The sequence below is a fragment of the Fistularia commersonii genome, chromosome 19, assembly GCF_037954325.1.
Source record: "Fistularia commersonii isolate RoL2024-O1a breed Wild chromosome 19, RoL_Fcom_v1.0, whole genome shotgun sequence".
NCBI lineage: Eukaryota > Metazoa > Chordata > Actinopteri > Syngnathiformes > Fistulariidae > Fistularia > Fistularia commersonii.
In genome coordinates, this window is record NC_141302.1 from 6434537 (window position 1) to 6574328 (window position 139792).

General features: G+C 40.7%; 13 protein-coding genes and 1 long non-coding RNA gene across 21 annotated transcripts; 7 read left to right on the top strand and 7 right to left on the bottom strand.

Moving 5' to 3' along the window:
• Positions 1–707: 707 nt before the first annotated feature.
• LOC147223574 (solute carrier family 2, facilitated glucose transporter member 1-like) lies at positions 708–10485 on the top strand. The gene is made up of 11 exons (XM_086165355.1): positions 708–1016; positions 2502–2597; positions 4798–4958; positions 6494–6618; positions 6731–6846; positions 7418–7580; positions 7873–8060; positions 8185–8289; positions 8659–8760; positions 8866–9069; positions 9322–10485. The coding sequence occupies exons 1-11, from the start codon at positions 984–986 to the stop codon at positions 9550–9552; spliced, it is 1524 nt and encodes a 507-aa protein (XP_086021481.1). The 5' UTR covers positions 708–983; the 3' UTR covers positions 9553–10485.
• Positions 10486–12148: 1663 nt separating this feature from the next.
• On the bottom strand, positions 12149–15756 carry LOC147223575 (uncharacterized). 4 transcript variants are annotated; one of them, XM_086165925.1, is made up of 10 exons: positions 15574–15756; positions 14713–14776; positions 14570–14603; positions 14409–14498; positions 14082–14324; positions 13566–13645; positions 13283–13478; positions 13004–13135; positions 12860–12932; positions 12149–12644 (listed from the first exon to the last, which is right to left on the bottom strand). In XM_086165925.1, the coding sequence occupies exons 1-9, from the start codon at positions 15647–15649 to the stop codon at positions 12894–12896; spliced, it is 954 nt and encodes a 317-aa protein (XP_086022051.1). In that variant the 5' UTR covers positions 15650–15756; the 3' UTR covers positions 12149–12644; positions 12860–12893. The 4 variants fall into 4 exon arrangements, 2 of the variants coding, with proteins under 2 accessions (XP_086022051.1, XP_086022050.1); XM_086165924.1 differs by having other exon boundaries at positions 12860–12935; XR_015107584.1 differs by lacking the exon at positions 12149–12644 and having other exon boundaries at positions 12860–12935; positions 13273–13478.
• Positions 15757–18682: 2926 nt separating this feature from the next.
• On the top strand, positions 18683–26019 carry LOC147223576 (eukaryotic translation initiation factor 5A-1). 2 transcript variants are annotated; one of them, XM_086166495.1, is made up of 6 exons: positions 18683–19076; positions 21363–21535; positions 21866–21970; positions 23701–23832; positions 24353–24425; positions 25455–26019. In XM_086166495.1, the coding sequence occupies exons 2-5, from the start codon at positions 21368–21370 to the stop codon at positions 24413–24415; spliced, it is 468 nt and encodes a 155-aa protein (XP_086022621.1). In that variant the 5' UTR covers positions 18683–19076; positions 21363–21367; the 3' UTR covers positions 24416–24425; positions 25455–26019. The 2 variants fall into 2 exon arrangements, with proteins under 2 accessions (XP_086022621.1, XP_086022622.1); XM_086166496.1 differs by having other exon boundaries at positions 18702–19076; positions 21366–21535.
• Positions 26020–26295: 276 nt separating this feature from the next.
• gps2 (G protein pathway suppressor 2) lies at positions 26296–31818 on the bottom strand. The gene is made up of 11 exons (XM_086166493.1): positions 31678–31818; positions 31160–31277; positions 30240–30349; positions 30030–30142; positions 29846–29925; positions 29664–29743; positions 29364–29535; positions 29134–29217; positions 28487–28563; positions 27857–27952; positions 26296–27472 (listed from the first exon to the last, which is right to left on the bottom strand). Exons 2-11 carry the CDS (start codon positions 31251–31253, stop codon positions 27380–27382), a joined length of 999 nt encoding a protein of 332 aa, XP_086022619.1. The 5' UTR covers positions 31254–31277; positions 31678–31818; the 3' UTR covers positions 26296–27379.
• A 527-nt stretch (positions 31819–32345) lies between these two features.
• Positions 32346–36588, bottom strand: LOC147223578 (gamma-aminobutyric acid receptor-associated protein). The gene is made up of 4 exons (XM_086166498.1): positions 36327–36588; positions 35070–35148; positions 33360–33478; positions 32346–33249 (listed from the first exon to the last, which is right to left on the bottom strand). The coding sequence occupies exons 1-4, from the start codon at positions 36414–36416 to the stop codon at positions 33169–33171; spliced, it is 369 nt and encodes a 122-aa protein (XP_086022624.1). The 5' UTR covers positions 36417–36588; the 3' UTR covers positions 32346–33168.
• Positions 36589–36881: 293 nt separating this feature from the next.
• On the top strand, positions 36882–46695 carry LOC147223579 (uncharacterized). Its single transcript, XR_015107638.1, has 3 exons — positions 36882–36891; positions 37407–37457; positions 46402–46695. It is a non-coding gene; the product is annotated as an uncharacterized LOC147223579 (long non-coding RNA).
• On the bottom strand, positions 39167–49360 carry ctdnep1a (CTD nuclear envelope phosphatase 1a). Of its 2 annotated transcripts, XR_015107637.1 has the most exons (9): positions 48667–49360; positions 45894–45960; positions 44412–44530; positions 44240–44311; positions 43880–43996; positions 43268–43379; positions 42204–42288; positions 39802–40420; positions 39167–39698 (listed from the first exon to the last, which is right to left on the bottom strand). XR_015107637.1 is itself a non-coding variant. In XM_086166497.1 (8 exons), the coding sequence occupies exons 1-8, from the start codon at positions 48769–48771 to the stop codon at positions 40360–40362; spliced, it is 738 nt and encodes a 245-aa protein (XP_086022623.1). In that variant the 5' UTR covers positions 48772–49360; the 3' UTR covers positions 39167–40359. The 2 variants fall into 2 exon arrangements, 1 of the variants encoding a protein (XP_086022623.1); XM_086166497.1 differs by having other exon boundaries at positions 39167–40420.
• Positions 49361–49784: 424 nt separating this feature from the next.
• On the bottom strand, positions 49785–56547 carry elp5 (elongator acetyltransferase complex subunit 5). Of its 2 annotated transcripts, none has more exons than XM_086166128.1 (8): positions 56229–56547; positions 56006–56066; positions 55828–55908; positions 52340–52551; positions 51479–51615; positions 51296–51391; positions 51084–51184; positions 49785–50993 (listed from the first exon to the last, which is right to left on the bottom strand). In XM_086166128.1, exons 1-8 carry the CDS (start codon positions 56281–56283, stop codon positions 50885–50887), a joined length of 852 nt encoding a protein of 283 aa, XP_086022254.1. In that variant the 5' UTR covers positions 56284–56547; the 3' UTR covers positions 49785–50884. The 2 variants fall into 2 exon arrangements, with proteins under 2 accessions (XP_086022254.1, XP_086022253.1); XM_086166127.1 differs by having other exon boundaries at positions 51479–51654.
• A 178-nt stretch (positions 56548–56725) lies between these two features.
• Positions 56726–61196, top strand: phf23b (PHD finger protein 23b). Its single transcript, XM_086166126.1, has 5 exons — positions 56726–57249; positions 58504–58535; positions 58646–58738; positions 58838–59471; positions 59593–61196. The coding sequence occupies exons 1-5, from the start codon at positions 57222–57224 to the stop codon at positions 59784–59786; spliced, it is 981 nt and encodes a 326-aa protein (XP_086022252.1). The 5' UTR covers positions 56726–57221; the 3' UTR covers positions 59787–61196.
• Positions 61197–61207: 11 nt separating this feature from the next.
• LOC147223583 (uncharacterized) lies at positions 61208–62887 on the bottom strand. The gene is made up of 4 exons (XM_086166129.1): positions 62798–62887; positions 61981–62192; positions 61554–61617; positions 61208–61438 (listed from the first exon to the last, which is right to left on the bottom strand). Exons 1-4 carry the CDS (start codon positions 62849–62851, stop codon positions 61418–61420), a joined length of 351 nt encoding a protein of 116 aa, XP_086022255.1. The 5' UTR covers positions 62852–62887; the 3' UTR covers positions 61208–61417.
• Positions 62888–71136: 8249 nt separating this feature from the next.
• LOC147223584 (phospholipid scramblase 2-like) lies at positions 71137–79871 on the top strand. The gene is made up of 8 exons (XM_086165850.1): positions 71137–71284; positions 71700–71767; positions 74044–74324; positions 75261–75303; positions 75486–75706; positions 76665–76826; positions 77729–77890; positions 78515–79871. Exons 2-8 carry the CDS (start codon positions 71761–71763, stop codon positions 78572–78574), a joined length of 936 nt encoding a protein of 311 aa, XP_086021976.1. The 5' UTR covers positions 71137–71284; positions 71700–71760; the 3' UTR covers positions 78575–79871.
• Positions 79872–80869: 998 nt separating this feature from the next.
• On the bottom strand, positions 80870–90590 carry tnk1 (tyrosine kinase, non-receptor, 1). 2 transcript variants are annotated; one of them, XM_086165848.1, is made up of 14 exons: positions 90338–90590; positions 87876–88054; positions 87458–87528; positions 87174–87365; positions 86566–86718; positions 86210–86487; positions 85220–85346; positions 84989–85135; positions 84736–84830; positions 83819–84064; positions 83323–83387; positions 82254–82732; positions 82086–82181; positions 80870–81358 (listed from the first exon to the last, which is right to left on the bottom strand). In XM_086165848.1, the coding sequence occupies exons 2-14, from the start codon at positions 88036–88038 to the stop codon at positions 81182–81184; spliced, it is 2289 nt and encodes a 762-aa protein (XP_086021974.1). In that variant the 5' UTR covers positions 88039–88054; positions 90338–90590; the 3' UTR covers positions 80870–81181. The 2 variants fall into 2 exon arrangements, with proteins under 2 accessions (XP_086021974.1, XP_086021975.1); XM_086165849.1 differs by lacking the exon at positions 90338–90590 and adding an exon at positions 89502–89531.
• A 1710-nt stretch (positions 90591–92300) lies between these two features.
• On the top strand, positions 92301–106932 carry trmt44 (tRNA methyltransferase 44 homolog). Its single transcript, XM_086165934.1, has 11 exons — positions 92301–92894; positions 94475–94592; positions 94930–95149; positions 95245–95313; positions 95881–95988; positions 97042–97113; positions 97746–97852; positions 98275–98458; positions 98890–99238; positions 105387–105503; positions 106291–106932. The coding sequence occupies exons 1-11, from the start codon at positions 92555–92557 to the stop codon at positions 106515–106517; spliced, it is 1911 nt and encodes a 636-aa protein (XP_086022060.1). The 5' UTR covers positions 92301–92554; the 3' UTR covers positions 106518–106932.
• A 24291-nt stretch (positions 106933–131223) lies between these two features.
• gpr78b (G protein-coupled receptor 78b) lies at positions 131224–133627 on the top strand. Its single transcript, XM_086166183.1, has 3 exons — positions 131224–132005; positions 132096–132209; positions 133337–133627. The coding sequence occupies exons 1-3, from the start codon at positions 131335–131337 to the stop codon at positions 133572–133574; spliced, it is 1023 nt and encodes a 340-aa protein (XP_086022309.1). The 5' UTR covers positions 131224–131334; the 3' UTR covers positions 133575–133627.
• The last annotated feature ends 6165 nt before the right edge of the window (positions 133628–139792 follow it).

Sequence of the window (139792 nt, forward strand, 5' to 3'; positions counted from 1 at the left end):
AATATTATGGTCTGGTGGATTGACGGTTTGACCAAAATTCAAGTGTAACACCCGCACTATTAATACCCAAGATCAAATCTGAAGTGACGTTTGAAATGTATTCATTGAATCTGATTGAGAAGATGGGCATTAGATGGACTACATCAGCGTTACCTCTTTGACTGGTGTTGACTTGGTTAGAAAATAGACAACTGTAGGTGTTTCACTTTATCATATTTTCCACTAAAAATCACAGTTCTAGGCAAATTCGCAGATTTTATTTGCTGAAATTAAAAAAAAAAAAAAAAAAAAATAGAAAAGCATCTCTGAGAGTCAGATGTTTGGAGAGGTGCTACCATGGCATTATTCTGTGTGATTGTGATTTTTCTTGGACGGTCTGAGTTCAAAAACCTTTTCACGGCTGTAACCCAAATATCTGGTGGTAGACTGAAGGCACAAAAGTAACATTACTCCATGCCTCAATGTCTTTGCCCCCAAAATAACCCCCCCCAACAACCCCCAACACAAGGTTTGTTCCAACACAAATGATCTGTCCTCACGCTTTCAGCCAATAGTAGTTAAGGTCAGGAGAGCTCTTCCTGCTCATCGTAGAAACCTCAAACTCAGCCAAGCCCCCACCCACCCACCCCCAACCCCACCACCACCACCCCTCCCCACACTCCCATCCACTCCACCCCCACCCACGTGCACATGAGTGTGCTGGTGTCACTCTATCCCGGACGAACGGACTCACTGACTTCAAAAAAAGGGAGGACGCCCTGCAGCGCAGGACTCAGCGCCTCGACCCCTTTTGGATTGTATCTACATTTTCTTTTTTTTGTTTGTTTGTTTGGTTTTTGGATTTGTTCGTTTGTTTGTTTGTTTTTTCCCGATTAATCTCAGAGTGAACGTAGGGGCTGGTTGGCCTCCAGGGGGGAGTTTCCAGTGTCTCCATTTGGCACCGGACGCATCTGTCACTGACTGCGACTGGAGTTGCCAAAGTCATGCCGGCTGGGTTTCAGCAACTCGGCGGGGAGGTCAGTCTGTTTTCTATGGCAATTTGACAGTTTCCACAAATTTCTTTACTATTTCCAACAACTTTGGATGATTTCTTATTGGTCCTGAGTTGGAAGGGCCCACAGGAGAAAAACAAAGGAGAGGCTGTCAATAGATAACTGTTCATGGAATTATTAATTTATGTGAAATATCCCAAACCCTTCAATGTGAGATCTACAAAATAATACTTTGGACAATGAATATAATCCAGTTTGACTATAGTGAACAAATAATTAAGTCAGTTTGAGCAAACATCAGCCCTGATCCCAGTGACCTTGAGCTAAATGGCTGAGCAGAGTACTGCAGGTAGGTGAGGCCACCCAGTCTGACCGGTTCTTTCTCAGCGCCCTCAGCAACAATCCCCGCTTGTGTTGCAAATGATCTCAAGGCTATTTGGATTTTGAAAACATAGGGTTGTTTTCCAACCAGGAATGGCTTGCTGTCATCATCACAAGTCAGAGATTTTTTTTTCGAGGAAGTAAGTCGGCAGAAAGCATCAAAGTTGAAGGTGATAACATGTCCCCTGCCTTCTGATACAGAGCGGGTGCAGATTAATTTGTAGTTTCCAAGCTTTCTCAATGACTGTGATATACAGGTAACCTGAAGTTTTAATGGAGCAGAACTAAGTGCTTCTGATGTTCTATCTTTTCTGCAAGGACACACACACACTTCCCAGCACACACACCTCCTTGATGTGAATGCTAAACAGCTCTTATCTTGCTACTTAAACGCAGCAAGGTCAAAGGAATAGCCTTACCTACGCAAACTTTCCGTTTAACAGATGGTGGGGGTGAGAAAAGCAGAATAAAAAGAAAAAAATCAAAAGTGTAACTATCTCAGACTGGGGCTCCCTCATTTTTATCATGATGTCAAATGATAAGTCGTAAACAAAGGTTGAGGAGACATAAGTGTATGAACATTTCCAAATCCTAAAAAAATTAGAAAGCCATGTATAAAGATTACTTCTCTATGCAGCAGGTTTTGAAAGAGTTTCCGAGTTTAAAAAATGCGGTCCACTCTCCAAAGGCCAACAGAATATTCCTGAACATCTCAACCAAAAGTCAACTTTCTGCATTTTGATGCTAATTACTAACCTAGCATCTACAAGATGAACCTTCAGCCCCCAGAAAGGGGTGGGCGGGGGTCCCTAGTTCCCCAAGGCCCTCTTGTCTGTCACCGTGGAGACAGGTGCCACGGCCCCGATGGCCACCGAGGGTGGGGGAGGGGGCCTAAAGATCAGCCGTCAAAGCAAAGAGATGCCACTGAAGTCAATGTGAGGAGATTGTCTAGCTTAATGATCACGTTTATAAATAGATGATTTTAAAGGAGAGGCACTTGAAATATGTCTACACCTAATTAATCCCACTTTTGAATTCACCGCCATCTTTTCAAAAGCAAGCTTCAGCATTACTAGCTGATTTGAAAATAATAATATGATGTGTGTGTGTGTGTGTGTTTCACTGCAGATAGTGACTGGAACCCTTGCCCTCTCCGTCTTCACCGCTGTGCTGGGATCCCTGGAGTTTGGCTACAACATTGGCGTCATCAACGCACCCCAGAAAGTAAGACTCACAAATGGACTGATCAGGTTTAAAAGAAACAGAAGTGCTGACATGATCGAACGGGGCGTCAGGCTTTTTTTCATAACTTCCCAGATTCACAAGACGTGGCGTGATCCGATGAAGAAAAGAGGAAATTCTCAAATAATGACGTGTGTAGATTTAATTGTGCAATAAAATTACCAGGGATCAGAGAGAGAGAGAAAGGTCTCAAGACGACAAAATGAAAATGTGTTCATAAGAGTCGTTAAAGTTTGACGGGTAAATCCAAAGTTGTATGAAAAATGCAGATGTATTCAAGGATTCAAAGGATTGTTTATTGTCATTTGCCTGATCTTGCAAATGACAATACAATGAATTTCTTATTTTGCTGTCCACAGGGAAGCCAGATTGTTTGACTGGGTGTTCATATTAGAGAAATACATATATTAGTAAGGACAAAAAATAAATAATATGAATAATAAGGATACTATTGGATGTTGGATGTGCAAATCGAAAAAATAGTGCAGATTGAAATGTAAACAACTTTTTTTTTTGCATTATGAGCAAATGCATTGTCTGCAAATGCTTGCTCTTGAGCTCAGTCTGAATTGTCTCTATTTTCAAGTCTTGAGTCGGGCCGAGTGAACATTTTCTGTCACTCCAGATTTTCTCTTTTGTATCATGTGATTGTGATATGATTTTAGGAAATAACGTCCTTTAATCACAGATACTGAAGTATGAGATTTATAATGGTTTGAAATTGTGCCCATGTCAAACGGCCACTAGTGGGGTTATAACCTTCTGTCAGCTCACATGATAATGCAGATAAAATAAACATTTTCAATTTCAAAAAACAAAGAGGTAGCGAGCGGGTCTCTGCCCAATCAACATCAAGTTTGTGGCAACACGGTTAAACAATCATCCTGGAAGTAAAGTTATGCCGCAACCATCAGTCGGCCTCCTGTATGTTTGGATCCAGACGTCAGAAAGGAGGTTTCTGTGACATCCGGTTTAGAACCTGCCGTTGCAGCAGGCGGATCTGTAGATGATTCAAGGCAGACATTGCGATTTGCGTCCTGTACATAAATCCCCGGCTCGGCCATTTTTAGGTGGTGGACAGTATTTGGAAATCTGCAGATGAAAATGCTTCAAACATGACTCAACTGGCGTGTTGCTGATACACACACGTCAGAATAGAGGCAGAGCAGCCTGTCGGTTCTCACACAAACAGATTCCCATTAACCTGACTGCCTATTAGCTGTACATTATCAATTTGTTTTTAACTTATAATAACAACTCAAACTTATATGATAATATATATGATAAGTACAGATTCCTTTCAATTCAAGTCTATTTTGTTTGGATAGCCGACATTTACAAAGCCTTTGGTAAGGATTTTAGCTCTTTTTCTTTTTCTTTTTTTTTTTTTTTCAAATTGCAAGTAAAATAAAGTTTTATGTTATGGAATTCTATTGGAGCCTAAGTCTCAACAGGACAAACATGCTGAAAGGATATTGGATTCACAAAAGAAGAATTACCGTATTCATAGCTTTCAGAGTTTGCACATCACCCTTCAGCAATTGAATTTGAAATCTTAAATAACTGACATTGTTGGAACCAACATTTAAAACCAAAAAATTCATAGAAATGCAAACTTAGTATGGTATTAACATTAGACTAGAGATTTTGAACATTTTGAACACCACATGAACATTTCATTAAATATGCATTAATGTGCTTGTGTGTTTTCAGTATCAAATATTTCTAAGACTACAGATGTACAACTAATGTCTCAGAAATTTTTTTTTTTTTTTAAACTTTCCTTCTTGCTGAGAGACTTTTGCATCCTTAAAAGGTAAAAGATAAAGTCTGGAGTAATGGTTTGTCATTTTTTCTCTTTTCAAGACCTTTTACTGAATGATAAATAAAATCTTGCATGTTTAAAACCATTAAATGAAAATTCACGGATTTATGAGCTTTTAAAAATAATTTCACTCTTCTCAATGTTCTCATGCAAAAATTAGCTCATCCTAACTGCATCTTTCAGGTATAAACAATTTAAAGAATGATAAATAACTAAGTTTTACTTAAATGTACACAAGCACATACTCTTTATAAATACAGTATAAAAGATTGTCAACTTCTCTGAAGTCTCTCATCTCTGAAGTCTTTCGCTCTGTTGTTGTTTCGTCTTGTACTCTTTCCGTTCCTCCCTGCACAGATCATCGAGGCCGAATATAACTCGACATGGATCCATCGATATGGAAAGCCCATCCCTGCAGGGACCCTCACCTCCCTCTGGTCACTGTCTGTGGCCATCTTCTCCATCGGAGGCATGCTCTCCTCCTTCTGTGTTGGCTTTGTCTCGGAGTGGCTGGGCAGGTAGGGGAACACACAGCATGGCCGGGAAATACCGGGATTAGAGATCAGGATCACAAGGCGTCGCCTTCTATGTTTTGAGTCAAAGAACAGAACGACAGAAACAACATTTTTCCTTTGAATTCATGAATCGACTTTTTACTCGTTTGGGAACTGGTGTTCTAATGATATCGGCCAGGAAGAGCCTGGAAAAGTGGCCTGGATTGCTCACACAAATGACTTTGCACACCCGGCAGTGGTTCAGGAGTCTCCCTCCTGTGGTCACAGCCAGGAACCATGGAAACACACATTTGAGCCCTGACTAATGTGTGATTTATACTTCCAAATAACAAATACATGATTGTAACACCTGCTATTAAACTTTTTAACACAGTTAGAATTATGTCAATAAAAATGCAGATGAAGATTTTTCTGAGAATTTGTGCTAACATTGCTGGAAAAGTCAATTTTGTTACATTAAATGACCAAGAATTAAAAAAGAGGAAGCTGCACAAGGAGAACAAAATGATAACTATCAAGGTATATTAAGAAAACCAAGAAGGAAGAAACAATTATGTAGAAATTACACTTTTTTTAAATTAATTTTCAGAATTTGATGTATGCCTCTTGCCTCTTAGGGCAAACAGAAACTTCATATCCATCAGCTGAGGACAAATTAAGCGAGAGAACGATAGTTGAATCCGGTTGAAACTTTAAGTTTAGTTGCAATGTATTACATTGACACACACACCCCACCGCCACCACCACCACCGAAACCTGAGCCAGATGCAAATGCAAACTGGACTGGCGCCCACAGCTCCCTTTTACAGAGATGACAGCAGTGGGTCGGGGGAGGGAAAGGGGGCACATTTAGAGGCGGGGGTGGGTGGCCTTGGTGTTCATCTTAGGTGCGCTCAGGACAAGGTCTTTTTAAAAAAAAACACAGCCATCCCTTGGCTGGGAAAGGATCTGATGTCTCACACGTGAACAGTTTGGATGCAGGTTCATTATCCTGTCCATCAAAGCTGCATAATTAGTGGTTCTCTTCAGCGACATTGTAACGTCTGACACAAGGTTAAGCTTCAAAGAACAACTCGAAATATCAGTTGCTTTCTAAGAAATGCAGCTGTGAGTGCTCAATATATGCTCAACTGGAGTGTTTCTGTCCTGTTCAAATCCAGCAGTCACTGTCATGTTGTTTTAATTTACGATCTGTACAAACTAAATCAGCTTATGTTTGAGCTGCCTCATTCTCCTCTATGTTCACCCCTGTGGAGCAAAACTGGGTTTTTAACAACTCATCTTGTTAAATGGACAAAGAATGTTTCAGATGCTCAGGAAACTGAAACTGTTAAGTAGATGTAGATGTTTTGTAAGATGCTGCACACCTGGTGGCAGAAGGTGTCATTACATGTGTAATACACAACTGGGCAATCATGAACTATCAAGAGGTAGTTGAATGGTGCATTCCTATATTAAAGCAAAAAGCATCAGACAGACATTCTTCCACAGTATGTTTTTATATTCACATTTTTGTTTTTCGATTGGTTCCCCTCCAGGAGGAAAGCCATGCTGATAAACAACCTGTTGGCCTTCATCGGAGGGAGTCTGATGGGCTTTTCCAAGCTCTGCCGCTCCTTCGAAATGATGATCCTCGGACGCTTTACAATCGGTGCCTACTGTGGTAGGACATATACATTTCTAATTTGATAATTTAAGACTTAGATTCAGTTTATTTTTTTTCATTTCTCAATCAAGAATTATTTTCTTACGGTCACTTACCACTGACACTGCAGGACTGGCATCGGGCCTGACTCCCATGTACGTCGGTGAGATTTCTCCGACAAGTCTTCGCGGGGCGTTGGGCACTCTGCACCAGCTGGCTATAGTCATTGGCATTCTCATAGCTCAGGTATTACCATAAAAAAAGAAAAAAGAGATACTTGATAGAATCAAATAGACATGTCAACATTTGCAATGTAGACATAGTGATGCATAAAGTCATGGCTCAGGGATGTCAAACACGTGACTTATTCAAGAGCAAATCATCATATGGTAATCCAGGGTTTTAAGAATACGGTGTGAAATGGTTATTCAAAGTAGCCCAGTTTATACATAGCCCATGAAAATAAATCAACAGTTGTTTAATTTATCCATTTTCTTTTTTGGATTTTGGGCACAGTTCCCACTGTTACGCATGCATTTGCAAGAAATGACCTAAAACTGATTTAGAACGCAACCCAATTTTGAATTAATTTGTCAAAATTTGCAAACGCATGTTTATAAATCATCCAGGTATATTGACTGAGACATTGAAAGGGGGTCAGAAATTACATTTCACATGTGATACACCCTACATGTTATTATTAGCAAATTAGCAACATTTTTAGTCTGGATTTAAATCTCTTTGATGTTATTGTTAATTATTTTTCATTTTTCAGTTTGCTTGTTTTTTTCTGATTTTGTTTCCTGTCATCGGGCAGGTCCTCGGCCTGGAGTCACTGCTGGGCAGTGAGGACTTGTGGCCCGTCTTGTTGGGTTTCACCATCATCCCAACTGTTCTCCAGATGTCACTTCTGCCTTTCTGCCCCGAGAGCCCGCGATTTCTCTACATCATCCGCTGTCAGGAGCGTCACGCCAAGAGTGGTGGGTCGATAATCTTGGATAGATTTGGGTTTCGATCTTGAAATAAGCAATATTTCAAATCATTCATTCCAGAGCCATTCATTTTCTTACAAAATCTGGTTTAACCTCGTTCTGTTCAGCTGGTTTGAAAGACATCAGGGCGACACAGTAAGATTTTAGTTCTAGTTTCAGGTGACTAATTATGAATCCCTGCTTTTTCATGTCATTACAAGTTTGAAAATGTTTCTTTTCCTTTGTTCTGTTTGCTCTCAGTCGGTCAAGTGTGAATTGTGGTCTCACATCTGTTTTGCAGGCCTGAGAAGGCTTACTGGTAGGCAGGAAGTGGGGGACATGCTGGCAGAAATGAAGGAAGAGAAGAGGAGGATGGACATGGAGAGGAAGGTGTCCATCCTGGAGCTTTTCCGCTCAGCAGTTTACCGACAGCCTATTATAATTTCCATCCTCCTGCAGCTTTCGCAGCAGCTGTCTGGGATCAATGCTGTGAGTAGTGGACTCCTCTTATGAATAGTTTCCTGCTTTGGTGTGAAGGCAAACCTTTATTTAAAGTGGAAATCAGTGCGGTACAATATTGACATGACCTAATTCTGTTTACCCCCCTGGACAGATTTTTTACTACTCCACCAGTATCTTCATGAAGGCAGGAGTCCAGAGTCCAGTCTACGCCACCATCGGAGCAGGCGTAGTTAACTGTGCCTTCACCGTGGTGTCGGTCAGTAATCAAATCAGTTCAATTTAAATTATCTCCTTTCATGGGATCCTCCTTCGATCCCCCAGGAATCCAAATGTTCATGCGAAGTTTAGATCCTTAAAAAACCATGCCAGTGCTTTCATTTACCTACATGTTCGACTACTGCTGTTTAACATTGTTATCAGTGTGCAAATAAGATAACAGAGGAGACCCGTCACAATATTTTATCAAACCTGCAGTGAAACAGGCCGTGTAAGGGTTTGCAGGTCAAGCCTCTAACTGGAATCATAAACACGAAACTTGTGTTGTTTTTTTTTACATTGCCAAAACTGTTTCATAAACGAGTGTTCATATGCTAGTTCCATTTTCCCAGCGTGTCTCTGTTCACAGCTCTTCCTGGTTGAGCGGATGGGACGGCGGACGCTTCACATGCTGGGTTTGGGTGGGATGTGCATCTGCGCCATCATCATGACCATGGCTCTCGCCCTATTGGTCAGTCTTCTAAAAGATGGAAATGTTCTGAATCCGTTCTGATGTATCATGGCCTGTTCCTGAGCTCTGCAAAACTTTTGTTGCCTGTCCTCCTCCAACCGACAGGACAGCGTGCCTTGGATGAGCTACATCAGCATGCTAGCCATCTTCGGGTTTGTGGCCTTCTTTGAGGTGGGTCCAGGCCCCATCCCATGGTTTTTTGTTGCTGAGCTCTTCTCTCAGGGGCCCAGGCCAGCAGCCATGGCCGTGGCCGGCTGCTCCAACTGGACCGCCAACTTTATCATCGGCATGTGCTTCCAATATGTTGCTGTGAGTATTATTTTTTCCACAACATGACAACTTGGATGAAATCCTCTCCTCCTTTGTGTGGACTGGATGTAATTTCATTTTTATAATCAAAAATCAGAAAAAACAGTTTGTGTACTCTGCATGATATTATCATAAAACTCATCAAAATATCAAAGTGTGTCATTCTAGCATGCTAAGCAAAAAAAACAGCAGTTTGTCCATTATGGAAACTAAAGAGCAAATTGTCTGACTCTCCATCCCTTCCTTTCCTAGGACCTTTGTGGGCCATATGTCTTCCTGATCTTCGCAGCACTCCTACTCGTCTTCCTCATCTTTACATTTTTCCAGGTCCCTGAGACACAAGGCAAGAGTTTCGACCAGATTGCAGCAAACTTCCACCAGCGCTCTATGGGTGGAATGATGGACATGGATATGGACATGGACATGGACATGGATAAGCCCTGCACAGAGCTGGACAATTTGGGGGAGGAAAGCATGAACTGAGAGTCACAGCTGGTGAAAGAGAGGGACTGAGTACAGCTTGGGGCAAACTTGGTTTTATAGCTTGACTCAACACATTTATTATCTGACATGTATGTATATGACATGTATATTATGGTCTGTTATCATAGTCATAGAGATAGTTGTGCCAAAACAGTGTTAAATGGGTATGACAAGGTTGGGTGGATGGTCATTTTTTTCACTTGCTCTCAGATAGTGGTGCTGCAATACGTGGCTTATAATTATGAATTTATTTGTGACTAAGGGAAACCTATGTATGAAAACACTTTACTTGCATGTGGACTGAGGCATTAACTACCCATGTGGTAGAATATTCTTTTTTTCATGTTGATGTACCAGACCGCAGTACAGACACATGGAGTGACTATAGAATTCCTGCACTTTATCTACAAAAATATATCTACTTATTTTTAGTCTTCTGCTTTCATGGATTTAACACAGCCATGTACAAACAAATGTAACTCTTGAGGAGGCCTACATTCTGTTGATTATACTCTAATTTGCAAAACACAAGAATTATTGTTAATTTGAAATGCTGGAAGCAAGCAAGCACAGGCTCATCAACACTCAAAGCACAATACACATACCACTTGAAGAGTCTCTGCAGCTTGAAGAAGCAGCATCTGTAATAGTCCAAGTTCCTCTCCTAATGACTAAAGCTGGATTTATGCCTTAGCATTTAATCGGCACCTTAAAGTACAGGGTCTTAGCAGCTGCTCATCCTATGACAGGAGGTGTACCTGCTTTTCAAATGTAAGTGTAAGTAAACAAACAGATGACCTTAAACACGGTTGTTAATATATTGTAAAATGTATGATGACTGTTACTACAGGCACATCAGAGATCCTACACTTTGTAGTGCTAGCAGATTTGTGTGGTGTAAACAATAAACATTGTGAGGGGGCTAATGATTGGAATTGATTTGCTCCCTACTATTTTCAGTGTGTTGGTTACTGTGTGAGTGGTCATGACATACAACAAAAAAGGTGCTCCCTACTAACTTTGTTGATGATGTCATCTGTGGAGGTTCTCAGTCATCCAGGACATGGTTCACTCTTGTCAAAAAAATTCTTCTCGTTGCAACTGCGAGAAGAAAATCAAATCTGGTTGCCACAAGAAGATCTTGACAAGAATTTGACTGTGACTTTCCCTGGACTGACACAGGCAGGAACAACAGGCTACTGTTGCACTGATGCAGGTGGTACAGTAGTACTGTGGTCACTGCCCTTCGCAGGAAGGATACAGATTTTGCATGTTCTCTCAATACACATTTGGATTATCTCCAAAAGTGCACGGTTCCTATTGTCCAAAATCATGCAATAGTTTGACTGAAGGCTAAATTCTTCACAGGTGTAAATGAGTGTCACTACCTGTGGCCCCGTAATCAGAGGGTCCAAGGTGTGTTCCACATTGCTCCCAACATCAGCTGGAAGAGGCTGCCCCCTGTGAGCAGAGAATGAGGTAATTGACTGGAGTGATGTACTAACAGTCCACATCAGCTGTCAGTGATGTTCCTCATCCCATGCATTTCCATACCGCCCTCCCAGTTACAACATCTATCATATTATCTCGGTTTGAAAATGAAACACTTTCATTGACACATCAGCGCTGACTAGTTTTGATAATTTCTCAGTGATACAATGTATCAGTTTGGGATCAAGCTTAGCAACTGCTCTTTGGTTTTAGACTGAGAACTTCCCATAAGCTGGCACCATGTGAGACCATATTTTCAACTCCACAACGAAAAGGAAACTCACGAATTCAGTGTCTGAAGTGCAGCGCAATAGAGGACCATTGGAACATTAAACGACTGTTTTAGCTTATTCTAAGGAAACAAGCTTTGGCTTTCTGTTTGGCTGTTGACACCGCAAGTTTCAGGTAATAAAAATAAAATATAGTAAGTAAAAATAAAAAATAAAAAGTTTCAGGTAATAAGCTACTTGATGTAGGTTTTGGTGAAGAGTGAATTTCAAGTTTCTCTTCAAGGTTTCAAATTGCATTTTTATTTTGATCAGGGTAGAATCATCACCTTTTTAGAAGTATCAGACAACACTAAGACTGCCTTTTTCCTAGTTTGTTGAAATTTTAGTTTTGTAGCATGTTGCAGGCAAAGGTCATTAAAAGTCCTTCTCCAGCCATTCATTGTAATAAGACAGCCCACAGAAGGAATAATTACATGTCTGCATGTTTTCAGTCACTCAATGGATAAGGGTCTTACTAAACATTTCAAAAAGAAAAAAAAAATGAGGGCTATAAAGGGCTCTAGGAAAATGACCAAATCTACTTGACTAATTTGCACCACCATGAAGCTATGATGCAAGTTTCCCCATATTCTGTTGCATTTGCTAAATTATCTACATGGTCAATATTCACTGCCCTCTAAAAGGCCATTAAATCATGTCTTCTCTGATGTGATGGTAATGAGAGTAATTGCTGCTTTGTGCATATCTAAACATCAGCTTCCCAATGGAATATGGTTCTACCTCATAAAAAGGTAGGCAATGAGTTCAAACAAATATATTGAATCCTGAGATTTGCAAACATGGTTTATTCACACTTCAGTAATGACATTGCACATAATCCCCTCCAAAAGGAAAAAAAACAAAATCAGCGTCAATCCAAACTCAACTGAAGAAAATAGAGTAGATTAAGAATTTAATGAGGTGGCAACGGAAATAGACTGGACCCCCAATGCACAACCATCATACTTGCTTTTTTACCCCGACTAACTAAATTAAGAAGTTAAATAAAAATCAAGGCTAGTTCCTCTAGTAACTGCTTGATTTGTCCCATCTCATCAATTAAAGAAAATTAGTGTGGAACAGTTGGGCAACCAAGCGGATCATCCGCTCTTTCCCATTTCTTTTACAGATGTAATTCCATTTCTAAACATGTACCCACCACTCTCACTTCCAAATTACACTCCCCATGTCTGGGCCCAAAAGGACTACACAAGACAACCGGGGGGGTTAGATGGATAGCAACAGGACAGTGGGCTGTAGGATGGGGGGAATGCAAGGAGGGGGTAGCCATGCATTTGTTATCAACTAGGTCCAGTCTGCCAGCCCTTGAACCTAAGGAAAGATGTAAGTTAAAATGAATAGCATTCTAAGGGGAAAGAAACACACAGTATAGGCATTACACCTCAAATTTCATCAAGAAGCCTTGGCTTCAAATCTCGCTACTCCATCCCGTGGAGAATGCCGTGATTGCAGTAGCTGTCATTTCTCTGCCTCACTCTTGAACACTGTGTAACATATGTCTGCATTACTTTAATGTGAGGTCCCACCTCTAGCCAGGGGTGACATGAATGTCCTCCTCTGTCACTCAGTCTGTGCTGGAACTGTTGTGGCAGCTTCCTGCTGCTGGCGGTGAAATAAGGATTTGTGAGCTACAGAACCAGGTAGAAACTATCTCAGAATAAACGGCTTACCTCCGGCGATTTGGGCATCTTGGGAGAAGATTTCGGGGATGCCTTTGGTGATTTTATTGGTGATTTCATGTCAGCTGACTTTGACGTAGGAGGTGGAGTACCGGGTTCCGATGTCGACTTCTCTGTACCATCCTGGGCACATTTATACATTTCAGAATGGAGTCTTTTAATATTGTTTATTGACGGACTAATTATACAATAGTATCGAATTCATATATGACTATTGTCCTACCTAAATTATGTAATTTATCACAGTTAGTGTGACAAACCTTCACTCACTTTAGAGGCAGAGGACTCTGAATTTCTTTGTCTGCGGCGTCTAGGCTGGCGGAGTTTTTGGCCCTCAGATGCCTCTCCATTGGTCAGAGGTGCTTCAGAGGGCTCAGACACCTCTGATTGCTCTTGGGTGTCACTTGGAGCAGTGGGCTGCTGGGCCTCTTTTGACTGATCAGCAGCAAGACGCGGGCGGAACGGTCTGCAGAACATTGTCAGCTTTGCCTTTGTTGCAATAGCAAAAATATAACAAAAGAGCAGCCAAACGCTAGAAAATAAGGTCACACACCTTCTATATGGGCGCCAGAATCTACGCCTTGGTGGACGCTGTGTGTCATCGCTGTCTAAAGGCTCCTTTTGCTCTTCCCCCTGACACAATAAAAGCCAGCAAAATATAATGACCAATGCAAAACAAGGAACTGGTTTCCATTATTACTTAGAAAATATATAACCTCTGTTTTTGTAGATAGTATACTTCTGGGTGCCTCCAATTAAGGGTTTTTACATAGCTGTTTTCTGCTGTAGATGTAACCTGTAAGCCTTACTCTTGTTTTGTACAAGCTGAGCGTCTGCATAAATTAAGGTTCATAAACCATGAGAACAGATATTAAAATAAACTAGGACAAATAAGTCCAACTAGGAAGCCCGAATATGACCTAAGTACAAAGCTTCTAAAAAAAGGCTCATAAGCTTCCAGACTGATCATTTGATTGCATAGGTTAGTACTAATACAAATTTATCCAGGCATAAATTAGAGTACAAGTAACAGCCCTTTCCAAATACTTATCCTGGTGCTTCAGCCTACATCTTGTGCTTCCTGCTGTGGTCTGCGAGGCCTACGACGGGGCTGCTGTGGTCTCGTATTATCATTTTCCAATGATTCCTCTACTTCGACAGCAGGAGCTTGATCATTAGCCGGCTTGCTCTGGTCACCAGAACGAGGGCTGCGTGGGTAGAATCTGCGGCGGAAGCGACGTTTATTTGGCGCGTAACGGCTGCCTTTGACAGGAACACCGCCAGGACCAGTCACATTGGCCGCCTCAGAGCCCTGTGCAGCATCAAGAGAAGGAACTTAAGTAGGTGATTTGCTAATATTTGTTGGCAACACATGACCATATTACAGGGCTCTTACTTTGGCTGCTTCAATCACGTCAAATTCTACAACCTCCCCATCTCCTACACTGCGGAGGAATTTTCTGGGATTGTTCTTCTTGATAGCAGTCTGAGGAGGCAAATTAAGCACTAAAATATAAAACAAATCCATTACAGTGTATGGAATTTCATTTGCCTTACCTGATGGACAAAAACATCTTCTTTGGTATCATTCCTGTGAGAAATACAATGAATCAGTCTACCTCACTGAGCTATATAGCATTCACTTACTTCACGGTCACCTGATAGGTCACTCAAACATCACGAAAAGTTTTTTTTTTTACCTGTTTATGAAGCCGTATCCATTGCGTACATTGAACCATTTCACTGTGCCTTGTACCAGAGTGGCTGCAACATCAAGTAGCACATGTTGAACTATATACTACTTTTCTCCCACACACAAAAAAAAGCTACAATGACAACAGTACAGGCTTATCTCCAGTGTAAGTGGCAAATCTGCTCACAACAGGAAAGGGGAGCTGTGTGTGTGTGTGTGTATGTATCAATCATTAACAGAAAGACTTTGAAATCAGGTCTAACCTACAGGAGGTCACAAGGAGGGGCTGCTGCTGCTGCTGCTGCTAAACTTGTACAACGTCCAAAAATCTGGTTTTAAAAATCCCATGCAAACACCGGTCAAGGGTTTGAATGGTGTCCTGTCCTCCCGCCCCTCCCTCCTCTCCCCCGCCCCCTCCAGAAACCTAATTGATACATGAGTTGCACCTGTGGGGGCGCGTGCACTCGCTCCGCTGGGACACGCGCGGAAGCTAATAGAAAAATGGGTCATGTGTGAACACTAAATCGGTATTTCGAAGAAATATGGATTTTACTCGGTTTTCCTTCCTTCAAAGAGCAACGTTTCTTACCAGCCAACTGTGAAACACGGAAACCAAAACCCACCCAAAGGCTCAATTAAGAATTAAAGAAAAACAAGGACATGTTTAATGCTAAACTGGTCCTCTATGAAATAAACTAGCTTAACTTTGTGTTAAAGCATCAGACCCAATGGCACCCCCCCCCCCCCAAAAAAAACACATGTCGTCCTAAATAATATAACTACTAATAACGTAGTAAAATTAAACCAAATCTCACGCCGGGATTAAACAGCAAGTCTCAGAGCAGAGCCGCTAATCAGCGACACCCACCTATGACTTTCCTCTCAGGTTTGTCTTCCTCCGGTGCCGCCGATGGTGGAGCGCTCTGCGCCTCGGCGTCGGTCATACTCGCCTTTTTTTTCTCCCGCCCCCCTCTATTTATTTATTTTCTTTAATTCTCTTGTTGCGCTTTGACTTGGTCGTCCCCTCCCTCCTGCGCTCCCCAAAAACTTCGCCGCGATACGGCAAAGTTTTTATCCCGACGTCCCCTGAGGCCGCCGGCCGGAAGCCGCGCCGTCATTGGTTTGACGCGCCGCCGGGGCGGAGTTTGACGGCGAGGGGAAATTGACAGGTGACAGGCAGGTGGCAGGAGAGGACAGCAGTGATACACCGTCAATAAAGACTGACAACTGCCACTACACTCCCATAGTATGTGTCATATACGTCTCATTTAATTTTCAAAAAAATCTTGTTTTAGAAGACAATACTTGGCGAAATGGACAAATTTTGTACCTTTTTCGTAATGCAATATCACATTCGGTTATATATTATTATTCTGTCGTCTCCTATGTTATTCTATGCCTTTATCTAATTTCAATTCAAACATCCATGAACTATATTCAGTGTAAAGTATCCAAAATCCTGAAATTGGGTACATTTTGAGCTTTTAAAAATATGATTGAAACTTAAAATAATACCAGCCCCAGTGTGAAAAGTGAAAACCCAGCAATTGGAAATTGTGGCATGGAAACTATTCACGTATTTCCAAGAATTTTGAACAATGAGTAAGTGTCGTTTCAAATATTGAATGAAAATAAATGATATTTCCCAGAAAAATGTCAAACGCACTAGATAACTTATGTTAATGAATTTGTTTTTATGTCTTGAGAACATTTTTTCCTATTAGACGGGGGAAAAAATAAAAATGAAGTATGAAAGTAGTCAGACCATGACAGAAGTGCGACAAATCAAGTTATCTTGAGTTCAAATACGTTTTTAAGCCACTAGGTGGCAGAAAACTGTTTTTGACCAGGAACACGGTCAAACTCCTTAGACTACAACTTGGAATTAAACAGATTTTTATGGTATTATGACGAAAAATATTTCCAGGACACGTGAGGGCATGTTGCTATGAGAGATGACTGTGTCCTTAAAATATACTTTTTTTTCTTGATGCACCCTTTTTATGACTTATCTTTCACGCTGCCTTGATGAAAAGGTTAATTGATTGAATGTGTACTTTACTTGTCTTGCTGAAAGAGCTTGTGGGGTCAAATGGGCGTTATTTAAGCTAGTTCAATAATCAATAAAATGTCAGATGAAACTTTAAGAAGTGCTCTGTTCTGATGTTGAGCATTTATGAATATTAGTCAAGCGTCACCTATCACAGGATTTAGAAGGTAACTACTGTACCTTCATTTTGGGCTTAACCATGCCTTTAACTGCAAGTCTGAGAACATAGGTCATAGGACTCCAGTTTCATGGGACTAAATTTAACCAGGCATCTCTAAGAACTGCCAAGTTTAGTGAGATCATTCACTGTGCTCAGAGGACTGGTTCTCTAAATAGAAAAAAACCCATATAATTAGAAGTCTATCATTAAGAGAAAATTGCTGTCTGCATAGCTATGAAGTAAAAATGTGAGGGCAGGTTTTACACAGAACAAAATATACTTCAATATACTTCCCATTTAATGGAAAGTATAACTCAACTCGTCATACATTACACCTGAAATGCACGTTTTTTAAGTTGCAAATAAAGACACACGACGGTAGTCGCGTCAGAACTTTGATACATTTTTAGACTCAAATAATGAATAAAAAGTAAATTGTACATTTATTTTCTGCTATGTAAATAGCGCGGCCAATGTCAGCAAGTTCACCCGCCTAATTCATCGCTCCATGATGTACGAGAACGAAAAGATGCGTCTGCACATGCGCAGAGTGCAGCAGATGCTCACTGTTTGCCATTGGACGAGTGCATTGTGAAGTTGGCCAGTTTACCCGAAAAAAAGACGGATAAGTAGAAAACTCGTTTTCAGAATATACTTAATTTATCGTGTCAACAGGAAAAAACAAACAAACGTCGTAACGTTATATTTTGATGATATTCTTGTCTTAGATAATGTCATTAATAAGTTATACAAATTATTTTAAAAATAATAATGGGGAGTTGAAACGAATGCTCCAAGTCAGCATGATTGCAGAATAACAGCCATCACAACAGAAATAATAACTGATGATGATAATTACTAATTATCATTAGTTATCAATTATCAGCCCATATTGCTTATTGAAAATGTGACAACTTATACTGTAGAAAGGATGCCAATGTTCTCTTTGATGTCATGTTTCTCCAGAGATGAGCTTTCACTATCTTGTAAGAATATGATCAAGTGACAAGTTGACACCTTAGATACTGATTTAGAGGCTCAAAGTGGCAATTGAGTTGAAATATTGGAATGCATAAAACTCTTTTGTAAAAGCCCGTTTTTTTCACACTATAACCCTGAATGGAATTTTAACATGTTGATTTAGTGTATCATTTGATTGGGTAAATATCTGCACTGTAGTGTTTTTCTAGAGATGAGATGAGAACAACTAGATTAGTATTCATTAGATATATTACATTGTTTTTTGCAAACAAATCACCTTTATGAAAACATTGATCAATGTGTCATATATAAAAGAGCTGAGCGGTCTGTAGTGCCTTCATTCCCAACAGGAAACCAACAATGTCATGAGGCTGGTCAAAGGTTGTGATGTTGCTATAAGTCATCAGACTTAAGAGACATAATACAGCTGATGTAGTGGGTATTTTTTTCAAGCAATTCTTGTATCCAACCAAAGCCAGCCTTGTCCATACCACCACATAGAACATCCTCAGAATGTGTTTAACTCTAAATGTGGACATTTTTCCAGTCCCAAATGACAGTAATGACATACAATGCACTACAATCAACAATGCATAGTTGCTCCACTTATGGAAATTAGTGAGTTGAGAGCATTGAGCTCTATTCGCCTTGGCTTTAGCAAACCGTTACATCAAGCAGACTGGCATCACGGCATAATGAATATAAAACGAAGTGTCGTTTTTATTCTGACAGGACGAGGGGAAGTCGTGCGTTCATGTTTGGCCTCTAGCTTGATGCTCAGACGACGGTGACGAGTTGGATGAGAGGGAGCAGGGAGAAGGTGGAGTGCAGGCTGAGGCTACAGACGCGGCACATACAGCGGAGTTTGGGGCTGCGTCTCTCCTCGGCCGGGCAACTCGTCTTGATGGTCGTGCGCCTCGGGTTCGGGTCAGCCGCAGTCAGGTTCTCAATCTTGGGAGGGGGCGAGAGGAGAGCGGATAGGACTGCGATGAACGCGAAATAGGGAGAGAAAACGGGTATCTGAAATAAAAAGGGAGCGACATCGCAAACGAGCCGCCCAGGAGGAGACAGACTCCGGCCAGACGACCCGTTAGCTCGAAGGAGGCGAACGAGGGGAGGCCAAATTTAAAAGAAGAATAAAACAAAAAATTAAAGAAGAGAGGAGACCTTTATCACCAGGGTAAGTTTGCTATCAAAACATCGAATGGACGGGGCGTGTTTGCGCCTGAGCAGACGGGTCATCCAATGCACATGCCTGGTTTAAAACCCGATCCAGCGATAATATCCGCCGGCTTTGGCACAGAATCCTCCGGCAAATCTGAGCTCATGTTAGGGCCATTATTCTCCAAATACGTAGAGAAAGAGAGAGAGAAAACCTTGTTATATGATTATCAGAAGTTTTTCGTATCTTAGCTAAATTTGACATTTGCCGTGACTTCTTATCCCTCGCCTACGCTGTTAGCAAGAAACTTAGACGTAAATCAGCTGGACTGTCGTTAAACGGTCTCCGCCGGGGCCAGCACTATTAGCTTAGTCATTACTGTTAAGTTACACAACCGGGCTAAAATTCACACAACTTCCAAATGTTGTGAGCATAATACGCAGCCAATGACATTTTGTCGTTTTTTGCGCTCACGGTGAAATGTCTCTAAAAATCGGTCATTTTGGCATGTGGAATCGATCGTCGTTACCCGAAGGGCCTCGGCCTGCGAGCGGTCAGTGCGCATGGATGCGGCGACATGGACCATCCGTTAGACGTTACCGACGACGGGCCGTGTCACGTCTTTGACGTACTAGGCCGCAGACTCCCCCAACACTGCGGGCAAATGGTTCTTACGGGGAGAAAAAAAAGGAAATAAACAAACACACGAAAAGAAATAAAGCTTCACCTCGCTGAGGTGTTCTGTTGAGTTCACGTCACGCAGGCGTGAGTAAGTGACGGCCGCCCTCGCACCGTTATACAAGTCTTATCGGGTTGGTAGACCCGCCGTTTAACGTTTTACTCGGTAACCGGTCGACTTAAACCCGAAACCGAAGAGCGGAGCAACTCACAAATGGGACTTAAAAGTTGCTGTTTCTTAAGGGTCAATTAAAGGGGGTGTAGCTTCAACCGTCCCCGTTAACTTCCCGTCGGAAGGCTCGCTTGTACTCGTGGCAGGTCGCTGCTCCGCGCGGAACTTTAACCGTTAGCTTATCGCGGTGATGCTAACGGCATCAAGAAGCCGTTCAATTGCATGCTCCCCCTCCCCGTGGCCCCGGGCTTGTTTTGGCCGACAGTTGCCGCTTGTTTATCCGCGTTGCTCAGCGTGGCCCCCGTTCGCTCCTTCCCCGTGGGTGGAGACCACCCGGCGGCGCTTTGAATCGAGGCTGTGGTTTCCACTGACTGCTCCCATCCCCGTTCCCACAGCTGGCGCCCACGGGCCACGCTTACATTTCCGCCAGCTAACAAAATAAAGCAGAGCATCTTCCGAAAGCAGGTCAGATCAAAACAATCCCATTAGAAACCTGTTGGAAGAGGAGGGATAGAACGACATGAGGATAGAACACGTTCAGTCAATAGTCCTGCGTAGGTCATTACTAGTGTGGGTATGACAACACACCACACTCAGATGTCCTATTGACTGAATGTTTTGAGTTTTAAAAAATATGTTGTAAAAAATAACTTGCATTCGATTGGGTTGTACTTAGTGATGTGTGCCCTTGGTACGGCGTTTCAGCATTTACATCTATTCTCTTTTGCAGAATAAATATAATGTTTGGGTTACACGTTGCGTGTCCCCTTGCAGCAAGAATGTCCCTGGTTTGATTCCCACATGTGGCCTCTCTGTGCAGTTTGCATGTTCTTCCCGTGTCTGCGTGGGTTTCGTCCGGGTTCTACGGTTTCATCCCACAGCCCAAAACATGCATTAGGTTGTTGGCAAATGCGTGAGTGAGAGAGTGAATGATAGTTTGTCTCTCTGTGATGTACGAATAAGAGAGTTAATGTTTGTATGCGTCTATATGTGGCCTTGTGATCGACTTGCAACCAGTCCAGGGTGAACCCTGCCTCTCACTCAAGGACAGTCGGTAATAGGCTCCAGCACCCCTGCAACCCTGAGTGCTGGACAAGCATTACAGATAATAACTGAATAACACATTGTGGCACTTCTTCTAGCCATACTACAATGATTTGCCCTGACCAGCACAGCATTTTGACAATTTGTTGATAGTCAGTACACTAAAGAGACATGCAGTAAGATTTTGCTGTTTTCTGTAAACAGTTACATTCCAGGTATCATGTGTAGCTCACGTGACACTGGATTGAATAAATACACGCTCTGGGGTGATAATCACAGTCTCGCTGCATCCTGGTAAAGGTGATGTTTTTTTGTGATATTGTAATTGGTCATGCAAGGACAGATAAGGCTGTTTGAATGTGTGTGTGTAATGACTGTCTGTGTGTGTGTGTGTGTGTGCTCCTCCACAGCAGCAATGGCAGATGCAGAGCTGGACTTCCAAACAGGTGATGCTGGGGCTTCTGCCACCTACCCCATGCAGTGCTCTGCTTTGCGCAAAAATGGCTTTGTTGTGCTGAAAGGCCGACCATGCAAGATAGTCGAGATGTCCACCTCCAAGACTGGCAAGCACGGACATGCTAAGGTCTGTAAAAAGCTGCGCAGTGACGGAGAGCTGCACTATTAATTGAAAGACAAGTTTTTAAGAAAGCAGGAATATCAGAGGAGATGCCAGCGAGTTACTTATGACTGCTACATGAAAATATGGTCACATCATACTTTTGCCTAACTTACACAGCATCCCTCTCTAAGGTACTTTGTAGACAGGATACTAAATATTTAATCTTGCAAATCAATAGAATAAAGATTTTGTTTTAACTCCAGTCAAATGGATTATTTATTAATTCGTCTTCTGTTTTAGCCATGAACACTTAAAGAACTGACTGTTCTTCCTCTCTCTGTTGCGTGCGTGTAGGTGCACTTGGTTGGTATCGACATCTTTTCTGGTAAGAAGTATGAAGATATTTGTCCCTCCACCCATAACATGGATGTCCCTAACATCAAGAGAATGGATTACCAGGTGAAAACCTTTGGATTACTTATTCAGTGATGGGTTTTGTTGAGCTCTTACAAGTGTGTGTGTGATATACTCAGGATGCAGAGCTTCACAATAAGATGCTCGTTTCAACATAAAAACAATTTGTTTGTCACTGAACAAAACCACCTCAAAAAATGAGGGATGTTGTTATGTGATGTGATGTGGCGGTAGAAAGTTAGAGCCACATTTCTTTGTAAGGAAATTATCTTTTCTCAAGATCACTCCAAAATTCAGGAATTCTGTATTTCGCTCTCAAAAGCACTTCTGTTGAGTCTTGTTACTACTAATCATTCAACAGAACCAACATTGTTCTGTCTGTTTCGAAACGTGAACTGTTCCAGAATATCTCTTCATGGATGCTTTCAGCAGGTTGGAAGTCACATTAAGAAGATTGTTATTGAGAATTAGCTGACAAATCATTGTATGAATGAGATGGCAGCTTCCACTGCAGCTAAGTTTCAGTAAATTTTTCATTTTAATTGCCAAAAGCATACAGGATGTGTAACTGTTTAGTTCGCAGAGAGCATTCTGGTTTTAACACTTCTTTGATTTTTTTAAAATTGAAATTATCGAGTTAAGAAGACCATAATTTCAATGAAAAATAACATGCATGAACAGTCCCGAGTCGTGATTTGATTGTCTGTAGAGTCAACTTACCGTGCCGATTTTCTAAAGGTTTGCATTATGCGAACATAGAAACCTGCAGTATCAGCGTGTCAGGATGGCAAGGCGATGCAAATTTATTTATAGCACCCCATCCTTCACAAATTGACTCAGTGCTTTTGCAGAAACACAATTAATCGAGAAACATAAAATATTTACTATAAAGGTGCCCAAGAGCTACGAATGGAAACACTAACATCACAAGTCTAGCTGTAACTATTACTTATTATTCAGCCTAAAAAAACATGCTTGAGGGAAACAGTTGAACTCCAGCTTAGATTTGAATATTTATTCAAGGTTCTTTTTCATGTATTATTTGCCTATGGTAATAAGATAACAGATTTTATCACAGTAATTATTGCGACAGCTTCAAAACATAATCAGACATGTGTCCTTGGTGTTTGAGTGTGTTGCTGACGGATCACATACTTACTATCCTTCGGCTTCCCAAGTGCTTATTGATTGTTTGCATTTGTTCTATGGCAAACAATAAATCACTCCTTTTTTTGATTCAAGGTGCTTCATATTTTGATCAATTTTGTAATTATTGTATGGCCACTTGGAAACCTGTACCTTACCCCTGCCCCCCAGTGGTCCTAAAAGAGACAAATTAACCTTTGAATCATAAAACGTTCACCCCGGCAATTGTACTGGGATATATAAATGGTTCTGTGTGTAAGGGAGACACATTTTAAATGATGAATATACGCCTGATAGAAGACAGCTAATAGAATACCTTGTCCTGTTGTAATTCTTCGGCTCATATAGATTTACAGTAGCTCTGCTTGTCCTCGCTGACTCTCAGTCTGTCATGAAAACTGAAATGGGATTTGTTGCCTCCTCTGCTCATGCCGGTCTTGGAAAATGCCAATATTTATGTGGATTGACGTGCATGTTTTCTTAGTTAACAACAGTTTCATGCATTCATACTTCTCAACTGGCCTTGTGACTTTCCTTCTTTGTGAGTCAGTGTTCCGTTATAAACCCTACCTTCTTTTATTTCTCATATCACATCCATGACATTCCCACCTCTGTCGCTCTACTTTCAGCTCATTGGGATCCAGGATGGCTACCTGTCCCTACTCCAAGATAGTGGGGAGGTTAGAGAGGACCTGAAAATCCCAGATGGAGACCTGGGGAAAGAGATAGAGAGCAAGCATGATGCTGGAGAAGAGATCCTGGTCTGTACTGTCACATTGTCTCACTTTCTCTGAAAAACTGGAGGAGATAAGAAGTTTGTGATGCGATTAAATCTCAGTCATTCATGAGAAAATGATTATATCATCCTTGATTCATTGGGTTTTGGCCTTGTGATGCACAAAAAAAAAGTGTACAGCTCCAGTCATCAAGTTTGCTTAGTTGGCGGCATCTGAATTCATCTTAAGTGATTGATAGCCTTTTTAAGCAATTAGAATCTAAAAACAGAAGATTGAATTTTTAGGTAACACTAGATCAAAACATTGTCAAGTGTTGTGTGATACATGTAATAAGAATATTTTAGTGCAGCCCGCACACTAAATTTTATTAATTGCTTTGAAAATAAAAATTTTGAGGAACTTTTAACCAATTTTTTTCTAAACATGCCACAATAAAAGACCTTTTGCCACTGGTTAATAGGAAACTGCAGGTCCTGGACTTAAGGGGAAAAAAAACGTTAACACGAGGCACATGAATAAATCTGGTTTTATTTGACTCTTTCAGATCACTGTTCTAAATGCAATGGATGAAGAAGCAGCAATTGGCATTAAAGCCTTGGGTAAATAAGCCACTGCAGGTAAATACAGAGCTACAGCTGTATCATCACCCCCAACTACCGCCTGACCTAAGCCTGCCTGAGGAGGAGCGTGCACGCACAGGCGTGTGAGCGAGTGTGCATGTGTGTGTGTTGCAGCACAAACCACCATCATGTGCCGTGCCAATGCTGTGTGTGCGTGCGCGTGTAATGTCATGTACAGTTTGTCGTTCATCAGTGGAGCAAGGGGGAGGCAACTCCATTCAACAAGATCTTGAGGCTCTCACTGAAGTTTGATGTTTCAATTCTACCTTGGGTATTCAGTAGAATTTTAAGAGATGCCATTTTAAACATGTCAAGTATATTTACCACCATGCTTACACATTATACTGGAAATATATGTGCTTTTTCATATTATTGCATTGCACAATCATGTTATATGTGTATATTTGTTTGAACTGGACATATTAGAAATGAACTTGTATTTAGAAGCGGATGAAATGTAGCTAATTTAATGAGTATTTCGAAATTTGTACGAAGTGATGGATACTGAGCTGTGTGCTTATGTGGATTTGCCTACCCCTTAATGTACCCTAATGTACATTTTGATAACACTATAATGAGCATGTGTATCATTTCTATGTAGCATCATCAAGTATAAATGAGAGCTGGTGGCTCATATTGTATTTTGAGCACATGTATTTTTTTTTCCTCTTGTGGGTTGCACTTCAATTTATAGCCTGATATAATATTACAGTGTGCATGAGTTGTACTTATAAAAAAAAAAAAAACAACAACAAAAAAACAATTCTGCTCGTAGTATCAATGTAAACCATTTTATGCACTTTCTTACCTTCTCATTGTGGGCTGTAGAATGAAGTGTCCACAATATAATCATGTTCCAAGTGGTCTGTTGTGCACTGTTTCCTCTTAGGAGGCTGAGCAGTTAGGTCAAAACAGTAATTGTCATATTAAAATATCTTGCCCTCGTGTCTCTTTCTAATCTTTCCTTTCTGCCTTCTGATTTTTCTTCCCTCCTTTTCTTCTCACTCCTCCCCCCTTTTGTTTCAGGGGCAAACAAGATGCACTGGACCTGGGGGAAAAGGAGGGGATGTTGCCTCGTTAATGCTATCCACTCTCTTTTTCTTTCTTTTTGTCTTTTTCATACTGTCTCCCTCACTGTCTTCTGGCACTCCTTTGGGTTCAATTAGAGAAGATCTTTGTTCAGTAAATTGGAATCTGTAAACATTCTCTATGTACATGCACACTATACTCCCATGTTTGGGAACTGATGAACAGATATTAAAAAAATGGTCAAAGTGAAGAGGAAGGTCTCTAGTGATGGAGTAGGTCTAACTACCTACACCAGCAGAAAGGTGGTGAAATGTCACATCTGTTTGTCAATGTTCCCCATTTTGATCAAGGGCTTCAACTCTAAAATCTGCATTGGTCCGTTGAGGCTTGTTCACTGTATGTGCCACGCAGGACTGGTACTGGATATGAGACAAGGGATTGTCTTCTCTGTATGGCACATTTCTTTTTTGTGGTTCATCTGAACAAGAACCTCCCCTTGATATTTTATTTACTGGAGCATCCATCACATGAAACTTCCATTAAACAAACTACCAACATAGCATCCCAAGATTCAGTTTCTTTCTGTTTGAAGGGTTAAAATGTGTTCCTATGGGTGTTAAGAGACTCTTAAAACTCGTGTGTACAAGTTGTATGTCTCTAAGACGTCCAGCGTTACAGGCCTCTACACAGGCATTGTGGAGAAATGACTGGAGGGGAGTGTTACTTGGGCTTCTCTTAGCAGACAGGCTGTGGCAGACCGGTAGCTTTACTCTGTTCTTTGAGCAAGTCAAAACTGTGCAGATTGTCTCCTAAAAATAAAGACTCAAACTCTCAGGCGTGGTGTTTGCTTATCGTTTTATTAGGCAACATCAATGCTTTAAAATGTCAGATTTTTGCCGCTAACTGTATCGGAGAGATGTGTCATCTCAGGACCCCAGGGAGTCGAACGTGATTAGCTAGAAACTCAGACACATAGCTCTTTATATGAAGTCAGTTATTAGTTCTAAAACTCTTAACAGTTCGTGAGTGTGTCTGCGTGTGTGTGTGACCTGGCGCACTCATTACTCAGTCAAGTGAACATCTCTTACATTGTTTGCTGGTTTAAAAGAAGGGCTGAGCAATATGGAGTAAGGATGGCATGATTTATATCACAATGTCTGTCTGCTTAGGTACATAAATGTGAAATATACAACATATCCTGACGTACCCAAACCTGATATTTGTCGGTTACACTTTTTTTTTCTTTTAAATGCACATATAAAAGCCTATGAAAACAAGATATCTTACAGTGTCACTGATCCCTCCTTTGCATTTCAAAAAATTTTTGAAAGAGTATTTAATCTTCTACTTCTTTCCTGGTTATTAATGTGTAACATATTTCCTATTTACTCAATTTGAGGCCAATCATTTCAAATAATTTCTAAACAAACTCACTACTGGCGTATCTGATGTTGACGACCTATAAATGAATTTAATGAGTAGCAAACAGTGGAGAGTTTCTGTTTGATGATTTTCAAAAAATTCACAAGCCCAATTGCTGCTCATATTAGTTATCTATGATATATTGCCCAGCACAATTTTAATCCCTCTTGGCCAAGAAAAAATACACAACTGAGACTCCCAGTGTGATAGTGAATGCGGGTATTTAAAGACTTTATACAACATATGAACAGTTTACTGCACATCACCTTCAGAGTCATTTTACAGTTTATTTTACAAATTCTTGTGTAAAGTTATGTAAAATCCAAAGCTAGATGTTTAAAGGAGCACACAATTTCAAAGACTGCTGTACAGGAAATATTATCCTTAGGGTGAAACCGATCTTCATGCCTGGGACCTTTAATGTAGCATTTGATCCACTACTGTTATGTTTATTAGCACGATGAGTTCCCAGTGGCAGTGAAGGCAGCTGTTGCCTTGAGTTACTTGCCGTGATGGTAGAACCTTTGACTGCTCTGGGTGTGGGGGAGGAAGCCATGGCGGGGAGCCCCCTGAGGAGAACTCTGGAATGGGGCCTGGCAATAGAAATATCCATTGTGTGTCAAGAAATAAAGTGCTTGGTAATAAAAGTTATCCCATCTGGCAACAGAATTAAGAATAATTTTTGAAGCCAACAGGAAGTGTAGGTCATGCTTCAAACCACATGGTGGCAGTATAAAGCTGTTAAGTAAATGAAGACTTCAGGCCTGTAAGTGAAGCAGGGAAGCAGCTGTGTATCAGCTGTAAATGTCTAAACCATGATATCCATTATTACATAGTCTTGTTTTTAGACAATGCAGTTTGAAGTAAGGTCACCATCAGCCACTACAGTTCCATCTGATAATTTTCAAGTATTAAGAGCCAACATCCAGAAGAGTGTCATGTCAAATTGATATGCATGTGTGTGTATAGAGGTTCACCTTTGCTGTGGGAATTTGGACTGCCATCGATGGTGTTGGCAGCAAACCTGGAGCAGAAGGATGCATGGCAGGGGGGTGCATTGGCCTCAAAGCACCCTGGGAAATTTACAAAGTGAGACACAGCATGAAAATTGTGTAATGAGATATGTAGGTGATTAAGGGCAACTTTTCACATTTAATTACTGTATTTTCTGCACTATAAGGCGCACCTGAAAGCCTTTGATTTTCTTAAAAACCAACAATGAGGCTTATAATGCGGTGCGCCTTATATGTGGAACAATATTGAGCCACAAGAGATCTCGTAACTATGGAAAGCAGCTGCAACTCCATTTTCTCCTGTAGAAGAAGTAGCGCATGGTGCGTGCTGGGATATATGACTGCGCGAAGCAGGCACTTTCATTTCCATTGTGTGTGTGTGTGTGTGTGTGTGTGTGTGTGTGTGTGTGTGTGTGTGTGTGTGTGTGTGTGTGTGTGTGTGTGTGCGCGCGCGCACACGCGTTGCCGAAGTAGCAGCGGTAAAAACGGTAAAGGGGAATTCCAGTCCCACACCTGTCAGTTGTTAAATTGGGATCTCAGCTCTCAATGACAGAGACACAAGAATGGACTTTGACATACTACATTTGTTCTTACAGCATCAGTGAATCCTGATTGTTGGTTAGCATGTTCCAGCTGCTTCTGGAGCGGTATTCCAGCACCAGGGATATAGCCTGCATGCAAGAAAAAAAAATGCAGGTTTCATAAGAGACAGCTGCAACTCGTAGTCCTAACACATGCACAAATGCCTGTGAGGGTGTGTCAAATTATTTCATTTAAACAATTAATATTCTGGTCTGCGCAGTCCTGAGTTTCTGGAGTAAATCTGCAAACTCGTCTCTTGAGTGGGAGACATAAAATGTTTTCTGCAAAATATGATCGCAGGTATTGGACCTGAATCTAAGCAAATAAACCATCTGAAAGCAGCAAGACTCCGAGTTCCCTGAAGGGAAACAGGTGTAATTAATACAATAATGTTCATGGGGTCTCTTTTTCAAAGCATAAATGCTGACTGAATCTGTTTTACACACCCGCCTGTCTGAATGTCCTTCTGTCTGAAAAAATGCCCTTCATATAGAGGAAAGTATACTGGAACGAAAAAAATAAATAAAAGACCCACAATCTATGAATAAACAACATCTATCAACAGGCCCCGTAATAGGCTATTCTACGATTACACAGTAACTTGTACCTAACACTTACTAACACAGAAAACCAAACAGCAACATGAACACTGGACTGACCAGGCTGAGAGGTGAAATGACTGTGAACCGGGTAGCCAGGCTGCTGGTGAGGAAGATACTGCATCGCCTGAAAGGCAGACGCACCTGAGGGAGCAAGAACACACCTGGTTAGGAATTTCAGGGAAGCTATTATAACATTGATTAACACACAATTGAAAATCACAAACCAATCATTTTGTATTCTTCGGAAGACGTGTTATCCCTACTCTGTAAACTCAAAGCCTTTGTACCTCTGATCTGGGAGCTGCTTGCGAAACTGACTGGTACAGATGGTCCAGGAGCGTAGGAGGAGGGATGCTGGGCCTGGGCAACCCCGTATGGTTCATGTACTCCTTGGCCCCCACTGAACTGCCCATGCTCTGCCGAGCCTGAGCTGAATCCAGGTGTCTGATAGTGTCGTGTCTGCAACCAGAGGTGGACAGGGAGGAGGAAGAAATATTAAAGAAAAGAGAAAAAAAGGAGACATAACCAAAAATACTAAAGAAAAAATTACCCACAGAATTTTTAAATCTAAACATGTCCATACTCACAGGAATCACAGCAGCAGAGAACAGCTGTTTGCTCCGTTCTCCAAGCAGAGCACCGGGTCGACTGTGACTGACTGGACTGCCTAAGAGATGTCAAAGAGATATGCTGGGTGTTAATTCATTACGAAAAACAATAAAAAGCCTTTGTGGATGAAAAACAAGTTATCCTAATTAAGGGGACCTACCTTGAATGCTCAGGAGGTGCTGCCCTGCATGCATAGGAAGACTGGGCTGGTAGCTGGCTGATGTCAATGTTGTAATGTCACTAAGAGACAAAAAGAAAACGCGACTGAATTTCAGGAAAAGTGTTGATATATTCTCAAATAAGTCTGAAATGTATGCTGAGAAATGATATGATTCCATGCTTACCTCTGCTCTTTTCTCCGTCTCTTTTCCTCTTCATGGAGAACTTTCTTCAGTTGTAAAAACAGCTGGTGTTTCTCTTCCTGGAGTCCTTGAAGTTTTTCCCCCATTTTCATTACCTGATTATATTGGGATTAGAATGCACCACATTCAGTTACTGACTGTGAAATATATCGTAAAGGTCAAAGGTGTGTTTCTTTCTAATTATTTTCTCACCTGTTCTTTGGTTTCCTCCAAGGACATTCTCTCTTCTATTTCCTTAGTCCTCTTTCTCTCTTCCTCCTCCTTCATCTTCTGCTCCATCATTTTGTCCACTTCTTCCTCCTCTGAAAAATTATATTTTTGATAATAGTTACTTAGCAATGACACACATCAAATAAATCATTATCATACAGCTTGCTACGTTCCTTGCAATGGGCCATCAATCTGAAAAAAAAAAATAATACCACAGCCTGGCAATAAAATATTTATATAGCTTTTTTAATCTTTGTATTTTGATAAATAGAGCTTCAAGTTTATTTGTATTTGTCTTAATATAATGATTGAAAATATTACATTGTTTTTCAGGGTTGTGTTGTTTTGTGCTGGACAGTACAAAACAAAGGTGTCTGATGCACTACGCATCAAAATATCTGCTATTTTTGACATACATCACGGAGGAAAATCATTTGATATTAAATATATTTTCACAGCCCATGCAAATGTTTTAAGTAAAAGAAAGTAGCTTATTCAATTTGAACTTGATTCAGAATTTTGCTTTGTATGTATGTTATCAGTCCTCATAATATATTAACCTTCTTGATAAACAGAACATTTTCGATCACACGTCACGTGTTGTCATGGTGGCCTGATTGTTTTCTCATTTCCAGTTGATTTCTTTTTTACACTTTTAACAATGTTAAAGGCTGTCCCCATCTCCCAGTTCCAGTGAGTGGCTTGCATTGTTAATGCTGGACGGGTGATTTTGTTTTTGCCCCGCTGAAATCGTGGTGAGGCCGAAGAAAAACATGCTGCGCATCCGCTTCTGTGTGTAGATGTTCAGCTAGACCAGGGGATTGAAATCAACTGCCTACGTGGCTTTCACTACTTCCACTTTGTAACAGTCACAGCTCAAGAATAACGCAGTCGCCCCGCACCTTGTCTCTTGCGCTCCCTCTCCCGCATGATGTGTTTATGGAGGGCTCTCGCCATCGCGTTGGACAGCTTCGGTCTCTCCAACAGGGCGGGCATGGTGACAGGCAGTGGAGGGGCCAGCTGTTGGATATAAAAAAATCAGATCGGTTGGAAACTCGTGTCACGTTATTACGGCTTCCGCGAACTTCCAGGAACGCTGATAAACTTTAGCTGTAAGTTCACTCCATGGGGAAAAGGGCCCACATACAAGTAAGCTAGTTGCTACGTTAGCATCATTAACTTTACCTGTGATTAATAGATAACATGATGCGTCGTGACTCAAATAAATCTGAATGGGATTCAATTTTAATTCGTTTTTACTTCAGAGGGAGATATTAAAATGATAGGTTCCTTAATTTGATGTTTTCTTTCGGAAATGTTGGTAACGCTAGCTGGCTACTTCGCTAACTGCTACTACGCAGTTAGACAGCTGTTGTAACGCTACTAGTGTTGCAGAAAGGTGAAATGAAAGAAGTCTTACTTTTATTGTTTAGTTTGTCCTTTAATATGAAACGAACCGTCCAGCGGTCTAAATTTAAGGCCACGTAGATGTGTCTTGAGCAATTTAATAAAAATGAGCAAAGCCTCTTCCGCCAACATAAACAGAGGCGGTTTTCTGCCCGGGTGATAATGATGAACTTCCGGTGCTTGGTCGACTCTATAAAATTGCATCCTGGGAATCGTAGTATTTTTGTGTAGTCCTTTTTAAACGTTTCATTGCATTTTTATGTCTTAAAATGTCAAAGTGGTACGGTTAGACTTGAAATTCTTTGATATTGGATTGTCCTTAAAATAATGTAAATCCGATATTGCTAGTCATGTAACAATTCAATAAGCAATCATTTGGGTGTTGCAAGCAACAAGAATTGAAAAAGTATTAGTCAAATCTTGAATATCTGTATCAATTGACCCTGTGTATATATTCACGAATTCAGTCAAAATTAATCCAGCATAGCTAAAATAAGTCTCATGCTGTGTACCATACACCTTTGGATCCAATAAATAAAATGTACTTGATTTTTATGTGTCAGTTTGACTTCGTGTCTAGACTAGATTATTTCAGAACAGGCCTTTTATGAGTAAGACACAAGGAAATGTAGCATTTAAAATCCCCCCAATTCACCCCTCAATAAAGACAAGAAACACAGAGCTTTTCAACACATTTTATCATGTATGGTCATGAGTGGAGAGAAAGAGCCAGTAATGAAGCTGTAGAATTCAAATCATTTTTTTAAAAAAAGAAGACAAAACTTAAAAAAAGAAATTGCACTCAGCTTTACAATACCTTTAGTGATCAAGCCATCTAAAATTAACAATAACAACAATACCCAAAGTAGCAGTCAACATATGAGTCCTACCACTACAAGCAGAGGATGATTGCAAGTTTTACCATCTTCAGATGGAGAAAATGTTCAATTAACTTTCAAGGCCCAGTGAATTACCTTGCTGCATGACTTTTACCAAGAAAGGAACTAATACCAACCAGTCATCCTCCATATTTTCATATGCCATTAGAATTCTACTCTTAACACAATATTCCTTCAAGCCAACAAAACAGAACCACCAGTACTGTGGCTGTCTTGAATGCAAATCTGAGCGTACGTACGATGCTTTCTTTTTTTCCCCTTAACCCTTAAGTAATTTATAATTATGTCTTTTCTAACTTTTCAATTAATGTTTTTTTTTTTTCCCAGTAAAGCATTAGCAATTATGTCACAAGAAAAAATAACTGGCCATGAGACCACTTAACCAAATTAGTTACTAAGAAGAAAAGTGTAGGCAAAAACAGTTCAGAATAATAAAGACATAAATTGATGGGAGAAGAGTAAATGCATGGGTGATGAAAGTGCATTTGACATGTTTACGCTGATAACTCTAGGCTGCTGAGCTGGATTCAATATTTAAATGAATGAATGGCTGAGGTCTCAGAAAGGTGGGTAGTGGTTGGGTGGGGGTTGGGATGTTGGTGGGATCAGATTTCCCTTTGGCTGTTTCCGTACACACTCTCATCACTGTAGGCAATGTAGAGGAAAAAGTCCTCTTCGTGATGCTCCTGAGAATTAGAGAGGGAGAAAATAATATATACCATTAGAAGACTTACGAGTCTGCAACAAAAAGATAATACACTGATACCTGCAGCCGAAAAACAAATTTGTATCTTACCTGGTACAACAGTCCCATGGTAGCTGAGGTGGGTGGAATGACGTTGTTTACAAAGAAGAAGAGAGCATCCTCAGCCCGCAAGTGGATTCTTTTCCGGATGAGGAAGTAAAACTGGCCCACTGGAAAAAAAAAATCATCATAAAGATGATAATACTATGTGAATGGTATGGTTAGGTTTTAACTGATACCATAACAACATTTTGCATTACTTTACAAAATTACTTTCCAAAAAAGCGACAGTAAATTAAGTTTAATGTTGATGTATTTCAAAAGTCATGATTAGATGAGAATCTGCTGAACATGGAGAATTATGATAGACAATAACATTCAAATTTTTGTGAAAGCTCTAATTTCAGCAATTGCAAATATGATGACTTTGGATATTCTTTATTTTTTGATAATTTCTTTGTAACTTACAGGGTATTTACCAGTAATTGCTCATCAGTTTCTTGTGTTCTGAATTAAAAGTATCTGATAAATACTAATTATGAAAAGAAGCATGTGCGTGAACAAGACGAGCGCCTCTGTTGAAAGCAGTCTACCCTGAAGCACTGTTGAGAAACAAGGCACTTTAGATATTTGCCATCAGTAACATGGCTGATTTAGGGAGGTTTTTGAACACTCAGGGACATAATGTCGACCACAGAAAGATCAATTGGACTAACAACCTCAATATGGTCTTCCGATCAACCATGTACCTTAACACGTTCAAACTGACACTGCTAGTTTGACTGTATAGAGTATGACTAAATAGTCATCCTGTCCTTTGTTCCACTTTTCTTGTTCCCCACATCTCAAACTATTGAGTTTTATACTTTTTGAAATTGAATTTTTCTTCAGGGAAATTTTACCATAGTTAGCATCCACAAAGTCGCATTACTACAATAATCAGATTCTGAACTCCCTTGGTGTTTATTGCTTTCTACCTCAAATAAAGGCGTCAGTAGAAAAGTATAATTTTATCCCCTAAATGCTGTCTCCATGCTCTAATAGTTTAAACTTTCTTTACAAGCTGGACTCAGTGCAACAGTGTCGTTACAGTCCAACTCCGACATATAAATTCCCTCACATGTTAAAAGAATAGGCTCAACTACTTCAGTTTCACAGCAGTAATCACAGACCAGATGATGATGATGTATGATTTTTTTTCTGCTTTATTTATTTATTTTTTTAATCAAATCTGATTATCCATTAAAACAAACAAATAAATAAAGGTTGAGAATTAAATTATATCAATGTTGTAGCACATTGTGAGTTCCACTCCTGATTGTCAAAAGGGAACCGTGACATAAGAAAGTAGGATGACATGTAGGGAAACCAAGGTTTTAAGTCAAGGTGTGATGAGATTAAATACTGTGTGATGCCACAAGATATTTGTGTGCTAGAAAAAATTTGTGTACGGGACAAGGGTCGTTAATGTAAGATGGGTGGAGGGGCGCAAAAGGATGATTCAATATGATAATCATGATTTAAGTAGTATCAAATTATTCATGCACTTTTCTGTCAGTTATGAGGAAAAGAAATATATTCTGATGACAGAATGTTTTAAAGTTAGGCCAATAACTGTCAGCAACTCAATTAATCTGAAAAAAAAAATACTCTGTTTAAAATTAACTGTTTGTGATAAGTTCTAACTTGGATACAAGTGTTTGTTTCAATAACTGTTTGTTTCATTGTGTTTCGTTTATCAATGCTTTTCATTAAATTTACCTGTCAGATCGGAGGGAACAAGGTATTTCTTCTTGTCCAGGTCACCTATTCTGGCTTTGGGGGCTTTCTCCACAATAACCTGAACAACGAAAAAAAAAAAAGGTTGAAATATCTATCTATTTATACACACCCACCAAGAAAAATAAATATATTCAACCAAATCAAAGAGCTATTCTCAGAGCTTTCTCAGAAACAGGATCTGACACATTCAATGAATCATGGCAGATGCATTTAACACTAATGGGGCTTTCCATTACAACAAATATAAGGAGCCCCAGACCCACACCTTGTTTCTGATATAGAAAAAAAAAGTACCATAAATGGTACATACGTTCAACTTAATAAATGTTTAAACTATCCATCATCAGTTATATCTTAAGATCAAGCATACATATACTTTTAGATTGAACCTCATAGTTTTGGTTATCTCTTGTTCTAGTCAACATTTATATTGTTGCATAGCATTAAAAAACAAATACATGTTTTGTCTATTACATGAATAAGTAATAGACCAACCATTAATAGAGAAATTGTTTACTCAAGCAGCAGGTAATTATCAGACAGTCTCTCAAAGGAGCTGAACAATAATAAGTGGCGAGACTGGGCCACTGTTGTAGAGACGATCATGTTGAGAAAACAACTAGACACACAGAAAAATAAACGCTGAGCACATTATATTTCGGAAGGCTTCAAACCTGACGGTCCAGCTCGGTCAGTTTAAGGGCCAAAGGGCTTACATCGACCGTGAAGACCGTGAATACATCCATATCAAGCGAAGTAAACAAGCGTCTTCGTCTATTTATAGTTAAAGGTGCACCGCACTTCGCATTTCAGAATTCCGTTATTGCCTTCACCTACAACGAGCCATCTTCAGTCTGAACTGTAGACAGGTTGGGATTCAGCGTCATGTTTATATTCACAGAAATTACTACATTTAGCTCATACCTCTGTGATTTACCGCGTATCTCGCAATACAAAAACAAACATTATATGATGCTAAATTGCTAACATTAGCTGGCCTTTCAAGTGAGGCCGGAATTCATGGTGGTTAACCTCTACTAAGCGTTTGCTGTTTGCGAACGTGGCAAGCAACAAGAAGCATATGAACAAGTACATTTAGAACTGAAACACACAGCTGTGATCCTAAACCGTGTGTATCGACAGCCAACACGAGCAAAGGACCGTGAACGCCAGCAATGTAGTTAGCCGCGAATGGCAAACATTGACAGAACCTCCAAGCTAACGTTAGCTACTTACGGGTACTCTGTCCGGATACTTCTTTCTTATTTTCTCGCCTTCGGACCGCCTTTTCTCAAAGGGGTGCTCTTCTTTGTACTGAAACTTCATCGTTGAGAGAGATGACAGACAACACGTCGGTCACTCCGGAGTTCTTGCGATAATAGTTCTCTCACTGTCGAAATCGCTGACACACACGACGATAACAAACGTTGCTAACTAGCGCTAGCTCAACACAGCTGTTTTCCGAGTGCGACTGAGGCGGAGTGATACAATAACAATATGACGTATGCATCTAGCGTAGTCCGGCAGATGAGGTTCGTACTTTTCGGTACAGCGTTTACCTCTAGACTGTGATATAAAAACAAACTAGATATACATTCAAGCAAAAACGACTGAATTTCACCCAGTCTTTGCGATTGTGTATGGTAGACGATTATTTTTTTGCGGAACTACTTTATTTTGATCAACCTTTGCGCGTAGATGAGAGTGAGAAGGCAGTGAGTGGGCATCTGTCCTTGTCATATGACCGAGGCCCAGCAGGTAGCTGCGGAAGGGAGTTATCAGTCTGCGATTCTTCGGCTTCGTAGGTTGACGTGGCTTCAACTATAGCCTTCGCGAAACCCAGAACTACTAACTCCTAATAAATTTGTAATTTAACATTCTAAGTGACCTTGTACATCGCTATCCGAACACAGTGTTTCATCAAGACTCAATTGCCACAGGTTTCGCAATATAGGGTGTTCCTCCCATAGCAGACAAATACAGGCCAGTCCCATTTTCATCGTTCGGTTATGGATCTGAACGAATATATCCCTTAAACGACAGAATAAGTAATAGTAACAGTTAAAAAATATCATAACAGGATCTGCCCTCTTTTCAAATAACGACATAAAGGGAAACATTACCTTTAAGTGACACTTTAGACAGCGTTCTTTACCATACATTAAAACATTGAGCTTATTCACAAAAAAGGCATTATATATTCATGAAAAGCCATTTGGATGAATGGAAATGTCACTAGATTGAAATACAATTTAATATAATTTTCCTTGCTTTGTTTTAGAACTAATTGTGTCTTTTTACTCATTGTTTTGCTAGTTCCTTGGGAGCGGCAAATGAAAAGATGCAGGCCTCTAAAAGTATGACGATGTAAGTGAGACGTCTATTTAATTCTGAAGTGAATATTTCCAAATAGAAAGCAAGACTGGACAAGATGTCTGTGAAGGTTCTCTGTCATTCAGATCATGGTGAATTCTTATTTAAATCTTCTTGTCTTGCCAAGTGGACTTGAATTTCTTCACTTAGAGACGTTTCACCCCTCATCCAAGAGGCTTCTTCAGAAACGGATGGGGGTGAAATGTCTTCAAGTGAAGAACTTCGAGTCCAGTTGCCATGACAAGAAGATTTCAACAAGAATTAAGCACGGACAAGTTTGCGGTGTACATTCTTAAAAACACCACTGGGAAATCCAGAAATATATAATGCACAAGAGAAGTAAGGCTGCATGATTCACTGCTCATGTGCTATTGAACAAACTGCCCTGTATACCTCACTATCAGGAATGTTTATTGTGTGCAAGGTGACAGCCTCAAAATGTCATTACATATGCTGCATAGATTTGTCAAAGATCTGTGAGACTAGGACATTATAATGTAGGGCATTCGTAGTTTTAAATATACTTGGTCCAGTCCCATAGCAATCTTACAATTTTGTACCCTTTATCACAGTGACATTTTCAGAGACAGTTTGTGTACGTTCAAGTACACTTACTGACACTGTTCCCAGTGACAAACAGAATGCAACCTTTGTTCAAATATTTTCCATCCATGTCTTTTTCTGCTCTGATTACTTGAGGTGGCTGCCAAGATGAGGGTCTGTTCTGTGCCCAGAGGTGGCTCCAAATATCTGTGCATAAGATACATTTATTGGATACATAACAGATTTGATAAATGTCTAATTTAAAACTTGACAAAGCAAGAATAATATCCAAGTCAAGCTTTTTTTTTCTGATTACTAGCATCCTTTTTGTTTCACATCAGAATATGATCATGGTATCACACATGAAATTACGTGTTGCTGAAATGAGGGATATTCACTTTGTTTTATTCAAGGTTGAACCATTTAATACCACTAACTTGATACTCCTGTTTTAAAACCCTGCTTTTGTTAAATAAATGTCACAGCACCAAAGGATTCATTTCAGATTGCATTTTGTGCCCTGCAATTTCTACTGTGATGGGTTTGAAAGCAGCAAGGGAGCAAGCACATAAATGGACAGTGTGACTGAAAACTACTAGTTTGATATAACTATCTTCAGGAAGTAAATGTTGAGAAAGCTGTCTTACATAATCATGCACCCATGACATGCCTAAAATTAGTTTCAGTATGAGGCTTGTTTGCCAGTTCACCTAGATGTCCAAAAACAGGGGGTTGTAAAACAGAACTAATAAATCAACGGGTTTTCTTTTAAAGAAGGCAAAAATTTACCTACTTAAGTTGTTGATACAACAAACGATGTGTTCAGAAAAATTATGCTTTCAAGGTTTTTTCTTCAGCTGTATTAAAATTGATAACAGTTACTAAGGAAGAGAAAAACACTGGACTTTGGTTTCTCATTTTGAGAAGCCTTAATTGAAATAAAACTCATTGTTCTTGACCGAGTACCCTGATGCAGTTTTCCATTATGCCACATGGTGGCAGCTCACTTGATATAAATTAAAAGCAGGAAATAAATTCACCTGCTTAGCTCTGACTCCAGTGCAGTTAGATGACAAACTCCAACATCTTATGCCTCAAACAAAAATTAAAACAGTTGTGTTGTTTTGTAGTAAAAGAAAACGAGCTTGGCTGTAACTGGTCGATACTGACAAGTGTTTTTATTAGTAACACAGACCTGGAGACAGAGCCAATGAGAAGCCGCTGTGAGCCTTGACAAGACTGACATTGTTCAGAAGGCATTCAAAGATGGAGGGTTGTAAAGTTGACCCATAAGAGTCAGGAGGAGCAGAAGAAAATTTAAAGGGGGAAGACTGGAAATTTAAATCAAATACAAAACCAACTGCAACAAAAACAGAGGAGAAAAAAAAAAACAATTATAATTCCTATCAGATGAAATCAGGATGGCATCAGATGACAAAGAGGGAGAGTGAAATGTCATGGTATGCATAAGTTATATTATCAGATATTATGATACTAGAGAAACAATCAGATATGGGAAGGCAGCACAGCAGTCCAGATACTGTCACAAGCCTCTTTTTTTTCCTCATAACTTTTCAGTCAAGTCTTCTTTATTCCCATTATGAGACTTGGGGAAAGAATGGTTGCTGACTTTTTTTCCCCATAAAATCTTAGGCTGCTTGGCTGTATTTCCGAAAAGAGAAGAAAAAAAGCCTGTGGAGGATAAGTTGCGAGTCAAAATCCATCATTTACATAATTAAATTTACTCCATTTTACTGAGAGGACAAAAAGAGTACCTCAATAATAAATCAATCACCTGCGAGGTATATGTAGTTATCTAAAAAGTGTCGATTTTTCTCCTTTCCAGCACACAGTTGCTCCTGGAGGTTAAGACCGTAAACTGAAGAGTTACCATTTGAAGTGCAATGGTGGGTGATGCAGAAGAAGAAATAATAATGTAGAATTGTCTGTTGCTTTGCTGATCCTTCTCCCCTCCTCTCTCTCCCAATCATCAAAAAAGTTTAAAAAAGGACAAACCCAGCAAGCATACCCCGACTCACGTACACAGAAGCGCAACTCCATATGCACACAGTCAGTATCAGGAGCAATAAGGCAGATTGGCTCCCCTTTGTTTTGGAAAAAAAAAACGAAAAAAGAACTAAGAAGAAAAAAGCTGGTTCCCCTTCCCTCCCCAGTAGTTTGTGGGCTCTTGTGATCCCATAGTGTTCATCCCGTTGAGGCGATTACCCCAACCCTCCTCTCCTCTGGACGGGCCTGAGAAGCTCAGAGGGGGCTGGTGGGTCGTCTGAGTGGGAACTGAGGGCAGGATGGAAGCCGGCAGAGAGGAAGAGACTCCTCCTCTTGATACAGCCAATCACCAGAGCCGGTGCTGGTGGAGGTTTCGACTGAGGACGGAGCGAACATCAGCAGTGAACCTAAGAGTGAAGCGAAATAGAAAGGATTAGTTCAAGTGATATGGTGTGCCTCATTTTGTAAAAAAAAAAAAAAAAGGATGGATCACTATTTTTGAACAAATCTGTTTTTCAAGGCAAGAGAAATGAGGCTGATACACTTCAAGGAAGATGCTGCAGTAAGAACCATCTCTAGCTTAGCTTGGTAAGGTCAAACATCTAGTCCGATTTAGGAGAAATAGAAAATTGTGCATTGAAGTCGATTGAAACCTGCAAACCACTAGTATTTCATTCTGTAAGAAATGCATACAAACAGTTGGATTTTAAACAGATGTGTGTTGGAACCATTTATTCAAATGGGATGCCTAAAATAGTGGATGGATAGCTTTTTTTTAGGATATAAATCATGCAGTAATTCAGAATGTTCACAATTTCAGAAAAGAACAATGTGAAAGTTTTACACAATCTTATAAACCCTTTAGGTATGGGTACAAAATATGCAATGTTTTCCCCGCTGTTCCAGCTATGCCCTTGGGGATATACCATTTTGACTCCAGCTTTGATTATGTCGTGATACCCAAGGGGTATCAATAATTTCAGGCTTGACTGTATGAAATTATAGACACACACTCGATCTCTTCTTCTTGTTCTTCTTCTCCTCCTTTCGGCTTTTCCCTTCAGGGGTCACCACAACAAATCAACCTTCTCCATCAAACCCTATTCTCTGTATCCTCCTCTCTAACACATCCATAAATCTTCTCTTTGGTCTTCCTCGATACCCCCTGCCTGGCAGCTCCAATTCCAGCATCCATCTACAAATATATTCACTATCCCTCATCTGTACATGATCAAACCATCTCAGTCTGGCTTCTCTGACCTTCTCTCCAAAACATCTAACATGTACTGTTCCTCTGATAAGACTCATTCCTGATCCTATCCATCCTTGTCACTCCCAAAGAGAACTTTAGCATCTTCATCTCTGCGACCTCTAGCTCTGCCTCCTGTCTTATCGTCATCGTAACTGTTTCTAGGCCATACAGACACGATGGTCTCACCACAGTCTTGTACACCTTTCCTTTTATTCTGGCAGACACACACTTGATAAAAGAGCAAAATAATGCAGAGAATTAAAGCAATTTAGTTGTTGATTAAATATGAATTTAATACTATAAATCACAGCTATAGGCCTGATTATTCAGGAGGGCATTTTTACTTGTCACAATGTAGACGTTCTTCCTGCTAGGAGTGGCTGACAAAAAGTTTGTCGGCCAGACAAAACACACTTCTGGCTATCACTACTTTTCATCTTACAGCTTGACAGAAAGGAATCAATTCTAAACTGTACAAAAGAACATCTTTGCCCAATGAGAGCTAGGTGTTACTTTTTCTAATATGTTCTCAGCTCAGCTGACCTTGGTTTTACACTGTCTAGTACCAAAACTAATTTTTCCACTGCATCTGGAAAGTACTGCTGTTAACAGTGTTAACAAAAGGACCTTAAAGAAACTGGAATTAAATAGTGGGGGAGGGGGAGGGCAGATACTGAACCAAACCAGGTGGATAGCATGTTAAGAACATCAGCTTGCGGTAATGGTGTTGTAACCTAACAGATGAAACTTCGGGGTGAAATTGCCGGTAGTTTGTGCAAGGGTAATATCATTCAATGCACATTGTAATACACTTTTTAAAATTCGCTGCATGCAAACAATTTTTATATTCATTTTCATATAATATGAAAGAACATATACAACATTAACATTATGCTCAATTCCCAAATGCAATTAAATCCAGACAGTACATCTCTTACCTAAGTGCATCCAGCATAGGCAGCAAGTTAAGAAGTGCTGTGTCACTAGGGTCGCTGAACCAAGACTTGATGGGTATTGCATTGTCTGGAGGGCAGAGAGCATTCAGTCAGTGATGTTGAGGTAGCAGACATGGTTGTGATTTCATGCTGCTCTCTTAACAAGGACACCAAGTGAGAGGAGGAGCAGATTAAATTGACTGTTACAGGATTAACAATATACTCATTGTACTGAAAAAAAACTGCTTGTTTTTTTTCTATCTTGTTCTTGGTTTGTCACAAGGTTAGTCAGTGGTATGAAGACGTCTCATCGGGTTTTGTTTATTCAAGACTTCTTCCACTGCAACGTCTTTACTGAAAGAAGCAAGGGTGTTGCTCATGACAATTCAATCGTGATTTCGTTCCATTGAATCCTTCCAAAAGATACAAGTGCATAAATTGCACTTCCACACAGTTGTTTCATGTGCATTTTCACTTAACATATAACTCAATCGTGAAGGCCTAAAAAGTAATGACAAAAAACACTTTATTGATCATTATTCAAGTCTTTACTTAAGACAGATCAAAACATTAGATCTCAGTGAACTGGTTGTCAAATTCAAGTATTGCGCCACACATTTTGATCATTTTAACCTTCATTGAAAAGTTTTCAGCATTAGTTCAGTGTTAATTGAGCTTCAGAAGATATTTGTAGTTTCAGAAATATCAATACACACATATCTGTCTGTCTGTCTGTCTGCCTGTCTATATAAGATAATTAAAATGGTATATCAAAAATAGTATATACACCAAAAAGCAACACAAATCTTTGAAACTGGGCTTTGGCTATTAATGCCAAAAAACAAATGAACGAAAACAGATTTGGAAGTTATTAGTGATGCTTTCATTTTACTATAGATACATACTTTAATAGGACTGTTCCCCAGCTTCACCATTTTGGAAAACAAGTTATTTATGGCGTCCAAAAAACAAAAAGCATTTACGATGACTCTGTGACAACTGAAAGTGATCCAACCATATTTTCGTCAGAGGGGCTATAAATTATTATTACTTATAGAGTGTCTTACCTGGATGGCTTCGATAAGCACCAGGCGAGTTGTCCAGGATGACAATGCTGGACATGTCGTTGTGTACTACAGACAGGTCTTTAATATAACTACCTAGATCCAATGTACAATGCTGTTGGATGAAATAGATAAAAATGTTTCAATCAATGAGGCAATCAGAAAAGATGAAACAGACATTTAATAGAAAAAGGGCTTCTACAAATTAAAAAATATATAAGAGCTAAACTGCCTCAGAATTGGCAAGCCTTCATATTACAAGTAATTATACAGTAAATAAAATTTGTTACTTTGACATACTCTTAGGTTGATCTATAAAAGTGTATTCAAAAGCAAACAGGGCTAAAATACAGCAAAAAAACTCACAAGAGGGACAGAAAAATACTAAATTTCATCCATATTTATTGGTTATATACTGCACTCCACTGATTGGGTGTGGGGAAAAAGGGGAAGGCACTGACTCCATGGGATATGCTTAACATTTCAACTTTCATTTCAATTAAGAACCTCAAGGATATGAGAGTTAAACCAAAGAGGCAAAAATAAGCATTCAGCCACTCTATATTACAGAAATACAGGTAAGAGCTGACAAGCTAATCCAGTTCGGAGCTTTACCTGTCTGTAGTATCTGCGTTTTAGGATGTTCCTGTTGTTGTCCAACTTGTCTGCCACTGCTGACCCGTAGATCTCCATACTTGCAGTGAAAACCACCAGCTCATACCACTGGCTCACCTGTGTACATAAATGGGAGCACAGTGCAAATAATACCAATAATACAGAAATTCAAGGATTCACAATGAGACAACATTTTTTTCCAATTGAATGGTTGAATGTCATCATGCATTGCATAATAAAGGCAAACACAGTTGGTTGACAGGAACGATTTTACTAATGCTTCTTCTTTGCTGTACACTTAGAATTTTTATGGTCTACTAATTACAATCTCAGAATTGTTAAAGGGATCACAACACTTACCACTTCTAAAAAGAAATCAACATGTGGCCTTTTATGTACAAAGAATCTCACTGGGTGCTTATCAATAACGACCTGCATCAAAAAGAAACAAAAGAAGATCCTTCATTTAGTAAAAACAGTGATGAAACTTTAATGTACTTGTATTTTAGCATGTGGTGGTTAATGCCCCTACTTTGAGGATAAAGTCAGGTGGCGTCCCAGGCCTCACTGTAGGCCTGAGGACCCCATCATGGTGAGAATGAATTAGTGTTTCATCCAGATCAAGAACCAGAATCTTCCTCTTTACTGCATCTGGAGTTGGTGAGAAAATAAAAAAACAAAAACAAATGTTAAGTACAGCAAGTTTGAATACAGGGAAGATTACCACAAAAATAACATTGACATAAGAAACATGAGAATACATGTTTACTTGAACTGTAGTAACCTGATTGATATCACATACACTACTTCAGTGATTTCTTCCAGCATACATTCATTTCTTGGAGGAAGAGCAACAGGAAGATCAGCAATGTTTAATATATGCCTGTAATTACCATGAATCTCTGAGGAAGACAGTATCATCATACCGAGCAAAACTGCATGCGTTAAGGCATCCTTGTTTCAGTTATGCCAAAGGTCCATCTATGCCAGCGACCTGACTTGCCAGTCAAGTAGTTTGACCTTTTATTTCACTAGCACAGAGCCTTGCCTTGCTTACAGCATGGCTTGGTGCTCTGTGTGCAACTCAGCGACTTGCTCACTATTTCTTATCGCTAAAGGGTTTCAGCTAAAAGTTGCCCTGCCTTATATGTAGGGTTGCTCCCTAGGTGAGCAGGTGATGCCTCGTTTGATCCAAATTCATTCTCCCGCTGTTTTCACCTCTTCATCCGGCACTGTGGGCATAGTCACAGCCGAGCCGAGTAATTCATTCTCCTGACTCAGCTGCATGGTTGCATGTTTTGTTTTCTTGTGAGGTTTTACAACAGTTGGTATCCATGGATTTGCATTACTGCCACTCTCAGACTCCGCTTTCCCTAAAATTCAAGCCAGGTCACCTTTCAAATCCAGTTTTCCTTAAAAAAATAAACAAATTTGAACACCTCAGTTCTGTCTCCATACTTTGATTTATTTTCAAAAATTTCATCAATCTGTCATTGTGCACATGGGGGGAAATCTCAATCCCTTTTAAATACAAACATGCGTTTACTGTGTGAAATCATGGCTACCCTGCCCTCCCTTTGTGATGTCAGAACTTTCTCTATCACCAGGGAGACATTATATACATACCGCAAACTTAACCCACTCATATATTTATTACTTGATTCTCCTTTAAATCCACAGACAGCAGTAATGCAACTGTCAACTCCCAAAAAACATACCTCACTACCTCCCTAACAGAAGAAAGCAAAAAAGAATTAAAACGAAGAAGCTGGAGTTTTAGCTCACTGGTGTCTTCAACATAGAAGCTTATTCCTCTGTCTCCATGTTGCTTCTACAGCTCCCACTTTTACACATACAGGAAAATTCCTAATTCCTGTGCTGCACTTACTCTTAGGTGTCAAACCGACTTTTTTGGATTCAAAAATAGATGAGACACATAAAGAAACTGCATCTGGGTAGAAAATTGGAATTAAGACAAACAACATGAAAAAAGAAAACATGATCATATACTCACTGAGTCTGTTTCTGGAGATGGGTGACAAAGGCAAAGTGTCATATCGCACCGTCTGATACTGGATTATCTGTAAATGAAAGACAACTTGAGAAATTCTATAAACAGTTTTTATATGAATTGGACTGACACCTCAGATAATACAATTTTGAACTATTAGAATATTAGATGTGCCCATTCTCAATCCAAATGCAACGTCTGTCTTTGATAAATCAGTATTTGTTTGTTGGAATTACAACTCTTTGTGAAATAATTAGTTTAACTGAGTAATAAGAGAGGCATTGACCAGCTAAAATTTGATTCATATCATCGCTTCACAGTCTTTTTTCTTTTGAAAGCAATGTTTCCACTTCATATTCACATTTAGAGATTAGAGGGCAACATTCAGAAATTAACTAGTTTATGCCCAATGCATTGTGCCCCTTGCTCCCTCTCCTCTAGCGATAGCAACTACATAGAAGAGCCTTTCTAGTGTCACTCTTGCTCAGCGGCTGTGTGCTTTTCTTCACAGGGCTATTTTAGCCCCCCCAGCTGTCAGAGGGTGTCAGAGGACCACTGGGTACACACAGAAAGGGAGACTTCCAGGGTGACTTTGACTGAGCCTGGGCTGCTTGGTGCCTAAGCCTAACAGGGCCTTCTTCACTTTACTGCAGAACAGGCAGTGCAATGTTGCGAGAAGTCTACTGCTAGAGGTGACAACCATGGGGCACAATACGAGGACATCACCGAACTCTCATCCCACCTTGATCCATCTGGACCGAAGTCCAACAAACTCAGGACTAATTCTTGGCCTCCTGACGAGAGCTACACCTAACATTTCAAAGAAGTTTGCCTCTCTTACAATAACCGATAATCCGATATCTATCTTGAGAGGCAGTTAATTTTTGGATGTTGTTCATCAGTCAGCAGAATTACACAAGAGTGCTGCGAGTGCCTTAAAATTGGGCAAGATATATTAGTATGGTTAAAATAAAAACTAATATTTTTGTAAACATGGTTTTGTGATCGTATGCATTGGCATTTTGCAAGTGTCATTCAGGTTTGCAAATTGAAATTAGGACACCCCTTTCCATTTGCATAGTTATTCAGGTGAAAAAAATGCCAATACAGATTAAATTTAAAAAAATGCAAACAACAACTTCATCACATCACTTTGGCCACAATAATTAATTAATGTTGACACAAAATTGTCAAACACTAAGAGTTTAAAGAGTAGCAATCAAGACATATATGCTACATTCATATTGGACTCTAAGTAGTTTCACTAAAGTTGGATTATGGCTCCTAATTGTGTCAGCACCAACTCAACTGGTCCACAAGGCCACCTCAAACACTGTGATGCAATAGAGGATGTGTGAAAACATTGTGTGACATTGTGAGCAACCATCTCATCCTCTGTTTACAAACAGTACCATGCATAGGATTAAGAACTGATCCTAATATTCATAATCTGTGAGAGCTTTTCATAAAAAAAATGATTCAGGTGTGATATGCACAAGAGCGCATAGACACACATGCGCGCACACACATACAACAGTAGATGTAGTTCAACAAGGATTACTAAGATTTACTGTAAAGGGGTTTTTAGCGGTCAAGAAAGTAGAACAATGGAGTCCACTACTTAAAATGTTACATCATAACACCCCAGCCATAGTTTACCTGATTGTTGTGTCCACTGTCACCTACAATATATTACTTGCAATATAGGCACTATTACTGGAGGATTTTAACAGTGTTCCAGCGCATCACACACTTAACAACACAGCTAAACTGTGAGTGAGAGCACGACAGAATGAACAGTGTGCTCTCTGTGCTGACATAATCCCTCTCACTTCAGCCACAACATGACTGGACTACTCACTCTAAGGGCCTGTTGACAACACACAAGTGTTACTGCCACACAATAAACATCAAACCTCAAACGTTGCAATGATTACAACACACCAGGCACTCCCTCAGGCTTTGGAGGCTTGATACAGAGTTACAGTCGAAGTCCACTCATATTACATCACATATGCATGTCTATTAAGAGTTCAATTCCACCTGTGCAAGTTGCTGTCAGGTCAAGTCTGATACCTCAAATGCCGTGTTTATTGTAGAGGCATTAGGGAGCAATTGAAGGTGACCTGCAGGATTGTGCTTGAAACTCCTCATTGCTTGATTTGAGAGGGTTTTACTTATTGAATAACTGATAAATTTATATATTGGTGCTGAAACAGTCAACTGAGCAACAGAAAAAAAATCATCTGCTACAACCATGATAATTGATACACTTGGGAGTCAGTCACGCAATTCCAAATTGACTTTGGCTACAGTGCAAGATTCCAACTCCTCAAATGGGAATATTAACATATTTTATGGAATTATAGATTCATTCAATTACACGGGTTTGAAAATGAACTTGAGTCTATGGAAAATTATGACACAAATCTCAAGACACGGGGGAGTCATTCAAAAAATAGACTGAAACATTATGTAATGAAAAACTGAATCAGTTGTATGTGTGTATTATTTGGCATGCAAACCAATGATAAATTAAAGCCCATTCAGTATAACACACTGTAGGAGATATACACTGTAGGAGATATACACTATTCTTATTTAAACCAATGATATGATCTCTGGGAACCTAAGTAGAGGAGAGCAAGGTGAGCATCCTTATTGTTATACGAGATGTGGAAAAACAATGACGATCTTCATGTCTACGTCGTCACTTCACTCTCTCCCCCCAAAATATATAGAAACCAAGTGCCATTAACCCTCAAAGCTCTCTCACCGTTCGTAGGTGCTTCCTGAGGATGTACATGATGAAGCCCCATATTCTGGACGTTACGCCGAGAAAAGTGCGAATGCCAAGTAAACACTGCCGGGTCTTCAGCATGTTGACGAGCACGCAAAGACCCCAACACTAACCAGCTTCAATTCTAGGTCGATATCCGAATTTTGCGAAGACTTGAGAGCTGTTCGCCTCTGTCCGTTATAGCCCGAGCCGCCAAACTAGCAACTTTAAAATAACCAAGAGGCCAAGCAAACGTGTGAGTACCTTGCTCTGCACACTTGTGGCACAATGAACATTAAACGACGTGCATTCGCATCGTAGCTATGATAGACAAACGGGGACGTGGTCAAAAGAAAGGCTGCTGCACGACGGCTGCTGCTGTATGGACCTTAGCACGCAGCTCGTTGACAAGCTAGCTCAGAAGCTAGCTGTGTACCAAATAACATTAGCTAGCAGCCACCGAGCTACCGCTAGCTCGACGGGGTGACCACCTTAAGCCTGGCTCAAAAATACCCCTAAACCCTCTGGGGCGCTTCGTTGCCAATGAACAGTTCCGTGCGTTTACGCTGTGCGACAGGTCCGAAGCAAGTACGTTTAAAAAGTTTCAGGGACTCCAACCGGCCCGGATAAAATCAGTTTGTAGTCCAGTGGAAATCCGGAATGAAACTGCGAGCCGCCATCGCCGCTTTGCCGTCACTTCCGCGAGAGAGGGCTCCTGTGTATGCGCACAGCACGTCCACGTGGAAGGAAAATAAACAGACGTGGACGAGATGAAGCGCGTTTGTTGAGATTTTAACCTCCCCCATCTACTTTTCCGTTGCTTTCTCTGTAACTTTGATTTTTTTTTCAATTGAATGTTATACAAAAAAACACGAATTTCATATCGTACGTCTGTGCATGTTAATTCATTGTACGATTGTACTAGATTTAGCCGTGGTTGCTGACAAATGAAATAATTCAAGATGTAAATCGGCCGGTGTGATCTTCATCTATATCTATATACATATATATATATATATATATATATATATATATTAGTATGTGTGAATCTTTATGATTTCATCAGGACTTCGAAAGGTCAATCCAGAAAAAAACTGGCTCATCATTCATTTAAACTTACACTGTTATTTAATAGAAGCATTATCAACACTAGCTATAGAATACTTTTTTTTTTAAGTTTGATTTCTAACATTGCAAACAAACGAAATCCTTTGGAAATGTTTCAAATAGCTGTTCATTTCGCACGCATATCCTGGCGGATAATTTACCCTTTATAGGAACTTAAAAAGTATACAAAGGAAAAATAAATGTATATCTGCAAAGATAATGATGTTTAAGTGCTGTTATGGTGCTAAATTTGGCTGATGGTTTTGGCCACTAACCCAGAATCATATCTGGATGGTCAAGCCAGGTAATTCAGACAGCAAAAACACTGATGAAGAATAATTGTGAAATTCAAATATTACTTTCAATAATATGTGGAGCAGACTGCAGTCAACCACAGTTCATGCATTAGATGTTCACTTGCAGCACTAAGCTAAACCTTATATGGCCATATTTTACTTATTTGGTGTGATTAGTTGAGAGAAGCTGTGTTTCATATGTTCAAGGACTTCAAAATTGAAAAATGTCTAGTATTCTTGTCTTGAAAGGTTGTGAATATTTTGTGTGACGCATTCCCTAAGGACTGACTTAGTTTCTTCAATCATTAGCAGGGCATTTTTTGGTGCAAAGCATACAACCCTGGACCAGTGTGGTGAAATAATGGTTGCTTATTGCATGTTTCTATTTTAAAAAAGAAACAGAAAAACGTTTGAAGGGTGCCATACACATTTGTGATGAGCCATAGCACCACCTAGCATCTGTTTTGTGCTGTAACAGGTACTGGCCTCTGACCCACCATATAAAACATGACTATCTAGTAGTATAGACACACATAAATAAAAATCCTGCCTTCCCATTCAATTTGAAGTTTGACAAAAAAACGAACTAAATAAATAAGAGATTTGAATGTCTTTGCTGAGAACATATCAGGTGGTATAAGGCACTGATTTGGCCACAGGATACATCAAGTGACATTTACAGATATATGAGACCTTAAAATAGTTTTATGGTAATCAGTTTGCTTTTGTGAAATGAACTACATAACTTGGATGACAAAGAGGATATGCTAATCTATCCACACTGAAGTCTGTCTAAGTTTCATGCCAAGAAACTAAACATCAAGGTCATCATCAGGATCCTCTTGGTCGTAGTCATCATTGGCATCAGGCTCATATAGAATCCGTCCTGATCCAGGGCCGGAGCGAAGCAGGGCTGATTTCCTGTTGGAGTGTACACATACTAGTTTGTGAAAATATCAAACCCAGCAATTGAATTACAAAATGCACAAAAGCTGAGAAAATATTTCTCACTTCTCTTTACTAAAGACGAAGGGAAGAGCCAGTTTATCCCTCGCGTCACGCTCAGCATCAGATAAACGCAGGTTAAAGGTTAGGTTTGCTGCTGGGTCCACCTATTGGAAATCGGAAAAAAAACCTTTGTGACTTCTTGCTTCATGACTTTATTTTTCTTTGAATCTTGTTAGGATATGATGTGCTAGTTTAAGTATGCTTTTCAGTTGCACCTCTTGTTCATCCGGGTCAGGCAGTTTGGACCCTGCATGGCTGGTTTTACTCTGCGTTATAACAGAGAGGTCTTCTTTGATGCAGAAAATATCCTCCTTTTGACAAAAAAAGAGACAATCTAATGTATTATTTACGACACTTCAGAATCAATAAAAAGTCATCCCACTAGAAACTATTCTTACATCTTGTAGAACCTTCCCTGATTTTAAGCGCTTTGTTGTCTTTGCCAAAGCTTCATCCCCCTTCTTTCCAGGGGTTACAGTGATGACTGATGTGGTCAAGTGGCACAAACTTCCCACTGTGCCCCACTGGTGCAGATCTGTGTGAAGCAGACCTATTATAGTTCTCACAGCTCCCCCTAATGAAAACAGCAGAGAAATGTTATGTGGTGTACTTAATAATGATAATAATGTGGTCTATCAGTGCTGGTGCGAAATATGGGTACCAAATATTTACTTTGATACTTTATGGCAGATTTTTTTGTTTAATAATTGAAAAAGGCAACACAGAATTATGCTGTATCCATCCAAACATCAGTGTTTGCTCAAAGAAAACCTTGAGTTTGCTTTTTGATATTAATAATTAATTGTTTTGTAATTGACTAAAACAATGGAAATTCTATAATCACTTTTTAGATTAAGTGCCTTGATCTATTTCAGCACTGACATAGAATTCCTACATTCCTAGAGCAATTTGTCACAATCCAACACATAACAATGGGGCCTGCATTTTTTTTTTAAGAAAATTGTTTAAAATTAAGATATAAATACTGGCAAGAAAACTACCTTAAAAAATTTAAAAATGGGAAATCATTTAACTTCAGGCTCCTCCATACTCAGGATATCCTGAGTGTATGTGTTACATTTGATTTTAGGGGCAAATATTCTGATATACATTCAAAAGACTCTTCAGCATAGTGACATTTTTTTCGTCAAATCTTTTTTTCTCATTCTGAATAGAGTGTGTCCAGTACCAGATTATGCAAAACTAATCACCAGCTCAAGTATTTTGAAACAGATATACAATAGAGGATAAATGATCACCTTTTTTAAGTTGCTGCAGAGTCTCACAGACAGAGGGAGTGGTTAAATGTCTTAGTATCCATGACAGTGAGTCGATAACTAAAGTAGCGGGTTTGGATTGTGATATTTGCTTGATGAGAGGAGCAAGTTTATCCAAACAGAACTGTTGAACTGTGAAAGTTGGATGATCTGTCCATCCAAGGGGGTCGATGTAAGCATTGTGAAAGTGAAGCCTGAAATTATAAACAAATTGATTGATTAGTTTCAGAAAAACTTGAGAGTTTAATCTAAAAGCTGGTATGGAAGGGGTTTTTTGTTTTCATTTTTTGTTTGGTCCGGCTAAATGCTAAATTTTGAGGTAATGCCACTGCTGGCAGTTAGTTTATTTTTTTCACTACCACTTTAAAAATGTCCCTTTAAGTTTATAAAACCATAGTAATTTTAGTAAATTAATTAAAGTACAATGATTTAAGCGAGCAATCTTCTTCTTCTTCTTCTTTCGGCTTTTCCCATTAGGGGTCGCCACAGCGAGTCAACTTTCTCCATCTAACCCTATTCTCTGTATCTTCCTCTCTCACACCAACTACCTTCATATCCTCTCTCACTACATCCATAAATCTTCTCTTTGGTCTTCCTCGAGACCTCTTGCCTGGCAGCTCCAATTCCAGCATCCGTCTACCAATATATTCACTATCCCTCCTCTGTACATGACAGAACCATCTCAGTCTGGCTTCTCTGACCTTCTCTCCAAAACATCGAACATGTGCCGTCCCTCTGATAGACTCATTCCTGATCCTATCCATCCTGGTCACTCCCAAAGTGAACCTCAACATCTTCATCTCTGCAACCTCTAGTTCTGCCTGCTGTCTTTTGGTCATTGTAACAGTTTCTAGTCCAAACATCATCGCTGGTCTCACCACTGTCTTGTACACCTTTCCTTTTATTCTGGCTGATAGTCTTCTATCACATAGTACCCCTGACACTTTTCTCCACCCATTCCAACCTGCTTGGACCCGTCTCTTCACCTCTTTTCTGCACTCTCCGTTGCTCTGGACTGTTGACCCTAAGTACCTGAAATCCTCCAGCTTCTTGATCTCCACTCCCTGTAGCCTCACCGCTCCACCCGAGTTCCTCTCGTTCACACACATATATTCTGTCTTGCTGCGGCTAACTTTCATTCCTCTCCTTTCCAGAGCATACCTCCACCTCTCTAGATTTTCCTCTACCTGTTGTCTGCTCTCACTACAGATCACAATGTCATCTGCAAACATCATGGTCCATGGGGATTCCTGTCTAACCGCATCTGTCAGCCTATCCATCACCATTGCGAACAAGAAGGGGCTCAGAGCTGATCCCTGATGGAGTCCCACCTCCACCTTGAACTTCTCTGTTACCCCTACAGCACACCGTACCAGTGTCTCACAGCTAGCATACATGTCCTGCACCAGTCTAACATACTTCTCTGCCACTCCAGACTTCCTCATGCAATACCAGAGCTCCTCTCTTGGCACCCTGTCATATGCTTTTTCTAGGTCTACAAAAACGCAATGTAACTCCCTCTGGCCTTCTCTGTACTTTTCTATTAGCATTCTCAACGCAAATACTGCATCTGTAGTACTCTTCCTAGGCATGAAGCCATACTGCTGTTCACAAATGCTGACTTCTGCTCTCAGTCTAGTTTCCACTACTCTTTCCCATAACTTCATTGTATGGCTCATCAACTTTATCCCTCTGTAGTTGCCACAATTCTGCACATCCCCTTTATTCTTAAAAATAGGCACCATCACACTTTGTCTCCATTCTTCAGGCATCTTCTCACTCTCTAAGATCCTGTTGAATAATCTAGTCAGAAAATCTACCGCTGCCTCTCCTTGACACTTCCACACCTCCATAGGTATATCATCAGGACCAACTGCTTTTCCACTCTTCATCCTCTTCAATGCCTTCCTCACTTCACTTTTACTAATTTTTGCTACTTTGTGGTCTACAATAATCACCTCTTCTACCCTTGCCTCTCTTTCATTTTCCACATTCATCAGTTCTTCAAAGTACTCTTTCCATCTTCCCATCACTCTTCTACATCTGTCAATACATTTCCCTCTCTGTCCTTTATCACCCGGACCTGTTGTACATCCTTTCCATCTTTATCTCTCTGTTTCGCCAACCTGTATAGATCATTCTCACCCTCCTTACTATCCAACCGAGCATACAAGTCATCATAAGCCCTTTGTTTTGCCTTTGCTACCTCTATCTTTACCTTTCGCCACATCTCCCTGAACTCCTGTCTGTTCTCTTCCGTCCTCTCAGTATCCCACTTCTTTTTCGCTAACCGCTTTCTCTGTATACACTCCTGCACTTCCTCATTCCACCACCAAGTCTCCTTATCTACTTTCCTTCCAGATGACACACCAAGTACTCTTCTACCTGTCTCCCTGATAACACTAGCTGTTGTTGTCCAATCATCTGGAAGCTCACCCTGACCACCCAGACCCTTTCTCAATTCCTCCCTGAAAACCATGCAACACTCCTCCCTTTTCAGCTTCCACCATTTTGTCCTCTGCTCTGCCTTTGTCCTCTTCATCTTCCTTGTCACCAGAGTCATCCTACAAACCACCATCCTATGCTGTCTGGCTACACTCTCACCTACAACTACTTTGCAGTCACTGATCTCTTTCAGGTTACCTCGTCTATACAAGATGTAGTCTACCTGCGTGCTCCTACCTCCGCTCTTATAAGTTACCCTATGTTCCTGTTTTTTCTGGAAAAAGGTGTTCACTACAGCCATTTCCATCCTTTTTGCAAAATCTACCACCATCTGTCCCTCGGCATTCCTATCCTGGATACCAAATCTGCCCATCACTTCCTCATCCCCTCTATTGCCTTCACCGACATGTCCATTGAAGTCTGCACCAATGACCACTCTCTCATTTCTGGGAATATTCTGCATCACTTCATCTAACTCATTCCAGAACTTCTCCTTCTCTTCAGATTCACATCCCACCTGCGGGGCATAGCCGCTAACAACATTGAGCATCACACCTTCGATTTCCAATTTCAGACTCATAAGTCTATCTGATATTCTTTTCACCTCTAGGACGTTCCTAACAAACTCCTCCTTCAAGATAACTCCTACTCCATTTCTCTTCTTGTCAGTACCATAATAGTACAACTTAAAGCCTGCTCCTAAGCTTCTAGCCTTACTACCTTTCCACCTGGTCTCCTGGACACACAGTATATCCACCTTCCTTCTCTGCATCATGTCCACCAACTCTCTACCTTTTCCTGTCATAGTCCCAACATTCAAAGTCCCTACTCTCAGTCCCAGACTCTTTCCTTTCCTCCTCTCTCTCTGCTTCCGAACACGCACTCCTCCTCTTCTTCTGGTTCTTGTGCACTCCTCCTCTTCTTCTTGTTCTTAATGATTTAAGCGAGCAATGCTTTACAGAAAGAAAGCATCCTGAAATATTATTGAGGACACTTTTAGTTTTTTCAGTAGTGATCTTGGTTACCTTGGAGTAAGTGCATCGTTCAATCCAGCCCGTAGTTCGTCTTCACTAACCTCAAAACTGAGCACATGAACTTCTTCCTCCCTGTATTCACAACACAAGTTCAAGTAGGTATGGATATTTTCCAGCCAACAAAACCTACATACATACATAATAGCTGTTATAAGCATATTCTGACTACCTGTTCAATGTAGCCTTGATGAAACTCCACAGGAGGTGTCGGCCAGAATAATTAGCAGAATCTTGGAATAATGATAATAACAACCAACACACACACAAATCACATTTCAGTTAATTTGGCATAACAAGCAAGCTAGCGAGATGCTTTTCAAGTAAAAAAAAAATGCGGGTGCTACATTCATTGTAATTATAATGCAAGCGCAGCAATATGACAAGATATTTACCTTGTATTATAAGAAACCCTCCTGCGTCGTTTCCTTGTAATAGTTCAAGCAACATGGTATACAGGGGCAGTGAATAGATAGAGGGTCTAAGTAGCTTGAGCTAGTTAGCATACCTTTGAATTACCACCTACTTAGATGGCCATGCTATGTCTATAAACTATAAACTCGAGATAATGGCCGGCGGCTGAAAGCTCGGCTTCTGTAAAATGCCAAAACAGCGAACAATCAAGTATATTTAACAACGAAGCTCTCAAGCGGTGTTGACATCCAACATGTTCTGGTGTATATTGTCCGAGCGCTTTCAACTCGTAAACTTCATATCCCAAGGTTGCCGTCGACGCGTTTCGAAACTGGACTCTGGAGGGAAATGTAGTTTTTTGAACGTGGAACTTTGTCCCCGTTATTGCTCGGTAAACTACGTTATCCGACTTCCTCCCTGGGAAACCGCTGCGCTGCCAGACTCAAGAGGCTTCTACCGCGCGTAGAGAAGCTGTGTGGAATCCAAGTCAATACACCAGTCGTACTGTGTGACTACAGCGAAAGATAGGGAAAAAAAACTTCATCCGAGAAGTTCCTACCATGGACCTATGTTTAACTAGAACTGGCGTCGACTCAACCAGGATTGATTTACTTTGATGGTACAACATTTATATCTTGTTACATGTCGTAAAGAAGAAAATTAGCTTTACGTGCTGAACGTTAAGTGATAAGCAAAGTAGTATTTTGAGTGGCGACAGCTTAGAGACACTTTCGGAGCGTTAGCAGACCTAACGGATCCCCGGCGAGGGAAAACGGCGATTTCAACCCAGAGTGCAGTCTTTTTGAGGAAGATATTCTTTGGTCTTTTTTGCACTTGGCTAGCAGTTTCTACAGTTCTGCAGCGTTGAGGTGCAGCCACGCCGGGAAAAGGCACAGTGCGACGGCCGCTTTACTCCCGGCTAGCTCGCCTGCTGCTTCTGTTACTCGGATCGAGGCCTTGTCGATGAGGCGACAATGCTTGACATAATGTCTGAGCACCAAGGTATGTTATAAATGTTAAAAAGATGAGTTCATTTGAAAAAAATGTCTCCATGCGCCGTTGAAAGTGTTGTTGTTTAAATGTGACTGCCGCGTTTTTCAGACACAAGAATGGCTAACTTGTCCCAAGTTAGTGCTAACGTGAGCGTTACGTTTGGTTGCGTATGCCATAATAAATACTTAAGACGGTCTCTGAACACCCAGGTTTTGTCATGCAAGTTACCGCAACATTAAAAGTCAAGATAATTCTGAATGCTGTTCCTGTAACCGAAAGAAGAATGCAGTCAACTGAAAAAATCTAGGGTACTGTTCGGTCGACTTGCTAATCTTTATCGCGCCGACCGACCCCTCTTTTAAATAGCTGCAAGCTAATGCAACTACTGGGAAATCAGTTGTACCACGTCAGTTCTAAACATAAAAGTGAATATAGCAACTTGTTGAGTGACAATGTATTGTTCCAAATCAACAACCACCGGTTGTCAAAGTCGTCGGTTATACGCACGGCTTTGCTAACGTCAAGCTAAACTTGACGAGGGCTGTTGAGCAGCCACTTCCATTTCTTAACGAGCCAGCGTGATGGGAAGCTAGCTGGTCGTTAGCACTAGTCAACTCTCAGAGAATCCAATTTAGCCGTTTGTTTCGCGCACAAGCCTACTGTTCGCTAGAATTGGACTCTTCGATTCAACGACACATCTTAAACTCAAGATAACACTTGTACAAACTGTGTTATTGTGGATCCGTAGTAAGAAATTAGTTGTTGCCAATCCTCCGATATCAGCTAATGCGAATCGGTGGCACTGAGACAATACACATTGACAAGTTAAACACTAAGCGCCCCCAAAAACCCACCTTGACAGCCAATATTTCAATTCTACATGTGAATTCAATTAACATTCAAATCCCGATCTTTCTATCGTCCTGACAAGATTCGATGGGACACCGGTTGCAGACAGCAGTAGTGGCTAAGTCGAAGGTAGCAAAGGGATACGTGATATGTCCTTTTTTTATTTTTTTATTTTCATTACGTGTTGTTGTGGAGCATAATGTAATTGATGGAACACGGCTCTTGAGTAAGGGCACCATGCATATCACCATTAATCCCGATTAAGGTATTGAGCCGTTTAGCATGCTAATGCTAGCAGTTCAGTTGTGTCTCATACAGCAACCCGGTGGTTGCCTCCACAGTCTTTCAGGCTGTCTTTATGAAAATTTTGTAAACGTTAAGATTTACCGTGTTATTTTGTTTTTTCTCCGCCAGATTCATTGTTGACGTGTAAAACTGAACCTCTGGTGAGTACCTTGAACATAATTATAAGTCTGAGTAGGTGCTCATAGATCCTTTTTGTTTGTGCTCATATAGATTGGTGTGCATTTCTTTTAAGAATATGTGTTTTCTGTAGCCCCCAGAGAGGAAAAAGAGGACTGTTGAGGACTTCAACAAGTTCTGCAGCTTTGTCTTGGCTTATGCGGGTTACATCCCTAGCCCCAAAGAGGTAAGCTGCTGAGAATAATAATTTGGAAACCAGAAATTGGCTTTACCTGTGGGAATTATGAAGAATCACCATGATGGTGTTTTTTTGTTGTTGTGGTAGGAAAGCTCCTGGTCCCCAACATCATCTAGCTCTGCACACAGTTCTGGATTGTCAGCTGATGGTGGAGGTGGTGGTGGTGGTGGTGGTGGAGGCAGCAGTTCTATGGGAAGCGCTTGGGCAGACGGGAGCTCCGACATCCACACCATCCATACATTCGTCCGCAAAGCTCGGGCAAACAAAGGCAAAAATATTCGTCGCATGCACTCTGATAGCACTCTGCTGGACAAGATGCGCCTTAAAGACTCCCTCTATGAGAGCCAGATCAGCACTAAAGCAGAGCGGAAAAAGGACAAAAAACTGAAAAAGCTGTCACTGGGCTCTGCCATGAGCGCAGCAGACAGTGGCAGCAGTGAGGGCGAGAAGAGAGCTCGCATCAAGCGCAGCAAAAACTCAAAACAGCCAAAAGCTAAGAAACTCAAGAATTCAACTGTTCAAAGTGAGACAGACTCTGAGGCACGGCATCCACACACAGAGGTACAACCTAACAGACAGGATATGACAGCGCACGGGGACTCCACCCCAAGCACAGAAGTAACGGGTAAGATCCAACCGGAGGAGTCCAACAGAGAAGCAGAGATGAGCTCCAGTGAGGGTGAGACCTGGATTGCTGATGAAGACATTATGGTGGAGTCAGGTATGTGATTGCACTTTTTGTCCGTCTTGAAATAACTGCCAGTAGAATTTTTCCTGAACCCTCATTATGCACCTAAGAAATAAAGAGCTAAAATTTCCTATTTTTCTCCTTGTCACGACAGGTGATGATTCATGGGACTTGATCACCTGTTACTGTGGGAAACCGTTTGCGGGACGGCCAATGATCGAGTGCAACCAATGCAGTATATGGGTGCACTTGTCCTGTGCAAAGATCAAGAAGTCCAATGTTCCTGACATCTTTTACTGCCACAAGTGCAGGGACTTGCGGCGGTCAGGACACAAAAAAGACACTTAGAGGAGTCAGGTGGCACTGAGCTGTCCTCCAACACGTCTTTTTCTTTGATGCCTACAGCCAAAACAGCCTAAATTATCAACTGGATGGCAACTGTATTGTCAGTTTGTAGGATTTATGTTGACAATCACAACCATTCTTATTTATCCCTCACAGTTTTTTTTTTTTTGGCTAGATAGAGGTCAGCTTTGACAGCGGAGAATCATTTATTAATAAATTCCTCTGATTGGCTTTGATTAGAGTGTCCTTGAAAGGTTCACACGTTTACAAACCTTTTCTCATGTCCAATAAAAGTGCATTTTGGCTTGTCAATTATTTCCTTTCATACTGATAAATCATTTAGACAATTTTTGGGGGGTCTGAAAGAACACTGTTTCTCCATAATAGCCATTTCTGATCTTAAATCAATGCAAGTTTTACATTTAGAAAAAAATGGTGAAATGTTAGTACTGTCCTTTTTCTTTTTTCTTTTTCATTAGAAGTATGTATTCATACTAGATGGGCAGCTCTTTCTTCTTGACTGTATTTTGGCTCTTCTTTTCCCTTTTGTGTCAGTGGTAATCACTGATCTTTACAACGGAGAGATCTCTCACAGAAACACAAAAGTAAACTTGAATTCATTTCAAATTCAACATAGGCAGTTTTTGCAGCGGTGCACTTTTTAATACAGACCCGAGTGAGATCTCTGCTGCATACATGGCAGGTAATTTGGAATCATGACAAACAGTTGGTACAATCTGTACTTATGGTGCAACAAAGTATATTTGTGATCAAGCACTTAATGTTTCTCCCTGCTGGGCTTGTTAATCTATCACTGATAGCCATTTACCATAACAGCATTTACATTTAAAGCTGTTTGTTAAATTTTGATATTTCATGTGTGGGTTTTGGTTTCACATGTCTAAAACCTCATCCTTACATGAGGATGGGGGGAATGGAGAGGGTCAAGGGTCGGCTGTAAGACGAATGGTTTGGGAGTGCTTTACTATGTCAAAGTGGTTTCAAGACTTGTTTATGAATGGTTGTAAAATGTTTTCTATTTCATGTAATTGTTTATTTCCTACCTTTCTTAGAAGCAGGACTTAGTACGCACCTGCATCAGAGAATGGACATAAGATTGTCTCACATCGAGAACAAAGTTGTAGTGTACAGAAAATAAGTTGACCACGTAGGTTGTGGCATTTGTTTATGTTGTTTGGTTTTACCATGTGCTTTTTCTTTTGATGATGAGAGAGACTTGGTAAGTCCGTTAGCAGTTGCACTCTCTCTACTTCAATTCTGTACATATCCTGTTCTTTGACAACTGTACATATGTGAAAGTGAAGAGAAAATACCCAAGCAAAAATCTATATTTTCTGCAGTCTGATGTTTTCTTTAATTGTAGCTTGAAAAATAAAAGTCTTTGGGAACATGCGAATGATGCTTTAAATCACTCGACTGAGAAGAAACAATTTTTTTGGATGGTTTTATTATGTGCACACAGAGAAGTGTTTGTCTTGTACCACTAGAGGGAGATAGTGGGCTCATTAAAGTGAATTAAATAGGAAAAAATGAATAAATATCGACGATAAATGACATTCCCACAGGATTTGAACTGAAGTACAGAATCAGTTGTCAGTCACTCCACTTCAGTCTTACACACTGTCAGGTTCATCCTATGAAATAAAATGTAAGTTCAGAAATTGAGATTTTGGACAATGCAAAAATGTAACAAGTCATTCTTTAAACTAGACATTTGATAATTTACAGATAAGACTTCACTTAATTCACCTTTCGGTTTCTGAAGCTGGACATCTGGAAGCTGCCAATGGAATCCAGAGGAGCGACTTTCCTCCTGAAGACGGAGTGACGGAGTAAGGAGTAAGAGATCAGCTCAGTCCCTAAGCCCCCAGATATTTGATGCGTTAAAAATATCCATATGGAGATTATCAGTTGTCACCTTCTCATGAAGGGGTAACCACAGTAGAACTCAAAATATATTTTACTGTTAAAAGTGGAAACAAAGCACCCCTTACAATAATTGAATGGTTGTTGAAAAAAATAATGTTTTGTTTTATTTAGAGGATTCTGATAATAAGTAACATACAAATTAAGGAATTGCAATAAGAGAAGTGACACATTTTGCAAATCATTCTCCTCAGTGCAGGTGAAACTGCATCTGACATAAATTACTGGAGTTCAAGGTGTCTTTGCTCACCGCTTTTCGTTTGTCTTGCGGTGAAAGTGATGATGGTTCTGGTGTTGGCGGTGAAGATGAAGGGGCTCTGCAGACACAAGGAGAGTCTCGGGATGAGGCGGGTGACCGCCCACATCCTTTCCTATGTCCCCTGTGTCGCCCACGGAGAGGTCGCCGTGGTGGAGGCCGTCAGGATGATGCTGGAAAATCTCCTGGTCTGGCCAGTTTATTTCCTGATGACAGGAACAGTATTAAAAAAAAAAAACACACACAAATAATTGAAAACAGTTACTTTATCTGAGGAGGTACTGTTTACTCTCATTTAGTTACCCTTTTTAAAGAAATAATGTAATTTTTACTCCACTGCATTTGTCCTACAGCCTTACTTTTTTCTAAAATGGTGCGACATAGAAAAATGTATTTTATTGCTTTGTCTTTAAGGGACACATTGTGCGCTCAAGTTAAAAGGTGGAATATAAAGTTATCAAATAATAATTATACCCCTATCAATGCAGTGGAAATACTGTATATTTTCTATGAATTTATAGTTTTTCACACATTCCTTTAGTGACAGAAAAATTATGCAATAAAATTCATAAAAAACAGTCTGTATAAAGAATGATGTTATACTTCATTTTTACATTTAGCTGATAATACACTTGTACATTTACTTAGACAAAGGAGCTTAGTACTTCATCCACTGCTGAAAGACGAACAGAGAATAAAATGCTGATTGCCAAAGATTTTGACCGTATGAAAAACTATGATGTGTTGTCATGACTTTCAGTTTACATCTCCTCTATATCTCATATGTCACAAGCATCAAAAAAAGACCTACCCTTTTGCTTCTCAAGCTGCTGGGTAAGACGGCGGCAGATATCTGCTCCAGCATCAAGTACGCCAGGAAAGGTATCAAACATCTGAAGCACAGCATCTGATCGGGGCAAGAATAGCGGTCAGTTTTCAAGTCCCGTGGTGAAACACAAGCATATTTAAAAAGTAACCGCACTCACATTCAATCCTCTTTTCTCTCCGTCTTTGTGTCCTCAAAGATGTCGGTTGCAACTCTGCCTCAGCCGTGCTGACTGGAGGGTATTTGTAGCCCTGCTTCATGGGTGGGTTTATATTATGGGAGACTCTTCAGGGGCTGTTTAGGCTAAGTGAGGAACTGTGTGACTTCAGACAGGCCAATTACATCTGCCGCCTCACCGCCTGGCATTGTGTTCATCAGTGTCGAACCTCAGCAGGCAGTTGTTAGAGATTCTACGTGCTGACAACATGGCTCAACCAAATGTAGACACACACACGAATCGTCCCACACCCTCTTCCACTTTCCTTGCTGCCAATATGAGGAAAGATAGCAACATGATAAAGTCATTGTTGGGTTGTTTACAAGCTTTCCTGGGTCACACTGCAGCTAGCTGCAGATGGTTTGGCCTTATCCCCAAGTCAGCATCTCATCACAGGGACCTGGCCGGAGAAGAAAAAAAAAAGGTGAAATCGATATGGAGATTCTAACCACAGATACTTTGTAAATCCACATGCAACTTTATGAATGCATTCCAGGATTTCTGTGTGTGTAAACTGCTTTCCTTTTGACAGCTGCATTGCATTACATGAAAAGCCAAAAACACCTGTGCAATAAGGTGAAATATGAAACTTCTTGCACAGATTGTGAAGTTGAGCTGTATTGTGAATAAAAAATTGAACCCAACCTGCAACCTTAAAATCATGAAAAATGCAGGGTGGAGCAGTATATTTTGAAATGTAAAATGTGTTTCAAAGTACCATTTTTAATTGAGAAACAAAGTGAAAAAGACAGAAAAAAATGCAAGACACGTCAGGAAGTCATCGAAAAAGGAATCCTTTGATAGCAAGGAGCCTCCCCTCTGGTTGATAAACCTTTCCGCCACATGCAGATGCTTTTAGATCAGAAAATAATAAAATCAGAATCAGCTTTAATGGTCAAGTCTGTTTACACGCGCCAGGAATTCGGATGCGATCAACAGTTACACCTGGTAGTCGTTGTTTACCATGAATGTAACAACGACTGGATGAAAGCATTGTAAATAATACAACATACGAAATACGCAGTGTAAATTCTGAAATAAGTAAATAATCCACCTTAGTAAAGAAGTTGTGCAAAATGACTTAAATACTAAAAAAAAAAATTTAAAGAAAATAATTTTGACAAATTGAACCGACTGACTATCAAACCTGGTGGTAACTAGTACAAGAAATACATTTTATGTTTCTCTTTGGCCTGATTTGACAAGCGGTTGTTTTTTAGAGCCAAAGAAACACACTGGGCGAAAGATCAGCGATACTATCTGGACATCAGTGTGTGTGGTAATCTGGAGGACTCCATCACTGCTTCGCCCAACTTCACCGCTGATTGCCACCCAAACCAGAACACACACACACACACACACACACACACACACACACACACACACACACACGCAGAGGCCTCTCCACCCGTCTCTGGTGGGCCGGCTGCCACTGTCTCCACAAAACCAAACAGAGCGGAGACGGTGCTGCAGGATGGATCGAGAGATTGGCAGAGGATGGGTTGGGCTGGGGGGCTCAGATCCAAACATATGTGTGCTCGAACACGTTTTCACTTTTCCTCCTTTCCCGCCCTTTCCTAATTATTGCTATTTTGAGTTTGAGACGCTCACCAAACATAGAGCTGGTGTTGATAGATCAGGCGTATATAAATAAACGGAGAGAAGCCTGGCAGCATGTCAGCAAAGGCAGAGGCCAAATGCTACACTGATTGCCTCCGTTATCAGAGACCCGAGTCATTAGGGAGCTCTGTCTGGGTGGGTTTGTGAGTCAGTGTGTGTGTTTAATCTTAATAAAAGACACAACTGATGCTGTATCATCAACGTAAGTAAGATTAAAAAAAAATCTTCTAAAAGTTGCTGTCTTATGCATCAATCATTTCTAGTTCAGGGTTCAGAATCAGATGATTTTCAGAGGTCAGTGGGTTTAAAAAAATGTTTGATCAAAAAATGGTTTAAAAGTAAAAGAAACAGTGAAATATTCTATTAATTTTTTCATGTGACGTTAACCCACTTCTTTTCAAAAATCTGAATTAATTTAATGAATCAATAAATACAAGCAAAGTAAGCAAAGCTCTAGTTTCCAAAAATTAACAACACATTTGCCTTTAATCGCATTTCTACTGATTTTTTTCAAATTTCAGATATTGTTGCAAATTGTGAGGGTCATAGGCTTCAGCCAAATTCATGGAAGGGGCAGGGACCTGGAAAGTTTGAAGAAAACTGTATTGAAAGGACTTAAATATTCATCTTTGATGACATTCAAGACAGACACACATTTTGTCCTCTCAACTCTCATTTGACACCTAAACCACTAATGTTGACAGTTCAAGAACTATATAGTAAAAATCTAAACAAAAAAACTTTATCATTTTTATGCCTCACCAGTATATTAAATGGGCAGTGTTGTCTTCCAAAATGTATTTTGATGATAAAAAAAGCCCATCAAATTGTTAACCTGCAGTGAAATATTGACTGTGTAAAAGGACACAAGAGGTTTATTCAACAATTTGTTTATCTTTTATTAAACAGTCATGTGGTTAAATGCCATATGTTGATAAATCAAAATTATGCTATCCATTCATTGTACAATACAGCGCAGGAAAAATTAACCTTTTATCCTTTGTGTGTGTTTGCGTGCATGTGTGCATGTGCATGTATGTGTGTGTGTGTGTGTGTGTGTGTGTGTGTGTGTGTGTGTGTGTGTGTGTGTGTGTGTGTGCTTACACCCCGCCCCAGTCCAGTGCACTATAAGTATCAGGCATTGCTGTAAGGGCCAAATATAGACTCAGCATAGACGACCCCACAACCCTACACACACACACACACACACACACACGCACACACACACACACACACACACACACACACACACACACACACACACACGCACACACACACACACACACAGAAATCCTTGAAGACTTTGAAAAAGATCAACAGGAAAAAATACAAGCAAAACAAAACATTTACCAGAGTGGACAAACTCTGTCACTAGGGAGACACAAGTTGAAAAATATTTGGAAGTTTGAGCAGACACTGCATGTCAAAGCAGTGTCAAATGTGTTTTACTTGTGTATTTAAATAAGAATAAGAATAAGAATAAGAATAAGAACAACTTTATTAATCCCGAAGGAAATTGCAGTGCCAGAGTTACAGAATATAAAACAGTAATAAATAATAAAAGAAAGGCAGAATTAGAAATAAAAATAAACTATAAACTATAAAGTGTTTCAGTGAAACTATAAAGTGTCTTAGTAAGCAGTGATAAAACTATAAGTGTCTTAGTAACAAGTGAGGTAAGGAGTGCACAATAGTATGATAGGAGGGAACATTATAGTGTAGCAGTTATGAGATGAGATGAAATATTGCACAGTTTCTGAATATTGCACAGAAATGAGATATTGCACATTTTTGTTTGTTTTTAAGTTAAAGATAGGTTGTTATGGTTGCCGGCGGCTGAATGGAGAGGAATTAAAAAGTCTGATCGCCTCGGGGAGGAAAGACCTCCTGTGGCGTTCAGTGGAGCTCCTTGGTGGTATCAGTCTACGGCTGAAAGAGCTCTTACAGGACGTCAGTGTGGCATGCAGGGGGTGATGGATGTTGTCCATGATGCTGAGGAGCTTCTTCAGCATCCTCCTCTCTGACACCTGCACCACAGACTCCAGCTCCACGCCCAGGACAGACCCAGCTCTCCTGATGAGCTTGTTGAGTCTGTTCGCATCAGCTGTCTTGAGCCTGCTGCCCCAGAACACAACAGCGTAGAAGATGACGCTGGACACCACCGAGTGGTAGAACATCTGCAGCACGGTCCTGCAGACGTTGAAAGATCTGAGCCTCCTGAGGAAGAACAGGCGGCTCTGGCCCTTCTTGAAGCTGGCGTTGGTGTTAATAGTCCAGTCCAGTTTATTGTCCAAGTGGACACCCAGGTACTTATAACTGTCCACAATGTCCACCTCTGTACCCCTGATGGTGACTGGGGTCGGATGGGTCCTCTGTTTCCTGAAATCCACCACCAGCTCCTTTGTCTTTGTGACATTGAGCTGGAGGTGGTTCAGTCCACACCACTCCACAAACCTGTCCACCACGCTCCTGTACTCCTCCTCCTGGCCTCCGTTGATGCAGCCCACGATGGCAGAGTCATCTGAGAATTTCTGCAGGTGGCAGGACTGCGAGGAGAACCTGAAGTCTGAGGTGTAGAGCGTGAACAGGAAGGGAGACAGGACTGTCCCCTGTGGCGCCCCCGTGCTGCTCACAATGGTGTCCGACGTGATGTTCCCCAGCCTCACGTACTGCGGCCGGCCTGTGAGGTAGTTGTTGATCCAGGCCGCGAGTGGAGCATCTACCTGCATGTCCAGAAGCTAATCAAGTATAAGTTTGCATATACATCTTAAAAAATTAGAATATTATGAAATTCATTTCAGAAAGTGAAACTGACCTATTACTTAGATTTATTACAGAGAGTGAAATAATTCAAGCCTTTATTTCTTGAAATTTTGGTAATTTTGGCTCACGGATAATGAAATACCTTGATTCACTGTCTCAAAAAAATTTGAATATTTCATAAGATCAATGAAAGAGGACTTTAAAAAAAAGAAATGTCAAGCTTCTGTATTGAATGTCTATTTCTATGCATTCAACATTTGGTCGGCCCTCCTTTTGCATGAATTGCTGCATCGATGTGGCATGGGATGGAGGCGATCAGCCTGTGGCACTGCTCATGTGGAGTGGAAGCCCAGGTTGCAATAATCACGGCCTGCAGGTCATTTGCAGTGCTGGGTCTGGTGTATCTCATCTTCCTCTTCATGATACCACATAGCCCTCTATAGGGCTCAGGTCAGGTGACTTTGCTGGTCAATCAAGCACAATAAAACCAAGGTCAATGAACCAGCTTTTGACACCTTTGGCAGTGTGAGCAGGTGCCAAGTCCTGCTGGAAAATGAAATCTGCATCTCCATAAAGCTTGTCAGCAGAAGGATGCATGAAGTGTTCTAAAATTTCCGTCAGCTGTGGAGTCAAATCATCACAGTGGGTCAAATCATCAATGACTGTGGAAAGTTCACATTACAAGCAACGTGGGTTCTGTGCCTCTCTACTCCTCCTCCAGACTCCGGGGCCTTGGTTTCCAAATTATGTTTAAAGTAGACTTTTTTATGAAAAGAGAACTTCGGACCACTGAGCAACAGTCTAGTTTTTTTTTTCTCCACAGCTGACGTAAAGCACTTCTGAAGTTGTCTTTTGTTCAAGAGTGTCTCAGCATAAGGAATGCAAGATTTGTATAGGATTTGTGTGTGCCTAGTGGCTCTTGATGCGCTGACTCCTCTTTGCCGGTGTGCATTTTTCTGTCACAGTTTTTCCTTCTATTCAACTTTAAATGAATATTCTTGGCTACAATACTCTGTGAATAACCAGCTTCTTTAGCAATGACCTTTGTGGCTCACCCTCAGTGTGGAGGGTATCAATGACTGCCTTCTGGACCTCTGTCCAGTCAGCAGTCTCCCCCATGATCACGTAGCACACACACAATGAATTTTGTCTTTTCATTATCTGTAAGCAATTATCATTATATTTTCAAGGAATAAAGGCTAAAAATGTTTCAATCTATGTGAAATGAATCTATGTAATGTATGGCTTTGTATTTTTTTTTCTGTTGAGCTTTTCAAAGTCTTCATTGGTTTCTCTGTATGTTTGTGTGAGTGTGTGTGTATGTGTGTGTAAGTCAGAAATGTGATTTTCTTTGAAAATCAGACTGTCCTTATTTACTATCTAATGCATACTCCCTTTATTACACTTGTGGGTTGAGATCCATCTGAAGAGTGAGTTACAGCGGAGATTCTAAGTAGTAGTACTTCAGTGGAAATACAAAACATAAGTCTTTAGTGGTTGCCATAGGGATTCACCCTTTATCTGTCGTTTGTTTATCCATGGACATCAAAATGAATTATCCATAGTTATATCGTCAGTCATTAGCTGTCAAAAATCTTTAAATGAGCTGTCCAGCTCATAATGTACATTTTCATAGTGTGAATTTCCTATAGCTTAAATTATCATACTTTGATAATATCTACGCTCATATTCTGCCTGTGATTGACAGGTCAATAGGTTAAGGCCGGCCTCTGGCCTAGTGACAGCCTGGATTGGCTACAGCAGCACCACAAACCTGCGTGCAGGATAAGCCATATAGATACTGAATAAGAAACCGAGATTGGAGAAAACGCCAGTCGATGACATCACACATCAGATGGATGACAGGAGGAGAATGTCAGTGTTATGAGGGCTTCTGTGTTGCGAGTGATGTCAAAGAAAATGGGTTTTGTATTATGAAATAAAGCTGAGGCAGTGGGAAGGTCTTGTTTGTAAAGGAGTGAGATGATTAAGTGGTGTCGATTCTGTCCCATAATACTTGGCAGTCAAGGAATAACAAAAAGCACCATCTACAAATCCAAATATCTTGTTCTTTAGGTACTGCAATTTTACACAAATGTTCAATTTCTAAATCATTTCCTGTTTGTTTTATTTATATGAGGTGAAAAGCTTAAATAAGTGCGGACCCCTCTCCCCCCCTTTGTTACATCACAGTTCACTTACGACATCACAATAACCAATTCTTAAAAACAACCCCATGGTGACTCATGGTGACTAACAACAATTGAGCCCCTTTCAGAAGAAGAAAAGAACTTTTCAACTTTTTCCTGATTTTTTTTTTTCTTTATCCCCCAATATATTTCAGATTCAAGCTCAAATACCATTCTTATTGTGTCATCTAGTGTCAAGACACCAGGAAAATGTAAGCATGATTAAGTTTTTCTATACAAACACTGCTCTGAAGCCAGTTCAATTGTAGAGCGGTAAGATTTATTCACAAATATGAAGAGTTTGATATGGTCTGCCTCTGCTGTGCTGTGGGTTTGCCAACTGGTGGAAATGTTATACTAAATGTTAAATGGATGTAACCTTAATAGACAGAGGTAATGATTCAAAAAAGCTGAGAATTAAATGAAAGTTTTGTCTTTTGGACAAAGGGCAAGAGAATAAACACTATTTCACCTTTCCCATTTATTACATAAATGCGGAACTAAGAGTTCTTATTTAGTTATGAATGATTTCATGCATTTTTGTTGAATTTGCTCCCCTGTCATCTGGTCTGCAATGGAATGTACAACTATGTTAATACATCATGATATAATGCTAATCTGATGATATTACGTCATCAGGTTATTGTTCAGTTCGAATCTGATGAATTTAATCGAATTTCTGCCCATTTTCTTCAAACATTTGTGTGTGCATGTGTGTGTGTATGTTTGTAATATCTCACACTTGTACTTTATGTGATTTCTCATATGAGGTTGTTGTGGAAATGAGCACTGTAGTGAGACTACAACGTATGCGTTACGGCCTTAGTTCCTAATAACTTTGCAAACTTGAGGAAGTTGACAAAACAAAGAGCTGATTTATAAAAAAACACAGATGCATCATAGTTAAGGTTACCCAAATGGACAAAAGGGCAGTTTCAACAGTCTCCTAATGCTTCAACTGTGAACCAATCTTGTTGGCTCCTTCAAGTGCGGTATAATCCAGTCATCGTCACCACACTGGGGAAGTCACTGCTGTTAACATTATGAAATAAAGTTTGATTAAAAGTTGAATTTAAGTACCTGATGCTACTGAAGTTTAAGTCAACTGCTTTAGTTAGTCATGCCAGAGTTGAGTAATCTATCCAGCCTGTGATTCCTTATATAGGCATGTTTACATTGATGTGGACGCTCACTGCTGTATCTGTGGGTTTGTCGCCCCCTAGTGGCCATTAGCATTATAGCACCACGGGTGGACTCGTCTAAAGGACCCTCCTGTCGATGAATGACACTAACGTGTTGCCATTTTAAGACACCGCGAAAGAAAAAAAACACTTTCATCGGAAAAAAAAACAAGTTTTGAAGACTCATAAAACAAAATGTAGACTACAATCCCTATGAATTATTTTAACGTTTAGCTATTTTGGGGCTGGTTTACAGTCGACATGCCTATCTCATGGAAACACACGGAACTCATGACGTCATTGCAGCCTCGAAAGGGAGGAGATTGCTTTGGGGAAAAAAAAACGAAAAAAAAAGAAGGGAAGAGAGCACTGAGAGAGGAGTGGCGGCGACAGAACAGCAACAAACAGGTTGGGAAGGTTGAAAATCCGCGGACTCGGCCGTTTCCACACTTCCTTTGAATTGTCTTCCCCTTTCTCTGGAGCTGAGGAGAAGCTCGGAGAGGTGAGACTCCAGCCTCGTCTCCGCTCAGCCGGATTCTTGTTACTGTTTGTGTTATTTATTTATTTTTACACCGGGATTTGTTGTTTTTGAGAATGTGAAGTGACAACAAAGGGTAGAGATTTCTTTTTCTCCCTGCCCTGACTTTCAGATGGTCAGGATTTTCCTACAGAAGAAATGCCGCCATGCTTGTAATTGAATTCGACGGTTACATAAGATCCCAATTGACTTTTAAGTGATTGATCTGAAGGGGAGGGGTTACATGTCCCACCCAACACACACACACACACACACACTGGCCATTATGTGCAGAACATCATCTTAGGGTTGTGAACTTAACAATGTGTGATTGATTGAAATAAATTGGGCTTTTTGTCTGCATCACTCATAATTATTGTTGTTTTTGTTGTCTCCACAGACTTTTGCTGCCAGAATCTTAAGGATCCTTTTCTCAGAGCGCTCCTTGCATTTCTCTAGACATGTCTGGTAAGTCGTTCTCTAAATTTGAATTTCATCCCCCCTCAGTTTCAGTTAGAGTTGTTTATGTTGCAAACTGAGGCCCACCATGTGTCGATGGACACCCTACCTCACCCCACCACTTCCTTGAGAAAAGTGTGTGTGTGGCATTATCATGCCTTGTGGTTTTGCTTGCAAGGCATGATAATTACAAGAAAACATTTGATTCTGCCTCGTTTGTCAGCTTATGTGGCTGAAGGGTCTCTTTGTGTGTGTGTGTGTGTGTGTGTCCTGGTGCTTTGGGGTTGCAGGCATGCCCGCAGTTGATAGAGGCTTGATAGTAATCTAACTGGTACCATATTTTGGGGAAGGAGTGTGAGAAGCAGGGTGGAGGACTGGTCTCTTGAAAATTACCAATGATTGGAGGGCCCGTGTGAGGGATTTACTGTTTTCTAACGCAAACCTATGTTTGTTTTGATATTCTTGATGTTACATGTGTGTGTTTAAGCGCTTCTGCGGCCCCAGGATAGGAAATGATGAGTTGTAACGACACATGGCTCCCACGTTCACTGGGACTAAAGGAGAAGTGACTCATTTTTCTTGTCATAGAAAACTGATGGAAAAGTACACAAACAAAAGTTAGCGGTCCTGGAAAACACTCTCTTTGTTTTGTACTGTAACATTACTCAACTATGACTGACATTTAACATTAGATTTATGGCAAGGAGAATATCATCTAAAAGGTCATCAATGTTTTCAACTGCATTTTGAGTGTTTACTTCTTCATGAAGCACAATATTTTTGTAAATGCAATCAAAACCTTGACTGACCCCAGACTTTGTGTGAATGAATTAAAATGCACTAAAAGTCCTGGAGGATGATGTCCGAGAAAGATCGGTCGCGTCCAGATGTGAAACAGCTGTTGCTCAGCTGAAAATGACAGTCGCAGTCTTGATGTCATTGCCCGGGCAAAGCTTGCCCTTCATACTCAGTTCCTCCCCCTGTTGCAATGCATGGTATGCAGAGAAAGGGAAAAATCCCAGCTCATTCAGAGTGGAGTCATTCTGAATGTAAAAAGTTTACAGTTCTCTCTTGTAGCACGACAGGGCTGTCTTGAGAGGGTAACAGAAACAGCTTGGTCCGCTGCCAGGCTTACTTGAAAACTGTTATGGGGCTCAGATTAAAAACAGAGTGACAACATATGGTATTTTCATTACTTTGCACTTGTAAACTGACTTTTAGTGTCCAGAAATAATTGTAACAAGTAATTATTGTAAATTCTGCTACAATATCCTGCTGGTTTATTGTTCAACGAAATTCATACTTATTTAATTTGCCTTTACCACATTAAGGATGTCTATTTCTCAAATGTATTCTTAGACATATGAAACAAAGTGTCACTGGACAAGCAGATAAGCTTGACTCAGCTTATGATCGACATGATGTTGAAACATATTATTATTATGCATGACCGGCATTGACCTGAAATATCACGCAGCAGTGGAGCACCTGTTTGCTTGTGTAGAATTCATACTTTTTATTTCAAGCCAAAGGCTGTTTCTGCACACTCCTTGTTAAGTAACATGGTGAGTATTTTGAAGAAATATCATCGATATTTTTTCACTCAGGGTTAAATAGAAAATTAAATTATCCTTTGTCCAGCAAATCTGTGTGGTTCCACATACTGCAGGAAACAATCAATTAGCATTACCACATTTAGCAAGACAGTCAGCACTCGGGTTAAGTATTCACACCTCGCTCTTACACCTTCCTATTATCCAATTGCCACATAAAGGCTTTTTATTTCCTCCGACATGTTTTATTTATGTCTCTTGTGTAACACCCTCAAGATCCCTGAGTGGCTGAGCGGACTTGAGAGCGTAGCTGAAACCAATGATCGTCTCTCAATATAGACCTATCAAAAGTCAATCTATAACCATGACGTGGTGATGACGGGCTGAAATGACGTGTCATTTTTGTAAGGCGGCATGCCACGTTTTCTGGCTATTCACTCTCCTGATAGTCTTTTCAGTTGACGCCGTGGCTTCGGGCAAGTAAGTAGCTTAGTGGATTTGCCGTCCATGTGGCAAAAAGCGGGATAATCCTCAGTAAACACATATGCTCTGTGACTGTAGAATTTGCCTCTCTATCTATGCATTTTGATATAATTTCTATACTGTATAACCTAAAAATCATGTGTGACCTCTGCCTTCGATTTATTTATGTGAAATGTCAAGTAAGTCGAATTTTGCAAACATTTCAAGAATCGCATTTGCAGTAAGTGTTTTTTTTCTTTTTCTCACCAGGCTATCCAAACCAGGCTCCTTACCCTATATCCCAGCCAGGGGGCCACTCTGTCGCCCCATATCCCATTCCTCAGGGGGGATACGGAGAACCGGGTCAAGCTCCCCCGCCAGGATTCAACATGGGCTACAGTTCGGGCCAACCCGTAGTCACGTACCAGCCTGGGTCGCTGGGCCCAGGGCCCGTGTATGGCGGGCCTCAAGGAGCCGTCGCACCAGCTCCGGCAGCACCTCCAGCTGTGGTTCCTGTTGGGGTCCCACCTGGCCTGGAATATCTGACACAGGTGGGCCAGATGTTTCTGAATATACAGATCTTCCTGTCCCAATAATCTTTCAGATCAAGGAATCCCTTGCTGGGCTTTCATGTAACTTCATTTTACATCAACCCATTTTTTTTTTTATTTGCATCAAAAGCGGTGAATCATTAACTTGTTACTGCTGCGCTTTTTATTATCTCCCTGCTTTTCCGCCTTCATGGTGAGGATAATGCTTTAACATGCATGACCCATTTGTCGTATCCGCTGAGTAAAATGTCTAAGAGTGTGTCGGGATGCATTGTGGATGGAAAATTAAAAATGTTACTGTACAGGGAAACACGTTTCTAGGCTGTACATATGACAATAAACACTTTAAACACAAGATACTCGGTTTTGGACAGCATGCAGTCACCCCATGTAGGACACTTGGAAGTTCACCGTATTTTCACTTAGAATACAGTATTCTCACTCAAATTTCTGATACTGATTGGTTTAGATAAGGACTGGTGGCTGGCTAAGACGTTCGCTCATCAGGCAACAGTATCATTTTCCACGTAGTTGGTTAACAATGGTTAGTTCAGTAAATATCAGTTCTTCATATTTATTTGCATTTTTCTTTTGCTGCTGATCCATGGCAATGTCCTTGAAAGTAACACGTGGGGGAGCCTCTTATTATAGGAGCTGGCTATACTAAGCTTGTAAATGTCGCTTTCTTATCTTATTGACCTAACACACCTTATTGAGTGTGCGTGACAACAAGTGGATGTTGTCTTTAAAAGCAAGCACTTTTCCATCCAGAAGTTCCGATTTGCGCCCATTTCACAATGATTTTTACAGCCTCTGTCTTCTTCCTTTTGATTGAGAGTAGGATCTTTGCCCTGCCCCCAAAGTGTTATCGTTCTACTGCTTTTGATTTCATATCGTCACAGTTCCTCATACATTTCTTTTCTCTTTCTGTTCTAGATTGACCAGATTCTTATTCATCAAAAAGTGGAACTCCTTGAAGGTAGAACATAAGTATTTCTGCTTGTATTTTCTCAGGCCACAAAACTTTTCTGTAACAACCACTGCTCTGAACTTAAACCCCGTCAGGAATAAATCAAGATTCAGTGACAGCTGCCGCTGGACTTCTGTACTAAAGTCATTCACCCTTAACTCCCTGTTTCCATTCTTTCCAACCCCACCCAGCATTCATTGGGTTTGAAACCAACAACCAGTATGAGATAAAGAACAGTCTTGGCCAAAAGATTTATAAAGCCAAAGAGAAGAATGACTGCTGCACCAGAAACTGCTGCGGCTCGCTGCGCAGTTTCGACATGAAGATCAAGGACAACATGGACCGAGAGGTTATCCGCCTCATACGACCTTTCCGCTGTGTTTCCTGCTGGTGTCCCTGCTGCCTGCAAGAGGTGCGTGTGTATCTGCACGTGCGGCAAAAAAATTGGTTCTCAGTACACTCTTCGGGAATGAAAGAATCAAAGACACTGAGAAGTAACCATTTACTTAAGTGCGGTGTGATAATACCTTCATTAGATCTGTTAATATTCAACTGTGCCGATTCCTTGAAAGTTTATGGTTTTATGTCAACGTGTGCAAATATAGTGGGGTCAGTGAAGTTAGTTTGAATATGCTGGCTTTAAATAACATTTAGCAAGCAAAATGTTTAACAAAAAGCACAAAACTAACAAATAGGGTGAGGAAATGTGATCTAGTTAAAGTTCAATATGTCAAAGGGAGTGAAAGAAAACATGACTCCAGATAGGAATTTATTTTCTCAAACTGACTGGTGATGTCTGATTTCTTTCCAGCAGAAGCATTCTAACAGAGTGGACTGCTTAACCTACTTCTGTCTGACACATTATATCAAAATAGCACAAAAATGACTCCTGAGTGAGCGGCTTGTTTTCGTAGGCATTTGTTGTTTCTTTGTCCTCCTGTCTATGTGGCACGGAACTGAGTGGCATTTTGATGTCTGTGCGCTAGGGTGTGCGGGAAGGGTTTGTCAAGATGATGAATGTCCCTTTTGTCTCTCCGAATCATCCAAATTGCCCCACCCCACTTCCAATTCAACTCCCCCCCCCCCCCTCCCTTAATCCCCGTCTCTGTTTAAATTCATTATTGGCGGTTTAACTTTCCCATGGAGCTGGACCCAAGCTTCTACACTGAGATTCTCTGTTAACTGAGCAGACAAGAGCCATGTGAGATCCATTACTTTTGTTATGTGGTGTCACAATGGTGCAGTCAGAAGCTTCCTCTTTCCTGACATCCAGCATGTGTAAATTCATGACATTTTATTAGTAGCTGTCAAGAGTCCAGGGTCGAGGGCAATGAGGTAACTCGTCTTGATTTTGTTGTTGTCGCCAACAGATGGAAGTCCAAGCGCCACCAGGTACCACCATAGGCTACGTCAAACAGGACTGGCACCCTTTTGTACCAAAGTTTTCCATCCAGGGAGCTGACAAAGAAACACTGATGAAATTGGAAGGGCCCTGCTTTGCCTGCAACTGCTGTGGTGACGTCAACTTTGAGGTAAGCTTGGAGAGCCAGAGTGATGCTACAGAAGTATTGGTGTGATATTAAGATATCTTTATGCACCAAGTGTGTGTGTATATTTCTATGAAGTACTATTTATTGTTAAACTTAACCAGGGGTACATCAACCATATCTTTGCCAAACTAAAATCGGCCTGTGGCCACGTCTCTTAGGGTGGGACTGATAAGTACAAGAACATGTAATGTTGAATGCAGTGCAGTGCTTTAGACCAGTGGTCCCCAACCCCCGGGCTGCGGACCGGTACTGGCCCTGGATCAATTGGTACCGGGCCGCACAAGAAATAATCAATTATTTCCGTTGGATTTATTATCTGAGTCTGAACAATCTTTATTTTGAAAAATCTTTTTATTTTGCAAAATGACCGCAATCTCTCTGTTACATCTCGGTCACTTGAGCGCCAAAAATGTAACCACAAGCAAGCAAAATGTGTAAAAAACATGTCAGATGGAAAGTTTCTTTTCGAAGGGGAAAAGGTGGATCCACACAGTGGATTCACGTTTATTATTATAGTCGCAATTTTAACAATCTACGTGTACCTCAACCCCCCCCCTCCAGTCAGCAGTAAAATTGTCAAGCATTGACCGGTCCGCGGTGATAAAAAGGTTGGGGACCACTGCTTTAGACAATCCCTGCCTGGCAGGTTACATTAATGCTGTTGCTATTTCAATTTTTTCGGTGCTATTGGAGAGGAAAAGTTAAGCTGTTATATAACCATATAAAAATTGATGTTATTTGTGAAGTGAGTTGAACTTTATTTTTGACATCATGCTTCAGAAGGTTAGGCATATCTGGAGACACCTGCCCTGAATGTCAGCCACCTCTATCGTTGACAATTCTGACTTCACAATGCAAATCCTGTTGTTAATTTTGCTCTTCAGCTGAAGGGGAAAGATGGCGGTAAGCCCATCGGTCGCATCAGCAAACAGTGGAGCGGCCTTCTGAAAGAGGTGTTCACCGACACGGATAACTTCGGCATCCAGTTCCCTCTGGACATGGATGTGAAGATGAAAGCTGTGCTCATGGGAGCTTGTTTTCTTATTGTAAGTCCCATTTGTTTGTTCTTTTTAATTGATTTTGCTTTCCAGCGCTCTGTCTCAGAAGCAGGTTCTGTTGAGTTTCAGAGTAACACACCTGACTGATGCTTGATCCTACACCTCACCGATATCAATTATACACTGATTGGTTTCAGTAGGCTACTATAGAGGGCTTGGCCACCCTGGTCTCTGTAAATGCGTGTATTACTCAACAGGCCATTACTATTGCAAACCCATGACAGGCTCCCTCAACCCTAGCATCTTTTTCAGGTCCTTAAACAATTTCCCTCAGTGGACTCAAACTCAGGTCAGAGAGGCGTAAAAGCCCTGGCCTTCGAAACCAAGTTTAGCCAAGACCTCACTGGTGTTTTAATTGGTAGCTCATGAACCAGTTAGCACTGACGCTTTGAGATACCTTTCTACCCATTGCTTCTACTACCTTACTGTAAAACTCAATTCGAGACTCTTTCAATTTTAAAATACAATTTCTTTGAAGCTAAATAATATAGATAGCCACAGACTAGTTGACTTGAAAGTCAGCAGGACAGCCAATGCTTTGGACTTTCACAACTCTGCTACTGTTTGTTAATTCAGAGCATTTCCGTCTTTTTTTTTTTTTTCTCTCGACAGGATTTCATGTTCTTTGAGAAGGTGGGGGAGGCCAACCAGCGCAGCACTGTGTTTTCATAACACAGGAAAAGGAAGAGACCAACGGGTTGAGAATGTATACTCCAAGAAGTTTTTCATTGTTTTTCCAAACAACTTGTTAATGTTAATTTTTGTTATTCTTTCTAAATGAAGGCTCCTGCCTCTATGTTGCCAATACAAGAGCTCTTAAATCCACATAGCAGTAGGTGCCAGTCAGATCATATTCCATGCATGCCATGGATGCTTCATAATCTACCCTAACTCAGTGAGCGATTGGTTGCAATGTTGCCAGTGTTTCCAGCAAATCATAACCCCATGAGGTCTATTCACTGTTTTTTTGGTTGTTGTATTTTTTTAAACACTGCTTTTTGTCTGAGTGAACATAGCTTTTACTGAAATGCACTCCAAACTAAGAAGCCTTCTTTATCATTCGCAGTGCCTTCAAGAGACGTAAGTTAGGCATTCGCTTCACATTACACTGACGTTTATCTTTAATATTGATGCACTACGCTCATATAATAGTATGTTAGAATAGAGAATACATTATATTGCTGTATTCATGTTTAGATGAATAATGTCGGACTTTAAATGAAAAACCAAGACGCTAGTCACAGTGAGAGGATGCCTAAGAGGAAGTTGCTGTGTAAAATAGTTGAATGTTTTGTGTCTTGACTCAACAGCAAGTTGTGACAGGCTGACATGATGTCCCAAAGTACTTTTTCTCTACCTCTCAGCCACCCTCTCCTTTCAGCTTTGTGCACACAAGCTGACGACATTTCACCTGTGTTTTAAATACCGCCTCCCTTGAGCGGGCGCCATGGAGACTATGCCAGCAGTCCTTTTTCTCTAGATACCACTGATACAAGAGAGAGGGAGAATAGGTTTGTGGAGATGGAGGGGGCGTTAAAATAGAAGAAGTTGAGGTTGGCAATGGTTACAGCAGAAAGATATCAAAATGTGAACTTTTCAGGCCATTTGATTAATTTGCCTTAGAATCAGCCAAGTTGTTGCTCTCTTAATCTTGATAGCATCCCTTTTATAGCCTTTATAACTTTTTACACCTACTTCAAGACCATTGATCTGGATCATACTATTTACAGGAATTTCATGTTCTTTTTATAGCCACTCTAGCAGCCTCTATGCAAAAAGTATCACACTCATTTGATGCTTGGGACTATTTGATGTTCATGTGCCGCATATGTTCATTTCTCATCCAGTTTTGTACCAGTTAATTTTTCTACTATGTGAATCATACTTTTTAAAAAATCATTTCAAACTCTTTCCAAAATGGAAGAGAAAAAAAGCCATATTAAATCATTGTTAAAATTCTGTAAGTGAATGTACTCGTCTTGCTTGCATTGGGTGTCCAGTTTAAAAAGAAACAAAAAAAAAACCTTAGTAACCGGTTCCAAAAGTGGAACATCTGGTTTTGCTGGAAACAGAGTCCGCCCTCAGAGGGATATCCTCTCTGAAATTCTGATTATGGAAAAAAGGAGAGCCTACTAAACTCCATTGTCCATTGTAAATTGTGCCAAATCTTGAATGATGTTGGACTGACACAATCTCTGTCAAAATGCATTTCTCCCACATTTTTCAATCTTCAAATAACTTCTGCATATTTTTATCACAACATGCAACCTGGGAGCGCATACACACACACACACACACACGCACATTAATGCTTCTTAATTCGACATCCTGGTCTTGTCTTTCTGCTCGAGTTGTTCCCCTTTTCTTCTCAGCCCAGTCATAACTAAAATCAATCACGAAGGACTTCATCTAAATGTTCTTGATGATTTAGAACTTTCAATTCCTTGATGGGGGGTGTGGTACAGTAGCTCTTCGGCCTCACAGCACGAAAGACACTGGTTCGATTCTCAGACAATGGATGGATGGATGGACGGACCCCCTTAATGGGGTCTTAATGGGGTCTTCATCAGTCTGCAAAGTCTCTCAACTATCTGTGGTTTAGGTGGGGAAAAAAATGACATCATTCGCTTGAATAATGTAAATAGAATGCAGATGAACACACCCAAGCTGTCTAAACAACAAACACTGTTACTGAGCACCAGAGCCCATAGCGTGATTTATTTAAGAGAATCTGACAATATTTATCCAGTTTTCTTGAAGCTTGATTTAGCAGCAGGTTTCTCGCAGTGTGACGTGGACGGCTATTCCTAGTAACCAGTATTGTACCAGCGAGGTCCCTTGGTTATTGACATTTGAAATGCATACAGAAAACAAAACCAGATCGTCTCTTTTCATAGAATTTGTAAGTTCATTAAATTATGCGTTTTATGTTATAAAACTACAGTCATCACCGCACCCGACCTCTGAAAAGATCAATTTATTTAACATTACGATCATGAAGGAGACATATATACACGGTCATAGTTTACAAAAACAATTGGCAAAGACCACTTACTTTTGTCAATAGTATAAAAAGTCACAGAACAATCGGTTTGTCATAAATGTTTTTCTGTTTAAAGTGTATTTTTAAATACATGAAATATACAGTATAGAACCATCACTTAACTTATTTCTAGCTTTGTCGAGATGATAACGCCACATGACATATCAACACGTGAGTTTACGAATAAGATGGAAGAGTCTAGCGTCCCGGCCTTGCGGAAGATCCCGCCCATCAATTTAGACCCGTCTTCCGGCGCTGATCTGAGGTCGGTCCCGGTCCCCGGGGCCGGTTCTGTCGTCCCGTGACCAGCGGATCAGGTATTGACTGGCTAACTGCAGGTTCCACTGGTACCGGGAGAGAATTCGCAGGCAGTCCTCTTTGGAGCAGAGGCTCAGCAAGTACAACTGCTCCAACTGAGAGGATGAGAGAGGCAGGGCTTAGAATCTGTCGGCAGATCTTGAATCCCAGCACGTGTCTTCGTTTCAAATGAAACCGCTTGCTCTGATATTTTCATGGGTTATATGATGAACAAAACAAATGACACAATACTTGTGGATGTCACAAAGTTCATTCAGGAGCTTTGATGGATCGAAGTTAATAATTACACAAGCACCTCAAGTGAGACGCGAGGATATAGAAAAGTTCACGACTGTATTTGATCACATGATCGATTGCTCATGTCCTAACCCTGAGCCACAGGTGTTAGATATTTTGCAATTTAATTTTTATTTATAAATGAAAGTCAGCATACTTTTAAATGCTTCCCTTAACCAAGATATTAAAATCATGACTCATCTAATCACCGGGAAAAAAACACATTTAAAACATTAATACTAGATTACTATACCGCCCTATATTTTTTATCACTGCCAAATTGAACCAACCGATCTTAAAATGCGATAACTAAAATATTAAAATAATCCAAGAATATTAGTTGGTTCATAATTGTAATATTTTAAAATAATTTAAATATTTAACAGTAAAGTATTTTTGTCTCATTCATTCTCTTACTCACAGCTTCACTGAGTCGTGTTGTATGTAATCTTAAATGACATTTTGACAAACCAGCAATGTTGCCGTGCAACAACAGATGGATATGCGGCTACTGATATCTGCCTCTGACCTCTATCGTAGTCTGACCTTGAGTTGCTGCTCTGCTCGCACCGGATTCCAGTCACTGCGTTGAAGTGCCATCCGAACCTCATCGATGGTTGCTCCGTGTACGGCCTCCATAACCTGAGCGAAACAATCCAAGCTTGAGTTTCAAGCAGAACAAAACTCTCCGGAGGTTAAAAAGCAGTCCGGTACCTGTGAGACGAGGGTGTCTTTTGTGTGCGCTACATGAGGCGACTTTTCCCGGTCCCGATCTCGGAGTCGTTCTTTTTCCCTGATATCTGATGGCTCATCCAGCTGCGGGGTAGAGCGCGCCATGTGAGACATCTTGACCAGGTTTGTGCCTCCGACGCCTTGCTGATTTTGGGGCGGAGGCTGAGGTTGCTGCTGTGCTGGAGGGGCATAGTGGGGGGGCCAGGTGGGGCCGAGGGCGGGGTGGACTGTTGGCCTCCTCTGGGGTTTCAAATTTAATCGCTTTATATTTGGGGGTGGCGGCCGGGGCGGGGGGTTGATGCTGGCCTCACTGAACCTACGGGGGTCCTGCTGTATCACCACACTATGAGCTGAAGTCACCATGGGTATTACTCTCCCCTGGTTGTCCACTTTGGCCAGAGGTACTGTGTGCTCCCGTGGCTTTTGCCCACTCAACACCGATTCCAGGCTCTGGGACAAACCTGGAGAAATCATTTGGTGAACATTATACCGCTGTGGGAATGATATTGTTTGAGCTCAGTCGATTATTAAATACTCGAATCATTTCCGAATAAGTTTTTTGACTACTTAGCAAAATCATATTTCAAATAAACCACCATTGATGCTGAAAGTACTTTGTGTGTTAGATGCCAGTAATGGTGAAGAATGAATCGAAACAGTAGAAGCACTAAACATTAGACACATTAATACAATTATTGAATCCATTTTTTTTTTTTTTTTTTGTAAAGACAACCAATTTTATGAGGAACTAAGTGATATGTTGATTATATATAGATGAAGCTGATTTCAGTCTGAAGGAACTTGGATTATAAAATTTCCCACAAATTAATATCTGATTTGGTAAGTTTGACCTCTTAATTGAGACCAGCAGACTGTTTTATGCAGTTTCAGGGGCATGACATCTGTTTTAGAGGTATTTTGTACAATTGCCGTTATTAGATATAAGCAACCCTACTTTTCACAGTAAATGCATAGAAGTCTGTCTTGCACTCCTACAGAGAGCATTGTGAACATCCAAAGCAGCTGGCTCTACATGAGCCATTAGTCTTACCTGACAGCTTTCGTAGGTTGGAGAACTCTTTCTCCCTGACAGGCCCCGACCTCCAGTTACTGCTTCTGTAAATATCACAGTATTTACAACTCATCCTTCCACACGCATTAATAACTGTCAGCAGCCATGAGTTCATTGTAGCATAACTGACTCAGACTGGAGCAGACAATAGCCATCTGAGACACATGTGAAAACAAAATCAAACAGTTTGGTTTGTAGTTTTGTGCAGAAATATCTAACAAAAATAAAGCACCAAAGACCTTAAGGGCATAAGATGCTATCGCATTGATGAAAATGAATCGATAGAAATTAGAACTAGATATTACGTTTCACTTCAACTTAAAGGAATCCCCTGTGAGGGAGGCCAGACTGCTGTAGGACTTTTAGCTGAACTTGTAGAGTTAAGTATAATTCCCTAGTCATTTCACTTCAGAGCAGCTTCTTTGCAATCCCTGCAGATAACATGTAGAATGTGCTTCACAGAAAGATCACTGACTCGTCCAATCTCTCGGGTGTTCCCCAGCAGCGATCAGGATGGAGGTCTCCGTGCGCCGTGTGTTGCAAACTCCCTTTCAGGGGTCCTGAGATGTGAGCACCGCTCGGAGCAGTGTTGGGTCCATAGTTGTTTGAAGTATTTACCGCAGCCGCGGCAGCAGAGGTTGACGGTGCGATGATGCTGGCGGGAAACCAACCGACTGTCAGGGTCCTCTGGTTCTGCCCTCGCCACTCACTCATCTCCAGGCTGCAAATGGGAGACCAGGACATTGCAGTCAGTTTCAGTGTTTGAACCGGTCACTGTCAGAACAAGCCATGGCCTTCTTATATTAGCTATTTTAATTTTGAACTGAATATAACGCTGCGTGTATTATATCCGAATGAATGATGAAAACATCCCATCTTGTCCAACGAGATTCTTTAACATGGTACCTTGCCGGTTACAACCTGCTATATGCTGCGGACCTAAGGTGAACAGGCATTTGCAGTTATTCAAATTATGTCACTCTCTTCATGTAAACGTAGTCATTTGAATATTTTACCTTTTTAATTGTTTATAGCAATTTTTTTTTTGTGGGCGCCTTACGAAAAAAAATTACACCTTACAAAAAGTTAAAATGATTTCAACAAATTAATAAGTAATTGAATCTATTATTTGTTTTTAACTCGATCTTACTGCCTGATTGATCCTGTTTATTTCTTTTGTCTGTGCATACATTTTAAACCTGTAAGCAACTGATGCATCTGTTGTGTAAAGCCAACTGAAGACAGCTTCCCGACTGCTGAATTTAGCTCAATCCAACAGACAAAAGCAACAAGGAGCATGCCGACTTAAACCAGGCTTCTCAACAAAGCCCTTTTGTCTCGGTCTGAGGTTTTCCTTTACGCTTTTTGTCCCACCCTTCTATCTCTTAGTACCCGTGGTCTACGACGGTCACAAGGTCGTTGGCAGCGAGTTCAAGTTTTCTGGGTTCAGAAAACTCCCTTGTTGCTTGGACTTCCATTGGTTTTGCCTGTGGAGAATGGGTGAGAAATGAGCAAAAGGTTTACTTAAAGCTTATCAAAAAAATGAAAATATTTACAAAAAAAAAATTGAATCCGAGAATGGAGTGCAAAAAGGATATGCAAATAAATGAGTTCAGAGAAAGTTAGGAATCATCATGTTACGGACCTCCGACACCATTGTGGTGAGCTGGCCAAAGCTGGGCCTGTCACTGGGGTTAAAAGTCCAGCACTTCCTCATGATGGCATACAGTTCTTGGGGACAATCTGGTGGCTTTTCCAAACGCTCACCCTCCCGTTCCACACGCCAGAGAATCTAAGAACGATAGAATAAACTTACATAATTTTGCTTGCGATTGGAACAAATACATAGAGTACACAGATCACTGAACAGGCGTACCTGTCTGCCTGTCAGACCGAACCATGGCTCTTCACAGTAGGTGAACATCTCCCATAAAGTAATGCCGAACATCCAAACGTCCGAGGAGTGGGAGAAGGAGCCGATTCGGAGACTCTCCGGTGCACACCTAGCGGAAAAGCATGTATTAATGAAAAAAAAACAAAAAAAAAACCCAGGGGAAATAAGAATTAGCGCGGTCATCCGACAATTAACTCTTGAAATACAGCATGCACAGATGGGAATACAATGAACAGTAGCGTTTGGTGTCAAGGGTTCATACTTCTATCAAGATATTTTGAATGCTTGCTCCAAAGATTCCAAAGCACAGTGAATGTGCTGAGTCATGCATTCACCACATTGCACCATAACAAAAAAGGAAATCATGAGACATTGGAATTTTTTATTAAAACAAATTAAAGGAACTACTCATGACAACAGTTTGTTGCAGTGAGTGCTTTGCCAAATTATACTACCTTGGAATTTAACATTATACTTTAACGTGGTGAATACATGAGGTACTATATGTACATAAAAGCATAGTAGGATGTGCATCAAATGATATTTGAAGTAAACCATCGACTCTTCCCCTTTGCTCAGCTAATGAAAGGGAGATGAGTGTTTATGTTAATACTGCACACACACACAAAGGGTATTTTTCATTGTATGACCAAGAAGATGTAATTGAGCAGTCAGATGGAGACAGTTTTTCTTGAATTACTTTTGTTAGCCTGGAGAAAGATCGTCTGAGGGAGTTGGTTCAGAATAGAGAACAGACAGTTTACGGCGCTAATGATCAGGAAGTAAACTTTGTTTTATAGCAAATAAGCCTTCAGCTAATTCAGAACAACGCAGACAGCATCCTTTAAAAACACGTCAGGCAAATTACGCCCTGCCAAAAATGCATGAAAAAGGTTCGCATTCTTGATAATGATTATGGCAACAATTTCAAATAAAGAAAGTATGTTCCTAAATCAGACCTCCCATCCTTACCAAGCAAAGGGGATCCTCCTGTGCGCTGACATGATGTAGTGATCCGTTTCTTGGGTCAGGCCTCTCATCAGGCCAAAGTCCCCGATCTTCACAAACTCTCTGGAGGCCAGCAGGACATTTCTGGCAGCCAGGTCCCTGTGGATAAACCTCCTGGTCTCCAGGTAATCCATACCTGCCACGATCTGAGTGGCGAAGAGCCAGAGGCGCACCAGAGGGTACTCGTACTGACGTGAGCGCAGCATGTCGTACAGCGAGCCCAAAGTGGCCAGCTCTGTCACCTACAGAAAGGATAAAAGGAATAAGTGAGTATTAGCACTTAAACGGTTGCATTACGTAAAAGAATAGGCTTTTTTTACCATCTTGAGGGGCTGAGTAAGCACCACGCCGTAGAGCCGTATGATGTTGGGATGGTCTAATGACTGCATGGTGGTCACTTCTTGGAGAAAGTCTGTCAGAGTATCTGTATGCTTGGCCATGCTGCTCCTCAGCGATTTCACCGCTACAGGCAGCTAAGAGTTAAAATAAAGACTTTCAATTCCGGCTTGATCTAAGGTTGGACAACACATATATCTATACTTAACATGGTCTCAATAATAGTTTTTTTGGTTTAATTTTCCAGTACTTTTCAGTAAATCATGGTCAAAATTTCATAGGCAAACAGAAAACTAGTCCCACCACTCTGCTTTGACACTTGAGGAATAAGCAATCTCCTCTGCAACCAATGAAACATTGCTTTATTGACTTCACGTGAAATTTTGATTCCAAAAGTATGTCCTCGCACACGTGAAGAGGCCAAAACCCAAAATTGGAACAGGTAAAAATCCTGTCTCCCCAAATAAAAACATACAGACAGTAAAGTGGCCTAGTTTTTCTGACTGACATGTTATTTAGCCCCAGGGATGCCAAAGGTTCGTCTGTGACCTTCAATTAAAGCAGAATATCAGAAGATGTCGGTGTCTCTTACCACTCTCCCGGTGGGTGTGTGCCACTCTCCCCTCCTCACCACCCCAAAGGATCCAGAACCCAGTTTCTCTCCTAGAATCAGCTCACTGTCCTGGATCAGCGATGGTAGTGCCCTGCTGCTGCCATCGGAGCTCTGAGCCACACTGCTTCCACTGTTCTGCTCGCTGTTGTCCGGACCTCGACTGTTTAACACCTGCATAAATCAATAACTTGCCCTGTCAGAGTGATGGCGCTCAATGCTCTGCACCACAAAACAACACCATGGATTAATTTGATGCCTCACACCTTTGGCATCCATGACCGCACCCGTGAATTTGTCTTCTGCCGTTTCAGAGCCTCCATTAACCTCCTTTGTGCTAGAGGATAAAATGAAAAAAACAGCCTTAACCACAGGAAAACTTTTTGAGTATGTTTGAAAGCAAAACTGAAAGAACAATTAAATTCAATATGTCCGTCTGCACGACATGTTATATTTCTTTAGCAAACTGCAAGTGTGGGCAGGAATAATTTTTGAAATGTTTGTCTGCAGCGGCAGTGTAACCACCCCCAAAATAAGAGACATCCTCAATCGATTCAAGACCCGCTTTGTGTTGTGCTGAACCAAACATCGGAGATCGAATTCAGAGAAAATCTTCATCCGCCTAAAGAAGACGAACATTGATTTTTACTCGACACGGGTCAAAACTGAGACAATGGAGCTCACCGGGTTTGCTGACCCCTATATGTTCCAGGTCAGACTCCTTCACGTAGGCAAAGTGCTCAATGCGAGTGATATTGAGACCATCTCGGATGCGCAGGTAGAACTTCTCCAGCTGGACTTCGGCCAGGAGACTGTACAGCCACTGAGTGTCCTGGTCCATCACCATGACCTGGCCAGGCTACCTTCAGGACAATAATGTTTGAGAAATGGGGAGTGTTTTATTTTATGCAACATTTCAGAGTTTCCAATAACATGAAATAGTGGAATTCTTTTATTGTCACTATGATCATTTTCTGGAGGAGATAACGTTTGCCTCTGACGAAGCATGGCGGAACAACAATATTCCGGGGAACTCGCTCTTCCACCTCCCATTAAGCGGTATCTTTGTTCCCGCTCATGCTTGGCTGAGTTTGCACAGAAACCTTACGAAGAACTTCTAAATGAAGAGGGTGTTCAGCTTTTACTTCTTTGGAAGTGTTCAGTAAGAAGGGATTTCAAACCAGCAGCTACTTGACTGTCAGTCGGGAATGTTTATGGTGTTAATGGCAGAGCACTAAAGTTTAAAAAAAAAAAAAAGAAAGAAAAACATGGAGGCAAGAAACGCAAAGTTGATCTGTTCTCAGAACAGTGAAAGGAGTTATGACGCAAATTTAACCTGTGGTGAAACGAGAACCGGAAATATTATCTTGTCAGTGGGTTTGGGGGCCACCAGTTGGACCAGATCTTGCTCACACAGAACATTAGACAACTTAAGTCATTATGTAAGCTCAAATAACTCCATAAACAGAAGACTTTAGCATGGAGTCTGCTCACATTGAGGAATGAAAAAAATAAAATAAAAATGATTATATATTATTATATAATATAATATATATATGTGTGTGTGTGTGTGTGTGTGTGTGTGTGTGTATGTGTGTCCTTTTTTTCTAAATATACTTTAAAGAAGAGCTTCCTTACTTTAGTGAAGCTTATCAAAATAAAACAGCTGCTGCTGCTGTTGAACTGGTCTGGAAAACCTCCAAAGACTGTCTTTGCTGCAGGCTTGGATTTCACATTTGTAAAGAGCTTCTGGATGCAGAATTCACTTAATAACAATTAAGATGTTTATTGCCATGGTGTTTCTTGCTGATGTTTACTTTCATTTCCTCCAAGACGGAAATACTCCCAAAATTCTCATCATCTTTTTTTTTTTTTTCCCTAACACAATATATTGCTTGATTTTTGTAATATTTGATGACTTTTTAAAGGTGACTTAAATATCACTTTACTCAGGGTTCTTTCTCATGTGAAGTAAGAAAAAAAAAACAATGACAAAATGTGACCAGCAAGTTTAAACTACATTGATGGCTGTCAGCAATGATGTGATGAATCCCAATTTTCAATGTAAAAAAACACATCAATATTTACCAGTTTTGTTGTGCAAGGCATAGACAAGGCATAGAGCAAAAAGGATTTTACACATATCTCGTAAATACAGTTGAAGGCTTTCACTGCCATTAATCATTGTCTTATCAGAGGAGACAAGCAACATTCATGTTATCCACCAAGGGAAAAATTAACATCTACACTCAAACATCTTACTCAGCACTAAGGTCTGTCTTTATAGCAAATGAAATTTAAGAATCATACCTGAGGGGGGCCTGTCAGGACTTGATCCCTTTCGATCACTTTCTAGCAACGTTTCAGAGCACAGATACCTATCACTGGTTTAATTGAAGGCTAAAATGTGGTAAACAAACTGGCCTCTATGATCATTCTGTTGTATGTACAGAGAGATCAATTTTTAACCCACTGCACTGTTATGATTGTCTCAGTGTGATGGCATGTGCTTCTTATTGAACGCCAGGACAGGGTTTTGGCATTTTCCAGTGATTCCTTCCCAGCTCTATAGCGTTTCTGTTGGATGAGGAATAAACAGAGGTAAAACGTGATTGCTAATGTTTCCATTTGACCTTTTTATTGACTTAAACATAATCCGAAGAGGGGTCAGATGCTTTGCCAGATGTAATACATTTAGAATTTTTTTTTTTTTAACTGTTTAACTACTCCTTACCATCCTAGACAAACCCAGACTATTTGTTGTGTGTGTCACAACAAATAGACATGTATTTGACATGTCTTTTCCACACCCGGGCAGGTATCCTAGTTCATTTTGACACAATATACATAACCGTTCTGTCCTGGAATTCAAAAATGTCTCCATTTTTGCAGGTTCATCCACATATTTCATTGGCTCAGTGGTATTCAGATGTAAATATTTCAGACTAATGCATCAGAGATGACAGAAGCAACTATCATTAGACTGGATTAAATATCCCAGCTCAACGCCAAACACCGAGGTTGAAAACTGGGCCATCAAGGTGCCCCTCTGAGAAGCAGGTTGAGGATTAATCCGCAAAGCAGCTCAAACCATTTCAAAAAAGTGAAATCCGAGAAATAACACCGAGCAAGCCACCGATCCCTACCGTTCGAGACAATATCCTTCTTCTGCGTTCTTCGGGTGGGGTTTATTAACCACACACGCCCAGGGACCCTTGATCCATACCGGCCTCGAACCACAACACAGCTTCGGCTCCCGAATTTGCGCCCCCGAAAAAACAATCGCGGTGCGAGAAATCCAGTTTATAGGTTATATGTCCTTATTCCTGTCGGGGATCGCCAAAAGCGCGCTACAGTCCTGGTCTACCTGCGTGACTTCCGCCCCACCAATCACCGCTCGTCATCAAGCCACGCCCCCTTGTGACCTGCCTCACCTGGCCTGCAAACACCTTTCCGGATTATAAAAATAAAATAAAATCATTACAATGTGGCAATTTTCTTTCATAGTAAGTCAGTTAAGTTTGATACCTTCTCCTAAACATGACATAGTTCCTATCGTATTTGTATGTTTTTTTTTGGGGGGGGGGGGCGGGGGGGGGTGTACTAATCATTTACTAATGTCAGTAACCTAATACACAGTATGCATGTGCACATTTTAAAATTATTAATTGAAATTAATTGAACTTAACTGATTCCGATATGTAACTGTTCTGCATTTTTTCATCAATAGGTCTAAACTGTATTTAGTATGTCCAATCATTTTAATATATTTGAATCATCTCCAAAAAGGGTGCAACAAAACTAGAGGTTATTACTGTATTAGACTTCAAAATTGCAGTGAGACTCATGTAAGAAACTGAATTTTAAGCAATGACTCGGTTTGATAATGTGTTGTTTTCCTTCACACGACCACTTTCTCGTTAACTGTTTTCCTTAGTCACAGTGGGAAGGCTCCTTCTCCCCATTGTTTGATTTTCACATCTGAACTCGGGCGAAACCAGCTATCATTTGTGAGTCAGAAGGACTGATATTTTTTTTCTTGACTCGCTGCTGCTGCAAGGCTAGTTTAGTAGCATTCCTTCCTCCCACGTGGCTGTAAATTTAAATGCAAACAAAACAGCACAGTGAAGGAACTGTCTGCACTTTGCACTCTATGGTACTGTATCACTCACTGGTTTGTCACCAACCTCCTAGATTACTTACAACACACTCATTCTATTTCACTCCAGCCGCTGTTTATAGGCATAGACTGGCAGAAGGGCTGTTCTTGGTGCCTTCAGGCACTTCTAACAGCAAGATGATGAGCCATGTGATGTGTTTTTCTGATTTTAGTTCTAGATTCTCCCCCTGTAAAAATACACTGACCTGATTAAGCTTTTTGATAATGTGATGAGCAATATGACGCACGCACATTGCTAGTAAATCCTTTAAGGTTCACAATAAATGACTATTGCAAAACTTCACTTAGTCATCCTCCTTCAACCCTACCACACTCATGACAAGTGTCATCTCCAGGATTCAATGAGCGGTGAGTTTCCAGAGCTGACTCGGAGAAACGCCCCCCGGCTCCTTAAATCTTATCGCCGCTTTACCTTTTGACTTGAATTTTGGAGCGTCAGCTTACAGTATGAGAGGCTCTCTCTGTCTTCTTTGAGAAACAGGCCTTGCAGGAGCGGAAGGGAACACAACCTGTGAATAACAGCTGAGAAAACCAGCTTTGTGTGTTGATAGTGAGCAGAGGATACACTGAAATATGATAGTCTTTAGATAGATTCTCTCACTACTAGAAGACCAAATTGCGTTCATTTTGTAACAGTTTATATAGCTGGGTAATTTATCATCTTTACACAAATTGAGAAATGACCATTAAACAAAGGTAATGTAGTCATTAAACATTCATGTTTAACTTATTTCATCATTAAATTAATTATTTGAGTACATGTAGGAAAAATAATCTGATTTATACCTCTAGCTATTATGGCTATTTTTTATGGTATTTATAGTTTTCCCTGGTGAATTTAAAAGAGGAAATTAAAAAAAAAAAGACTTGTTCGTGGGGAACAACAGCGCCCTCCTCCTCCTATCAGAACTGTTGACTTTGTACACGTCATAATAAAGCGACAACACAGCTTTCGTCAACAAAACAGTCATTTCATTATGAATAACGACTGTAAAACCCACAATAATTAGCTTTGCTCAATCTGCTGTTTTGTTTGATTTTTTTTATATTTTTTATTTCTTACAAGCAGTGTAAAATAACCTACGGCTTTTATTACATTTAACCTTTGCGTACAAGATAAGAGTCCGGGCGTCATCTGACGGAGCGTGGGGACATGGTTCCTACTTGTCTCTGAAGCTAAGCTATGCTCAAACTTCTGGATATAAAGTGCCCGGGAGAATCCAAGAGTCTCCCGGAAGGGTTCTGGTCCGCCGTGGACGTGTGGATTAAAAAACCCCACGTCGTCAATAAGCGTCTCTGTGGAGTGAAAGAGACGGTGAGCGAACTCGCCGCCGATGAGGAGCTACGATGGCTACTGGATGACTCTGTTTCAGACTTCTCTCGGGATGTGGCGACTTTTGTGGACTGTGCGACCTCATCTCATTCAGCGCATACAAACCGAAGAACCATCTTCACAGTGAGAACTTTCATACCCAAAGTAAACAACTACGGGACGACCGTGTGTAAAGAACTTGTGTTAAAAGGCAAGTACTTTCCTCCATATGGCGAATTTAACAGGAAGTAGATTACATCCACCGGAAATTGATCCCATCAGACTGACGTTTGCTTGATAACAATAGTAACAACAACACTAATAAGTTTCTGTCATTGCAGGGTGAAAACAAGATGTGTAAAATATTGTCTTGAAAAGTTTTTTTATAATTTATATATATATATATATATATATATATATGGATGACATATGTATACATTCAAAAGCGATGATTTTTGATTTAGGAGAGAATATTAGAGCGATATGCGTTGTGTCGAAGTGATGTTCTATTTTTAGAATATCTTTGTATGTAAAAAAAAATGCTTATTAGAATCATAATTCTTATTTATTATTTTTTTGGATACAAAACGCCATATGCATAACAGAACAGGAAATCCATTATTTCCTTAATTGTTTTTTTCTTGGATGACCATGTATCATATATCATATATATCATACATATCATATATTCATTAGCTATCTAAACCAGGGGTGTCAAACTCATTTTGGTCCGGGGGCCACATACAGGGCCACATAAAATCATGGAATAATTACCTAGAAGAAACACTAAGTCCAAATTTTTCCTTTGGAGAACAGGTAAATGATAAAAATCTTTATATGTAATGAACTGTTCCTTTAAAAAAATACATCATGAACGGCCTGAGATTCTTTAAGAAAAGAAATCACCATGCGTCAGTTTAACATGTATTTGTGTGCACTGTGCATTACAACTTATCACAGTGATTGTACAATGGCACAAAATATTTAGTAACAGGTATGTGAAACTTAAAGACATACTCCTGGAAAAAAATCAAACTCATAAGAAAAAAAAAAAACATATCTGGAAAGCAATTCTGAAAACCTAAATGAAGTCTGCACACCTTTAAATCTTAAGTAGCACCTATTTTTACAGACAATTAAGAAAGTAAACCTGTCACCCGCCCTGTTTATGAAAAAATGTAAATAATATAAATAAAGCACTTCATGGATGGCATGCATTACGAATTTGTATTCCACTCAACCAAACTCTTTTGCAGTGAATCTATTGACTAACACCTAGTTATACAGTATTCAGTACAGCAAATTTTCACAAGCACCAACTCAAGCAACTCCTCTGTGATATTCAAAGTCTCATCCACACCACAAACGAAAATGGCCAGTTGAGCGACATCCATAATAACAGCGCTCTCATCGATTGTAACAGAAAATGCTACAAATGACTGCACTTTGTTGGTTGTCCAAATCCGTCTGAAATTCTGTCTGCCACGGTATTCCTCGTCAGGCTAGTGTTGGCAAAAACTTGTCGTTTCTCAGGACATGATTTCTGCAGCCTTTTAGCATTCAACTTTTTACGATTGTTTAGATTCTAAACAATAGTTGAAACATATTACTGTATAAAGTTCTTTAGCACACGTAATAACTTACGCCATTTATTTTGCAAATTTTAACATTTCTACCTACCAGTCATTTAGTCAACTGAATTTGCCTCGAATAATAAAACAGCCATCATAAACTCCAAACCTTTTTTTTTGTTTTAACCAGACTTCTTTTTGACTTTTTTGTCTTCTCTAGACTTTGACAGACAACAAGTGACATTTCTTCCTTTTGAAGAGGATGCAGGTGGACAGTTGACTGTGAAGAAGAGCAATATTTACCAGCTTCAGCTGGTCCTATTGGATTGCGAAGAATGGTCAGTGTCCATGTTTTGTTTGACACACACCAAATACAAGGCACACGGAGAGCAATGTAGCTACATGGGCCAGTCAAGTAAGACCAGGCGTTTTAGAAAAATGAACATAATGATATTCAAATGCTCCTTTTCTTGATTAGCATATGTGGCTCTATATTTGACTATTGCATAAGGAAAATGACACGTCTGATACACAATGAGTGGTTACCCAGAAAAAAACACAACCTTACACATTCAGTAAATGCACAAAACCTGTTGAATAAGATGTAGACTTAAATGCAGACTTTTTAAAAAATCCATATGTAAGTCTTTAAATAACTGTTGCTTTTGTTTGCAGGGTCCTGGAGCTGCATGTATTGAACCCAGATGCATGGTTTTCCGATGGGGTGGCCTACCCTAAGCTGTCCTGGCTGTCCTCAGATCTGATGCCTAAACTGGTGCGCTGGGCCACCGAGTGCAAGAGCAGCGAGTTCAGGAGCACTTTGTCTCTGCTGCCTGTGGAGAAGTACAGCCTTGTGTACCAGCAGCTGAAAGAGAAGTACAAGATCATGGTCAAGGTGGGGAAAAAGGATAGCCTGGAGGCTCATCTGTGTTCTTTAACAGATTTATTGATGCATGTATGAATGATTTGTTTTTCTCATATCCTCAAAAGGTTTGGCCTGAAGTCACGGATCCGGAGAAATTTGTCTATGAAGATGTTGCCATTGCTACATATCTCCTGGTCGGTGCACACTTGGCCACTGTCAACTGTTTTCCACAATTGATCAATTAAGCAGAGGATTGTTAAATTATGTGTCTGTACAGTAGCTTTTTTTAAAAAAAAAACTTACTGTACTCTATTCCTTTTTCCTGAATAATTTATGGAAAAAAAGGTAGAGTAGCAATACAGCGCCTTTATAATGAATAAAAGCAGCAGCAGGATACACCATTACCAAGTTTGCAAGAATTTAAATAGCAGTTACAACATGCTCTTTCTCATTATTCTTGAAAAATGCTGTGTTTATGTGTATGCACCTGAACACACTGCCTTTAAGTCCTTGTATTATCTCCCAGTTGATACTTTTACTTTTTCCTGGCATTTACTGAAACCGGGCCAAAGTTACACCTGTCATCATTAGCATGAGGGACTAATTATTTATTAGTTTTATTAATTATAACTTTACCCCAGTGAATCATTTAATGTGTCAAGCCCGAGGAGGGTGACTGGATGCTAGCTATAGCGTGGTGGTAATCCGAGATTTGTTCGAATGACTGAAAGCTGTTATTCGCTTGTAAATGCTGTGTGCAGGTGCTGTGGTCAGAGGAGCGAGCAGAGAAAGGTTTGACAGCCAGGCAGTCTTTTGTTGACCTTGGCTGTGGAAACGGACTCCTGGTCCACATACTCACCAATGAAGGGGTGAGTTTAATCTTCTGAAGTGGGGTCTTGTCTTTGTAATCTATCTCACTATCTGCTTGAAAAATCACAGAGAGCAAAAAACACCTGCATCAATGTGCTTGTTTTTAGACATGACATCATTTCTCGATTTTTAATCAGTTATTTAAACAGAACGGCATCAGTCAGATAGTCAGTAATAATAACAACCAAACAAACAGCTGTACATTAAACTGAACACATCATTTTTTTCTGAAATAGCAACTTACAAGCAACCTTTATAATGCATCTTTGCTGTGATCCCATTTAAAGTCAGAAGACATATTTTGAAACAATCTTAACATACAATTACTGCTGACCATTTATTTTTGAATTGCCTTTTATAATTTACCCATGGCATCAGTCGGACAACGTTGAGTGGAATATATGACCTGCATGTCCATCCACCACAGGGGGAAGATTAAGATCCTCTGGCCTCATTTTTGAAGGGCTCTCATGTCTGCCATTTCTATGCAGTTTGTGCCAACAACAACACATGTCAATTACAAGTCAGACTGGATCATTTAGACAATTGCTTAAATCATTATCCACAATGGAATAAGTTAATAAATGTAATTTAAGCTGTCGCTGAATAATGCGTTTTCCTTTAAGGCCCTCTTAGCTTATTAATTCAGTTGTATAGCCGGCAGCAACTTCAGTTTTTCCGTCCACTGCAGGCAGCTCAGAGAAAAAGGCACAGCAGGAAGCATCTATACAAATAAAGTGACAATGCAGAGAACAGAACTGAGCATCCAGTGGTTAAGGAGCCATTTCCCTCCGGAGTTGGCAGCTCAACAGCCACTCTCTGTTACAGCCACCGCTAAAGCCAGGAATCGTTCAATCAACCAAATCCTGCCAGGTTGCTTAATCAATGACATGGAACTGGTCTGAGCCAGGAGCGAGAGGATCCACGGACCCGAAAGTGTCCAATTCACAGTGCCATGTGGCAGAAACAGGAATAATTGAAATGACACACTGGGGTAGAGAGTGTGTCGTTGCATGATTTAACACTGACCGTCATGGCATCTCGTGTTGCAGCATCCAGGAAAGGGCATCGATGTTCGAAAGAGGAAGATCTGGGACATGTACGGCCCCCAGACTCTGCTAGAGGTGAGAACTTAATAGTCTCCTTTACGCATTAAATTACTGTGATCATCATTTCACTCGAAGCAGATTCAAGATCACGAGCTGTAGGTCATCTATTCAGCGGGGCTCACCCCCTCAACTAGTGACGCTGCATTGATTTTGCACTTTAAAAGTGATTAAATGAATGTAACTTGAATAATAGGGAATCAATTTAAACAAGACCAAGGAGTTTGCAGCTTTTACTTCAGATAATTTACTATTGATGATTTCCATCAACTCATTCATATAATCGATTGATGTAGCCGGCCCTGTCTGAGCCTCAGCTGCAGCGGAAGCTCTCTCACCCTCAGGCCTCCGTTTGAGAAAGAGCCAAAATATGGAAGCAGGAAGCGCACAGTTGTGATAATATAAAAAGGGTGTCTCTGTCAGGAAAAAGCTGGTTCTGAGATTTATCAAATGAGGAAAAAAAGGTGGAACCAACAGACAGGAATACCAAATGATAAATATTACCCTGACATGTGTTCTGCTACCAAAGTTTAATGAAGTAAAGTTTTTCTGAGACAATCTCCAATAAGAGACTCAGAATCAAATCACAGAGGCGTGCGTCTTCCTCCCTCTAAGGGGCTCTTGTGCTTTTTGTGTCTTTGCTATTTCAGGAAAAAGCAATTACTCCTAGCGAGAGCTTCTTATTCCATGGTACAGACTGGCTGATTGGGAACCACTCGGACGAGCTCACACCATGGATCCCCGTTATGGCAGCCAGGCGAGTCATCAGCAGACAATCTCGTTGAGCAGCACAAGTGCCAGCTGATCTCTCCAATTTGAAATAACATTATAGTCTGGGAGTAGATGTGTGTGTGTGTGTGTGCGTGTGTGTACTTGTTCTCTTGCTTTTTAAGCTTGTATTTTCTTAAACTGCCACCCGATGGCGCCGTCGAGCCTTTGTACGACAGTTCTTTCCCTCCGATTCGGCCGCAAATTATTCTCTTTAGTCAAGAATTCTTGCTCTCCCCGTTTTTCTTTTTTTACATGTAATCCAGAAATCCGAAATCACGAATGATTCATTTGATTTGATTCAAATCCAATAAGGTCACCATTTTCAGCGCGCACACACAGACACACACGAACGTGTGCGCGGCAATTATGATTTTCACTGGAAAGAATTTATCCTCGCTCTTTCTGCAGGTCGTCTTTCTCCTGCCGCTACTTTGTCCTCCCCTGCTGCTTCTTTGACTTCTATGGAAAGTACCAGAGACGGCACTGTAAAAAGTCTCAGTACAAGGAATACATTGACTTCATCACCGAGGTGAGCCAAGTCAGTGGCTTCGACACGGAGGAGGACTGCCTGAGGATACCATCCACCAAACGAGTAGGCTTCAGAGTGAAAAGTCCTTTTTCTCCAGGCATCTGATTATGAAGTCTCATCAAATTCCAGTGCAAATGAATGGTGCTGATTTCCCCGCGTGCTGATTTGATCGTTAAGATGTTTCCAGCAAAAACAGGAAGCAGAAGCTCCTGGAAAATCATAGTTCTCTCTCTCTCTCCCCCTTTTTTTTTCTCTTTCCACTCTCGGGACCAGTAAGTACCGCAAAAAAAAACAACAAACTTCCAACAGCTATGTTGGATGTTTTCATAGAACTTTGATTTTTATTATAAATGGGTCATGGGGTTCATAAACTAAAGCTCTTTTCCCGACATGTCTCCAGGTACCTTTAGTTTTTTCCCTCAGTCCCCAAAAAAAAGCTGGCTTTGGTTATGTAAACTCTGTGGCCCTGACATCCATGTCTTTCCCTTTTTCAGGTGTGTTTGGTTGGAATGTCGAGAAACTACCAGGCGTCTGATGAGGACCAAACAGAGCAAAGGAGAGCTCATTACATCCAAAGCCGCCAGTCCCATTCCCGGGTCAAAGATCAACGGTCAGAAGTCGGGGTTGATAGTGCCTGTTGTCATGACAACGTAGGTGCAGTCATAAACCCCAGGAGCAGCTGGGGTGCTGGTTTCAGACCTCGAGAACGGCTCGAAGTGGTGCGAAATTGCGCCGCTCTCCCCCGGGACTTTGTTGGCAGCGTTGTCCTCCGAGTCGCTAATACCCTTCTGGGAATGACTGCGAACGGTGGCGGGGGGTCCTCCAGTGTCTGGAACCTAGGAGGTAAACAACAACAGTCACGACTCACCTGAGATAAACAAATCACATGGGCTGTTACTGAAGTGAGGATTTAAATGAGGAGTCGCAGTAACCAAATGATTCTTTCTAAATGACTGCACTCAGCAAATCAGAAATTGCTGGTTTGTAATGAGATTAGTGACAATTCAACCACAGTGTGGGGAGTTTCACATCAAAATAAGGGGAGCATCGCAATCAACGCTGTCTTGTTTTTAGAGTCTTTCTAAATAATTGTAATGTTCATTATATTTTTGGAAAACCCCATATCATGATATCCTAAAACCATTGTTCTTTTTTAATAGAATACCATCATGATACAGCCATTTTGTCATCGTAAAAGTCAGAACAGTTGGTTTAGTATTTAGTTGCGAGCATGTGTCATGATGGTATATCGATTTTTCATCTCGGAGTAATGCATTTATCCGTACGTGGTAAATCGGTGCGCTTCAGATTTGCTTTGGATATTCCTCGCAAGCAGGCTTCATAGATCCCTGTTCCCTCTATTGGTTCTATGCCACGTCAACCTTCGATTTGTTGCAGCTTATATTTTTCATGCAAAACTTCTAAATTGTGTATATTTTCATTTGAAGGGCAGTTGCTTAAAATAGCATGGATGACTCACTTCTCGCAGTCTCATATACTCTCCTAATAAGTATATTGAGATATACTTCAAGGTGCTTTGAGATTTACATGGCCTGTAGCTACATGTAATACTAAAGAAGATCTTGTTTGTTCTAATCTCCTCCATCGTATCCCTCCCGTCCCCCAACCTGCCTCCTCTCACCACCCTGTCCCTCAACGTCATCCGGCAGGGCCTTCATGACAGGGAGATGCCACTTTGATCTCTATATTTTCCCTCTCCCATGGCCATTTCCTGCTCTGTGGGAGCACCCACATACGCACTATTTTTTTAGCGGCAAGTCATCCACGCTTCACCTTTGCCACCCCCTTTGGCGCCCGTATTGCACCGCAGATACACACAATATGATTGAGATAAGAAGATGAGGACGACCATGATTAAAACAGAAAATTCACTGTTGGGATGTCGGTGCTGAAATTAGACTTAGAAAATATGACGGAGCAGCAATAAAAGGAGACTGTAACTCTGTACAGAGAGATGAGAGGATGAATAATGCACTACCGTCTATGATTTATGCATGAGTATGCTTTTGTATGGAGGCATCCCTACCAGTTATCTGCTGTGTGGAACAAAGGGTAAATTCAGGCGGAGACAGTTTATATTGAATAGATCTCAGAATAGGTACTCAGTTTCATTTGGTTTTAAACAGCCATTTAAAGGCTTTGATGGTAGCCAGACTCACATGATGCAAATATGAAAATGCCAAATCGAATATCGGACCTCCTCTTCCTTTATTTTTGATAATTTCAAAATATGTACATGATCGAGCTTTTTTTTTTCATCTTGTTTGCCTGAGGGACCCCCGCCCAACACGCGCACATACACACATACACATACACATACACATACACATACATGAATTTTTGCTGAATTATAACTGTCTACCTTTAAAAAAAATACTAGATAGGACAAGAAAGGACTTGATTTTTCAAAACAAAGATGCAAATTTTTAATTAATTTTGCATTTAATGTTTTCATACCAAACAAGTGATAATTGATATTACCACTATAAATTAATTTCTTAGTCCTACTATTGTGAAATTAAAATACTACATTCTCACCTCTTAAAATAATTAAGTCATTTTTTTTGTCAAAAATATTGTCCTGCCTGAATTAACTCTTTACTCAATATATGGTTAAGTTTTTGTGTTGTCTGAAAAACTTGAAAAAATGACTTCGGCATATATTTTACAAGGTTGACATGGATTATTTGCATATACAGCCAAAAAATTAATCTGGTATCAGTAGCTAGCATAGATTGTGGCATATGGGTTTTGAGGTTATATGAAAACTTGGAAGATTGATATTATATATATATAAAGTAACAGGCTTGTTTATTGATTCTCAGCTGGGCAGCCCATCACTGTTGATGAATGTATGCTTGGAGATCAGCATCAGGGTGTCCAAACAAACATGAAACAAACAGTGACATCGAGGACATTTAATCATTTTTTTTATTTATTTTTTTTTTTTTTACATTAAACTGAGATCTTTATGGCTGGTGCACTTGTTTGTGCTCCCACCTCACAGCAAGAAAATCTCTTAGTTCGACTCCCACTGCAACCTTTCTGTGTGAAGTTTGCATGTTCTCCCTATATTTGAGTTGTTGTTCTCCGGTTTCCTCCCACAATCCAAAAATATGTATTTGGTTGTTTGAAGACTTGCAATTGCCCAGATATGTGGATTAATTATTGAAGAAATGAATCAAATCTCGATGTTAAATTGGCAGTGTTTCCAGCTGTCACAACTCAAAGGTAAAAGGTATTAAATGAACCATAATTTGACACACTGAGCTGCTACATAAATAGCACATATATATAAAACGCTATGCCAGGTTGGACAGTAATGAGGGAGAGAATGATTTTTATAGGTTGACAAAACAGAGATAGAGATGAAATGGATGTACAGCAGGATAGGGAAATGTATTGCTACATGCTTGATGCTTCAAAAGTAATGGGTAAATGGAAAGAGTGCTTGGAAGAACTGATGAATGAGAGAGAAGGGTAGAAGAGGTGACCACAAAGTACCACAGACTAGTCAAGTTGAAGTGAGGAGGGAATTGAAGAGGTTGAATAGTGAAAAGGTAGTTGGTCCTGATGATATACCTGTGGAGATATGGAAGTTTCTGGTCAGATTATTCAACAGGATCTTATAGTGAGAAGATGCCTGAGGAATGGAGTGGAAGTGTGAAGGTGCCCATTTTTAAGAATAAGGGAGATGTGCAGAATTGTGTTAACTGTAGAAGGATAAAGTTGATGAGCCATACAATTAAGTAATGGGAAAGAGTAGTGGAAACTAGACTTAGAGCAGAAGTCTGCATTTGTGAACAGCACTGTGGTTTTATGCTTAGAAAGAGCAGTATTTGCTCAAAGAATGCTGGTAGAAAAATACGCAGAAGGTCAAAGGGTTAGGGTGCCTTTGTAGACCTAGAATAAGCACAAAGCTGTGTGGCGAGAGCTGAAGTGTGGTATTGTATGTGGAAGTATGGAGTGGCAGAGAAGAATGTTTGACTGGTGCAGGACATGTATGCAAGCCGTGAGACAGTGGTGAGGTGGGCTGTAGGTGTGACAGAGTAGTTCAAGATGGCGGTGGGACAACATCAGGGATCAACCCTGAAACCCTTCTTGTTCGCTGTGGTGATGGACAGGCTGACAGATGAAGTTAGATAGGAATCTCCATGGACCATGATGTTTGCAGATGACATTGTGATCTATACTGAGAGCAAAGAACAGTTGGGGGAGAATCTAAAGAGGTGCAGATATATTCTGGAAAGGAGAGGAATGAAAGTAAGCTGCACGGTCATGACAGAATATATTTGTGTGAATGAGAGGGACCCAAGTGGAATGATGAGGCTACAGGGAGTGGAGATAAAGGTGGAGGATTTTAAGTACCCGGGGTCAACAGTCCAGAGCATCGGAAGGTGTGGAAAAGAGGTCAAGAAATGCGTTCAAGCAGGTTGGACCGGCAGTAGAAAAGTATCAGGGGTGATGTGTGACAAAAGCATATCAGCCAGAAGGAAAGGGAAGGTGTACAAGACAGTTGTGAGACCAGCGATGTAGTTTGGTTTGGAGACAGTGGCATTGTAGAGAAGACAGGAAGCAGAGTTGGAGGTTGCGGGGATGAAGATGTTGAGGTTCTCTTTGGGAGTGACAATGATGGATAGGATCAGGAATGAGTCTATCAGACGAACATTTCATATTGATATTTTGGAGATAAGGTCAGAGAAACCAGACTGAGATGGTTTGGTAATGTGCAGAGGATGGATTTAGAATATATTGGTTGGAGGATGCTGGGATTGTAAGTGCCAAGCAGGAGGTCTAGAGGATCAAAGAGAAGATTTATAGATGGCATGAAGGAGGGCATGAAGTTGGTTGGTGTGAAAGAAGATGATACAGAGAATAGATGGGGAGATTGATTTGCTTTAGCGACCCCTGAAGGGAAAAGCTGAAAGGAAATAAGAAGAAGTAACTGTAATTGGTAAATTTTGCCACATATTGTATATCATTTCAGCAGTCATATTGGCTTTTTTGCTCCTTGAGCACCTTGCTGACCTCTGGGTTTATTCAATTTGAATTCCCACATTGTTTCAGGAGAAGCACAAGAGTAATACGGCCTCACTTTTCACAACTGGAAATGGTCTTAATATTCTTGACATATTTGTTGGCCACTTCAAAGGAAATATTTCTGCAGCCAGACAAATTCTGAAGTGACCTAAACAATTCGCAACGACAAGCAATCAATGGCCATTCATGGTTTGTATGAGAGACATTTAGCCTTAGACATAGTTTGACTGTATGTCAACCTGAGCTGTTAAAAATAGTCTATACCTGGCCTTCGTCCAGGCACAAGACTCTCCGTCAATACTCCCGTTCTTCCATTCATCCCCATTAACATTTTGTGCAGTAAAGGGCAGCCCTGAGCTGAGTATTGATATTATATTAAAGCCTAGAGCTCCCTGGCGTCGGGGATTCGGGAAGATGGTCTGCCCAGTTTCACACTTGCCGGCTCAACCGTGTTTGGATGTGCGAGTGTCTGCGAGTGTGGGAGTGTCGTGCATAGTTTAGAGATTAGCTCAGTATTTTTTCAACATCTAAAAATCAGAGCTTTTGGGTGGACAATATGTTCTTAATGATTTTAAGCGGATGAAAAGCAGGCAAGAGAAAAGCATTGTAGTTCTAAATTAAGTTTTGGTATGACAAAATATTAGTTCCACAAGTAGCCCTGGGGCGGTGAGGGGGTTGCCTTGAAGGAAGCTGAGGCTGCAACAAAACAGTCATATATTAACATGTAAATTAGGGAGGACATTAATGTGGCTAGACAGATGAAAATCCCTTGCAGTTCCATTCACTGAGAGCATATTTGATACAAAAATCCTTATTTCTTACAGTTTTGTCCTCCTCCTTCGGTCCAGGTGGTTAACCCACAGATATACAGAGTGTGCGAGTGTGCGTGTGTGTGTGTATTTACACCTATATATGTAGGCATGTATAGATACACATATTTATATATATGTATGTATGTATGTATGTATGTATGTATGTGTACATATATGTGTGTGTGTATACACAGATATATGTATGTATAAATGTATATATACGTATATATGCATATATGTGTGTGTATATATATTTATATGTATGTGAATGTATGTATTGTATGTATATATGTAAATGCATGTATAAATATGTAAATATTTCATAATTTAGGTAATTTTTTTTCTCCTTTTCGGGAATGTCCTGTATTTTAATGTTTGGGTAATAGTCATATTTAAATAAGTTATCTCCTCAGCTTCTGGAAAATATGCAATATCATGTATTTTAAAACAGTATGTGGTGTGACCACAATGCACCATTGCACCTTTTATCTAAATGGGGGGGAAGAAAATATTATCAGTTACTGGAAATCTGTCTGGTCAGATGCTTAAATATATTGGTGAAATAGGCTGAAAAGCATCAGAAATCCTGCGGTGTGGCCTCTTCCCATATGTCAGAGAAAGAAAGAGGATGATTGTCATTTGTGCAAACCAAAGGTCAACCATGATTGAATTCCCCTCGCAGGGAAAAAAGGGCAAGGCAGAAATACTGCAAATCTCTCTGAAAATCAGCCGGAGGGTGGGGGTACTGCGAACGTCAAGGGGTGCGTCATTTATTTGCCAACAGTTTCTTTTGATGGAGCTGTTTCTTATGCAGAGTCTCAGCAGGGACTTTCTGTCTCTTTATTTTTTTTCACCTTGCTAAAATTACTGTCCCAGTGAGGGTGCGGATGGGGGTGATAGGGTGACGACTGTTTCCCTAACATCCAGCACGAGATGCGATGGCAAAATCCGCTGACAGGCTGGAGGAGCAGCGTCACAACCCTGGCTAAAATTGAAACACAGTGGCTGTTTGTTTTCTCTCCCTAACTGTGAAATTCTCCTTTACGACGCAGATGGTTTGCATTGAGACGACACGTTGCCATCACTCGCTGGATGAATTTCATATGTTCTCTCCTCAGGCAGCTTGCCTGTCTGCGATGTCGCCGCCCTGTTGGGGCCTGAAACTCTGCGGTTCCTGAAGAAAGAGTGCGGGGGCCTTCAGACTCTCCTCAAAAACAACCATCAGGTCTTCAGAGGTACTGCTTCCAGGAATGTAGTAACCCAGATTTAGATTTTTTAAATTCAGCGCATTGAATTCAACATTATCTGTTTCTAATAATCCCATGATGTTTTCCTGCCGGGAATGTGCTCAGTGTTCTACAAAACACAGATGAGAAAGCATAGACTTGGGATGGTAAATGAATGCGAACACTACACTACCCATCAGCCACTCTGACTTTCCCCTAAAGTGAAGAAGCTTTCAGCCATAATAAGGCAAATTCTGCAGTTATTCCAGGTGGAAATTAGAATGTTGTGTTTTAAAAAGCCATCTACTCTGAGACATTTTAAATATTGATGTGTTTTTTGTTTGTTGTCTTTTGTATTTTTAATCCAAACCTTTAACCGCAGCTTTGGCCCAATGAGCACATGTTCCACCTTAAAATACCCCAGCAGTCTTTATCTTTCACATATTTGCAACACTGCAAAAATCAGCATTTTTATGTATCTCATTGACGTATCAGCATTCTATTTTTCTCTTATTAAACATTTTTTTCTTTTAATTAAATGCTTTTAATATACCATATTGTTGCTGTTTAATAGCAGTTGCTTATATAAAAAATGTGTAAAATGTTTTCAGTCACACAGGTTTAGATTATTAAAATCCGATTGGAGTCATTCGACTAAATCAAAACTGAAAATATTATATGAAGCTCCGCATCAAATCTGTTGACAGAGTTTTGTGGCGAAATTTTTCTGCAATTTTCAAGAGGTATTTTATTCCGAAGACTTTGTGTATCTCCCCTGTTTTTGTTTATGTTTCAGTGGAGGGAGGGAGGGTGCACATACGAGATTGGCGGGACGGGAAATCCTCCGGGACAGAAGCCAGGAGGAAGCCGGTCGCGCCCGGTGCACTGAAAACCCGTCCCTGCTGGTTCCATGAGCACCACGCTCAGGGCTGCCCCCTGCAGGCCGAACACTGCGCCTTTGCTCACGGAGCAGAAGAACTCCGACCCTCGACCGGACCACTGAGGCAGAAAAACAAAAGATGAGATTTGACCTTACTCATTTTTAATCCTCTCCCTGAGACATTTTGACATGCGGTTTGGTCAATAAGTTGAAACAACATGGTCCGCACGCGCGCCATGTTGTTTGAATTTGATTTCACTCTCCGTAAATGGGTGAATCCGCTATGAATCGGGGAAGATGTTCAAGTTCTAGAAGTTATTGATGTGATGTTACATCATTTCTGGGAACCGAGGTCTTCTAAATTCACAGTGTGCTCCTGCTCGTGTGTGCAGCTGCTCAGATGTGATACTTCCTGCAGCTCCCCACATGGAGTTCAGTGACTCCTCTGGCTTCTGAGATATTTGCTTCATTCTTTTATTTTACAGTCTATTTTTTTTTTTTTTTTTTTTAAGACAGACATTTATTCCACTCTACAAATAAAAATACTTGTCTTTTATTTACCCTGACTTATTTTTCATCTTCTGCTGCAAAAAACGAAACATGTTTTAGTACACTAGCAGTACTTTTTACTTCTGCACTCAGGTAATTCACGCCAGACAAGCACTTTGAGGTTTTACCGCCTTAGTGGTGCGCAGAGACCAGACAGCATCCAAACAAAGTAAATGTTACCACTATGAATTATTTGTTTGCAGGAGTCGCGGGGGGAGCTGCATGTGTCCCCTCTGGACCGGCGCTGGCTGTTGTGTCTCTATAACACGGTTCGCTGTCACCCTGTAGCTCAAATGTCAAAGACAGTAGCGCCCACCCGCTGACTGAAGCGGGCGATGAGTTGAGCAACTGCTGAGGGGAGGCAGGGGGGGATACCTGCTTTTGTGGCAGCACTGGTAATGCTTGCAAAATGTGTCTGCTAATTCTCATTGATAAATTACTGAAAAATATACAAAACGTCCCCTTAAAACTCAGTTGAAAGCATTAACATGTTTTATAGTATATTCGTATTGGGGAAACGTGTCGGTTTGTTTACCTCTGCTAACACGATTCACACTGGTGATATTTAAGACAACTGTGATTTCGGCTTTTTCAGCTGAGTTATCCAAACTCCCTTCAAACAAGATGAAGTAACCTTAAAAAAAAATCTATAATCTATATTGCATTTGAAAGTGACGTCCAAGGGTTAGTTACATATTAGCGGACTGGATTTCCTTCACTTCCCCAGGAGCTTAGTGCCGTGACATTGAATATTGATGAAGACACACTCGATTCACTCCTGTTTACTATCCGGCTACCTGGTTCTGTTTTGGGGAGAGAAACAAAGCGACAAAGGAAGCCCTGTTACTTTTTGGAATGATTTTAAATTAAAAAAAGACAACGAGAGACAATTTACACGTTATTGAGCCATAAAATGGATCTGCATGCATGATGGAACAAGAATACGGTGGAGCGAGGAGGGCGCTTGGTTGTGTTTTGACAGTCATATTATGCGCTGCTATGTGTGTGGGCTTTAATGACCTGTTTAAACCAGACACTTCTACCCACATCCACTCCCTCAGCTGTCATCAAAGCGTCCAGGCAGAAATCAATTCATGTTGCTTCGAGTCCGCAAAGATCACCCAAACCAATCGACCCGCTGCCCTACTTTCCAATGCTGAGGAGCGAGAGGTGGATGCACGTCCACCCGCTCTCATGCTTTTTCATAACCTTATGACCTCAGCTGCGTTCTGATTGCTATCCAATAAGTGCTCCTTCGAACCCTGTTTATGTTGGGCCGTGCACTGCTGCCATGGCGACAAGTGAGGACATCCAGAGCAGGATGTCCTCACACACACACACACACACGCACAAACACACAGTGACTTCACTTGAGCAGAGCGAGTCTTTGCTCTCTGCCCTCGAATCAAATCATATCCAGAATGCATCATCTCACCAAGCACAGTAAATAAGGAACTGTTTTTCATTGCACTGTCCGTGGGAGTCACATCGCAGTTGATACGTGTCAGCGTGATGAAAAGTTGGCTATATGTCCCGTTTCCTTATTTCAAGCGTTATTTATCACCGTCATCGTGATCATGGCAACAATCCCCAAGCCTGCATGACCTTTAAGTGTATATTTAGAAATGTCTTTACCATTATGCTCAGTAATTTCGGGGGTAATTTTCTCCCACAACTGCTCACAGATTAGTGACTTTGTTTGCCTTACAGAGTTACAGATGCTTATTTTACTGCTTTTCTTCAGTTATTAATCTTCAGTATCAAGAACAAGACAGGGAGACACTCGATGGCGTCGTCTGTAAGCTGTCAAAACAGTGTGGCCTTCTAATGGCAGTCTTACGTAGTGACACAACTATATTGGAATGATAGTATCGAAACAAATCAAAATTTTGCGACAGATAACGCTATGTGTCAGTGAACCAATATGCAGTTGCTATGAAGTTTTTTCCTTTAAAAACACATTACTGAAAAACTTACCGTAGTTCACACTGCTAATAAGTCTTGAGGTTTGTGTATCGATGCACTGTCCCATCCAAACATGTGCTTGTAGAGTCTAGATAAACAAGAATGACAGATGCTGAAAACAAAATAAAGGAGCGAGAACACAGAAAGAGACAGACAAAATGACTTCCCATGCCTGAAAACTAGGTCAGGGAGAACCGTCTGCATCTTTCCACAACTTTCCCTCGTGCTTCACTCATGCTTTATTCATCCTGGCACCACGGGGCTCCATGGATTGCAAACGTCTCTTCGACATTATTTAGGATGTACAGAAATCTCTCTCAGCAGAAGGAGCCGTGTAGGACTCAGGGATGACAGCTGTCATGGCGGCGTATTCTTTTGTATGACTGTCGCCTCCTAAAAAAAAAAATCACATTTGTGCTTGGTTTCTCTTTGTAGCAGAATGTGACACATGCTTTTTGTTTTGGGCTTCTGCTTTATTTATTGTGTAATTTCCAACCAACTTTATTTTTGATTCCCTATGAGTGCTGTAAAGTGTGCATTGTATTTGCTTGTTTGATCGTCTTGTTGTTTCTGTGAATTAATTTCATTATATATTGCATATTTTGTCCTCTTGTAAAACACTTTGGAGCCCTCCATTTTATATTTAAAGGAATATTTTACACATTTTTGATCATTATTTGAAGCTAAAGCAGGACTTCTCCAGGATTCTCAGCCTTTCAGATTTTTATTTCTTTTTTTGCGCTACAAGATGTTTTTATTGCTCCGCCCGTTATTATTTAGTATCAACCTATAAAACCTGAACGCCTCGCGGGAGAAGAGCTCACTCATTCTGGACTTGGAATAGCAATTATAAATTAAAAAAAAAGCTTGTAACTGAGTCAAGGGGTGTTTTCTTGTAGTGATGCCATTAACATCACTATACCAGAGGGTGTGTGTGGTGAGTATTAAATGTGTTGACATGGAGATGTTGTCTCAGAGTCCCCCCATGAATACTGGGGTTAAATCATCACTTTGTGTTGTTGTTGAACGTGGAAAGTTCTAGCATCAGCCCAAGAGAACAAAACACAAGTCTGGAGATGTACTTGTTGCGGATCTTGATTTACTGCAGTCATAACACCATCAAACAAATTGACCCCTCTCAAAGCCACAAATATGGAACCTGGTAAAACAATACAATTGGTTGCAGAGTTTGTAACTTTGAGATCCTCTCGTCTGTGACGTAGCTATCGGAGAAAATCATAGTTTGGCCATTCTTACTCGGAAAACAAAGCTTCTCTGTTGTGATTGTATGTTTTGAGAAATTACCATAAAAACACTTGAGTCTGTTTGAGCTTCACCCTGCAGAGTGAACTGGTTTGTGAAACCAAAATCAAACTAACAACGCTTTCATGTTCATGCTGAAAGAGAAAAGTCTCTGTGCAGCAGTAACATCAGAGTTTTAAATGTGGATGTGCATTATTCCAGAATTTGCGATGGAGCAGTGGTGAGCGATTCAGCCTCACAGCACAGAGGACCTCGTTTCGATTCCGACAACGGGACCTTTCCGTGTCGCACTTGCATGTTCTCCCTGTGTCCAAAACAATCCAAAAACATCCAGCAGGTTAATTGAGAAAAAAAAAAAAAAAGTGGGAAAAATTGCCTGAGGGAATGATTGTTTGTATATGTGGCCCTGAGCTTGAGTGCAGGATAAGCGGCGGAAAATGGATGGATATTCAGGCTTGTCATTTAGTTCTTGAAATACAAGCCTCGACACATTCAAACCTGTATAATGCGAGTGAAGGGAAGAACGCAACTGATTCTGAGATTTGGCCGGTAACAGGAGCACCTGGAGGTTACTTTGTCAAAGTCAGCCTTCTTGTCAATTTTCCACATGTACGAGACATACAGGGGAATCGAGAAGAGGTTTCTCACTTTTCTACAGTGACATGAGATTAAGAAAGTAATAATAGAATTCACATTAAGAGTGAAGTGCTCAATAGACAAACAAACATTAAGCTATACCGTATAAAGTTCATGTAGAAAGTATTCAAGAGAGGCCAGCACAGAACTTTCAAAATAAGGCAAGAAATAGAAATTAGGTGAGAAACACCATCAGATCTGAATTGTGTGCATGTGTGTGTGCTATAGATCTTAACAGCAACTGTAACTTTTAGGAACTGACAATAATAACCCTTCATAGACTTTCGTTAACTTTATCTTTCCCCAAGAGCGGAGAAGTTTGCAACAAGTTTAATCCTCTCACACTCAACCGTCGATAGGATTTTATTGATTGTTACTGCTTTTCTAAGCTGAAAAGTTGTGGATGCACCACAGCGGATAACGCACCTCTGGTCTTCCTCTGTGCGCCAACAAATCCCAGGCTGTCGTGATGTATCCAGGTGATTCATCCTCAGCCACATCACCTCCTCCAGCTTTTCTCCTTTGGCCACGGTGACACTCAGAGATAAGGGTTAGTTTCTTCACCCATAAAGCTGGATACCCACGCACGGTTTGCATTGGACCAGAGAGTTCCCTGAACCCCCTGTTGGGCCGAGCCCGAAGCACATGTAAGGATAAGATCCCGTATTTAATAATGCGGAACTCACAGCATCTCTGTGAGATCGCTTGAACAAAGCAAATGAAATCAAATGTAAAATATCGCTGAACAATAACGGCTCTGTTACCCGTCTATACAAAGTGGTAATATATTTAAATGACCAGATTTATTTGGTATGTTGAAAGATGTCCTCAGCTATCTGAATTAGCTTATTCTGTGCCAAACTACACAATTTCTCGCAAGACTTCAATGCCTGAGACTTAACAACAGCTGAATCAGATTATCCGTGTTGGTTTTTCCCGATTCCTTTTACAGATGTATAGGTTTCTTAAGGACAGTGCACTCTCGATTGAGCCAAATACCATGTACTCAGCAGGGCTTCGGTCCCTTTAAGTTTTTTCCCATCCAGAAATGAGCCGTTCGTAATCCACCAATAATGAAAGAACATCTTATCTGTACACGTTCAAGCTCCCGACATGATGTATCCATAATATTATGTTTTTATTTCTGTTAAACGCACCACCGGCATCTCGCTAACTTCTAAAGCACCGCTGACTTTGACAGATGCAATCACATGACCTGTAAATTTCAAATTCCTCAATGTTCCCTTAGCGGAGAGGAAATTTAACTTTCACTTTTCTCAAGAAAGTTAACAAGTGATTTCTTTATAATTGGTCGCTTGGAATAGGACCACAAAAACACAAAAAGCAGCCACTCTCATTTGCTAAATTTTTCTTTAAATAAAATGGTAAATAGTGTATATTTAAATGTTTTGGTAAATTTTAATGTTTCTAAACTTTGGAATGGTTTGATAAAAAAAAAAAAAAAAGTTAAAATAACATTGTTTATTTTCAATGAATTTGGCTGATTGGATTTTTTTTTTTTTTTTTTTTTTTGTCCCAGCTTTATGTTCTAACGGCAGCCATGAACTCCCCCTCAGAGCTGGAGAGATGGGAGGCTGTGGGCCTGAAAGGCTTTCCATTAGACATTTTTACCGTTTCAACACATACTCGATCTGAAATTCTAAAAGTTCAGCGTCAGCACTGCCATCAGCAGTGGAGAGCAGCCAAGTGTGGATGGCGCCTTTCCTCAATGCCCAACACAGAGCATGAAACACGACACACGACACACACACACACACACGCACACATACACGTGGACTGTGCTGCGGCATCCACTTATACATTTAGTTAAAGTTAAAATTGGATCATATTTGCTGCCAGGAAAGAAATGTTTTGTTTATGCATGTATTTACTCTTCTGTGCAATTATTATCAAACCCCAATGTAGAGAATGATTTGGATCCTGATTAAGAGGAAGCCAGTTTCAACAACAACATTTAACTTCTGCTTGTTGACACTGGATGTTAAGGAGCAAAATACTTGATGATTGATGTGAATTTAATCAATTCTTTGTCCAGCACCCCTCACCATGCTAATCTTTTTAAAAAAAAATGCATGTGAAGATTAAAAGCTAAAAAAAATGTATAACTGTATATATGTTTATATTTATATTTTTAGCCCTTGAAAAAAATGCTAAACTTAAAGACCATTATTCCTTATATTTGCCCACATATGATTGTATAAGAATAGCCTCAACCTGTGATAAAATCCCTTTCAGAATGTTTTGTGATTTTTTTTTTTCTTGCTGCTTGCCCTATGCTTAGAATTAAAATGAATTAATTAAAGGTTCATTAATATGTGTAGATACCATGATGAGGGAAGACACTGCCCATCTCCTCAAAGCATTCTCCAGTACTGGCAGCATCTCTGCACTTCAGTTGGTAGGTGGGTGTGCTTTCACGTCTGAACCATAAGAAGGTCCATATTGATTGCAACAGACTGATGCTGGTTGTATTTTGTAAATGTCAATATTCGTATCTTTTGTGCTCTTTGTTCCCATGTCTTTAAATGCTCATGTTAATTAATGCTTGCAATGTTGTGTGGGCAAGTAGTCTTCCAACACATAGATGGACAATATATGTGTCATAGCATTGTTTTCCAACTTGACGTACCAGTTTTGCTACTTTTTCCTTTTTAAATTATATTGAAATGGCAGAATCACAACATAGTTTTATATGTATTTAACTCTGAAATGAATGTTGTCAAAAATCTCAATCTTCCATTCTCTAAGGTATCTCTCGGTCAGGTTACCAACACCAAAATAATATTTTGTAGTTATATTGTACAATGTGTTGGATTGAATGCCAGTTACTGTGAGGAAATATAAAAGGAAAATATAAAATGTCCTGCTGGCAAAGGTACTGTATTTGGGCTAATATTAAAGGAAAGGCGTTTTTTTCCCAATTTAAATGGAACAATATGAAACTTATTAGTAAATTCTTACTTTACTATTTACATTTGAAATGAGATTTTAGAATACGTGTTTCCAGGCTTCAGCCAAGCAAACACACACTTATGTTTTTCACATGTGCTTCGTACCTCCGTGTGGAAAACAAATAACCAATTCAACAAAAATCATGCTCACAACTGGATCATTTTTTTTTTCTCTCCTTGTGCATCTGTTGTCAAGGTTTCAGGTCCCAACCCCTAAATTCTGGTCATTTCCTTAGCGTTGGCTTTCAAAAAGAATGTCAAACTTTCACATGAATATTATTTCTAAAAGCCTGATTAATTTTGATATTAATAATTTTCTATTTGAAATTATTAGATGAACCCGATGTGGGTGGCTGATATGATCAGAAATACAGGAAGAAGATACAGCATGACTCAGTTACCTAACACTGCTCCTTATTTACCTATAAATGTTTTAAACACACATTTGGCAGCCCTCTGATTATTTGGCACCATGCAGATATTGCATTACTATTTAATGAATAACAAAGTAATTGTAATTCCAGTGTAGTTGCATCGCATTGAATATCTTTTTTTTTTTCCCTAAATCTAAATCGTGTGATTGTGGACTTTTCAGACGGTATGTCCCGTCTTCTTTTACGGAAAACACCTCGCGGAAAAGTGAGTGATTGTTGCATAAGCGGGCCGATTGTCTTGTTACATAGTCAGCCTGCGTGATTTGTGGCAGCTTAACACATGTCCTGTTCAAGATGTTTGGGACGGCGCTGACACATTATTTTATTTTTTTTTCAGACAAACATCATGTAACACTTCGTAGGTAGCTGCTCTTTGGCTTCACCAATACAAGATGAATTTCTGATCTGGGAGCTTCCTGGTCCCACACGGGGTAAACAATATGCCTTCACAAACTTCCTTGTGCAGAGAAAAAAAAAAAAGAAAATGCCCCTTACCGACATGAGAGCAGCTTGGCAGGCCCGAAGGGGAGGTGAAGATGGGCGTCACTGGAGAGTGAGGGTGGGTGTTGTTTCCAAGGGCAACAAGCCGAGGTGACCCACATGGCATGGGAGCAGCTAATGACAACCAGGAAAACTTACTTTACTTGAAAGCATCAAGAAAAAGCCTTTGACAGTGAAATCATTGCCAAACCCATGATTGAACAATACTTTACAAGTGTGGTAATACATATCGCTTAATACTGGCTGGTCTGTCAGAGGAATGTATAAAACATACTTTTATGAAATGGTCAAAATGACAAACTGCAAAAAATAGTGATAATGTGATAGACTTGCTTCTTAAGTATGAGCTAAGGGTCTAAGAGATGCCTCATAGACCACATGTGAAATGTTCAAAATCTCAGGTGAAAATGTGTTGATTAATTAATTAATTGATTAATTAATTAATTAATTAATTAAACTCAGTGGCATCACATTCAACAGTTCATTAATTCATTAATTCGTTCATTGTCTATTCATTATCATTATCAGGGGTGTGGAGAGGCTTAGGCCTTTCCTGGCTGTCTCTGGGTGAGAGCCGGAGTTCACCTTTGACCTTGGGAGGAAACCAATTCAGACATGGAGAGTAAACACAAACTCCACAGACGAAGGCCGAATCCGGGACCCCAATAACATTGCACATTAGACAAAATTCAGCACAAAGTTAAACATTAGCGCCAGTGACAAAGAACTTTCAATCACAAATATTTTCATCAGGAGAACAAACACCAAATGCAAAAACGTATATATGTAAAAATGCATATACACATACAGTGACACACACACACACACACACACACATATATAGAATACGTATATATATATATATATATATATATATATATATACACACACACACACACACACAAATATATATATATAAATATATATATATTACTTATTATGTTGTTCACACACTGTTCACAAAATCATCATGAGATCATTTACCTGAGTCCACCAGTCTCATGAAGATTTAATTTGTTCCTGTGTGCCTCCGCATGTAGGATTAATGTGGAAAATGTTTTTTTTTTGTGTCAGGGTTAAAAATCCCATCTTTACATCTGTGCTTGATGAACTAAAAAAAAATGATGTTTACCTTTCATCAAGAATAGCTTCTCCAAATACAGCCTGTGAGTTGAATTGATAAAGCATGTGGGTATGATTGTGTGTATTTTTGCTTGCTTGCAGGTGGGCACTGCCGTCGGTTAATATAAGACAAACAGCTCCGCATATACACGTCGCCACGCAGTGGAGGCAAAGCAATATCTGACAGTTTTATTTATCTATGTATTATAATTATTTAAACAAAATATCTCACACCGGAGCTTGTGTTCATGTAGATTTTATAAACTTGATTCCCTAACTGTTATCGTGACTCTAGAAGGCAACCATCTCCTTTAATGGCATCATTTGACATTTCAGGAAATATTTGTCTGGATTGAATCAGATGCCAGCGGTCAAGCGTGTCTCTGTTTGGAAGAGAATTACAGCCAGCAGGCAAATCAGCAAAGTATGCAAGCCACGTAGGAGAAACAGCTCCGTGCCCCCCCCTCCCCTCACAACCTTCCAATTTTGGGTTCTTCAGATAATGTCGATTAACTTCTACACTTTTGAAAAAAATTAAAAATCTAGCTCAAATTAATTTGTATGATGAAAGGATGCGGGTGACAGGGTTGCACAGGGGTTACCGCTTCCGCCCAACAGGAAGATGGACTCTGGTTTCCATTCCACAGGGGGGGCTTTTCCGCTGTGTCTGCTTGGGTTTTTTTTTCGTGTTCTCAAATTTCCTTGCTCATAATTGGAAAAAAATTGGAAAAATTGCCCAAATGACCCAATGGTTGTTTGTCTCTATCCAGTCCAGGGTGAACCTCGTCTCTTACCTAAAGAGCACTGGGAAAGGCCCCGGCATCCTCGCGACTGTAAGTGCAGGATAGGAGATAGGTACTATATGAATATTGAAAGGGGCCAAAATAGACGGAGTTCCAAACCGTCTTCCCGATTCAGTTTGTCTGAGGTTTAATTGCCCCACATTCAAAAAATGAAGGTTTCCAAAAATATATCCTAAAATCAGCCCACTTTACTGCAAACAAAAGCGGCATGAGCTATAAACTGTTTGATTGCACTTTGACAGGAATGTTTGGAGGTGTCTTGCTTTTAAAGACTCCCCCCTGCCTCCCCGGGGAGCGTGAGAGTGGGCGATGCGGCTGAAAATAGCACTTGTTGAGGAAGGATGAATCAACGCTGCACCTTATGCTTAATTAAAGATTAACGAGAAATTGCTCGGCGGTGTGGAGGGTTCGCAAAGCCTCGCTTTACCTCTCAGATTAGGGTTATGTAACGCTTGTTAATACTGAATGGGTCGTACTGAAAAAGTAATGACATCTGCCCGTGTGGCAGAATCAATTCTGTCGTGACAGGCTGCAAAATCTGAAGCTGGTGAATTGTCAACATATTGATGAATCGGCCTCTCGTAGCCACTAAGTCACGTAAATCATTCTGATTTGTGGGAAATGTATCTGAATTAATTATGACCCCCCGCCCCCCCTTTCTCCCCCGCTGCCCCTCGCACCCATGAAAAGGTCCAAGCGGTAGACCTTCATTTGTCATCTCTGTTTCAAGTAGTGGTGGCCGTTCTACAATGTAATAATGTTACCTGAGTTGAGAATGGGTATCACTGCTTTGCAAAATGCATTTACATGGAAATTATTTGTTTATACTAAATAAAAAAATAAGAGAAAAATAAATCAAATATTTTTTCAGTTTAAGGCTTCATTAAGGCTACATTAAGGCTTCATTGCATGAATTAATGCAATATGTAAACTTGTGGGATCATGTCTCTTTTCAAAAAGTATTAATTATTTGGTGGCTTTAAGTGAGGATTACTTCTACACTTAACATTGTTCATTGTTTGGACAGGATCCTCAAACATTTCAGGTGTGAAAGGTGCCTTAGACGATAATCCTAACCGAAAGACTTAAATTTGTTTGAAAATAGTGTGTGTGTGTGTGTGTGTGTGTGTGTGTGTGTGTGTGTGTGTGTGTGTGTTTCCAGATGAGACTGGCAGTGGTGATTGAAAAAAGGAGGATGAGCCACAAATGGAAAAATGACAATGAGCACGAGAAATGAAGAAACTTGAAATCCTATCTAATGTTTTACTTAGGATTTCAATAGAGAGACAGGATATTAATATCTTATGTTTTGTTGACATCATCTGAATATTTTTTTTTTCGTTAACGGGGGGGATGCCTGCAGCTCAGTTGTCAGAGCGGGTGCTTCGTTCCCTGGCTCCTCACTCTGAAAGTGGAAGTGACTCCCGATGGCCTGGTTAGCGCTTTGCATGGAAGTTCTGTCGCAGAGTGAATGGGTGAATGCCATCCAGTGTAGCCGCAAGGTGATTAAAGATTGTATACCATTTGTCACCTGGAATATTGGCCAACTGATACGTCTCTACCGAAATATCAATCACAGAACTGATCGTTCAGATATATTGACTGCCTTCATGCATTTCTTTAAGAGTTAAAGAGAAGGACTGATTGGTTGAGATTGGCTAATAAAAGAATGCTTCAATCAATTCCTTCCTTGTTGATGGATGAAACTATTGGCTACCTATTTGCTACTGTCACTATACACTAAAAATACAGTCTTATTTATTGACACAGCGGGGGTAGAAATAGAACAGGAAAAGTACGCTCACACAAACAGCAAACACAAAATTCACACGGACACGCTTGGGAACTGTCAAATACAAATACAGTCTTGTACTTCTTCAGGAGAGGAGGAGCGCGTGTCTCCTGACATCTACGATCTTCTCGTTGCTGCTGTCCGACCCTGTTGTTTGTCTCCCACAAGGATCTCACCGACCGCCATGCAGCCTTTAGAGCCTTATAAATATCCAATGCCTGTGTGGCTTTGCTGTGTCAGAAAGTGTAAGCTGGCTGTCCTGACCCAGAGTGGAGGTTGTAGTGACTTGTCTGCTTGGCCATCCGTGACTCATGCAACTTATTTAGCATGAGTCCCTACACTCTTGTCCACACCTTTGAGAGCAACCAAGGTTCGGAAAAACACTTCAACAGATAGTTGAAGTAGACGATTTAGGACACAGAGAGAGATCCTTAATGCTGGGCATTGTGGTTACACTTAGAGAGGGATGAGTAAGAGAGGAGGAACTCTGCAGCACAGGCAGACTTGCTGCCACTTGGGGGGGTTTCTCACTGATATATATGTGTGTGTGTGTGTGTGTGTGTGTGTGTGAGAAGAGAATGGAAGACATGTCCTGTCCAGGGCGTCGGTGGAAGTTTATAAATAAATGAAAATGTCTGGTTTTCATTGTCTCCCACGGGACCATAAAGCAAGTAGTTAAATTGTTAAATTGATGTGCGCTTTGCACAGAATACTATGGTACTTGCATAATACCCTTCCATAACGATGACTTTATTCGTGCAATACGATTTCAAAGGTCCTTCTTGCAAAGACTTTCATACTTATTTATTGAGCAACCGAATGCTGCTGGGTGAGATGATGATCCGCTCTGCAGAAGAGCATGGACAGGCAGCACAGGGGGAGATAAGGAAGATAATTGGGGGAAAAGATTTTTCCATTATTTTTCATCTTTAATTAAATCCTCATAATTAAATCTTTTAATTTTTTAATTATGCAGCTACTCTTTTTCACAACATTTATATAATTACACTGTAAAGATATGAGGATGTAATTTATTAAGAAAAAAAATTTCTAATACAGAAAGTGGTATCGTATATTACATTATTTTTTTATTTTTCAAGGACTACCAAAATAGCCATTCATTTGCATCATTATTTCATTCCAGAGATTTTTATTCTAATTTTTATAATGAGATGTGTAAAGGGAGATTTTTTTAAATAATAAGACATATTGAATCATCTCTTAGAATCTCAATTGTGTTGCATAACTGAAATCTTCATCCATTCAGAGGAGGCACGGTTTCAATGCATTAGTTTTAAGGCATTTCAGATTAGACTTCAAGTATCATTTAGCTATAGCATTCTCGAGGCACAGCCGATTGTCCATTTTTATGGAAATCAGAATACAGTCACCATAGAATAAGCACAGAAAGTTTAAATATATCAATTCTCTGTCCCTGGGCACATACCATTGTCAAGATTTTGCTTGCAGTGAGGTCCCTGAAGAAATTATGAGTGCGTAATAAATTCAGTGGCACCGTGGAAAGTGTTAAATAACCAAAGTAGCTTTGTGTCTCAGGAGCTGTTCGTTTTCACAAACTGTGAAAGCTGTGACATACAACAATAAATGTCCTTCCCCTTACAACCGATGAAAACCGACGGTGTGTTATTAGAAAACTGAGAAACCATTCTCAGTAAGAGGAAAACAATAGTTAAAGGTGAGGAAACTGTGGTTGTGCTGCATTTCTCTTCCTGTCTGAATATTTGCGCCTTGTATCAGGAACTCTCTTTTGACTGATGAAGATATCAGAAATTGCACTGAAGATCATAGGAACTGCTCCCCTCTGTTTATGTGTACTGATTGTCATTACAGATATCATCAATTCAGCCGCACAATTCTTCTTGTGATATCTTTTGTGGACATTAACATTTACGCAGTGATAAGGCAAAATGATCGGTCACATATCTGCAGTTATTATTGTTATCAGACTCAGCCTTGCACTGTGAGGCCTTGAACCCCCTTCGGTTTCAGAGTGCAATGTTCCAAACTTAGAGAGAGAACATCTGTTTCTCGAGTATTGTACGATGTCTGAGACTCAAACATACCTCATATAATACATTTTTCAATTTTATCAGGTCTCAATTGAAATTGCTATTGTAAGTGTGGAATTCATGCTCATGTTCACAGGGGTGCGGTTAATGTTAGTTGAAGGGCCTTTTCCCTGGGTTGGGCCCTGGTAATAAAAAATATAAAAAAACAACAGCAGAATAATGTTACTGAACTGCCTCATGGTGGATTCTATTGAGTTTCATAATTTTGAAATGCTCAAGTCTAACATGTATTTGGAGGTTCTCAGTCATCCAGTGCTCAAGTCTAAATTCTTGAAATGCTTTTTTTTTTGATTGATATGGCAATCATATTACCAGTTAATGACTGTCACCATTGTGGGACTTGGGTACTCAAAATCAACCAAACAAAGACCCCCCCCCAAAAAAGAAATCAGATTGTAACTTTTTTTGTGAAGTATGAATTTTCTTCACGAATTTTCCAGGCTAAAAGCTGCTATGTATTTCACACGCTGTGTGTTTAAGCAGCACTGTGGCTTAAACAATGATACGGCTAATTTATGGATATTTTTTGGCGCTAAAGCATTTAGCCTTTTTACATTTGACCAATGACATTAACATGAAATTCTGAGGCAAATGCCACTCTCATGTCATTTTCAAGTCTTTCCCCTTTCTTCGTTTTAAACTATAAAGAACAATTGTTCTTCTAAAGCGCAGCCTAGGACCATAGATTGTAGATATACAGTCTATATGAAAACACACACAAACACGCACACAGTATATTATGTTTTTATTCATGCAAAGACACTTTTAATTAGTTGTGAACACAGTTTATATTTTCCACGGATTGGTGAGTAATTACAAGATGTGTATACGTGATGATAGTAATGCGATAATTAAATTTAGGAGGCCTCACAGGCAAAGATCATGTGATCACAGTTACTTTGTAATGTGTTACGCCAACCATTGACAGACGTGCCATTTAACTGATTCCACTCATTTTGAGAAACAAAGATCTCAATATCGGCCCACTCAGTAAATGCAGTTTCTCTTGCGCTCCCTTTTGCTCTCTATCTACCCGCATTACCGTAGGGAAAAATTAAAACCTCCATAGGCCACCTTTGACCACAGCTACAGGTGCATCAGGATTTGTTCTACTTTAACTCCTGCTCCCTTCTTACCTGGGCTTTTTATATGTGCTCTTTTATGGTCTGGCATTGAACTACATTGGGTAATGCATGTGAGGTGCGTTTGCCAAACGAGTTTCACAATGACTTATGAGGGCTTTTGAAACCCGACATTTAGTTTTGAATTTTGACCAAGAAACCATTACTTGCAGAAAAGTGGATTTCATAGTGTAGCAATGAATAATGATGCCCATTAATTAAGGAAAATGAACGCCATGAAATCCATCTATGTCACTATGTAACGGTTTAATGGTTTAATTGCAGAGGGTCATTGGACAGTGATGGGCTCATTATTAGACAAAGACAAGGATTAATGTATAAAAGTTAAATGTACATGGAACACATTGCTCTCACTGCTCGGCTCCACAAAGTCACAGTCTGCTCATGGTAAAGCTGAGGGATACAGTATGTACCTAACATTTAGTTTTTATTTTTAACGGATAATTCAATCAAACAGTTCTTTTCAATTGAAATTAAGGTTGGCTCTGAGTTTACACTGCTGTTGTTCTGAGTTTACACTGCTGTTGTCATGTTTTTATTATTTTGTAGATGACGCTAAGGGTCAACTTCCTGTTTACTCATGGCAACAACATGGAGACTCAGGAGAGCACAATTCACCCTGTTGTGTGAAATTGTAGGTGCATATTTATATATCTTGTAAAATATCACACAAAGAAAGTGCACAAAAAGTGCACAAAAAAGCATGGGATAGATTCAGACTTTCCATCATTAGCATGTCATGCTAATGTTGGCACGTTGGCATCGAACATCGCTATTGTCAGTTAATGTGATAAAAAGTCCTCCAGTTTTAACTTTTGTTTTGTATTGTTCTCTTTGTAGGTTAAAGACTGTGGTGAGATGTACGGACAAAGTTTTCCGGTGTCACAGTGAAACTTTGTGAGTGTAAGTACTTTTAATTTGTACTTCATTGTGACTAGCTTCGTGGCTAAAGGTTGCTGGACTTACCTTTTTAATGTTTATCTATTAATGGCCACAGCCTGCTACTTTATTTCACTGTCATAGTTTATATTTCTTTATAGGATTTTGGCATATTCATAATATTTAATGGTTTTTATTTTGTTGTGATTTTCTTTTCTCCTGTTATTTCTAAGCTTTGTAAAGGCTTGTCACAAATATGCTCCAAAATAGATTAGAAAAGCCGCAAGAGTCCTGGAACTTAAAATGTTTTCTGCTTGTTCACATCTTAACATATTTAAATTTTTATGATAGTTGTGCGGTTGTTGCAATGTTGCACGGAAATGGCCAGCAATTTTAGCAAAAAAATACTTTTTAATTCAGTTTTACACCAGGACTAAGTTAAATATTTTTTCCTTTTCAGACCAATGACGTTTTTTTTTTGCATGAAGTGTCATCTTCAAACATGAAACTACCCCTGTTGATTTAAGTCCCTGCAGGAAAACCTCAGCTGTGTTTTATCTGAAATCCATTTCTTAATGGCTGTTCATCCCACCCTCCCTATAAGGAGCCCGGCTCATTCTTCATCAATGCGCCTGCACATTTTAGGAAGCTCTTTTCATAGTTTCCTGCAGATGCTATAATGCGCCATCACGTGCCTGCTGGCCTGCTCTGTCTGCCGACTTCAAAGCGCTCCTGTCGCATAATGATAATGAATGCAGTGTGTCTGCTCAACATGCTTAGTGGCTCGCTGTCAATCTGTTCCACTCAGACTCAGGTTACAGTCCGTTGTTGCCCTGCTCTCCCTGCGAGGGCGGCCACTGCCAAGGCAGGCGCTTTCTTGGTTTGTTTGTCCCCGGACATGAACCCTTAACAGTTACAATGTGTTTGCGAGCGAAGGTTCAAATCAAAGGAATGCTCTTTCAGTCCAGCGCAAATACTGCAGTCAGCAGTTTGACACAATAGCGAACGCCTGTACTACAGCATCTGTTCTTCCTTGTGGTTTTTCAAAGGCAGTCAGGGGGCCCTTTTCATCTCATCAATGCCTCATAGAGAAAGCCTTTGACTGTACGAAAGGATTGATAAAGAAATCAATAAATAGGCAGGACATAACCCACTGGGTCATTAATAATAAACTAAAGGAGTTCTTTCAAATGGGACTCTGTGGTCTGTCCTCACAGGGTCAAAGCAATCCATTTCTGCCTTTTCCTCTCCCCCTGCTATCTCAGTGTCCACTCTTTTAGGTCTGCGGATAAAAGAGGGCTCATTGGGAACAAAGAAAGGGTTTGACAGAGCTTTGGACACCTGCAGAGGACCAAATCACCATGTCAGCACAGGTTCGATCAAAATAGTAGGAGAAATACTCAACTGAGAAAAAAATACACAAGAATTTTCTTAATGAGGGCATGACATTTTATCCTCCCGATGCTCTACAATATTCCCGCCATTGAAAGAAAAATATTTAGGTGTGTCATGATATGTCATTTTTAGAAAGCAGCACATCCATGGGATTCATAGTATCCTCAGGTGACAATAATAACCTCCATGTAAATGATATTTACATCCACATTTACCGTCTGCTCTGCCAGAGATGGTCTGATAACTTCCCAGACTAGGGGGTTGCTATGGGAACATGACTCATCACAAGTCTTCCTGCTTTACCTGTAGCAGCTGCTCGGTACTCATGAAAGCTATTTCATGCTCCCTTTGTTTGCCAACCAGTAGTGGTGAGCCTCAATTTTCAATAACATGTTATATCAAATGTCTGGGAAAACACATGTGCTGTAAAACAGGTTTTGCTACGCTTGCTCGTACACACAACACAGATTCTCAGAGCACTTTTACAGTTTTGTGTTCAGTGAAACTGACTGTATTAATAATCAACTGCTCAGTTACATTGATCTCTGAAATACTGAGGTTAAAAGGGATCGCCCTTTGCGCTTCTTGTGTGAGATTCTCAGATGACAAGATAATCATGAACACTCATCTTAACGTACTGCTTGAGCTACAGTTGCAGTGGGATTTGTTAAGAGCTGATTAGACTTTAATGGACTGTAATGTAAGTCATGTTTATACATAAGCTTGCAGTTGGTGTGCAATGAGTTTGTATCGTACAAAGCAGTAAAATACATACATTTTACTTTCCGTCTAATTCAAACTTGGCAAATTAAACAAATATGTTCAGAAAAAACATATGTAAACGTATCCTCGTGTAAAAGTTTCCTTGTTAAGAATGCGGGGTGCAGCGAAACCTTAATCCAAACCTACTCGTCTCACTCTTCGAAGACACCGCTAATCTTATGCACAGGTTGGCAGGGGGGCAATTTAGTCTTCATTTAAAGTAGGAGGAAGATGGAGAATCCTGGAGGAAACCCACACAGACACAGAGAGAACACACTAGCCCCCCTGTGCGCCCATGGATCTGGCTGGCAACCTCCTCGCTGTGAGGAGAGACTGCTTAACCCTGAACCACTGTGACGTTCATGAAAATCCTGATATAACTGGGTATAAACATCCTAATGGCTGTTTGACTGAACAATAAGTGCTCTTTAAGTCAGGGGATTTCTTTCTCCTGCATGTATGATGCTCATTATGAAAATACAGTTGAAAAAAGAAAAAGGAAGGGAAACAGACCTCACCTCCTAAAATAAACCTGTGCAGCAGATGCTTGAATTCAGTTTCCGTCTGTGTGGTGTTTCAGGTATGCTGATATTCATTGAGAGGTGTGGAGGAGGCCCATCTGCCACACCACCACTGAGCCTGTAAACAAAATCCTCAGCTGTCCTTCTTGTTGTTACTGGCAACTTCCTGCCTCCACCGGGAACGCGACAGTAGTGATTGCAAAATGCAAAACAAACTGATGTGTGTCTCTCATCTCAAGGAAATGCCACTACCTAGTGTTATATTACGTCTTCTTCTTCTTCTCCTTTCGGCTTTTCCCTTTAGGGGTCACCATAGCAAATCAACCATCTCCATCTAACCCTATTCTCTGTATTCCTCTCTCCTACAGCGACTACCTTCATATCCTCTCTCACTTCGTCCATAAATCTTCTCTTTGGTCTTGACCTCCCTCCTCTGTACATGACCGAACCATTTCAGTCTGGCTTCTCTGACCTTCTCTCCAAAATATCTGTCATGTGCTGTTCCTCTGATAGACTCATTCCTGATCCTATCCATCCTGGTCACTCCCAAAGAGAACCTCAGCATCTTCATCTCTGTGACCTCAAGCTCTGCCTCCTGTCTTTTCGTCATTGTAACTGTTTCTAGGCTGTACAGCATCGCTGGTCTCACCACTTTCTTTTACACCTTTCCTTTTATTCTGGCTGATAGTCTTCTATGTCATAGTACCCCTGACACTTTTCTCCACTCATCCCAACCTGCTTGAACCCGTCTCTTCACCAGAGATCCTCCAACTTCTTGATTTCCACTCCCTGTAGCATCATTGTTCTACCCAGGTTCCTCTCATTCACACACATATGTTATGTTTTGCTGCGATATGATAAAAAAAGCAAACATCCGAGTTGGAGTGTCTTCCAAGACATCGCTGACCTTAGGATCAATTATTGATTCATGCATGATGGATGAGTGGAGCATAAGTATAAACGCAGCAAACTTTAAGGTTATTGACCTCTGAGCTTGTACCGAGCCCTTTCAAACTGCCACATTTTTTGGCTGATTCAATATTATCTGGCCTGTGATCATCACATTCAAACAAATTCTTCCTAACATCATTTGAATAAAATTAAATACAATTAAATGATGATGTGATATGAAAAATATAGAAAATTTAAACAAATATTTTTAGAATAAAATATCATTTGATCATGGCTAGTGTTGACTTGTTAGAATAATTTTCTCGAAGTCATGTCAGATTTGAGGCGGTTGTGGCTCATTTGGTCGATGGGCGTCCCTCCAAACCAGAGGCTGGCACTTCGATTCACGGCTACTCCTGTTCACATGCTGAAGTGTTCTTGAGCAAGACACTGAAAGCCACAAACACGCTTGTGATGGCCTGGTCAGTGCCTTCTATGGCACTTCTGCCACCATCGGTGTGTCTGTGAATTTATGAATGCTATCTAGTTTAATGGAGACAATTTACCAAACATTGTTGACGTGAACGGCATCCTACAGAAAAGCCTACAATTGGATTTTCTTACTTGAACAATGTTAGATCTCTTCGATAACATCACACATCGCTGTGCCAAAATTAAGATAAGTTATTGCCTTGATGGTGTTGGTTCATATCTCACGTAGATTATGCTGTTGATAAATCCATTTAAAATAAGCAAAACAATCAACCATTCCTTATTTACAGGAGTTAATTAGTGAATAATAGTTTCATATTCATTCCAATCAGTTTTCTCTCAGTATCGCTGTCTACAACCTGCTGCATGTGATGAGTTACTTATTCCCCACAGATGTTAATTAACTCTGCAGCATCACTGTTTACTGTATCTGCTTTACTTGCCTTGTTAAGATGGCAGTTTTTTTTGCTACGCTGAATGTAGTCATATTCGGTAAATGTTTACAAATGTGATTGTAGTTAAAATATGAAGAATTGAATATAGTTGTTTAAATGGTCACTTGATAAATTATGGATCAGAAGGAATGCAGAACACACATGGTGCATTTTATTGCTCATTAGTTTATCTTGTATAGTGACTCAGACAGCTAAACCATCTTTTTTTTTTTTGAACATGTGATCAACCCCCCCCCCCCCCAGCTACAATCACAGACACACACACCTATGGGCACTGGCGGCACTTTGTGCCCTCGGACTACCGCAAAGGCAGTCAATTTAAAAAAAAAAAAAAAAGAGAGAGAAGTGCAGCGCGGGTACAAGCTCCAAATGGCATCCAGGTACTTGAAGGGCTTTTCTGAATATCTGAGGCACTTCTTTTACAGCATAGAGGTGATCAAGTTGTTGGTTTGCGTGAAGGTCAGATGCTGTTATGTAAGGTCCTGGGCTTGAATGGGAAGATGAAAGCTTTCTCTTTCCGAGCAGTCTTTGTTGCAACGCTGAGGTCGAAAAGGTGCTCACTGAGATCCAGCTCGCTCTTAGTCTCCACTGTTCCAGTCTGTCTTTCTTTCAACTGAGTGACTTCATTGTGTTTCTCTATTTACACATCGACAGCTTAGCATACGGAAAGTAACATACGTGTGCCACACTCACACACACACATAGTTATTCAATAATATAAAATAGGATTGTAGTTAATTAGCTCTTCGTTTTGTCTACATAATACCATGAACTATTTCTGAAAAATGCAAATCCCTACTTCAAAGACTGTGGGGTAGAACTTCCCTATATGTTTTTCATTTGGAAATTAACAGCTCAGTGGGATTCTGCTCACAATAAGGGCGTGTGGATAGCAATGTTTACCATAATGATTTTTTATCGATTGGTTACCGCTGAAATGGATGATCTGTATTTCAGCCTTACTTTGTTTATGTGATTTATTCTAGAACTTTTTGGCAACAAAGAGCAAGATATATCCCATGATCCCTCTCTTCAATTTTTGAGCTGAAATAAAAATAGAAAAGGTCTATTAAGTCTTGCCAAAATCAAAATCTGGCCCTGCGATTGACTGGTGACCAGTCCAGGGTGATCCCTGCCTCTCGCCCAATGAAGGCTCCAGCATCCCCCACAACCCTGAGTGCAGGATAAGTGGCAGAAGATGGATGGATGGAAAATATAAATCTTGAAAAGCAGTCCCCGCCCTTTGTGAAGTCTTATTCTCACCAGGCTGGTGCCGCTTGTCAATTTCTACTTGCAGGACTGCCTCTCATTTCTCGGCCATCATTTCTTGTCTGAGGGCTTCTCTGTGCTTTTCTTTCTCTGACAGGATGGTTAATCTCCAAATACAGAAACACACCTTTTGTTTTTGCCTGTGGTGAGCTGCTGAATTGAGAAAAGTCCTCTGCCATCTAATCCTTTGGGAAAAACCTTTGCACAAAACCAAAGAATCTCCACCTGGACTGACTAAGGAATCGTGTTATATTACGTCTAAGTTCTAGACTATTTTAGAGATGCTGCGCATGCTTCGTCAAATCAAAGAGGATTTTTCTTTCACGGTTTTCTCCGAGTCGTCTCTTCATATGCGTTTTGAAGTTCCTCAGAAACATCAGCACGTTAGGAAAACACAAAAGCCTCTATTCCACTGACCTTGCTTTCAGCAATTTAATGAAGACAGGTGGGCTTGTAGAAATAAGTTCCCACTTGTTCACGTCAAGATTTATGGATTGTACTCAGTAACTGGGCCATGATTTGTGGTAAGAGGCGTTGCTGTCTATTTTTGAGCACCTCAAGAGAGGGAGAGAGACAGTACTGTATTTTGAAATTGGCTGACATTTCCAAATCCTGACTAAAACCAGATCTGGACGGATAAAACGTTGTACTCTTAACTTGCATCAGTGAGATATAAACCAAGTAAGCCACTGACTGAACTCACATGAAAGTGTGCCATAAAAGCGATCGCATTTGCTGCTATAAAGCCTTGTTCTGCAGTTTGCTCTGATACCTGGTTAGGTAATACCGTGTTGCCGGGAGTTTTATTGGAGGTGACACCCCATCAGGCCTATAAATAGCTTTGCACTTTCCCCCAGGAGCCCAGCTGTAGCTTTCTACCAGGCATTTGATCACTTGTTTGTAGGGGGACTGACATCCCCCTGTCTCTACCTAGTCTATCTGCCTTTTTGACTTGTGCTCTCATGCACTTACAGAAGAGAAACACACCTGAGAGAAAAAAAAAAACTAGCATTCACACACACCTTGTGCCCCTTGGCATCATCACCGCCGGAATACACGATGTGAGAAATCATCGACTCTTGTGATTGCGCTTTTTTAGAGGAATCCATAGATGGTTCGCCGAGGGATTTCCCTAAACTACACTTGATGATGACTCACCAAATCACTGCAGACAGTCATCTGATTGCGGAGAGTAAGGTGCGAAATGAAATTCTCTGATATCGTTTTCGCTTTCGAATGACGAAATAATTAAATCGCTACTAAGTCCGAGGGGGGGTGAGGGGGCGGGATTATGATGCAGATAAGTCTGAAAACAGGTGGGATGTTAAAATGTAGGGGAGCGACAAAAAAAAAAAAAAAAAAAACAAACTCCTGCAGGCTGTGTCTGACCCCCAGTGAGTCACTGTCTACACAAGCTTCTATAATGACTCTGTAACCAGCACTGACATTTATAAAGTGCAATTCACAGGAATCAGGACCGTATCAGTGGCCAGAAAAAATTGACACCCTTAATTGAACAAATGTAATCATTAACTCCACGGCCTCGTGCTCAACGAAGGCTGTTCATCCACCCAATGCTGGAGGAATGTCATTGTTGAAAAACACCAGGGTGAATTCTGACCGGATAATCACAATAAAAAGGTCGCTCTCTGAAGAGGGTCACCAGGTCGTACTGTGAGGACGGAGGCGCCCGGAGCAGAGTCTGCTGTGTACATTACTGCAAAAGACAAGTTATAAATAATAGATTGTTAAGTAAACATGTGTGTTTAGGGACCCCTTGATTACGTCAGACGAGCAGGTGGAGGCAATCCATGGGGTTTTTATATTATCCTTTTATATATGAGAAGCGGTTACAGTTTCCTCTTGTGCAGAAGAAGAGATTTATTGATTCTGAATGATTTGTCGTTACACCGCTTCCGTTTTCCAGCTCCATTCATAGCCTTGATCAGTCTCACTGTTTTGAGTCAATGTCATGGGGGAATTTGTTTTTGATTATCTGTATTTAAAAGAAATGAGAGGAAGCTTATATCGATTTCAGTTTAGTTGTGCAAAACTGCACCAAGTTGCAAAAATAGATATAGGTGTTGTGCGTATGTACACGTGCTTGGATGTAAAACAGTAAAAATGTGTTTTACATTTTTAATGTGGAGAAATGAACAGCAAGCTAAATTCTATATTCCAAAAAGAAAAGGAAGCAACTGATGTTGAAAGCCAGCCATTTTCAATATTTTTTTCAGATATTTGATATTTGGTCAAACATTTGATGAGGGAAAGATGTGGGTGGAGGTGGTGGTGGTGGTGGTGGTGGGGGGGGGGGCAGAGGTCAGAGGTCAGAGTCTACCTGCAGCAAGGATCCAATGATGATGCAAGCCAGTGAATCTACAGTGACCGGGGAGGGGTGGGGGCATAAATTATTCATTTCGGGGAAAAGGATCTATTTGCTCCCGTGTCAGTCCGCACCTGCTGCCATTCCGCTCCACGACAGCAACGTCCCCGGACCCACTCGCCCCCACCCCCCCTGCATCCCCGCCGGTGGAAGAGGAGGAGGAGGAAGAGGAGGAGAAGAAGAGCTCCGCGTCCGGAGTGCAAGCGCACCCCAGTCAACTCGGCGCGCACTTTTGGTGCGTTTGCGCGCAAGTCCCCCCCTCCGCCCCCCCGGGATATGTTGGACAGACGGCGTGGGTTGGGGGTTGTAAGGGGGATTCCGCTGCATGGATTTTAACTCGCACAAGCTGGAACCCACGGACGCGCACCGCCAGTGACCGGGGAGGGGAGGGGAGGGGGGGGTAGGGCACCACCGGCGCGTCTGAGAGCGAGAAGAGGAGGAGGAGGAGGGGGCGTTCAGCACGCTGGACAGCGCTCCTGGAAGTTGGCGCTGGAGGATCTGGGGGGGTTCGGAAGGGGTGAAGGGGGGGATCGATGGAAATGAACGCCGGGTTCCGCCGGCGGGACTTGCGGGCGGTGAAGATGGTCGGGTTCCGCCGCTGGGGCGCAGGTGAACCGAGAGCGGACTCTCTGGAGTGAGACATGGACTTCGCTGACGTCCTTTTCGCCTCCTTCATCGTCGTGGTCGCGGTCGTGTCGCTGCTGTCCAACTTGCTGGTGCTGCTATGTTTCGTCCACAGCACCGAGATCCGCCGCCAGGTGCCCGGCGTGTTCACCATGAACTTGTCCTTCTGCAACATCCTCATCACCGTCCTCAACATGCCCGCCACGCTGGTGGGCATCGTCCGGAAGCAGCAGCCGTTCGGGGATTGCGTGTGCCACGCGGTGAGCTTCCTGGAGACCTTCCTGACCGCGAACACCATGCTGAGCATGGCCGCGCTCAGCATCGACCGCTGGATCGCGGTGGTTTTCCCGCTCAGTTACTCCACCAAAATGCGCTACAAGGACGCGCTGATCATGGTGTGCTACTCCTGGCTCCACTCCTTCACCTTCTCCCTCACCGCGCTGCTCTTCTCCTGGCTCGACTACAGCGACGTGTACGCGTCGTGCACCCTGCAGCCGAGCCACGGGCCCGGCGACGGGATTAAGTTTACAGTTTTCACCGTGGTCTTTCACGCCACCAGCTTCATCCTGTCCCTACTCATCCTGTGCTTCACCTATCTGAAGGTGCTGAAAGTCGCCAGGTTCCACTGCAAGAGGATCGACATCATCACCATGCAGACACTTTTCCTACTGGTAGACATTCACCCCAGGTATTTCAAGCACGTTTTTCTTTCCTGTTCTCACTTATGCGCGCACTTATGCGTTGTGCAGAGAATGAAAAGCCACTTTGTTGTCCCCAGCGTGAAGCAGAGGTGTTTAGCCGAGCAAAAGAGGAGAAAGCAGAGAGCCACTAAGAAGATAAGCATCTTCATCGGCTCTTTCATCATCTGCTTTGCTCCTTATGTAATTACAAGGTAAGGCATACTGATGGCAACCTATAAATGATTGAGCGCGCCGCAAAAAGCTTGTACACCTCTTAAAAAATAAATGGCCTGAGAGCGCGGTCCTTTTTTGATAACCCGATATGTCCCGTGTGAGTAACTTACCCGTGCATCACGTAGGACAAACACGAGATACAGATGTGTCTCCATATTGCATCGGAACAATCGGCACCTGGTTACGTGACCTCTGATATTTCAAAGAACTGCGGTGACTCACGGCGGGCCCTCGACGTAATGAGCCGTAAACAAGCGTCTAACGAACGCACACGAGTGGCTCGAGACGCAGGCAACAAAAAGGGCCGCTGCCAGAGGAAGAGAAGGAGAACCACGAGGGCCCGAGGAACGGTAGTCACCCAGATGTGGTACCGGTCATCCATCAGTTTGACAGTTTTCGGTGCGAGTACGTGGGAGGTTGGAAGGAGGATCGCCTTAACAAGGAAAAGTGTCTGGGTAATTGGAGAACCCGCCTGACCACACCTCCGCACCGCCAGCTGGCCCCTCTGGGCGCCGACAGCTAATTCTGACCCTGCTGCTTTTTGTACTTTTAAATGAGAACGTCAAACATTTGTCTATAATATAGCATTCGGTTATTTCCCTCTCCCCCCTTTTTTTTATGTTAATCAGCAGATGGAACATGATTTTAAAACACAACCGTGCACCGTGAAGCTGAAATGATACTGATTAATTCAAATTTCTTTTTTTTTTTTTATAAACATTTTTAAAAAAGTTTCGTGACTTTGGCGCAGGTGGTTAGCGCTTCCTCACAGCGTGAAGCACCCCGGTTTGATTCCCACAGGGAGCCTTTCTGTGTGGAGGTGGCGTGTTCTCCCTGTGTCTGCGTGGGTTTCCTCCCACAGTCTCAAACATGCAGAAGGTTAATTGAAAAAAAATTGGGAAAATTGTCCTATTTATTGAATAGTTGTTCGTCTATATTTGGCCCTGCGAGCGACTGGCAAGGTTCAGTCCAACGGCAGCTTGGATAGACTCACGCATCCCCACGATTCTAATAAGCAGAAGATAATGGACGGGTGGATTTTTCGTGATTTTGGGTTCTGTTCTGGTAACCTGATTCAGCCTTGTTTTTGCCGTTGTTCCTTCAGGTTGGCCGAGCTCCTGCCCTTTGTGGACGTCAACCGCCACTGGGGAATCATAAGTAAGTGCCTGACGTATAGCAAGGCTGCGTCTGACCCCTTTGCCTACTCCCTCCTACGTCAGCAGTACAAGAAGGTCCTGGTAACTGTCATCAATAGGCTGCTTCGCCGTGACCTGTACCCCTCATCCGGCCATAACAGCTCCTTAGATACAGAGAACGACTACTGTCTCCAGAGGATTAGCTAGTAGCGCTGGAGCGGACGCGACAGACTCACGATCCGGGCCGAAAATAAAGGTTGCCTCTTGGAATAATTTGGTCGGGGGGCGGGGGGGGAGGAATGAGGGGCGGCGAGGACGGAGTATTGTCAGGGACGGAAGAGATAGCACATCGAGGGGGACAGATTGTGGGTGTGAGGGGGCAAAGAGAGCAAAAATAAGGAAGCGAGGAGGTGGAGAGGAATGAACTGACAGTTGTGAGGGGGAGGATGAATTGGAGAAGAGTCGACGAGGAAAAGCAGGGTGAGGGAAGACAGATAGGGAGTGACAGGGACAATGTGTGTAGACGCCGGCCGGAGACAGTTTTGGTAAACAAGGGATCTGTGAATCACCGGTGACAAGTCAACACAAAGACACAAACACACACACACAGATCAAATGAACCAATTCCACTGAGTAAGTCACCCATTTGGATTAATCTCAAAAAACGAAGGACCACGCCACTGGAGATCAGACAGCACGGACGTCCTCTCAGCTTTGACGGACCTGTCGAAAGTGGCCTTTTGCGCTGTACCCCGACCGCCCCGTTGTGGAATCGCTAAATGGGAGACCGAGGACCGACGCTGCAGATGGATGATGACGGGCTGAAGATGTGAAAAGGCAATGGGGGACTTCGCTGTTCTCAGTTCTGGAACTTACGCTCAGCGACAGGACGGAGGCTCAACAGCTGCCCATTGTTGCTATTGTCATTATTAACTGTGTTAGACTACTTTGCAGTGTCATGTCACCCACTGAATATTGATGCACTTTGTCTAATTCTCTCAGAGCTATTAGTTACAGGAGCCAAAGGCAAAACACCATTTACACTGCAATGTTATAATGATACTCTGTGGAATTTGATAGCGTTGGTTTTTTTTGTCAACTAATCCCAAAAATGAAACCGACAGCGCGCTAGTCACTTTTGTTTTACTTTCCCAGCATGTCTCTTATTCCCAGCCTTAACCATTTTTTCCATCCACAACAGTACAATGTTCACATGACTGTAGCTGTTACTGCTGTTGTCTGAGAGTGACAGGAGATCTAGAAAAATGGGACCGTCAGAGATGGAAGTGAAGTGCGCTGAATATTGTGATTATCTATCTTCTTCAACCAAATGTCTGTTATTCAGAGCAGTAACCAGTATTTTTTAATTTAGTGGCGTCTAATTGTACGGGGACCGTCGATAGGGCCAAAGTGATCAGAAGCGATTAATTTAAATGAGCTCATTAAATCTTACTCCAAACTGTGAGGCTAAAAAAATTAAATGAGCATCTGAAATCTTACCATGATGACTTTTTGACTCATCTGTATAATTCCGCTGCTCATTAAGATGCGGGGCAAGGTTTATTTCAGGTGGGGAGCTGGAGGATTTTTAACCCAAAAAATGTTTTTATTTTACTAATTTTTCATGGTTAATAACAAATGTGGATATGTTCTTTCCGTTATTTCTTCATTGTTATAAATAGTAGGGGAGTCAGCTGATATATCTGATGCAAACAAACTACGTGGTTGAGTTTTTTTTTTTTTTTTTTTTTTGCTCTTCATTGTTCCACAATGAACATGAGAAGAGCCGCGTCAGTATTCACCTGTTTTTTTCTGCAACTGCCTTTTCTAACTTGCACCTGTGAGTTTTGGCACTCCCTTATATTAACTTAGGCTAAATTCACATGACCGTTGAACGAAGGACGACACAACGTGGTGAACCGTGACCGGCAAGCACTTCTGCCACACTGGTATTCTGTCACATTCAAGCTGCTGATTCTTGAAAAGGTGAATGTGCTTGGTTTGTCCATTCCAGGCTCCTCTAGAAACAGGGTCGCCCTCCATGACAGAGAGAAGTAGATATGAAGGGGCCTTGGGGATGATTGGGAACACACATTTTTTAAATTTTGCTGAGCTTATATTCATGAGAACGTTTCTGTATAACATTGGACCTCGGCAGGAAGATCCCAGTTGATCCTTTGCTTCCAGCAGGATCAGCGGATGATTACTGAGCCTCAATCGGAGGTTCAAGTGGGGATCGATGATATCGGGTGGTGAGGCGGTGGGAAACCCACAGAGTGAGTCCCAGCTGGGGGCCAAAAGGTTTACAGTGTGATGATCGCAAGGCCATCCTGACAGCGGAAGGGTTACAAACACAAAAGTCCTGCAAGATTATATTAGGCAGCATCGCAAAATTGTTTACTTCATTGAAAAAGATGGAAATGCACAGCCTGTGTACGAGTCTGTGTTGAAGAGCTTGTCTTCGAGACATGTAATCCAACATCAAATCTAATGATCCAGACCAGGAGTCAATAGATTTGTCACTGCAGGTGAGCAGCGGACTTGCTGAGCATCCGTCAAGGTTTTTTTTGTATGTTTCGGTAAAAAACATTGACCCAGTTTGATCCAAATTTCTGCAAATTTTATAGCGCCTCTTTTCATAAGTCATATAAACCGTTCATAGGAAAGCCATTCATCATTATTGCTGTGGATTGTCATGAACTGTTGACAGAGAGAAAGTATTGAATAGCACCAGATGTATGCATTTAAGTATGAGTTTGTTACTGAATGTACTAGATGATAGGCCACTTTTGAAGCAAATGCATATGTACAACTGTGCTTTGTTTTGCCAGTTGACTGTAAAACTATTTCTAGAAGTATTTACATGATGTTGTTTATTTTGCACTGTAGGGGAACAACTTTTTTTGTCTCTATTGGTTTTCCTCGAAGGGTGATGTAGCACACAAATGCTTTCGAGTGCTTTAAACACACTGTTTTGTGTTTGTGCCAGGTATGAATATGTGACTTTTTCAGCTGTTCCACTCTTAAATCAGAATAGCTGCTTAACTATTAGAAACCAGTTTATCTGGATGTATTTGGTGCACATTTTTTTATTTTCTCCTCCTGTGAGCCACTTGCTGTTCCTTGGCAGTGTGATTTACTACTCGTGGAAAATGTGCAATAAATGCTGTACTTTAGGAGTTAAGTATTGATTTTTAATGCTCTTGCTATAATATCATTGCATTTGAATGACTGGTATGATATCATTTGCCAAGAGCATTTAGATTGTGTTAATTGTAGCAGAGCACAAACAATTAACACGTGCAGTTCTTGGTACCACCACGCTCCAGTTTTGATCCATGTGTCAAAATCAAGGACATTTGGCAAAGAATTTCACAACTATGTAAAATAGACAGCTGACATGATGATGGTGAAATGCCTCTCTGTTGTAGCTAGTGATCATGATAGGAGTAACATTGAGACGAAAGGAAACAACAGAGTTTCCATCACTCTCGTATTTAATTTAAATTTACTAAGATTTCAAAAAAGGGGAAACTGAATGCAGGCATTTTGGAGAACTACACTGACATGTTAACCGCCGGGTGGCCGTGTCATTTAAATAGTCATTCTTGAAACAATGAAAGTTGGGCCCCAAATATACCTAACACCTGTGCTGTAATTGTGTCATGTGCAGAGGGGTGCTTTGGGTGTCAATTTAGAAAATGTTTGGCACTATAACTTGTACACCCAAAGCACAGATGTTTAATTTGTGTAATTCTTAAATACCAGCTCTGAATTCTATGGTTGTTTTATTGTCCGACATTGAAAGCGGCGGTCATTAAGCACTTTAATCACTTGTGTAACATTGACTGTGTGAGTGTAGTGGTTTAGTTAAAGATCGGGTGTACCAGAGCAAAGCGTACACAAATCTTCTCCAGTGTTTTTGCACCTAAAGGTACATTTGCAAGAGGGACCGTCAGGAAACAATTGTACATTAATCTTAACTTGTCCCACTTCCTTTACTTCATTTGGCCCATCTGATCCTGGGGCTCTGCCAGCCGGTCACTCTACAATGATTTACGTTCATACACCAGTTAATAAATTGGGTCTATACAAACACTAAATCTAAAAAACAAATGATTCAGCAAGGGTTACATACTTTTACAATTATTCAGCTTTTAAAATTTTTAACTTTTTTTAAATTTCAAGCGGAAGATAAATGGACGTTAAAAAATCTGATTAAAAATGCAAAAGTTTAATTTGACCTTTCACTAATAGTCACATGTCAAGGGATTACATTGTTATGCATTGATTTACATTGCAGTAATTGTTCTGGAGATGATATGCCACATGAGAAATGACCATCGTGTCACATGAAGTCACATTAACTGTAACACCAGCGGTGTTATTGCAAAGTGTAATTAAAAAGGTGGGTCAAAGATCAGTAATAACAATTAGGGATTCCGATTTCTCATGACTTTGTAATGACTCTGGTTCATTTTATTGCAGGCAGACTGATGAATCGTAATTACTTGCTGCTTCAAATGAGAAAATAATCTTTTTTTTTTAGGGGTAAGTGAACCACCAATGTCATTCAAGAGGTTCTTGACATGCGAAAAGAAAGTCAAGGCTGGGTTGGAGTTGGACCTTAGCTTTTATCAACACATCCTTCTAATTAACCTCAGTCACCACACATTGATAAAGGGCAAACTGGTCATTGAAACGATTTTAATGAAAACATGCATGCACTGCAAACAATTTATTTCAACATTTTAACATACAAGGGTGCCAACTTAGATGCACAATTAAAGTTTATTTATTGACTCCTTTTCTGTCATGAACTTTATTAATAGAGACAATTTAGTTAAAAGAGAAAATTCTTTCTAACTCCCAGGGACTTTTTAAGGGAATGGGGATGGCAAACATCGCAGAAATTAAGGAATTGATTCAGGAAGCGGTTGAAGGTAGATATCTAAAAAAAGAGGTCCAAACAGAATGTTATGAATAAAGTGATTGATGAGGTTATTTTCAACAGATGGAGGAGATATGATTCAAACCACTCCTGTAATGAGATTGTTATAAAATAGAGACAAAGTGACACCTTTGCATCTACCACCTTTCCTGTTCAACTCTGTATTTGCTGGATTTGGACAAAACCTCAGTGTAAAGATGATATGGTGTGATTTCACATTCGATTCTAGTCCCAGCCCTCCTCTCTACAGGTTGCTTGGTAACCTGAGCTGATGACAAACCTCCGATTAGGTTCTTGTAATAATTCAAATACAATTGGATATGATTAAACACCACCATTGATATATTTAATAGAAGTGCTTGTGGGTAGATTTTTCCATCTGTGTGCAGTCTGGGTTTTTTCTGGGTTTGTTCTTAGCGTTTACAGTCCAAGCAAAGGAAAACCTGTCTTGTCCGTAGCTTTTTTTAAAAAACTGCACCGATAGATGAGTGGTATGAATCACCCCACTCAAAAAGAAAACAACAAAATATATCTTCCCTAAACTGCAAACCAGCTCAAGCAGTGCGGGTAGCTGCTGCTCTGGCTTCAGATGAAACCGTCAGACTGCATGTAATGAAATATTGCAGGGAGAGAAAGAAAAGGAGGTTTTGTCTTTCAGGCAACCTGTCAGCTGGACCTTGAAACTGGGACAAGTAAATCATTTTCACAAACATGCTCTTCATCAACAAGTCGTCTGTTGTAGAAAAAGCCCTGAATGAAAAATGTGATTTTTTTAGTGAATTTGGAGGGTTTTTTTCTTATACTCCCATTAGCCTGACAGTATAAAATTATTTCCATCACTTCTTTTGAAAAACACCAAAAGGGGACATGAGGTTGTTTTTTTCCTCTCAATTGCAAAGATGCTTGAAGAGAAAACATTCCATCTTTTAAACACTTTTTCCTGACTGTTGGAACCATAATGGTCAAGCTGATGGGACATTGGGTTCACACTAAGAACACATCTTGTCAAAAGAAGGATATTAGAGAATATTTTGCAAATTCCTTGTAAAGCATAGGTATATGCTTCCATGCATAAGATGATAAAAACAAACAAACAAACAAACAAACAAACAAATAAATAAATAAACAAATAAATAAATCTATACTGTATAAATGAATACAAATGGGGGCGCCATGGTAAAGGAGGTAGAGCAATCGTCTTTGGAACTGAACATTTCTGATTCAATTCCCGGCTCCTCCTAGTGTGTCGAAGTGTTGTTGAGCAAGACACTGAACCCCTAACTGCTCCCCTGGTGCTGGCTGATGGCAGCCTACTCCTCATGGTTCATCCATGATGGGTTAATTGCAGAGAATGAATTTCCCGATGGGGATTAATTATTATAATAGAATATGTATGACAGGAACATGATACAGTTCCCCTGTCTCTTGGGAATTTTGTGTATTTTGATTTTAACTGTCTAAAGCACACGGATTT

Bases quoted from the DNA above. Each gene is read 5' to 3' on its own strand.
- gpr78b (XM_086166183.1), top strand. From the start codon at position 131,335: ATGGACTTCGCTGACGTCCTTTTCGCCTCCTTCATCGTCGTGGTCGCG. The intron at 132,006-132,095 runs GTATTTCAAGCA...TGTTGTCCCCAG, and splicing joins CTGGTAGACATTCACCCCAG to CGTGAAGCAGAGGTGTTTAG. The intron at 132,210-133,336 runs GTAAGGCATACT...TTGTTCCTTCAG, and splicing joins GCTCCTTATGTAATTACAAG to GTTGGCCGAGCTCCTGCCCT.
- ctdnep1a (XM_086166497.1), bottom strand. From the start codon at position 48,771: ATGCTGAAGACCCGGCAGTGTTTACTTGGCATTCGCACTTTTCTCGGC. The intron at 44,312-44,411 runs GTAGGGGCATTA...TTTTTGATGCAG, and splicing joins CACCTGACTTTATCCTCAAA to GTCGTTATTGATAAGCACCC. The intron at 42,289-43,267 runs GTAAGACACTCT...TCTGCCCTCCAG, and splicing joins TGCTTATCGAAGCCATCCAG to ACAATGCAATACCCATCAAG.
- LOC147223578 (XM_086166498.1), bottom strand. From the start codon at position 36,416: ATGAAGTTTCAGTACAAAGAAGAGCACCCCTTTGAGAAAAGGCGGTCC. The intron at 33,479-35,069 runs GTAAATTTAATG...TTTTTTTTCCAG, and splicing joins TGTTCCCTCCGATCTGACAG to TGGGCCAGTTTTACTTCCTC. The intron at 33,250-33,359 runs GTAAGATACAAA...TCTAATTCTCAG, and splicing joins CCATGGGACTGTTGTACCAG to GAGCATCACGAAGAGGACTT.
- phf23b (XM_086166126.1), top strand. From the start codon at position 57,222: ATGCTTGACATAATGTCTGAGCACCAAG. The intron at 58,536-58,645 runs GTGAGTACCTTG...TGTTTTCTGTAG, and splicing joins CGTGTAAAACTGAACCTCTG to CCCCCAGAGAGGAAAAAGAG. The intron at 59,472-59,592 runs GTATGTGATTGC...TTGTCACGACAG, and splicing joins AGACATTATGGTGGAGTCAG to GTGATGATTCATGGGACTTG.
- LOC147223574 (XM_086165355.1), top strand. From the start codon at position 984: ATGCCGGCTGGGTTTCAGCAACTCGGCGGGGAG. The intron at 1,017-2,501 runs GTCAGTCTGTTT...GTTTCACTGCAG, and splicing joins TTCAGCAACTCGGCGGGGAG to ATAGTGACTGGAACCCTTGC. The intron at 9,070-9,321 runs GTGAGTATTATT...TTCCTTTCCTAG, and splicing joins TGTGCTTCCAATATGTTGCT to GACCTTTGTGGGCCATATGT.
- gps2 (XM_086166493.1), bottom strand. From the start codon at position 31,253: ATGCCCGCCCTGTTGGAGAGACCGAAGCTGTCCAACGCGATGGCGAGA. The intron at 30,350-31,159 runs GTGCGGGGCGAC...ATAATTTTTCAG, and splicing joins GAGGGAGCGCAAGAGACAAG to AGGAGGAAGAAGTGGACAAA. The intron at 29,744-29,845 runs GTAGGTCCCCTT...GACATCTCTTAG, and splicing joins GCACCTCCTGAGCATTCAAG to GCAGTCCAGTCAGTCACAGT.
- LOC147223583 (XM_086166129.1), bottom strand. From the start codon at position 62,851: ATGCTGGAGCAGATATCTGCCGCCGTCTTACCCAGCAGCTTGAGAAGC. The intron at 62,193-62,797 runs GTAGGTCTTTTT...TCCTGTCATCAG, and splicing joins GCAGCTTGAGAAGCAAAAGG to GAAATAAACTGGCCAGACCA. The intron at 61,439-61,553 runs GTGAATTAAGTG...TTTATTTCATAG, and splicing joins CCAGCTTCAGAAACCGAAAG to GATGAACCTGACAGTGTGTA.
- elp5 (XM_086166127.1), bottom strand. From the start codon at position 56,283: ATGTTGCTTGAACTATTACAAGGAAACGACGCAGGAGGGTTTCTTATA. The intron at 56,067-56,228 runs GTAAATATCTTG...CATTATTCCAAG, and splicing joins AGGGTTTCTTATAATACAAG to ATTCTGCTAATTATTCTGGC. The intron at 50,994-51,083 runs GTGAGAAATATT...ACACTCCAACAG, and splicing joins TTCGTCTTTAGTAAAGAGAA to GAAATCAGCCCTGCTTCGCT.
- LOC147223575 (XM_086165924.1), bottom strand. From the start codon at position 15,649: ATGACCGACGCCGAGGCGCAGAGCGCTCCACCATCGGCGGCACCGGAG. The intron at 14,325-14,408 runs GTAAGAGCCCTG...GATGCTGCACAG, and splicing joins ACGTGATTGAAGCAGCCAAA to GGCTCTGAGGCGGCCAATGT. The intron at 12,936-13,003 runs GTAAGCCGTTTA...TTTCACCGCCAG, and splicing joins AGATGCCCAAATCGCCGGAG to CAGCAGGAAGCTGCCACAAC.
- trmt44 (XM_086165934.1), top strand. From the start codon at position 92,555: ATGCTCAAACTTCTGGATATAAAGTGCCCGGGAGAATCCAAGAGTCTC. The intron at 95,314-95,880 runs GTCGGTGCACAC...TGCTGTGTGCAG, and splicing joins CCATTGCTACATATCTCCTG to GTGCTGTGGTCAGAGGAGCG. The intron at 105,504-106,290 runs GTACTGCTTCCA...TTTATGTTTCAG, and splicing joins CAACCATCAGGTCTTCAGAG to TGGAGGGAGGGAGGGTGCAC.
- LOC147223584 (XM_086165850.1), top strand. The intron at 74,325-75,260 runs GTGGGCCAGATG...TTTCTGTTCTAG, and splicing joins GCCTGGAATATCTGACACAG to ATTGACCAGATTCTTATTCA. The intron at 76,827-77,728 runs GTAAGCTTGGAG...TTTGCTCTTCAG, and splicing joins GTGGTGACGTCAACTTTGAG to CTGAAGGGGAAAGATGGCGG.
- tnk1 (XM_086165848.1), bottom strand. From the start codon at position 88,038: ATGGTGATGGACCAGGACACTCAGTGGCTGTACAGTCTCCTGGCCGAA. The intron at 87,366-87,457 runs GTGTGAGGCATC...TGATTTATGCAG, and splicing joins TGCGGTCATGGATGCCAAAG to GTGTTAAACAGTCGAGGTCC. The intron at 84,065-84,735 runs GTACTAAGAGAT...TCCCATTTGCAG, and splicing joins GTGACCGTCGTAGACCACGG to CCTGGAGATGAGTGAGTGGC.
- LOC147223576 (XM_086166495.1), top strand. From the start codon at position 21,368: ATGGCAGATGCAGAGCTGGACTTCCAAACAGGTGATGCTGGGGCTTCT. The intron at 21,536-21,865 runs GTCTGTAAAAAG...GCGTGCGTGTAG, and splicing joins GCAAGCACGGACATGCTAAG to GTGCACTTGGTTGGTATCGA. The intron at 21,971-23,700 runs GTGAAAACCTTT...CTCTACTTTCAG, and splicing joins TCAAGAGAATGGATTACCAG to CTCATTGGGATCCAGGATGG.